Source organism: Nerophis lumbriciformis, linkage group LG22, assembly GCF_033978685.3.
Source record: "Nerophis lumbriciformis linkage group LG22, RoL_Nlum_v2.1, whole genome shotgun sequence".
In the NCBI taxonomy this organism is placed as follows: domain Eukaryota; kingdom Metazoa; phylum Chordata; class Actinopteri; order Syngnathiformes; family Syngnathidae; genus Nerophis; species Nerophis lumbriciformis.
The window spans coordinates 8450513-8594691 of NC_084569.2; the positions used below are offsets into that span (position 1 = coordinate 8450513).

Consider the following 144179-nt stretch of genomic DNA (forward strand, 5'->3'; position numbering starts at 1 on the left):
ACTTAGAATTTAATGGCAGCAACACATTGCAAAAAAGTTTTTTACCACTGTGTTACATGGCCTTTCCTTTTAACAACACTCAGTAAACGTTTGGGAACTGAGGAGACACATTTTTGAAGCTTCTCAGGTGGAATTCTTCCCCATTCTTGCTTGATGTACAGCTTAAGTTGTTCAACAGTCCGGGGGTCTCCGTTGTGGTATTTTAGGCTTCATAATGCACCACACATTTTCAATGGGATTCAGGTCTGGACTACAGGCAGGCCAGTCTAGTACCCGCACTCTTTTACTATGAAGCCACGTTGATGTAACACGTGGCTTGGCATTGTCTTGCTGAAATAAGCAGGGGCGTCCATGATAACGTTGCTTGGATGGCAACATTTGTTGCTCCAAAACCTGTATGTACCTTTCAGCATTAATGGTGCCTTCACAGATGTGTTTTATCTCATTCACGTAAGAGACTAGACCAGGGGTTGGCAACCCGCGGCTCCGGAGCCACATGCGGCTCTTTGATCACTCTGATGCGGCTCAGCAGCTTACTTGCTGGGCAAGTATGCAGCTGAGCCGCATCAGAGTGATCAAAGAGCCGCGGGTTGCCGACCCCTGGTCTAGTCTCTTACGTGAGATAAATAATATTATTTGATATTTTACGCTAATGTGTTAATCATTTCACACATAAGTCGCTCCTGAGTATAAGTATAAGTCGCACCCCCGGCCAAACTATGAAAAAAACTGCGACTTATAGTCCGAAAAATACGGTATGTCTCGGTCAAGTTTGTGCCAGCATTGGTAAAAAAAAAAAAGGAGCAATGTATAAAAAAATGTATATGAAAAGATGTAACTCACACAATGTGTGATGATATTCTCAGAAGTAATTACATTCAGGGGGTATTACAGTAAAATTCTGAAAATAATTCAGAAGAAGTGATTTTGTTGTTTTGTTCCTTCGCCAGTGACTGATCGTTGCCCAGTTACAGTACAGGTGCAGACAACACCTGTGGCTCCTTGACTCGCTTCACTTGCCTGAAGGTTTAATTGTCCACAGGCTGGTAATAAGTCCCACGAGGAGTCTGCGCCCTGTCTCGCCACTAACATTGTGATAGACACCTTCTTGTGCTTCCATGGTGTCATCCTCGGATCTGTACAGAAGAACTGGCACACAAATTCATTGACGGATATATATATATATATATATATATATATATATATATATATATATATATATATATATATATATATATATATATATATATATATATATATATGTGTGTATATATATATATATATATGTATATATATATATATATATATATATATATATATATATATATACATATATATATATATATATATATATATACATACATATATATACATATATATACAGTATATATACATATATATATATATACAGTATATATATATATATATACAGTATATATACATATATATATATATATGTATATATATATATATGTATATATATATATATATATACATATACATACATATATATACATATATATATATATATATATGTGTATATATATATATATATATATGTATGTATATATATATATATATATGTATGTATATATATATATATATATATATATATATATATATATATATATATATATATATATATATATATATATATATATATATATATATATATATATATATATATATATATATATATGTATATATATGTGATCCCAGAAGAGTGCCACAGGATGTTAAAACAAGATAGAACGCAGCTGCCTGCAGCAGTTTGAGTGGCGCGAGCGCGCTTGGAGGTACGCTCAGCGCGGCTCCCAGATGATTGCGCACTGGTGTGCGTCTGGGCCGTGACAGCGTGGCACGCATTGAATGTCTCTGCTGCATTGGATCAGTCTCCTTTCTTTAACAGGCAAAAGCTTTATAACCTCACTAATGCCTTGCATCGTCTATATTAGATATATAACAACGGGCGGGTGCGGGCGGGTGCGGTTTTGATTAAATGTTAGTTCGGGTGGATGCGGATGGTTGACGACTTTTGTGATGCGGTTGCGGATGAAATAATTGCCTATCCGCGCATCTCTAGTAGGTACACAGAACATCAGAGGGTCAAATGTGCGAGAAAATGAGAGCAGACAGTGTTGACAAACAATGTTGCAACCTTGTGTGGGAACCGCAGGTGCGGAAACACAAAAGAAGGATCCCTGTGGGATGCAGAAACTGCCAGAGAAATTTTCCGTGCAACGTTCATGTTGTTGTTACTCAGCCGGCGTTTGTGGGTCTGATGGACCCGTTGCATTTTGTGGCTTTTAATGCCTCACAATCAAACACTTTTATGTTAAAATACTGAACAGATGTTTATTGGGGTAAGGTAAACATCTGTTCAGACCCACAAACGCTGGCTGAGTAACAACAATATGAACATTACACAAGGGTTAAACACCTCTGCTCTAAGACAATGCTTGCTCTAATTATAGGCCTCGAAGGTTGGTTGAGTATCTATGGAGAAATGAAATGCAATACAGGACAAAATTCCACTTGTAGTGTAGCAGCGAAGGAGAAAGGAAGGCCTAGTGAAGTTGGGGGGGGGGTGAGGTGACTGTGGAATGCGTCGTCACCATGGCAGAAAAAGCACCCTCACTGGTTTGGTGATTCGTGTGGAAAAAAGATAAGCACTTACTGGAAAGAAAGACAGAAAGAGAAAGAATAGAAGGTCGCCTTCTACATCCTGGGTTCATGAACTGAGCTGTGAGTGGCACGTCCACATTCTTGTGAATAATTTGATTTTTTTTTTTTAATGAGCAATCAAAACTTCCCATAAATAGATAGATGTGTTTTATTTAAGGTCTGTCTGAAAACACACACTTGTACTTCAAACCTCAGCTTCTCTGGCCACTCCTGCCACCCTGTGGTCAGAATGTAGAACTTCTTCTACTTCATTGATTGATTCAGTGTTTTTCAACCACTGTGCTGGTGTGCCGTGAGAGATTATTTAATTTCACCTATTTGGGTTAAAAATATTTTTTGCAAACCAGTAATTATAGTCTGCAAATGATGTGTTGTTGTTGAGTGTCTGTGCTGTCTATATAAACAAAAGGTGAGTGCCCCTAAAAAAAAAGGCATTAAAGCGTAGGGAAGGCTATGCACTGAACTGGCTACAAAGTAAACAAAAACAGAATGCTGGACAACAGCAAAGACTTACTGTGGAGCAAAGGCAATGTACATCCGAACATGACAATGTCCTCTCAATATGTAATATTCTTGATTGCTAAAACAAAGTAGATGCGGGAAATATCTCTTAAAGGAAGACATGAAACTGCTACAGGAAAATACCAAAAAAAAAAGAGAAAAAGCCACCAAAATAGGAGCGCAAGACAAGACATACCTGCCAACTACTCCGGTTTTCCCGTAATTAGTACGGTTTTCATCAACCTATTCCGGGTTACAGTTGCAGTGATAAAAAATACGTTTTTTCATTAATTAAAAAAAAATATTAAAAAAAAAGTTTTATTCACGAAATCGCGTAACAACAATGACAATCGACACCGCTTCCCGTAACTTCCTATCGAGCCATTCCGAATGCCATGCGCGAGGCTATTTATAGCACCGCTGCCAATCACGGGGCACCAGTTGCCATTGTATCCAAACGAGCGAACGATCATGGAATCAGCCGGAGAAAAATGGCAAACGAGTCTTAAACCCAGGGCCGGCCCGTGGCATAGGCCGTATAGGCAAATGCTAAGGGCGCCGTCCATCAGGGGGCGCCACGCCAGTGCCACAAATGTTGGAGAAAAAAAAAAGAGAAAAAAAAGTTGGTACTATTATTTCTAAATACAAAAAATAATCCCACGTTAATTAAAATGCAAAATAAAGTCTATTTAATAGAAACGGTGCGCCCCTCCCTTCCCGTATCATGACTCTTTTTGGACGTCACCACATCAAAAAATCAACACAAGATGTCAAAACGGCCAAAACTGTCAGGTGCCCAGGGAAGAAAAAAGAGAAAAGAAGAGGAGGAGAAACGAGAAAAGACAGAGGTAGCAAGTAGGTAACGTTAGCCTACATGAAATTATTTGTCTGTTACAGAATGTGATAGTAACCTGGCTTTTTAGCATTAAGCTAATGTTACATGATTCGGCAATTGCTAATCAATAACTAGCTAGTTCTGTTTTAACGTCGGGTTAATATTGTGGAGGGGGCTGAATTGGTATGGAAAATAATAATGTAACGTTAGGTAATTGCAGTACTCCCACCTTACATTCCTCAGGGACATTTGTATTAGATCTTTTAAGCAGGTGTTTTTTGTTTACATTGTTATTGCCTTCTGGTTAGCTAATGTTTGCCCTGCAGGTAATAGTCACTTTTCCACCCCTTTATATATTAGGTATAGTTGTAAGTAAAAAAAAAAAAAGGTCAAAGACAAAGCTATTCGGTTTCTTGTGAGTATATACACTTCACTGCCGATGTGGGGGGGCGCCACCTAAAATCTTGCCTAGGGCGCCAGATTAAACCGAAAAAAAACCTGCAGTCATTCCGTGAAGAATATTCAAAAGCCTATCCGGGAATAATTATCCGTTCCAAAAAGGGTGAAAACTACGCGAATTGCACCTTGTGCAGACAAGATTTTTCGATCGGACACGGAGGAATTAGCGACGTAAAAGACCACGTTGGGACAAAAAAACACAAGTCTAATGCCGTTGCTCGCGATACAAGTGGAAAACTTCCAACGTTTTTCGTCGCCCAAACAGATTCTTTGGATGTGATAAATGCCGAAGTTTTATTTACGGAGGCAATAATTGAGCATGGACTTCCAATCACACTGGCTGATCACAAGGTTGACAGTTATTTCGGAAAATGTTTCCCGACTCGAAAATCGCCAAAAAATATGGATGTGGTCGAACCAAAACATCAATCAAATTTGGATTTTAGCCACAAAAAGGTAATGACACCAATGTTATCTATTGGAATTGTTTAGTACTGTTATACTGTTAAAAGTGTTTATACTATTTATGCTTTCAAGTCCAAGTTGAAGAAATCTTGTTAAATGTTGACAGCATAACTACCAAAATACAGAAGTATGTCCTTAATATTTTTGCAGTGCTATTTCTGTTGAAAAGTTCAAATGATTACATTAGAGATGTGATGTGCCACTTTTCAAGTGTCTGATGGCTTAAATTAATTTTCATATTTTGAATTCTTTTGAAAGGCTTACAAAAAAACGACATTTGAATTGTAATTCCATGCTATTGACAGGACTATTAATTTTAATGAAGTTAGCTTACCATGTTTACAGTATGATAATTGTGATAGAAATGTGAATTTTAGGCACAGAATATTTTTTACAATTGAACAAGGCAGTAGATTATACAAGCTTGGACAGAAAGTTAATAATGACACCAATTTTTATTTTTAATGGAATTGTTTAGTACTGTTTTACCATTTGTTTACTGTAAAAAGTGTTTATACTGTTTATACTTTCAATTAACAAATTGAAGTCTTGTGAAAGGTTGACAGGATAACTGGCATTAACTGTCAAAATAATTTCAAACTATTGAAGTTAGCTTACAGAATAAACATGTCAATCAACCCATATGATTTTTGCTGTAATATTTTTGTTTTGAAAAGTCACTGTGACTGATAGAAAAGTGATGGTTTTAGCAACATTTTAACCTGTCTGAATGCTAATAATCATTTTGCGTCGGGGGGGGCGAAGCCTGAACCCCCCACCAGGACTTTGTTCTGGACCTACCGGGGCCTGCGGCCCCTGGACCCTGGCTACTAGGTTTTTCTGATTTCAAAAGTTGGCAGGTATGACAAGAACTAAAACACTACGCACAGGAAAAACAGCAAAAACCTCCAAATAAGTCAGGGTGTGATGTGACAGGTGGTGACAGTACACCTACTTTGAGACAAGAGCTATAGTGATGCATGCTTGGTTATGCTTTAAAGTCATATCCAACAATTGCGACAACGACTTTTCACTGTCAACTGTTTTTTTTGTTTTTTAATGATTCCCGCTGGTGGTGTGCCTCTGCATTTTTTCAACGCAAAAAATGTGCCTTGGCTGAAAAAAGGTTGAAAAAAACACTGGATTGATTGATTGAAACTTTTATTAGTAGATTGCACAGTACAGTACATATTCCGTACAATTGACCACTAAATGGTAACACGTTTTTGTTAATCAATTCATGGTAAACTGAAGCTTTTCAAGAGCTAAAAGTGTTGAGGTTTCATGCAGAGCTGCTATTTTTATAGAAGATGTAATGATATCATACATCAACATTGCAAATTAGACATGTACCGTATTTTTCGGAGTATAAGTCGCACCGGAGTATAAGTCGCACCTGCTGAAAATGCATAATAAAGAAGGAAAAAAACATATATAAGTTGCATTTTTGGGGGAAATGTATTTGATAAAAGCCAACACCAAGAATAGACATTTGAAAGGCAATTTAAAATAAATAAAGAATAGTGAACAACAGGCTGAATAAGTGTACGTTATATGAGGCATAAATAACCAACTGGTATGTTAACGTAACATATTATGGTAAGAGTCATTCAAATAACTATAACATATAGAACATGCTATACGTTTACCAAACAATCTCTCACTCCTAATCGCTAAATCCCATGAAATCTTATACGTCTAGTCCAGGGGTCGGCAACCAAAAATGTTGAAAGAGCCATATTGGACCAAAAATACAAAAAAAAAATCTGTCTGGAGCCGCAAAAAATTAAAAGCCATATTACGTACAGATAGTGTGTCATGGGATATAAATTGAATTAAAAGGACTTAAAGGAAACTAAATGACCTCAAATATAGCTACAAATGAGGCATAATGATGCAGTATGTACATATAGCTAGCCTAACTAGCATGTTAGCATCTATTAGCTTGCAGTCATGCAGTGACCAAATATGTCTGATTAGCACTCCACACAAGTCAATAACATCAACAAAACTCACCTTTGTGCATTTATGCACAATGTTAAGTTTGGTGGACAAAATGAGACAGAAAAAGAAGTGGCATAAAACACGTCCTAGAAAGTCGGAGAAAGTTATACATGTAAACAAACTATGGTGAGTTCAAGGACCGCCAAAATTAGTAGGACAAAACGGCGCTCGCCAAATACTCGAATCAGTGAAGCATGTTTAATACAAATAGTGCGCTTTATAACAATTAGGGAGGTTTGTGTTATGTTTGTCCTCCTACAGAAACTATATTAACACAAAAAATATATTTTTTTCCCCTCATCTTTTTCCATTTTTCAAAAAGCTCCAGAGAGCCACTAGGGCGGCGCTAAAGAGCCGCATGCGGCTCTAGAGCCGCGGGTTGCCGACCCCTGGTCTAGTCTCTTACGTGAATGAGATAAATAATATTATTTGATATTTTACGCTAATGTGTTAATAATTTCACACATAAGTCGCTACTGAGTATAAGTCGCACCCCCGGCCAAACTATGAAAAAAACTGCGACTTATAGTCCGAAATATACGGTATATGGATTGGACAGACAATGCAACCTGGATTGAATCTGGATTAAACCATTTCCATTTAATTTTAATTTTAGATTTGACAACAATGTGTTTTTTGCCTATTACATATAAGTACATATATACAGTCACGATCAAAAGTTTACATACACTTGTAAAGAACATAATATCATGGCTGTCTTGAGTTTCCAATCATTTCTACAACTCTTATTTTTTTGTGATAGAGTGATTGGAGCACATACTTGTTGGTCACAAAAAAACATTCATGAAGTTTGCTTCTTTTATAAATTTATTATGGGTCTACTGAAAATGTTGGGTCAAAAGTATACATACAGCAATGTTAATATTTACTTACATGTCCCTTGGCAAGTTTACCTGCAATAAGGCGCTTTTGGTAGCCATCCACAAGCTTCTGCTTGAATTTTTGACCACTCCTCTTGACAAAATTGGTGCAGTTCAGCTAAATGTGTTGGGTTTTCTGACATGGACTTGTTTCTTCAGCATTGTCCACACATTTAAGTCAGGACTTTCTAAAACCTTAATTCTAGCCTGATTTACCACTTTTGACATGTGTTTGGGGTCATTGTCCTGTTGGAACACCCAACTGCGCCCAAGACCCAACCTCCGGGCTGATGATTTTAGGTTGTCCTGAAGAATTTGGAGGTAATCCTCCTTTTTCATTGTCCCATTTACTCTCTGTAAAACACCAGTTCCATTGGCAGCAAAACAGGCCCAGAGCATAATACTACCACCGCCATGCTTGACGGTAGGTCTGGTGTTCCTGGGATTAAAGGCCTCACCTTTTCTCCTCCAAACATGTTGCTGGGTATTGTGGCCAAACAGCTCCATTTTTGTTTCATCTGACATCACATGAAAGAGTCATGAATGTTTTTGTGACCAACAAGTATGTGCTCCAATCACTCTATCACAAAAAAATAAGAGTTGTAGAAATGATTGGAAACTCAAGACAGCCATGACATTATGTTCTTTACAAGTGTATGTACACTTTTGATCGCGACTGTATATATATTTCATTATTTGTTTACACCTGTAGGCTTAAATAAATGTATTTTCCTTTTAAATATGGGTTTTGAAATATATGTATTTGCAATAATTATTTTATTTAAAATAATAATTAAAAAAACAATTATTAATAGATGTAAATAGCAGTTTGTACACACCTTCTCATTTCAATGTGTTTTCTTTATTTTCATGACTATTTACATTGCAGATTGTCACTAAAGGCATCAAAAATATGACACCTTGAAGCTCATTGAGAGAATGCCAAGAGTGTGCAGAAAACAAGAAGTAGTACACAAACAAAAAAACAAATTATTTAAGTGTCATGATCCGTGGCCTGGATCATGTGTTGTTATATTCTGTTAGTTTTGGACTCCCTTAGTTCCTGTTTTTGTGCACTTTTGTTTGTTTTTAGTTACCATGGGTGCTTATTGTTTCCACCTGTCTCTGATTGGTGCTCGAGACGCTCACTTGTTTCCCGAGCACTAATCAGAGGGATTATTTAGTCCTGCCTTTGCTGGTCAGTATGCTTAAATAAATGTATTTTCCTTTTCAATATGGGTTTAGAAATATATGTCTTTGTAATAATTATTTTATTTAAAAGAATAATAATAAACCAATTATTAAAAGTCATATTCATGACTATTTACATTGTAGATTGTCACTGAAGGCATCAAAACTATGACACCTTGAAGCTCATTGAGAGAATGCCAAGAGTGTGCAAAAAACAAGAAGTAGTACACAAACAAACAAACAAATCATTCAAGTTGTGCAGATAAAAACACATGTTTATATCCGTATGCTTAAATAAATGTATTTTCCTTTTAAATATGGGTTTAGAAATATATGTCTTTGTAATAATTATTTTATTTAAAAGAATAATAATAAATGTAAATAGCAGTTTGTACACACCTTCTCATTTCAATGCATTTTCTGTATTTTCATGACTATTTACTTTGTAGATTGTCACTGAAGGCAGCAAAACTATGACACCTGTGAAGTGAAAACCCTTTCAGGTGACTACCTCTTGAAGCTCATTGAGAGAATGCCAAGAGTGTGCAAAAAACAAGAAGTAGTACACAAACAAACAAAAAAATCATTTAAGTTGTGCAGATAAAAACACGTTTATATCCGTATGCTTAAATAAATGTATTTTCTTTTTAAATATGGGTTTAGAAATATATGTCTTTGTAATAATTATTTTATTTAAAAGAATAATAATAAACCAATTTTAAAAAAATGTAAATAGCAGTTTGGACACACCTTCTCATTTCAATGCATTTTCTTCATTTTCATGACTATTTCATTGTAGATTGTCACTGAAGGCTTCAAAACTATGACGCCTGTGAAGTGAAAACCCTCTTGAAGCTCATCCAGAGAATGCCAAGAGTGTGCAAAAACATTGTTGCTCTGGGAAAACAAGTAGTAGTATACAAACAAACAAACAAACAAATCATTTGTTTGGATCTGTATGCTTAAATAAATGTATTTTCCGTTTAAATATGGGTTTTGAAATATATGTCTTTGCAATGATTATTTTATTTAAAAGAATAATAATAAACCAATTATTAATAGATGTAAATAGCAGTTTGGACACACCTTCTCATTTTCAATGTGTATTTTCATGACTATTTACATTGTAGATTGTCACTGAAGGCATCAAAACTATGACACCTGTGAAGTGAAACCCCTTTCAGGTGACTACCTCTTTAAGCTCATTGAGAGAATGCCAAGAGTGTGCAAAAAACAAGAAGTAGTACACAAACAAACAAACAAATCATTTAAGTTGTGCACATAAAAACACATGTTTATATCCGTATGCTTAAATAAATGTATTTTCCTTTTAAATATGGGTTTAGAAATATATGTCTTTGTAATGATTATTTTATTTAAAAGAATAATAATAAATGTAAATAGCAGTTTGTACACACCTTCTCATTTCAATGCGTTTTCTTTATTTTCATGACTATTTACGTTGTAGATTGTCACTGAAGGCATCAAAACTATGACACCTGTGAAGTGAAACCCCTTTCAGGTGACTACCTCTTGAAGCTCATTGAGAGAATGCCAAGAGTGTGCAAAAAACAAGAAGTAGTACACAAACAAACAAACAAATCATTTAAGTTGTGCAGATAAAAAAACACATGTTTATATCCGTATGCTTAAATACATGTATTTTCCTTTTAAATATGGGTTTAGAAATATATGTCTTTGTAATGATTATTTTATTTAAAAGAATAATAATAAACCAATTTAAAAAAAAATGTAAATAGCAGTTTGGACACACCTTCTCATTTCAATGCATTTTCTTAATTTTCATGACTATTTCATTGTAGATTGTCACTGAAGGCTTCAAAACTATGACGCCTGTGAAGTGAAAACCCTCTTGAAGCTCATCCAGAGAATGCCAAGAGTGTGCAAAAACATTGTTGCTCTGGGAAAACAAGTAGTAGTATACAAACAAACAAACAAATCATTTGTTTGGATCTGTATGCTTAAATAAATGTATTTTCCTTTTAAATATGGGTTTAGAAATATATGTCTTTGTAATAATTATTTTATTTAAAAGAATAATAATAAACCAATTATTAATAAATGTAAATAGCAGTTTGGACACACCTTCTCATTTCAATGCGTTTTCTTCATTTCCATGACTATTTACATTGTAGATTGTCACTGAAGGCTTCAAAACTATGACGCCTGTGAAGTGAAAACCCTCTTGAAGCTCATCCAGAGAATGCCAAGAGTGTGCAAAAACATTGTTGCTCTGGGAAAACAAGTAGTAGTTCACAAACAAACAATCAAATGATTAAAGTTGTGCGGGAAAAAAACACATGTTTATATCCGTAGGCTTAAATAAATGTATTTTCCTTCTAATATATGTCTGTGCAATAATTATTTTATTTAAAAGGGACAAACGGTCTAAAATGGATGGATGGATAAAGTAATAATAATAATAAACCAATTATTAATAGATGTAAATAGCACTTTTCTAGGTCATCAAATATACAAAATAATATATGACATGTTAGTTTGAAAAAAAATTATGAATTTATTTGACATGTTAATTTTTTTCATAAATAGAAGTTAATGAAAAGTATACATTGTGTGAGGAAATACCTGCTCTCATTTTTTCCATTTAAAAAAAACCAAACTGAATGTGTAAGTGGTGGCTCCATCCTGCACGACTAGACTTTCCAGATTCCACATATGACGTGATGTGACGTGACGCCACGTGTGGCCTTTCCCACACACTGTATGTAGCACAGTGCTGCTGCGTTATTTCCTGCTGCTTTCCACCAAACATGACGCCTGGGTTTTGGTTAAATAATTCAACCCAACTATTGTGTCGAATTATTTCATAAAAAATTGGAGTTATGATAACTTAATGTTGGGTTATTCCCAAACCCAACTATTGGGTTGAATTATTTAACCCAAAAGTTGAGTTATGATAACTCAATGTTGGGTTGTTCCCAACCAAAGTATTGGGTTGAATTATTTAACCCAAAAGTTGAGTTATGCTAACTCAATGTTGGGTGATTGTAAATAATGTTAATGAGATTAATCCACAATAAAATTCCCTTCCAGAAAAAAGTAACTTTTTAATTAAAAAATTCATAAATAAAAAGCCTTTTACCCAAAAATGCGTTACTCGTTGAAAATCAACCCAAAAATGGTTCATAATTTTGAAAGTTGGGTTGAAAAAAAGAACCCAAAATGTTGAATTACAATAACTCAAATAAGGGGTTTGTCCTTTTCTGTAGCAGCAGTTGGGTTAAAATTGGGTTATTTTTTAACCCAACATTTTTTAGTGTGTACACGTGCACCCCCTTGCATTGCACCACAAACCCCCTTCTCTCCCAACGTCCATACCCCCCACCCTCCACCCCTGTCCCCCGTGGCCCTGCCTCAGTATTTGAGAAGGATGCTGTAGCACAGCTGATGTTCACAAATTCAACTTTTTGTTTCCTCTCCACAGGCAAACCAGGCTAACGGCGTCTCAAGACCTTCACCTGCCTACCTGGCGTGAGTACGACACTATGAACTGTATTTACACACACATTCTTGTATTTGTTACCTTCTTGAGACCTCAGAAAAATAATAATAATAATAATATATACATACTATGCAAATATAAAAAAGCTTGTTGTGAAAAATTAGTTGGAATTTCACAAGAAAAAGGTCACAATTTCACAAGAAAAACTTAGAATTTTGGCAGTATTATAATAAACGTTGTAATTTTACACAACGCAAGTCAAAATTTTACAAGAAAAACTGAACATTTGTGCAATGTTATGATAAAAGTTGGAATTTTACTCAATAACAATCGCAGTTTTACAAGAAAAGCTTAACATTTTGGCAATTTTATGAAAAGAGTTGCAATTCTACTCGACAAGTCACAATTTCTATAAGAAAACTTAAAAATTTGGACTATATTATAATAATAATAATCTGCATTTTACTTGGCAAAATTATGACAAAAGTCATGACAAAAGTTTTTTAAAAATCACTATTTTACAAGAACAACAAAAAAATTGGCAATATTGTGATAAAAGTCAGATTTTTATATGACAAATAGATAGATAGATAGATAGATAGATAGATAGATAGATAGATAGATAGATAGATAGATAGATAGATAGATAGATAGATAGATGGATAGATAGATAGTATTTTATTGATTCCTTCAGGAGAGTTCCCTTAAAAAAGTCATAATTTCACATAAAAAAGTCATAATTTTACAAGAAAATATTGCAATATTACAGAAACAGAAAGAATATGAGAAATTGTTCCCAATTTTATAAGGAAAAAGTCGACACATTGTGAGAGAAAGATTGCTTATAGTTATAAAAAAAAAAATTGAATTTTTTGTTTGTAATAGGTTTTTAATCTTCATTATTTACTTCAAGTTATTACAGTATGTCTCTATAAACATATTCTTTTTTTTTTTATTATTATTAATTTTTGCCAAAGGGGGCGCATTTCAATTTCTTACACACACTTGTTATTTCATATATTAACCAGAGGGGGAGCACTTCAAATTTTTACACACACTTGTTATTTCATATATTAACCAGAGGGGGAGCACTTCAAATTTTTGCACACACTTGTTATTTCATATATTGACCAGAGGGGGCGCACTTCAAACGTTTACACACACTTGTTATTTCATATGTTGACCACTTTTTAAAACCGACACTTAGTCAATTTGAAAAATCCCTCGTTTTTTGGGACCACCCTCATTTTTGATAGATTTCACCACCAGGGGGTGCAAATGAGATCTCTATTTTTTTGTTCTTCGTAACGTGCTTAAGGCCGATGACAAAGGCGTCACGGACCACAGATGGCCCCTGTGCCGCACTTTGGGAAACCCAGCTGTAGAAGCTAACTGTTAATGGCCACTATAGTCTTAGTAGCGTAGTGTATTTGTTCATCCTATGGTCACATATGGCTTGTCTTACGTCAGCACCGGAAGTCGTAAAAATCAGCTGTTCACCTGGCGGGTTTTTTCGGGGATGAATAGGGAAGTCCTTTAGCTTGTTTTATCATACATTGCTGCCTTTGCGCCTGTCAAAGTTTACTTTTGTATGCACATTAAATCAACCAAAAAAATGCTGACTTTGGAGCAATGTTCACGGACTCTAGTATTTGTCTCTCTATTAGATGCAATGGTTTTCCGTATTGGGACCTTATTTATGTCCTAACTTGTTCACACCTCCTCATATGGAAGCTACTTTTCCTTGTTGATGTCTCAAGAATGGTAGAAACACAATAACACACACACACACACACACACTGATCACTCCTCTGTGTCCCCCAGGGGAGGGAACCCATTCTCCACAGTACGACTACGCCCCACCGTCACCAACGACCGCTCAGCGCCGGTCATCTGATCTCCGGTCCCCGCCTGCATCTCATTGTTGGTGTGAACGTAAGCACACGGCAAGGAAACATTTACCGGACTGAAGCTCCTGTGTTTAAACCATCTCTGAATATTTCTAAGGTCTTATTTGAGCGGGCGATCACGGACTATGGCCACATTCCACCGGTGTTTGCAGTTGTTTGGTTCACCTTCGCAGCCACTGTGAGGATTTGTGTTGCCATTGTCTGTGATTGATCAACAACATGAGGCACACGGTCTTTAAAGTGCAGTTGTTGTACATAAACACACCTTTGAACAGTTGGTGCAGAATGAGGACGTGGCCTTAAGGACTGTATAGTGCATGTTACATCTGCATTTTGAGACTTTAGTCTTTGTACATCTTATTGTTTTTATCTTGGTCTTGGATGGCAAACTTTGTAGAATTTCATCACGTCGGAAAAATAAAACTTTATTTCTTCAATCCGCTATCCAAACACCCTCTTTGTTAGTTGTTTGTGTTTGTTTGAAAGAATATTTCAAACTATTTGTGTTTATTCGGTTACCAACTTGCATATGAACTTGAAGTGCCATCCCATTCCTAACCCATAGGGTTCAATATGATGTGGGTCCACCTTTTGCAGCTATTACAGCTTCAACTCTTCTGGGAAGGCTGTCCACAAGGTTGCGGAGTGTCTTTATAGGAATTGTCCACCATTCTTCCAAAAGCGCACTGATGTTGGTGGAGAAGGCCTGGCTCTCAGTCTATGTTCTAATTCATTCCAAAGGTGTTCTATTGGGTTCAGGTCAGGACTCTGTGCAGGCCAGTCAAGTTCATCCACACCAGACTCTTTGTGCACAGTCATGTTGGAAGTCATGTTCCCACAAGGTTGGGAGCATATGTCCAAAATGTTTTGGTATCCTGGAGCATTCCAAGTTCCTTTCACTGGAACTAAGGGGGCCAAGCCCAACTCCTGGGAAAAACAACCCCACACCATAATTCCTCTGCTGACCTGTCAGTTTACGTGTCTGTCTTGCCTCTGGTGAGGGCGTTCGCATTTTTTTCCGCTCCCATCTTCTCCCTGCTTGCTGTCTTTGTTTTGTCTTGTCTACACTTTTTTTGAAGCCTCTTTCTTTGCACTGTCCTCCAAATCTAAACATCAGACATGGAAATGATCAGCTGGACTTTCGACTCAATTGACAAAATCTTTTCGACGAGGGGGAGCCTGGCTACACTGATGGAACCATTGCTGCAGGGTACGTGACGGATTCCTGGGATAAATGGAGAATCATGTGCCTCTCAGTCCTTTCCATCGAGGACGTGGAAGACATCTACCTATTTGGAACCGTTATCGCAGGGCACCTGCTGATTGGGCTGGGTATTGCTCTGGTGTATCGTCAAATTCGTGAGACGATGGCAGCCACTCAAGGAGCCCAAAGGCTGTTCGTCGCAATGGAAGGCTGTGGGATCACAGACTGGGGCGATTTCTGAACTGAATCGCAAGATGGATCACATCATGGAAAGGCTGGTTGAAAAGGAAAAATTGGATATGAGAGCCAGCATGGACGAATAGAACAGTGGTTAGAGTGTCCGTCCTGAGATCGGTAGGTTGGGAGTTCAAATCCCGGCCGAGTCATACCAAAGACTATAAAAATGGTACCCATTACCTCCCTGCTTGGCACTCAGCATCAAGGGTTGGAATTGGGGGTTAAATCACCAAAATGATTCCCGGGCGCAGCCACCGCTGCTGCCCACTGCTCCCCTCACCTCCCAGGGGGTGATCAAGGGTGATGGGTCAAATGCAGAGAATAATTTCGCCACACCTAGTGTGTGTGTGACAATCATTGGTACTTTAACTTTTAACTTTTAACAGACAAGCCATTGTAATGTCTGCTCGCGGGAAAACATTGACTCCCTCAAATGGCCTTGACGCTGCAACAACAGGAGCAGGCTGTTCTGCAAACATCCCCCGAGGACTCCTCAATAATGGACGCTTTTGACCTCCATCCCTCCTCAACGACACCAGAAAGGCCCCAGGCCTATGGACACTACATCAGTGGTTCTTAACCTGGGTTCGATCGAACCCTAGGGGTTCGGTGAGTCGGCCTCAGGGGTTCGGCGGAGGTCAAGACACACCCGACTCATCGTGTAAATAAAACCTTCTCCCCTTTCGGCGTATTACGGATACGGCAACAGCAGAAGTCAGACGGAATTACAGGTGTGTAATTTGTTGTGAGTTTATGCACTGTGTTGGTTTTGTTCTTTGAACAAGGTGATGTTCATGCACGCTTCATTTTGTGCACCAGTAAAAAAAACATGGTAACACTTTAGTATGGGGAACATATTCACCATTAATTAGTTGCTTATTAACATGCAAATTAGTAACATATTGGCTCTTAACTAGTCATTATTAAGTATTTATTAATGCCTTATCCGGCTTGGCCTTATTATAACCCTAACCCTCTAACCCTGACCCTAACCAAATAACTCTAAATTAAGTCTTTGTTACTTAGAATATGTTCCCCATACTAAAGTGTTACCAAAAACATATAACTTTGTCTTGAATTTGAAAAAAAACAACATTTTATTTTTCACTAAAGAAGGGTTCGGTGAATGCGCATATGAAACCGGTGGGGTTCGGTACCTCCGACAAGGTTAAGAACCACTGCACTACATCAACACACCCAAGACAAATGGGCATATACACACACACACACCCTCTCCCACCCCACGCCTTCACCACCGCTTGATTCCCCTTCGGGGTGATGGACGGCTGGCAGCGTTTCATAGCAGCAGTCGACCTCCAGGGCCCCAAACTCTTCCATTTTCTTATAACAAAGCAGACAGTTGACTTTGGAATATTTAGGAGCGAGGAAATTTCATGACTGAGTTTGTTGCACAGGTGGCATCCTATAAGAGTTCCATGCTGGAAATCACTGAAAGCGGCCCATTCTTTCACAAATGCTTGTAGAAACAGTCTCCATGCCTAAGTGCTTGATTTTTTACACCAAGTGATTAGTACACCTGATTCTCATCATTTGGACGGGTGGCCAAATACTTTTTTTGGCAATATTGTGTATCTTCTTGTCATTGTGATTTAAGTTAACCATCAATTTGTGAGTTAAAAATATATAATTTAACACAATTGATACGTCAAAATTCATATATATTCACGTTTGCAAGTGGCCCTCTCAAGGTAGCCATAACTCAATAAAAACGAGTCTGACACATTAAATCTGGGGTGTCAAAGTCAAGGCCCAAAAATGTACTACGGGACCCCATTTTTATGACTTCATGGGGACCCCATCTTGAAAATTCAATGTATTAGTAGTATTAGAGCCGGCCCGCAGGCCACAGCCGCCTGCTGCTGTTTTTGCACGCGCCAATACTCCATCAGTGTTGGCGCTAGGAATTTTCTAAATGGGGGTCACCCATCAAGTCATAAAAATGGGGTCCCACAGTAAATTTTTGGGGTCCCTACTTTTTTTGTAGGCGTTTTTGAAAACAAATGATCAATTTTATGGGCGATCTGGTAAAACTGTCTGTTTGCGTCACGATCCGTCACCCGGTTGGGGACGGTATAGCTCGGTTGGTAGAGCGGCCGTGCCAGCAACTTTGAGAGTTCCAGGTTCGATCCCCGCTTCCGCCATCCTAGTCACTGCCGTCGTGTCCTCGGGCAAGACACTTTACCCCATACTTGCCAACCCTCCCGAATTTTCCGGGAGACTCCCGAAATTCAGCGCCTCTCCCGAAAACCTCCCGGGACAAATATTCTCCCGAAAATCTGCCGATTTTCAGCCGGAGCTAGAAGCCACGCCCCCTCCAGCTCCATGCGGACCTGAGTGAGGACAGCCTTTTTTTTTATGACAGGAGGACAACAGGGTGACAAGAACTAAATCATCCAGACTAGAGATACATTGTATTATTATGTTTATCTTACCTAAAAATAAATATATTTATTAATTACAAAAAAACTAAATACATTTTTACTATATTTTGCTAAAAACATCAAAATTAATTTTTATTTGTATTTTTTCTGACTCCTTATTACATCCAGCCATAGAATGATACATTAAAATAAACATATATGAAATAATGAATTTTAAATGATCATAATAATTCATTTAAAATGACCATATTTAATTATTAAAATCATTGCTTGTTTATCAACAACTTTAGCATTTTATTCATTACATTTTGAAGCTCTCAGAAGCCAAGTTATGTTATATTCCTTAAGATTTATTTATGCAAGTTTGAAGTATCAATTATCTAAACACAGTTTTGTTTGCATATTTTCAGGATGTAGATATATATATATATATATATATATATATATATATGAAATACTTGACTTGGTGAATTCTAGCTGTCAATATACACCTCCCCTCTTAACCACGCCCACAACCACGCCCCCCACCCCCCCACCTCCCGAAATCGGAGGTCTCAAGGTTGGCAAGTATGCTTTACCCACCTGCTCCCAGTGCCACCCACACTGCTTTAAATGTAACTTAGATATTGGCTTTCACTATGTAAAAGTGCTTTGAGTCACTAGAGAAAAGCGCTATATAAATATAATTCACTTCACTTCACCCGGGTCATGGCATGATTGATGTTTGGTAGTTTTCCTGTTTGAGTCTGTTTCCCGGGTGCAGCCTCTTTCCCTGTTTACTGTCGGTTTCCATGGCAACTAATTCTCCTCACCTGTCTTTGATTGGCAATTAGTGTTCCCACCAGGTGTTTTGGTTGATCACTCCCCTTCATAGTTTCCTGTCACCCAGCATTAGTTGCTGGGTCAATGTTTGCAACTATTACGTACTCCTCGTTTTTCACTCTTGGTGACATTTTTTTTTTTTTTTTTAGCTCCACTATTGGTGGCATCCTCAGTTTTGTATTTTTGATCCTGCCTTCAAATAATTAAAACCTTAATCCTACCTTGTTTTCTGCGTTGGAGGGAAAACTACCAGCCCAGCCATGCGACCCCAACGTAAGTTTGTTCCATTTTTGTTGTTTTGCTTGATTGTAAAAGATGTGGTCTGAGAAGTAAAAGAGGAGCAACGTTCATATGTTGTTAATATTCAGTGTTTTATTGTTCATAGTTAATATTGTCAATCCCACTTTCTTTATTTTCATGTACTTTTTGGGTGTCCCATTCAGTAAAATACTGTACAGTTTAGTTTTTTTTAAGTCAGTGCTGGCGCTTGGAATTTTCCAAATAGGGTCCCGGGGACCCCACCGAGTCATAAAAACGGGGTCCCACAGAAAATTTTTGGGGTCCCACTTTTTTGTAACCATTTTGAAAACAAATAATACATTTCAAATGATGAATTTCAATTTAAAACTGTTTGTTACATTTTTGTTGTTTTGTTTGATTGTAAAAGATGTGGTCTGAGACGTAAAAGAGGAGCAACGTTCATATGTTGTTAATATTCAGTGTTTTATTGTTCATAGTTAATATTGTAAACCCCACTGTCTTTATTTTCATGTACATTTTGGGTGTTTCATTCAGTAAAAAACTGTAAAATTCCATTCTGTTTTTTTGAGGTCAGTGTTGGCGCTAGGAATTTTCCAAATAGGGTCCCGGAGACCACATCAAGTCATAAAAATGGGGTCCCACAAGTACATTTTTGGGGTCCCACATTTTTGTAACCGTTTTGAAAACAAATGATACATTTCAAATGAACAATTTCAATTTAAAACTTTTCCATTTTTGTTGTGTTGCTTGATTATAAAAGATGAGGTCTGAGACGTAAAAGAGGAGCAACGTTCATATGTTGTTAATATTCACTGTTTTATTGTTCATAGTTAATATTGCAAATCCCACTGTCTTTATTTTCATGTACATTTTGGGTGTTTCATTCAGTAAAAAACTAAAATTCCATTCTGGTTTTTTTTGATGGTCTGTCATAACTTTTTTAGAACTCTATCGAATATTGTGACTTTTGGTATTAGTGTTCCTGGAAAAAGAGGCACCCAAACAGATGCAGAAGCAGATTTTTACTACAAATGTTTGCATAAAAGTGATAATATATCATATTATAGTTTTTTTTTTTACACTTTGTATTCATATTTTGCTGTTTGTTACATTTTCGTTGTTTTGCTTGATTGTAAAAGATGAGGCCTGAGAAGTAAAAGAGGAGCAACGTTCATATGTTGTTAATATTCAGTGTTTTATTGTTCATAGTTAATATTGTCAATCCCACTTTCTTTATTTTCATGTACATTTTGGGTGTTTCATTCAGTAAAATACTGTACAATTTTGTTTTTTTGAGGTAAGTGTTGGCGCTCGGAATTTTCCAAATAGGGTCCCGGGGACCACATCAAGTCATAAAAACGGGGTCCCACAGAAAATTTTTGGGATCCCACTTGTTTGTAACCATTTTGAAAACAAATGATACATTTCAATTTAAAACTGTTTGTTACATTTTTTGTTGTTTTGCTTGATTGTAAAAGATGTGGTCTGAGAAGTAAAAGGGGAGCAACGTTCATATGTTGTTAATATTCAGTGTTTTATTGTTCATAGTTAATATTGTCAATCCCACTTTCTTTATTTTCATGTACTTTTTGGTTGTCCCATTCAGTAAAATACTGTACAATTTAGTTTTTTTAAGTCAGTGCTGGCGCTTGGAATTTTCCAAATAGGGTACCGGGGACGCCATCAAGTCATAAAAATGGGGTCCCACAGTAAATTTTTGGGGTCCCACTTTTTTGTAACCGTTTTGAAAACAAATGATACATTTCAAATGATCAATTTCAATTTAAAACTGTTCCATTTTTGTTGTGTTGCTTGATTGTAAAAGATGTGGTCTGAGACGTAAAAGAGGAGCAACGTTCATATGTTGTTAATATTCAATGTTTTATTGTTCATAGTTAATATTGTCAATCCCACTGTCTTTATTTTCATGTACATTTTGGGTGTTTCATTCAGTAAAAAACTGTAAAATTCCATTCTGTTTTTTTGAGGTCAGTGTTGGCGCTGGGAATTTTCCAAATGGGGTCCCGGGGACCCAATCAAGTCATAAAAATGGGGTCCCACTTTTTTGTATGCGTTTTGAAAAAAAAAGATAAATGTATGCTGTTATATCTCACATTCTATATTGTGTTTTGGAAAAAGGTTGTAGGGTTTTTCTTACACTTTGTATTCATATTTTGCTGTTTGGTAGATTCTCTTTGATTTGCCTGATTGTAAAAGATGTGGTCTGAGAAGTAAAAGATGAGCAACGTTCATATGTTGTTAATATTCAGTGTTTTATTGTTCATAGTTAATATTATCAATCCCACTTTCTTTATTTTCATGTACATTTTGGGTGTTTCATTCAGTAAAAAACTGTAAAATTCCATTCTGTTTTTTTGAGGTCAGTGTTGGCGCTAGTAATTTTCCAAATAGAGTCCCGGGGACCCCATCAAGTCATAAAAATGGGGTCCCACAGTACATTTTGGGGTCCCACTTTTTTGTAACCGTTTTGAAAACAAATGATACATTTCAAATGATCAATTTCAATTTAAAACTGTTTGTTACATTTTTCGTTGTTTTGCTTGATTGTAAAAGATGTGGTCTGAGAAGTAAAAGAGGAGCAACGTTCATATGTTGTTAATATTCACTGTTTTATTGTTCATAGTTAATATTGTCAATCCCACTTTCTTTATTTTCATGTACATTTTGGGTGTTTCATTTAGTAAAAAACTGTATAATTCCATTCTGTTTTTTTGAGGTCAGTGTTGGTGCTCGGAATTTTCTAAATGGGGTCCCGGGGACGCCATCAAGTCATAAAAATGGGGTCCCACAGTAAATTTTTGGGGTCCCACTTTTTTGTAACCGTTTTGAAAACAAATGATACATTTCAAATGATCAATTTCAATTTAAAACTGTTCCATTTTTGTTGTGTTGCTTGATTGTAAAAGATGTGGTCTGAGACGTAAAAGAGGAGCGACGTTCATATGTTGTTAATATTCAGTGTTTTATTGTTCATAGTTAATATTGTCAATCCCACTTTCTTTATTTTCATGTACATTTTGGGTGTTTCATTCAGTAAAAAAACTGTAAAATTCCATTCGGTTTTTTTGAGGTCAGTGTTGGCGCTGGGAATTTTCCAAATGGGGTCCCGGGGACCCCATCAAGTCATAAAAATGGGGTCCCACTTTTTTGTATGCGTTTTGAAAAAAAAAAGATAAATGTATGCTGTTATATCTCACATTCTATATTGTGTTTTGGAAAAAGGTTGTAGGGTTTTTCTTACACTTTGTATTCATATTTTGCTGTTTGGTAGATTTTCTTTGATTTGCCTGATTGTAAAAGATGTGGTCTGAGAAGTAAAAGAGGAGCAACGTTCATATGTTGTTAATATTCAGTGTTTTATTGTTCATAGTTAATATTGTAAATCCCACTTTCTTTATTTTCATGTACATTTTGGGTGTTTCATTTAGTAAAAAACTGTAAAATTCCATTCCGTTTTTTTGAGGTCAGTGTTGGTGCTCGGAATTTTCTAAATGGGGTCCCGGGGACGCCATCAAGTCATAAAAATGGGGTCCCACAGTACATTTTTGGGGTCCCACTTTTTTGTAACCGTTTTGAAAACAAATGATGCATTTGAAATGATCAATTTCAATTCAAAACTGTTTGTTACATTTTTGTTGTTTTGTTTGATTGTAAAAGATGTGGTATGAGGAGAAAAAGAGGAGCAACGTTCATATGTTGTTAATATTCAGTGTTTTATTGTTCATAGTTAATATTGTCAATCCCACTGTCTTTATTTTCATGTACATTTTGGGTGTTTCATTCAGTAAAAAACTGTAAAATTCCATTCCGCTTTTTGAGGTCAGTGTTGGCGCTCGGAATTTTCCAAATAGGGTTCCGGGGACCCCATCGAGTCATAAAAACGGGGTTCCACAGAAAATTTTTGGGGTCCCACTTTTTTGTAACCGTTTTGAAAACAAATGATACATTTCAAACGATCAATTTCAATATAAAACTGTTTGTTACATTTTTTGTTGTTTTGCTTGATTATAAAAGATGAGGTCTGAGAAGTAAAAGAGGAGCAACGTTCATATGTTGTTAATATTCAGTGTTTTATTGCTCATAGTTAATATTGTCAATCCCACTTTCTTTATTTTCATGTACATTTTGGGTGTTTCATTCAGTAAAAAACTGTAAAAATTCCAATCCGTTTTTTTGAGGTCAGTGTTGGCGCTCGGAATTTTCCAAATTGCATCCCGGGGACCCCGTCGAGTCATAAAAATGGGGTCCCACAGAACATTTTTGGGGTCCCACATTTTTGTAAGCGTAAACAAATGATAAATGTATGCATTATCCTGTTATAGCTCACATTCTATATTGTGTTTTGGAAGAAGGTTGTCATAAACATAATGTCAGGTTCAAACACCAAACCATCTATTAAACAGGACAAAAAGCAAGGAATCAAACAAGAGACAGGATTCAATTTAGCTCATGAGGAGAGCGAGTGGAACTGCACTGCATTTCCCGTACTTCCCCATTTATTTGGGCATTCCCTGTTTACATAGCTGAAGCTGCTTCTAAGGGGAGGTGTCACATTATGCAGCAGCCTCGCAATGGTTCATAAACAGTTCAAACAAAATGTGCTTGGAGCGGTGTCAGGTTTGCCCCTTCTCCGCTGGTCCGCCTTATCTTCTGGGAGACTTCAGGTCCTGAGAAGGCCCCTCCCGTGGCTGTCCAGATCTGGAAAAACAGACACTTCTACGGCGAGGCGCATTCCATGGCACACAGTGGAGATTTACAAGCTGTCCGCCTTTGCTTGATAAGAACAAGGACAGCTTTGTGAGCACAAGAGGATAGTAACCACCTGAACTGCAAGCAAACAAGTTGTGTGATAATGTATATACAATTATTCTGACACATTACTTAATTCATTAAAAAATGATACAAAAGAGAACTATTTTTTATGCATATATAAATGTATTCAGTTATAAACATTCACTTTCTTCTTTCCTTCGTGGATCTAAACTTGACCACTTTTTTTCTACATTTTTATGGTAATATTTTCACAATGTGTTTGTTCTATTTTTGGCCCAAAGTAAGACAAAGAAAACAATCAGATTTGTTCTTTATTTTTTAGTTTTAAGTTGTCTTTAAAAAAATAAAGACAACTTCAGATTGTTTTCGTAGTCTTACTGGACTATTAAAAATCATGGCATTAAAACTAAAAAAAAAAAAAAAATCTGATTGTTTTCTTTGTCTTACTGGACTATTAAAAATCATGGCATTAAAACTAAAAAATAAAGAACAATTCTGATTGTTTTCTTTGTCTTACTAGACTATTAAAATCAAGGCATTAAAACTAAAAAAATAGTTTTAATGCCATGATTTTTAATAGTCCAGTAAGACAAAGAAAACAATCAGATTTTTTCTTAATTTTTTAGTTTTAAGACCAAGAAAGCAATCAGAAGTTTTCTTTATTTTTTAGTTTTAATGCCATGATTTTTAATAGTCCAGTAAGACAAAGAAAACAATCAGATGTTTTAGTTTTTATGCCATGATTTTTAATAGTCTAGTAAGACAAAGAAAACTATCAGAATTTTTCTTTATTTTTTTTCGTTTTATGCCATGATTTTTAACAGTCCAGTAAGACAAAGAAAACAATCAGATTTTTTCTTATTTTTTTAGTTTTAATGCCATGACTTTTAATAGTCTAGTAAGACAAAGAAAACATTCTTTAGTTTTTTTTTGTTTTAATGCCATGATTTTTAATAGTTTTATAAGACAAAGAAAACAATGAATTTTTTCTTAATTTTTTTGTTTTAATGCCATGATTTTTAATAGTCCAGTAAGACAAAGAGAACAATCAGAATTTTTCTTTATTTTTTAGTTTTAATGCAATGATTTTTAATAGTCCAGTAAGACAAAGAAAACAATCTTAAGTTTTCTTTATTTTTTTAGTTTTAATGCCATGATTTTTAATAGTCCCAACAGTTTTTTAGTTTTAAGACAAAGAAAGCAATGAGAAGTTTTCTTTATTTTTTAGTTTTAATGCCATGATTTTTAATAGTCCAGTAAGACAAAGAAAACAATCAGATTTTTATTTTTTTTTTAGTTTTAATGCCATGATTTTTAATAGTCCAGTAAGACTACGAAAACAATCAGATTTTTATTTTTTTTTTAGTTTTAATGCCATGATTTTTAATAGTCCAGTAAGACTACGAAAACAATCTGAAGTTGTCTTTATTTTTTTTGTTTTAATGCCATGATTTTTAATAGTCCAGTAAGACAAAGAAAACAATCTGAAGTTGTCTTTATTTTTTAGTTTTAATGCCATGATTTTTAATAGTCCAGTAAGACAAAGAAAACAATCAGAATTTTTCTTTATTTTTTATTTTTAATGCCATGATTTTTAATAGTCCAGTAAGACAAAGAAAGCAATCAGAAGTTTTCTTTATTTTTAGTTTTAATGCCATGATTTTTAATAGTCCAGTAAGACTACGAAAACAATCTGAAGTTGTCTTTATTTTTTTTAGTTTTAATGCCATGATTTTTAATAGTGCAGTCAGACAAAGAAAACAATCAAATTTTTTCTTATTTTTTTAGTTTTAATGCCATGATTTTTAATAGTCCAGTAAGACTATGAAAACAATCTGAAGTTGTCTTTATTTTTTTTAGTTTTAATGCCATGATTTTTAATAGTCAAGTAAGACTATGAAAACAATCTGAAGTTGTCTTTATTTTTTTTAGTTTTAATGCCATGATTTTTAATCGTCCAGTAAGACTACAAAATCAATCTGAAGTTGTCTTTATTTTTTTAGTTTTAATGCCATGATTTTTAATAGTCCAGTCAGACAAAGAAAACAATCAGATTTTTTCTTATTTTTTTAGTTTTAATGCCATGACTTTTAATATTCTAGTACAGGGGTCGGCAACCCGCGGCTCTAGAGCCGCATGCGGCTCTTTAGCGCCGCCCTAGTGGCTCTCTGGAGCTTTTTCAGAAATGTATGAAAAATGGAAAAAGATGAGGGGAAAACAATCTATTTTTTTGTTTTAATATGGTTTCTGTAGGAGGACAAACATGACACAAACCTCCCTAATTGTTACAAAGCACACTGTTTATATTAAACATGCTTCACTGATTCCAGTATTTGGCGAGCGCCGTTTTGTCCTACTAATTTTGGCGGTCCTTTAACTCACCGTAGTTTGTTTACATGTATAACTTTCTAGGACGTGTTTTATGCCACTTCTTTTTCTGTCTCATTTTGTCCACCAAACTTTTAAGATTGTGCATGAAAGGTGAGTTTTGTTGATGTTATTGACTTGTTGGAGTGCTAATCAGACATATTTGGTCACTGCATGACTGCAAGCTAATCGATGCTAACATGCTATTTAGGCTAGCTATATGTACATATTGCATCATAATGCCTCATTTGTAGCTATATTTGAGCTCATTTAGTTTCCTTTAAGTCCTCTTAATTCAATTTATATCTCATGACACACTATCTGTATGTAATATGGCTTTTCATTTTTTGCGGCTCCAGACAGATTTTTTTTTGTATTTTTGGTCCAATATGGCTCTTTCAACATTTTGGGTTGCCGACCCCTGGTCTAGTAAGACAAAGAAAATAATCAGAATTTTTCTTTATTTTTTAGTTTTAATGCCATGATTTTTAATAGTCCAGTAAGACAAAGAAAACAATCAGTTTTTTTCTTTATTTTTTAGTTTTAATGCCATGATTTTTAATAGTCCAGTAAGACAAAGAAAATAATCAGAATTATTATTTTTTTAGTTTTAATGCCATGACTTTTAATAGTCTAGTAAGACAAAGAAAACATTCTTTAGTTCTTTTGTTTTAATGCCATGATTTTTAATAGTTTTATAAGACAAAGAAAACAATCAATTTTTTCTTAATTTTTTAGTTTTAATGCCATGATTTTTAATAGTCCAGTAAGACAAAGAATACAATCAGAATTTTTCTTTATCTTTTAGTTTTAATGCCATGATTTTTAATAGTCCAGTAAGACAAAGAAAACAATCTTAAGTTGTCTTTATTTTTTTTTTTTATGCCATGATTTTTAATAGTCCAGTAAGACAAAGAAAACAATCTGAAGTTGTCTTTATTTTTTAGTTTTAATGCCATGATTTTTAATAGTCCAGTAAGACAAAGAAAACAATCTGAATTTTTCTTAATTTTTTTTGTTTTAATGCCGTGATTTTTAATAGTTTTATAAGACAAAGAAAACAATCAGATGTTTTCTTAATTTTTTAGTTTTAATGCCATGATTTTTAATAGTCCAGTAAGACAAAGAAAACAATCTGAATTTTTTTGTTTTTTTTTGTTTTAATGCCTTGATTTTTAATAGTCCAGTAAGACAAAGAAAACAATCAGAATTTTTCTTTATTTTTTAGTTTTAATGCCATGATTTTTAATAGTCCAGTAAGACAAAGAAAACAATCTGAATTTTTCTTTATTTTTTTTGTTTTAATGCCGTGATTTTTAATAGTTTTATAAGACAAAGAAAACAATCTGAATTTTTCTTTTTTTGTTTTGTTTTAATGCCGTGATTTTTAATAGTTTTATAAGACAAAGAAAACAATCAGATTTTTTCTTAATTTTTTAGTTTTAATGCCGTGATTTTTAATAGTTTTATAAGACAAAGAAAACAATCAGATTTTTTCTTAATTTTTTAGTTTTAATGCCATGATTTTTAATAGTCCAGTAATAATCTGAATTTTTTTGTTTTTTTTTGTTTTAATGCCTTGATTTTTAATAGTCCAGTAAGACAAAGAAAACAATCAGAATTTTTCTTAATTTTTTAGTTTTAATGCCATGATTTTTAATAGTCCAGTAAGACAAAGAAAACAATCTGAATTTTTTTGGTTTTTTTTGTTTTAATGCCTTGATTTTTAATAGTCCAGTAAGACAAAGAAAACAATCAGAATTTTTCTTTATTTTTTAGTTTTAATGCCATGATTTTTAATAGTCCAGTAAGACAAAGAAAACAATCTGAATTTTTCTTTATTTTTTTTGTTTTAATGCCGTGATTTTTAATAGTTTTATAAGACAAAGAAAACAATCTGAATTTTTCTTTTTTTGTTTTGTTTTAATGCCGTGATTTTTAATAGTTTTATAAGACAAAGAAAACAATCAGATTTTTTCTTAATTTTTTAGTTTTAATGCCGTGATTTTTAATAGTTTTATAAGACAAAGAAAACAATCAGATTTTTTCTTAATTTTTTAGTTTTAATGCCATGATTTTTAATAGTCCAGTAAGACAAAGAAAACAATCTGAATTTTTCTTTTGTTTTTTTGTTTTAATGCCATGATTTTTAATAGTCCAGTAAGACAAAGAAAACAATCAGAATTTTTCTTTATTTTTTAGTTTTAATGCCATGATTTTTAATAGTCCAGTAAGACAAAGAAAACAATCTGAATTTTTCTTTATTTTTTTTGTTTTAATGCCGTGATTTTTAATAGTTTTATAAGACAAAGAAAACAATCTGAATTTTTCTTTTTTTGTTTTGTTTTAATGCCGTGATTTTTAATAGTTTTATAAGACAAAGAAAACAATCAGATTTTTTCTTAATTTTTTAGTTTTAATGCCGTGATTTTTAATAGTTTTATAAGACAAAGAAAACAATCAGATTTTTTCTTAATTTTTTAGTTTTAATGCCATGATTTTTAATAGTCCAGTAAGACAAAGAAAACAATCAGAATTTTTCTTTATTTTTTAGTTTTAATGCCATGATTTTTAATAGTCCAGTAAGACAAAGAAAACAATCTGAAGTTGTCTTTATTTTTTAGTTTTAATGCCATGATTTTTAATAGTCCAGTAAGACAAAGAAAACAATCTGAATTTTTCTTTTTTTTTTTTTGTTTTAATGCCTTGATTTTTAATAGTCTAGTAAGACAAAGAAAACAATCAGAATTTTTCTTTATTTTTTAGTTTTAATGCCATGATTTTTAATAGTCCAGTAAGACAAAGAAAACAATCTGAAGTTGTCTTTATTTTTTAGTTTTAATGCCATGATTTTTAATAGTCCAGTAAGACAAAGAAAACAATCTGAAGTTGTCTTTATTTTTTAGTTTTAATGCCATGATTTTTAATAGTCCAGTAAAACAAAGAAAACAATCAGATTTTTTCTTAATGTTTTAGTTTTAATGCCATGATTTTTAAGTCCAGTAAGACAAAGAAAACAATCAGAAGTTTTCTTTATTTTTTTAGTTTTAATGCCATGACTTTTAATAGTCTAGCACAGGGGTCGGCAACCCGCGGCTCTAGAGCCGCATGCGGCTCTAGAGCCGCATGCGGCTCTTTAGCGCCGCCCTAGTGGCTCTCTGGAGCTTTTTCAGAAATGTATGAAAAATGGAAAAAGATGAGGGGAAAACAATCTATTTTTTGTTTTAATATGGTTTCTGTAGGAGGACAAACATGACACAAACCTCCCTAATTGTTACAAAGCACACTGTTTATATTAAACATGCTTCACTGATTCGAGTATTTAGCAAGCGCCGTTTTGTCCTACTAATTTTTGCGGTCCTTGAACTCACCGTAGTTTGTTTACATGTATAACTTTCTAGGACGTGTTTTATGCCACTTCTTTTTTTGTCTCATTTTGTCCACCAAACTTTTAAGATTGTACATGAAAGGTGAGTTTTGTTGATGTTATTGACTTGTGTGGAGTGCTAATCAGACATATTTGGTCACTGCATGACTGCAAGCTAATCGATGCTAACATGCTATTTAGGCTAGCTATATGTACATATTGCATCATTATGCCTCATTTGTAGCTATATTTGAGCTCATTTAGTTTCCTTTAAGTCCTCTTAATTCAATTTATATCTCATGACACACTATCTGTATGTAATATGGCTTTTCATTTTTTGCGGCTCCAGACAGATTTTTTTTGTATTTTTGGTCCAATATGGCTCTTTCAACATTTTGGGTTGCCGACCCCTGGTCTAGTAAGACAAAGAAAACAATCAGAATTTTTCTTTATTTTTTTGTTTTAATGCCATGATTTTTAATAGTCCAGTAAGACAAAGAAAACAATCAGAATTTTTCTTTATTTTTTAGTTTTAATGCCATGATTTTTAATAGTCCAGTAAGACAAAGAAAACAATCAGAATTGTTCTTATTTTTTTAGTTTTAATGCCATGACTTGTAATAGTCTAGTAAGACAAAGAAAACATTCTTTAGTTTTTTTGTTTTAATGCCATGATTTTTAATAGTTTTATAAGACAAAGAAAACAATCAATTTTTTCTTAATTTTTTAGTTTTAATGCCATGATTTTTAATAGTCCAGTAATACAAAGAAAACAATCTGAAGTTGTCTTTACTTTTTAGTTTTAATGCCATGATTTTTAATAGTCCAGTAAGACAAAGAAAAATGTGAATTTTCTTTATTTTTTAGTTTTAATGCCATGATTTTTAATAGTCCAGTAAGACAAAGAAAAATCTGAATTTTCTTTATTTTTTAGTTTTAATGCCATGATTTTTAATAGTCCAGTAAGACAGAGAAAACAATCAGAATTTTTCTTTATTTTTTAGTTTTAATGCCAAGATTTTTAATAGTCCAGTAAGACAAAGAAAACAATCTGAATTTTATTTTTTTGTTTTAATGCCATGATTTTTAATAGTCCAGTAAGACAACGAAAACAATCAGAATTGTTCTTATTTTTTTAGTTTTAATGCCATGACTTTTAATAGTCTAGTAAGACAAAGAAAACATTCTTTAGTTTTTTAGTTTTAATGCCATGACTTTTAAGTCTAGTAAGACAAAGAAAACATTCTTTAGTTTTTTTGTTTTAATGCCATGATTTTTAATAGTCCAGTAAGACAAAGAAAACAATCAATTTTTTCTTAATGTTTTAGTTTTAATGCCATGATTTTTAATAGTCCAGTAAGACAAAGAAAACAATCTGAAGTTGTCTTTACTTTTTAGTTTTAATGCCATGATTTTTAACAGTCCAGTAAGACAAAGAAAACAATCAGATTTTTTCTTAATGTTTAGTTTTAATGCCATGACTTTTAATAGTCTAGTAAGACAAAGAAAACAATCAGAATTTTTCTTTATTTTTTAGTTTCAATGCCATGATTTATAATAGTTTTATAAGACAAAGAAAACAATCAGATTTTTTTTCTTAATTTTTTAGTTTTAATGCCATGATTTTTAATAGTCCAGTAAGACAAAGAAAACAATCTGAAGTTTTCTTTATGTCAGAATTATTCTATCTAAATTATCACAATACTTTGTGTCGAAGTGAGTTCCTGGTAGGGGGACGGTAGCTGTCTCTAAAACATACCAAGAAGAATGCTCGTAAAACTTCACTGGGACTTCAAAGCGGACAGATGGCAAGATCTGCCCAATTTCCAGACGAACTCTTTTTGAAGTATTTTACGAACTCTTTTTTAAGTATTTTAAGAACTCTTTTTGAACTATTTTATGGAACTCTTTTTGAACTATTTTACGACCTTTTTTTTTTTTTTATCAGTATCGGTTTAAAAAAAAAAAAAAAAATTTTTATCAACATAAAAAACACAAGATACACCTACAATTAGTGCACCAACCCAAAAAACCTCCCTCCCCCATTTACACTCATTCACACAAAAGTGTTGTTTCTTTCTGTTATTAATATTGTGGTTCCTACATTATATATCAATATATATCAATACAGTCTGCAAGGGATACAGTCCGTAAGCACACATGATTGGTCCACTAATAGTACTAACCTTTAACAGTTCATTTTACTCATTTTCATTAATTACTATTTTCAATGTAACTGTTTTTATATTGTTTTACTTTCTTTTTTATTCAAGAAAATGTTTTTAATTTATCTTATTTTATTTTATTAAATTTTTTTAAAGTACCTTATCTTCACCATACCTGGTTGTCCAAATTAGGCATAATAATGTGTTAATTCCACGACTGTATATATCGGTATCGGTAATTAAAGAGTTGGACAATATCGGAATATCGGATATCGGCAAAAAGACATTATCCCTTATATATATATATATATATATATATATATATATATATATATATATATATATTTAACAGTGTTCATTATTGTTGTTGTAATTTTTTTAAATTAATTCATTAGTTAGAATTATTTTTACGACTTCTTCTTTTGAACTGTTCGGTAACCGAAGGCAACGCTGTTTACGACCCACTTCCCTCTGGAAGCAGCTGTGGTCAGGTGGTGGGAGAAGGTCAAATAAAGGAGGAGTACAATCTTTTGGCAGAGCGTGGTGCAAGACTGTACAGAGAGTACAGTGGCCGCGTCTCTCCTCAAAATTGAGTCCAAATTTAATTATGTCTCTGTTTGATTCCTTGCTTCTTGTCTTGTTTAATAGAAGTCATCAATATTTGAATCTGACACTTTATTTTTTAGTTTTAATGCCATGATTTTTAATAGTCCAGTGAGACTACGAAAACAATCTGAATGTGTCTTTATTTTTTAGTTTTAATGCCAGATTGGCACTTATTTTAAAATTAGTATAACACCCCCACATTAAATAATACTAAAAATGGATTCTCGTATCAGAAATAATATCAAATTGACAGCAACATTTGCCGTAACACCAAATCCTGTCAAAAAAAAAAAAAAAAAGACAGTGCACAGACTTAGGTAGTATAATGTTTTAATAACAGAATTGAATATAAAAAGAAAGTCAATCAAGGGAGCGTCTATAAATGCGCGCCAAAACTTAGGTAGTATAATATTTGTGATAACATAAACTGGTATATAAAAAAGTAAGAATACGTGTGCATGCCGAGTGCTTCTTAAAGCAAAAATGTTCTCCGGTGACAGGACGTTATTTGTCGGGGATGGAAGACATGTTTTGATTGTCTTGCTTATTACTAATAGAAAATGGGCAAGGGACTGTAACAAAAAAAATAATAAATCCAGCCATATTTTTTTTTGTGTGTGTATTCTTGGGAGGCGTCAAACAGTGATGGAGGTGAAAGTACCTGAGGTTTGACCTTGGAGAAGCAAAACAATTAGAATAATCAGTGCAAATATGGCCCCCCCCCGAGATTAATACAGGAATAAATACAGCTGCAGGCATCCATCGTTCTTTTGCACAATCATCCACGTGATGGGAGCCTCAAAAAGTGCCACAGATACTCCCGGTTCTGATCAGAAGAGCTCATGATTGACAGTTTCACTGCCTCTAAAATAATACCATCTATATATATATTTCTGCGTGGGACGTTAAAGCGAGCAGGTAAGGTAACATGAGAAAAAAAAAAAATAGTAAAGACAGTAAAAAATACTGGATTGTTTGTGCACTAAAGGCACGTTTCATGCTTCTATCCGAAGGTGGCGCCGCAGTTGGGACAGCGCCTCTGACGCAGGGCGAAGCAGAAGAGGATGCCCAGCGGGAAGCAGAAGATGGCACAGAGGATCCCCAGGCAGGTGAAGTCGTCCTCCAGGACGCCGACTCTGCACAAAAAAAAAAGACTCAATATTGGATTCTAGCATATATACAAATCAGTCTAGTACCCGCACTCTTTTACTATGAAGCCAAGCATCGTTTTGCTGAAATAAGCAGGGGCGTCCATGAAAACGTTGCTCCAAAACCTGTATGTACCTTTCAGCATTAATGGCGCCTTCACAGATGTGTAAGTTACCCATGTCTTGGGCACTAATACACCTCCATACCATCACACATGCTGGCTTTTCAACTTTGCGCCTATAACAATCCGGGTGGTTATTTTCCTCTTTGTTCCGGAGGACACAGTTTGCAAAAAGTGGACTCGTCAGACCTCAGAACACTTTTCCCACTTTGCATTAGTCCATCTTAGATGAGCTTGGGGCCCAGCGAAGCTAGCGGCGTTTCTGGGTGTTGTTGATAAATGGCTGTGGCTTTGCATAGTAGAGTTTTAACTTGCACTTACAGATGTAGCGACCAACTGTAGTTACTGACTGTGGTTATCTGAAGTGTTCCTGAGCCCGTGTGGTGATATCCTTTACACACTGATGTCGCTTTTTGATGCAGGGATCCAAGGTCACGGGCATTCAATGTTCAGATTCTCTGAACCTTTTGATGATATTACAAACCGTAGATGGTGAAATCCCTAAATTCCTTGCAATAGCTCGTTGAGAAATGTTGTTCTTAAACTGTTGGAAAATGTTCTCACGCATTTGCCACGCTGTTGTGACACGTGGCTTGGCATCATCTTGCTGAAATAAGCAGGGGCGTCCATGAAAACGTTGCTCCTAAACCCGTATGTACCTTTCAGCATTAATGGCGCCTTCACAGATGTGTAAGTTACCCATGTCTTGGGCACTAATACACCCCCATACCATCACACATGCTGGCTTTTACACTTTTGCGCCTATAACAATCCGGGTGGTTATTTTCCTCTTTGTTCCGGAGGACACAGTTTGCAAAAACAATTTGAAATGTGGACTCGTCAGACCAGAGAACACTTTTCCTACATTGCATCAGGCCATTTTGGATGAGCTCAGGCCCAGTGAAGCCGGCGGCGTTTCTGGGTGTTGTTGATAAATGGCTGTGGCTTTGCATCGTAGAGTTTTAACTTGCACTTACAGATGTAGCGACCAACTGTAGTTACCGACAGTGGTTATCTGAAGTGTTCCTGAGCCCATGCGGTGATATCCTTTACACACTGATGTCGCTTTTTGAAGCAGGGATCCAAGGTCACGGGCATTCAATGTAACGTCCAGATTCTCTGAACCTTTTGATGATATTACGAACCGTAGATGGTGAAATCCCTAAATTCCTTGCAATAGCTCGTTGAGAAATTTTGTTCTTAAACTGTTGGAAAATTTTCTCACGCATTTGCCACGCTGTTGTGACATGTGGCTTGGCATCATCTTGCTGAAATAAGCAGGGGCGTCCATGAAAACGTTGCTCCAAAACCCGTAAGTACCTTTCAGCATTAATGGTGCCTTCACAGATGTGTAAGTTACCTATTCCTTGGGCACTAATACACCCCCATACCATCACACATGCTGGCTTTTCAACTTTGCGCCTAGAACAATCCGGGTGGTTATTTTCCTCTTTATTCCGGAGGACACAGTTTGCAAAAACAATTTGAAATGTGGACTCGTCAGACCACAGAACACTTTTCCCACTTTGCATTAGTCCATCTTAGATTAGCTCGGGGCCCAGCGAAGCTAGCGGCGTTTCTGGGTGTTGTTGATAAATGGCTGTGGCTTTGCATAGTAGAGTTTTAACTTGCACTTACAGATGTAGCGACCAACTGTAGTTACCGACAGTGGTTATCTGAAGTGTTCCTGAGCCCATGTGGTGATATCCTTTACACACTGATGTCGCTTTTTGATGCAGGGATCCAAGGTCACGGGCATTCAATGTAACGTCCAGATTCTCTGAACCTTTTGATGATATTACGAACCGTAGATGGTAAAATCCCTAAATTCCTTGCAATAGCTCGTTGAGAAATGTTGTTCTTAAACTGTTGGACAATTTGCTCACGCATTTGCCACGCTGTTGTGACACGTGGCTTGGCATCATCTTGCTGAAATAAGCAGGGGCGTCCATGACAACGTTGCTCCAAAACCCGTATGTGCCTTTCAGCATTAATGGCGCCTTCACAGATGTGTAAGTTACCCATGCCTTGGGCACTAATACACCCCCATACCATCACACATGCTGGCTTTTCAACTTTGCGCCTAGAACAATCCGGGTGGTTATTTCCCTCTTTGTTCCGGAGGACACAGTTTGCAAAAACAATTTGAAATGTGGACTCGTCAGACCACAGAACACTTTTCCCACTTTGCATTAGTCCATCTTAGATTAGCTCGGGGCCCAGCGAAGCTAGCGGCGTTTCTGGGTGTTGTTGATAAATGGCTGTGGCTTTGCATAGTAGAGTTTTAACTTGCACTTACAGATGTAGCGACCAACTGTAGTTACCGACAGTGGTTATCTGAAGTGTTCCTGAGCCCATGTGGTGATATCCTTTACACACTGATGTCGCTTTTTGATGCAGGGATCCAAGGTCACGGGCATTCAATGTAACGTCCAGATTCTCTGAACCTTTTGATGATATTACGAACCGTAGATGGTAAAATCCCTAAATTCCTTGCAATAGCTCGTTGAGAAATGTTGTTCTTAAACTGTTGGACAATTTGCTCACGCATTTGCCACGCTGTTGTGACACGTGGCTTGGCATCATCTTGCTGAAATAAGCAGGGGCGTCCATGACAACGTTGCTCCAAAACCCGTATGTGCCTTTCAGCATTAATGGTGCCTTCACAGATGTGTAAGTTACCCATGTCTTGGGCACTAATACACCCCCATACCATCACACATGCTGGCTTTTCAACTTTGCGCCTAGAACAATCCGGGTGGTTATTTCCCTCTTTGTTCCGGAGGACACAGTTTGCAAAAACAATTTGAAAAGTGGACTCGTCAGACCACAGAACACTTTTCCCACTTTGCATTAGTCCATCTTAGATGAGCTCGGGGCCCAGCGAAGCCGGCGGCGTTTCTGGGTGTTGTTGATAAATGGCTGTGGCTTTGCATAGTAGAGCTTTAACTTGCACTTACAGATGTAGCGACCAACTGTAGTTACCGACAGTGGTTATCTGAAGTGTTCCTGACCCCATGCGGTGATATCCTTTATACACTGATATCGCTTTTTGATACAGTACCGCCTCATCGCTTACGTGCAGTGTTTTCTCCAGAATCTCTGAACCTTTTGATGATATTACGGACCGTAGATGGTGAAATCCCTGAATTCCTTGCAATAGCTGGTTGAGAAATGTTCTTAAACTGTTCGACAATTTGTTCACAAAGTGGTGAACCTCGCCCCATCCTTGTTTGTGAATGACTGAGCATTTCATGGAAGCTGCTTTTATACCCAATCATGGCACCCACCTGTTCCCAATTAGCCTGTTCACCTGTGGGATGTTCCAAATAAGTGTTTTGATGAGCATTCCTCAACTTTCTCAGTCTTTTTTGCCACTTGTGCCAGCTTCTTTTGAAACATGTTGCAGGCATCAAATTCCAAATGAGCTAATATTTGCAAAAAATAACAAAGTTTACCTGTTCGAACGTTAAATATCTTGTCTTTGCAGTCTATTCAATTGAATATAAGTTGAAAAGGATTAGCAAATCATTGTGTTCTGTTTTTATTTACCATTTACACAACGTGACAACTTCACTGGCTACAATGTTTTGGATTATTTTGTTCCATAAGTGGTGATAACAGTAGAGAGAGAGCGATAAATCAACCCTGGTCCTGGTTTTGTACGGCAAACAAACATTTCCCAGCCACTTTTAATCCGGCCTCAGTGACCAAACAAGGTGGTCTCATGACTGCAGCACACATACGTCTGTAGACCCTCGCCTGGAGGAGAAGCAAATCCACTCCTAAGTTAGAAAAACTATTCATAAAAGCTAATTTTGCTTCACTCAAATAGCTTTTTTTGTCACGTAACACACAACAAGAGAGTAGTTTTTGTTTGATATACTCCTCTATGCAGTGCTTAACTTCTCTTTACACCTGCATGACCCTTGAGATTGTTAATATGGTAAATAAGCGACAGTTTGACCCCGGAACTGACCAATTGACGGTCAAGTTGTATTTGGCCACCCATCCAAATGATGAGAATCAGGTGTCCTAATCACAGGTGTATAAAATCAAGCACTTAGGCATGGAGACTGTTTCTACAAACATTTGTGAAAGAACGGGCCGCTTTCAGTGATTTCCAGCGTGGAACTATCATAGGAATGCCACCTGTGCAACAAATCCAGTCGTGAAGTTTCCTCGCTCCTAAATATTCCAAAGTCAACTTTATTATAAGAAAAGTGAAGAGTTTGGGAACAACAGCAACTCAGCCATCGAGTGGTAGGCCACGTAAACTGACAGAGAGGGCTCAGCGGATGCTGAAGTGCATAGTGCAAAGACTTTCTGCAAAGTCAGTTGCTAAAGAGCTCCAAACTTCCCGTGACCTTCCAATTAGCCCACGTACAGTACGCAGAGCGCTTCATGGAATGGGTTTCCATGGCCGAGCAGCTGCATCTAAGCCAGGGGTGCTCATTACGTCGATCGCGATCTACCGGTCGATCTCGGAGGGTGTGTCAGTCGATCACCAGCCAGGCATTAAAAAAATAGTCCTAAAAATGAGCGATCATAAATCTTCACTATGACGTCACTTTCGTCACTTGATTGACATTCACGGCACCCGAGGGTCTTCTGAGATGACGCTGGCTGCTGCCAGCTCATTAAAATTACCGACTGGAAGGCGAGAAACACTTTATTTCAACAGACTCTGGCGCCGCACCTGTCGTCAAAACTCCAAAGACCGACTGCACAGTTGCACAATAAAAGCTCTGCTTCATCCTGCCTGCGCTACCAAAATAAGAGTCTCAGAAAGCTGGCGTGCACAAGCTAGCAAGCTACGGAGTTTGCCGACAATGTATTTCTTGTAAAGTGTATACAAAGGAGTACGGAAGCTGGACAAATAAGATGCCAAAAACCAACCACTTTCATGTGGTATTGGACAGAAAGGAGGACTTTTTTTCTCCTCCATTCGAAAATGCGGACGTTATCATCACCACTGTCTGATTCCAATCAATGCAAGTCATCACAATCAGGTAATACACCAACTTATATTCTTGTCTTCATGAAAGAAAGGAATCTATATGTGTTAAACATGTTTGTATTATCTTTAAACACCTTTAACTTTATAACAATATTAACTATATGTGTTAAACATGCTTGTATTATCATTAAACACCTTTAACTTGTTAACAATATTAACTATATGTGTTAAACATGCTTGTTTTATCTTTAACCACCTTTAAGTTGTTAAAAATATTAACTATTTGTGTTAAACATGCTTGTATTATTTTTAACCACCTTTAACTTGTTAACAATATTAACTATATGTGTTAAACATGCTTGCATTATCATTAAACACCTTTAACTTGTTAACAATATTAACTATATGTGTTAAACATACTTGTATTATCATTAAACACCTTTAATGTATTAACAATATTAACTATATGTGTTAAACATGCTTGCATTATCATTAAACACCTTTAACTTGTTAACAAAAACATATATATCATAAATAAGTAAATATAAATGATATATATGAATGAGGTAGATCCCCACGACTTGATCAATTGAAAAGTAGCTCGCCTGCAGAAAAAGTGTGAGCACCCCTGATCTAAGGCATACATCACCAAGTCCAATGTAAAACGGCATTAATATACCTAAATTAAAGATGCATCAATAATCGATTTTTAATGGTCAAAGATTCCCACATCTCATAACCATGTTTTAGATCTTTTTTTTTCTAGGGTTACAGTTATAGATTATTTTAGTAACCGAGTAATCTATGCGTATTTCAGGGAAAATAGTTAATTTTTTTCTGTTTGCCATAACTATTTTTTTTCCAAATAAATACACACTGATGTTGGTGGAGAAGGCCTGGCTCTCAGTCTCCGTTCTAATTCATCCCAAAGGTGTTCTATCGGGTTCAGGTCAGGACTCTGTGCAGGCCAGTCAAGTTCATCCACGCCAGACTCTGTCATCCTTGTCTTTATGGACCTTGCTTTGTGCACTGGTGCACAGTCATGTTGGAAGAGGAAGGGGCCCCGCTCCAAACTGTTCCCACAAGGTTGGGAGCATGGAATTGTCCAAAAATGTTTTGGTATCCTGGAGCATTCAAAGTTCCTTTCACTGGAACCAACTCCTGAAAAACAACCCCACACCATAATTTCTCCTCCACCAAATTTCACACTCCGCACAATGCAGTCCGAAATGTAGCGTTCTCCTGGCAAACCTCCAAACCCAGACTGGTCCATCAGATTGCCAGATGGAAAAGTGTGATTCATCACTCCAGAGAAGGCATCTCCACTGCTCTAGAGTCCAATCACGATGTGCTTTACACCACTGCATCCCACATTTTGCATTGGACTTGGTGATGTATGGCTTAGATGCAGCTGCTCGGCCATGGAAACTCATTCCATGAAGTATCTGCGTACTGTACGTGGGCTAATTGGAAGGTCGCATGAAGTCTGTAACAACTGACTGTGCAGAAAGTCTTTGTATTATGCAAATCAGCGTCAGTTTACATGACCTACCACTTGGTGGCTGAGTTGCTGTTGTTCCCAAACTCTTCACTTTTCTTATAACAAAGCCGACCGTTGACTTTGGAATATTTAGGAGCGAGGAAATTTCACGACTGGGTTTTTTGCACAGGTGGCATCCTATGACAGTTCCACGCTGGAAATCACTGAAAGCGGCCCATTCTTTCAGAAATGTTTGTAGAAACAGTCTCCATGCCTAAGTGCTTGATTTTATACACCTGTGATTAGGACACCTGATTCTCATCCTTTGGATGGGTGGCCAAATACTTTTGGCAATATAGTGTATGTTTGGAAAAACTGGATTTTATGATTTTTTTAATTAGTTACACTGAAGCAATTTATCAAAGACAACATTAAAATCGATACATTTGTCTAATTGAATGAATCCATTAATCGAGCTCTACTCATTTTTATTGTCAATATATTGACAACATTTATACAATTGTGTAAAAAATAAAATAAAATAATAATAATAAATAAATACATTTAAAAAAAAATAAAAAATAATAATAATAATAATAAATAAATAAATAAACGTTTTTTCATGCACTAATAATATATTTGTCCTTTCAGACGCCACTTGCAACACGGCCGTGTGCAATCACTTCCTTCTTTCTTGGCCCTGTCGCAACTCGGCCCCGTTACCTTTTGACCGTGCGGCTTCAAACCAAACATGTGACTGACAGGATGTTTGCTTGATGTCCCTCACAAGACACACATTTGCGCCACATTTGCTAGTGGTGATGACAAGAGACCTTTATAAGGACGCAAGCACGGTAAAGGCTTTGTCACGGTGAACACGAGTCGCTCACATTTCCCTCCTGGCCAAACAGAGAGACCACATACTTGGTACTAAACCATCATCAAGAGTCTATGGATGCTTGTGTTTGTCATTACCTGCAGGCGGGGCAGCCTCCTACCACCACCACAGAGGGCTGGATCACAGTGTAGGTCGCGGCGTAGGGCTGCTGGGATACAGCCATACCCGGTTGGGCAACGGGATACCCTGTGGTGGGGGGGATATGCACATGATGAACAACTAGAAGAGGAAATTCCTGAAGGAATTGCGTGCGAATGCTCCAATGTTGAAGTTGAACCGAAATGCTAATGGAACGTAGGATGGCTAAAATGATGAAGAGTTTGAATTTCCAGGAAAAACGGAATTTGGTTTGGAACTTGGGAAAGTGTTAGTTTGAATGTCCAGAATGAGTGGAATGTGTTGAAGTTGGAATGGTTTGAATAGGTTGAAAAATGTAGGAATTGTGCAACTTGGAGAAAAGTCCCATTCGTTTCAATGGAAAAATTCCTGGAAATTTGGGGAAAAAGCGGGATTTTTTTTAAAAATGATTAGGAGCATGAATGTCCTGAATGAGCTGAATTGGTTGGTGTTGGAATTGTTTTAATCGGGCAAGAAATGTTGAAGTAGTTAAATGGTGTTAGGGAATTTTGGGAAATGCTGGAATTTTTTTAGAAATGCTTAAAAAATTTTAATGTTGTGAATGGTTGGTGTTGGAATTTTTCAAATCGTTCGAGAAATATTGAAGTAGTAACATTTTTAATTGAGAAATGGTATTACGGATTTCCTGGAATTTCGGAAAAACCGGGAATTTTTCCAGTCCTGATTAAGAGGAATGATTTGACAGTAAAACGGTTGAAGTGGGTTGAAAAATGTGGAAGGAGTAGTCGCCAGAAAAAAATTGTGAAAATAGGGCTTTGGAAAACCAGGAATTCTGGAAAATCATGGAATTGTTTTGAACTTGGAAAAAGGGAAGTTTGAATTTTCTGGAAGGTGTGATATGTTGAAGGTGGAATGGTTTGAATAGGTTGTGGGAATTGTGCAAATTGGAAAAAAAAGTCCCATTCATTTCAATGGAAAACTTCCTGGAAATTTGGGGAAAAGCGGGATTTTTTTTTTTTAATAATTAGGAGCATGAATGTCCTGAATGAGCTGAATTGGTTGGTGTTGGAATTGTTTAAATCAGGCAAGAAATGTTGAAGTAGTTAAATGGTGTTAGGGAATTTTGGGAAATGCTGGAATTTTTTTGAAAATGCTTAAAATATGCAAACGTTGTGAATGGTTGGAGTTGGAATTTTTCAAATCGTTCGTTTTTTAATTTTTTAAATAGGGCTTTGGAAAACCAATTTTCAATTCTTGAAAATCGTGGAATTTTGTTTAACTTGGAAAAAGAGAAGTTTGAATTTTCTGGAAGGTGGAATATGTTGAAGGTGGAATGGTTTGAATAGGTTGAATAGGTTGTGGGAATTGTGCAACTTGGAAAAAAGTCTCATTCATTTCAATGGAAAATTTCCTGGAAATTTTGGGAAAAGCGGGATTTTTTTTGAAAATGATTAGGTGCATGAATGTCCTGAATGAGCTGAATTGGTTGGTGTTGGAATTGTTTAAATCGGGCAAGAAATGTTGAAGTGGTGTTAGGAAATTTCGGGAAATGCTTAAATTTTTTTAATGTTGTTAATGGTTGGTGTTGGAATTTTTCAAATCGTTCGAGAAATATTGAAGTAGTAACATTTTTAATTGAGAAATGGTATTACGGATTTCCTGGAATTTCAGAAAAAACTGGAATTTTTCCAGTCCTGATTAAGAGGAAAGATTTGACAGTAAAACGGTTGAAGTGGGTTGAAAAATGTGGAAGGAGTAGTCGCCAGAAAAAAAAAAGGTGAAAATAGGGCTTTGGAAAACCAGGAATTCTGGAAAATCATGGAATTTTTTTGAACTTGGACAAAGGGAAGTTTGAATTTTCTGGAAGGTGGAATATGTTGAAAGTGGAATGGTTTGAATAGGTTGGGGGAATTGTGCAATTTCAATGGAAAACTTCCTGGAAATTTGGGAATTTTGGGAGAAGCGAGATTTTTTTTTTAAATGATTAGGAGCATGAATGTCCTGAATGAGCTGAATTGGTTGGTGTTGGAATTGTTTAAATCGGGCAAGAAATGTTGAAGTAGTTAAATGGTGTTAGGGAATTTTGGGAAAAGCTGGAATTTTTTTGAAAATGCTTAAAAAATGCGAATGTTGTGAATGGTTGAAGTTGGAATTTTTCAAATCGTTCGAGAAATGTTTTTAATTGAGAAATGGTATTAACGATTTCCTGGAATTTCGGGGAAAAAACGGGAATTTTTCCAGTTCAAAAAACAACTTTGTTTTTTGTCCTGATTAAGAGGAATGATTTGACAGTAAAACGGTTGAAGTGGGTTGAAAAATGTGGAAGGAGTAGTCGCCAGAAAAAAATTGTGAAAATAGGGCTTTGGAAAACAAGGAATTCTGGAAAATCCTGGAATTTTTTTTAACTTGGAAAAAGGGAAGTTTGAAATTTCTGGAAGGTGGAATATGTTGAAGGTGGCATGGTTTGAATAAGTTGAATAGGTTGTGGGAATTGTGCAACTTAGAAAAAAAGTCCCATTCATTTCAATGGAAAACTTCCTGGAAATTTGGGGAAAAGCGGGATTTTTTTTTTTAATAATTAGGAGCATGAATGTCCTGAATGAGCTGAATTGGTTGGTGTTGGAATTGTTTAAATCGGGCAAGAAATGTTGAAGTAGTTAAATGGTGTTAGGGAATTTCGGGAAAAGCTGGATTTTGTTTGAACAATGCTTAAAAAATGCAAACATTGTGAATGGTTGGTGTTGGAATTTTTCAAATTGTTCAAATCATTCGAGAAATGTACATTTTTAATTCAGAAATGGTATTATGGATTTCCTGGAATTTCGGGAAAAAAACGAGAATTTTTCCAGTTCAAAAATCACATTTGTTTTTTGTCCTGATTAAGAGGAATGATTTGACAGTAAAACGGCTGAAGTGGGTTGAAAAATGTGGAAGGAGTAGTAGCCATAAAAAAGGTGAAAATAGGGCTTTGGAAAACCAGGAATTCTGGAAAATCCTGGATTTTTTTTTGAACTTGGAAAAAGGGAAGTTTGAATTTTCTGGAAGGTGGAACATGTTGAAGGTGGAATGGTTTGAATAGGTTGTGGGAATCGTGCAACTTGGAAAAAAGTCCCATTCATTTCAATGGAAAACCTCCTGGAAATATGGGGAAAAGCGGGATTTTTTTTTTTTTTTTAATGATTAGGAGCATGAATGTCCTGAATGAGCTGAATTGGTTGGTGTTGGAATTGTTTAAATCGTTCAAGAAATGTACATTCTAAATTGAGAAATGGTATTACGAATTTCCTGGAATATCGGGGATAAAACAGGTACCGTATTTTTCGGACTGTTAGTCGCAGTTTTTTTCATAGTTTGGCCGGGCTCCAGTGCGATTTACATATGTTTTTTTACTTCTTTATTATGCATTTTCGGCAGGTGCGACTTATACTCCGGTGCGACTTATACTCCGAAAAATATGGTATTTTTCCTGATTAAGAGGAATGATTTGACAGTAAAACGGTTGAGGTGGATTGAAAAATGTGGAAGGAGTAGTAGCCATAAAAAAAGGTGAAAATAGGGCTTTGGAAAACCAGGAATTCTGGAAAATCCTGGAATTTTTTTTAACTTGGAAAAAGGGAAGTTTGAATTTTCTGGAAGGTGGAACATGTTGAAGGTGGAATGGTTTGAATAGGTTGTGGGAATCGTGCAACTTGGAAAAAAGTCCCATTCATTTCAATGGAAAACTTCCTGGAAATTTGGGAATTTGGGGAAAAGCAGGATTTTTTTTTAAATGATTAGGAGCATGAATGTCCTGAATGAGCTGAATTGGTTGGCGTTGGAATTGTTTAAATCGGGCAAGAAATGTTGAGGTAGTTAAATGGTGTTAGGGAATTTCGGGAAAAGCTGGATTTTTTTTTTGAAAATGCTTAAAAAATGTGAATGTTGTGAATGGTTGGTGTTGGAATTTTTCAAATCGTTTGAAAAATGCACATTTTTAATTGAGAAATGGTATTACGGATTTCCTGGAATTTCGGGAAAAAAACGGGAATTTTTCCAGTTGTCCTGATTAAGAGGAATGATTTGACAGTAAAACGGTTGAAGTGGGTTGAAAAATGTGGAAGGAGGAGTCGCCAGAATTTTTTTTTTAAAATAGGGCTTTGGAAAACCAGGAATTCTGGAAAATCGTGGAATTTTTTTTTACTTGGAAAAAGGGAAGTTTGAATTTTCTGGAAGGTGGAATATGTTGAAGGTGGAATGGTTTGAATAGGTTGTGGGAATTGTGCAACTTGGAAGAAAGTCCCATTCGTTTCAATGGAAAATTTCCTGGAAATTTTGGGAAAAGCGGGATTTTTTTTGAAAATGATTAGGTGCATGAATGTCCTGAATGAGCTGAATTGGTTGGTGTTGGAATTGTTTAAATCGGGCAAGAAATGTTGAAGTGGTGTTAGGAAATTTCAGGAAATGCTGGAATTTTTTTTAGAAATGCTTAAAAAAATTTAATGTTGTGAATGGTTGGTGTTGGAATTTTTCAAATTGTTCGAGAAATATTGAAGTAGTAACATTTTTAATTGAGAAATGGTATTACGGATTTCCTGGAATTTCAGAAAAAACGGGAATTTTTCCAGTCCTGATTAAGAGGAAAGATTTGACAGTAAAACGGTTGAAGTGGGTTGAAAAATGTGGAAGGAGTAGTCGCCAGAAAAAAAAATGGTGAAAATAGGGCTTTGGAAAACCAGGAATTCTGGAAAATCATGGAATTTTTTTGAACTTGGACAAAGGGAAGTTTGAATTTTCTGGAAGGTGGAATATGTTGAAAGTGGAATGGTTTGAATAGGTTGGGGGAATTGTGCAATTTCAATGGAAAACTTCCTGGAAATTTGGGAATTTTGGGAGAAGCGAGATTTTTTTTTTAAATGATTAGGAGCATGAATGTCCTGAATGAGCTGAATTGGTTGGTGTTGGAATTGTTTAAATCGGGCAAGAAATGTTGAAGTAGTTAAATGGTGTTAGGGAATTTTGGGAAAAGCTGGAATTTTTTTGAAAATGCTTAAAAAATGCGAATGTTGTGAATGGTTGAAGTTGGAATTTTTCAAATCGTTCGAGAAATGTTTTTAATTGAGAAATGGTATTACGGATTTCCTGGAATTTCTGGGAAACCGGGAATTTTTCCAGTTCAAAAAACAACTTTGTTTTTTGTCCTGATTAAGAGGAATGATTTGACAGTAAAACGGTTGAAGTGGATTGAAAAATGTGGAAGGAGTAGTAGCCATTAAAAAAGGTGAAAATAGGGCTTTGGAAAACCAGGATTTCTGGAAAATCCTGGATTTTTTTTTAACTTGGAAAAAGGGAAGTTTGAATTTTATGGAAGGTGCAACATGTTGAAGGTGGAATGGTTTGAATAGGTTGTGGGAATTGTGCAACTTGGAAAAAAGTCCCATTCATTTCAATGGAAAACTTCCTGGAAATTTGTGAAAAAGCGGGATTTGTTTTTTTAAATGATTAGGAGCATGAATGTCCTGAATGAGCTGAATTGGTTGGTGTTGGAATTGTTTTAATTGGGCAAGAAATGTTGAAGTAGTAAATGGTGTTAGGAAATTTCGGGAAATGCTGGAAATGTATTTTAAATGCTTGAAAAATGTTAATGTTGTGAATGGTTGGTGTTGGAATTTTTCAAATCGTTCGAGAAATATTGAAGTAGTAACATTTTTAATTGAGAAATGGTATTACGGATTTCCTGGAATTTCCGGGAAACCGGGAATTTTTCCAATCCTGATTAAGAGGAATGATTTGACAGTAAAACGGTTGAAGTGGGTTGAAAAATGTGGAATGAGTAGTCGCCAAAAAAAATTGGTGAAAATAGGGCTTTAGAAAACCAGGAATTCTGGAAAATCATGGAATTTTTTTGAGCTTGGAAAAAGGGAAGTTTGAATTTTCTGGAATGTGGAATATGTTGAAGGTGGAATAGATTGAATAGGTTGTGGGAATTGTGCAACTTGGAAAAAAGTCTCATTCATTTCAATGGAAAACTTCCTGGAAATTTGGGAATTTGGGGAAAAGCGGGATTTAAAAAAAATGTATTAGGAGCCTGAATGAGCTGAATTGGTTGGTGTTGGAATTGTTTTAATCGGGCAAGAAATGTTGAAGTAGTTAAATGGTGTTAGGGAATTTCGGGAAAAGCTGGAATTCTTTTGAAAATGCTTAAAAAATGCAAACGTTGTGAATGGTTGCTGTTGGAATTTTTCAAATCGTTCAAATCGTTTGAAAAATGCACATTTTTAATTGAGAAATGGTATTATGGATTTCCAGGAATTTTGGGAAAAAAAACAGGAATTTTTCCAGTTCAAAAAATAACTGTTTTTTGTCCTGATTAAGAGGAATGATTTGACAGTAAAACGGTTGAAGTGGGTTGAACAATGTGGAAGGAGTAGTCGCCAGAAAAAAATGGTGAAAATAGGGCTTTGGAAAACAAGGAATTCTGAAAAATCCTGGAATTTTTTTTAACTTGGAAAAAGGGAAGTTTGAATTTTCTGGAAGGTGGAATATGTTGAAGGTGGGATAGTTTGAATAAGTTGAATAGGTTGTGGGAATTGTGCAACTTGGAAAAAAGTCCCATTCATTTCAATGGAAATATTCCTGGAAATTTGGGGAAAAGTGGATTTTTTTTTTTTTTAAATGATTAAGAGCATGAATGTCCTGAATGAGCTGAATTGGTTGGTGTTGGAATTGTTTTAATCGGGCAAGAAATGTTGAAGTCGTTAAATGGTGTTAGGGAATTTCGGGAAAAGCTGGATTTTTTTTGAAAAATGCTTAAAAAATGCAAACATTGTGAATGGTTGGTGTTGGAATTTTTCAAATTGTTCAAACCATTTGAGAAATGTACATTTTTAATTCAGAAATGGTATTATGGATTTCCTGGAATTTCGGGAAAAAAACGAGAATTTTTCCAGTTCAAAAATCACATTTGTTTTTTGTCCTGATTAAGAGGAATGATTTGACAGTAAAACGGCTGAAGTGGGTTGAAAAATGTGGAAGGAGTAGTAGCCATAAAAAAGGTGAAAATAGGGCTTTGGAAAACCAGGAATTCTGGAAAATCCTGGATTTTTTTTTTAACTTGGAAAAAGGGAAGTTTGAATTTTCTGGAAGGTGGAACATGTTGAAGGTGCAATGGTTTGAATAGGTTGTGGGAATTGTGCAACTTGGAAAAAAGTCCCATTCATTTCAATGGAAAACCTCCTGGAAATTTGGGGAAAAGCGGGATTTTTTTTTTTTAATGATTAGGAGCATGAATGTCCTGAATGAGCTGAATTGGTTGGTGTTGGAATTGTTTAAATCGGGCAAGAAATGTTGAGGTAGTTAAATGGTGTTAGGGAATTTCGGGAGAAGCTGGATTTTTTTTTTTAAATGCTTAAAAAATGTGAATGTTGTGAATGGTTGGTGTTGGAATTTTTCAAATCGTTTAAAAAAATGCACATTTTTAATTGAGAAATGGTATTACGGATTTCCTGGAATTTCGGGAAAAAAACGGGAATTTTTCCAGTTAAAAAAAAACTGTTTTTTGTCCTGATTAAGAGGAATGATTTGACAGTAAAACGGTTGAAGTGGGTTGAAAAATGTGGAAGGAGTAGTAGCCATAAAAAAAGGTGAAAATAGGGCTTTGGAAAACCAGGAATTCTGGAAAATCCTGGATTTTTTTTAACTTGGAAAAAGGGAAGTTTGAATTTTCTGGAAGGTGGAACATGTTGAATGTGGAATGGTTTGAATAGGTTGTGGGAATTGTGCAACTTGGAAAAAAGTCCCATTCATTTCAATGGAAAACTTCCTGGAAATTTTGGGTAAAGCGGGATTTTTTTTAAATGATTAGGAGCATGAATGAGCTGAATTGGTTGGTGTTGGAATTTTTCAAATTGTTCAAATCATTCGAGAAATTTACATTTTTAATTCAGAGATGGTATTATGGATTTCCTGGAATTTCAGGGGGAAAAAATGAATTTTTCCTGATTAAGAGGAATGATTTGACAGTAAAACGGTTGAAGTGGGTTGAATAGGTTGTGGGAATTGTGCAACTTGGAAAAAAGTCCCATTCATTTCAATGGAAAACTTCCTGGAAATTTGGGAAAAAGCGGGATTTTTATTTTTGAAAATGATTAGGAGCATGAATGTCCTGAATGAGCGGAATTGGTTGGTGTTGGAATTGTTTAAACCGGGCAAGAAATGTTGAAGTCGTTAAATGGTGTTAGGGAATTTCGGGAAAAGCTGGATTTTTTGAAAAATGCTTAAAAAATGCAAACATTGTGAATGGTTGGTGTTGGAATTTTTCAAATTGTTCAAATCATTCGAGAAATGTACATTTTTAATTCAGAAATGGTATTATGGATTTCCTGGAATTTCGGGGGGAAAAATTGAATTTTTCCTGATTAAGAGGAATGATTTGACAGTAAAACGGTTGAAGTGGGTTAAAAAGTGTGGAAGGAGTAGTAGCCATAAATTAAAAAAAAGGTGAAAATAGGGTTTTGGAAAACCAGGAATTCTGGAAAATCCTGGAATTTTTGGGAAATTTGAAAAAGGGAAGTTTGAATTTTCTGGAAGGTGGAATATGTTGAAGGTGGAATGGTTTGAAATGGTCAAACTGTGAAAATGGTGGAAGTTTGAAAAATGGCCAATTCATTTTGAATGGGAAAAATGTCCCGGAAAACCTGGAATTCTGAGAAACCTGGGAAATTTTGATATCTGTCAAAGGAAAGCCCGCGATTCCCGAACAGGCTGAACAGTTTGAAGTTGGAACACTTTGAATCGGGTGAAAAATGTGGAAGGTAGAGCTGTTAACGTATTTTACTCATGTTTAAATAACTTTTACTGCAAATGAATATCGGCTTCAAATATCGAATACCGGCCTCCTTGACTGCTAATAATCGGTATTGGCCCTAAAAAAAAATGACGGTCGAGCTTTACAAAGTATATCTACTAAAACAAAGATTTGTACGTTTATTTTGGATCATGTTCAAGCTTTATTGACATCGGCAGAGCAGTTTAAATGAACTTTGATACCGTGCAGTGCCCTGATATAACACACCATAATACCTGTTTGTTTACACACTGCAATCATAAGCTGTTAAAGCGGCATTACGTTTCTGTCTAACACAGGGGTGTCAAAGTCATTTTAGATCGGGGGGGCCACATGGAGAAAAATCTACTCCCAAGTGGGCCGGACTGCTAAAATCACGGCACGATAACTTAAAAATAAAGACAACTTCAGATTGTTTTCTTTGTTTAAAAATAGAACAAGCACATTCTGAAAATGTACAAATCATAATGGTTTTTTTTTTTACACTTACATGTTGCGGTTAATAGTACCGTATTTTTCGGAGTATAAGTCGCTCCGGTCGAAAATGCATAATAAAGAAGGAAAAAAACATAAGTCGCACTGGAGTATAAGTCGCATTTTTGGGGGAAATTTATTTGATAAAAGCCAACACAAAGATTAGACATTTTAAAGGCAATTTAAAATAAATAAAGAATAGTGAGCAACAGGCTGAATAAGTGTACGTTATATGAGGCATAAATAACCAACTGGTATGTTAACGTAACATATTATGGTAAGAGTCATTCAAATAACTATAACATATAGAACATGCTATACGTTTACCAAACAATCTGTCACTCCTAATCGCTAAATCCCATGAAATCTTATACGTCTAGTCTCTTACGTGAATGAGATAAATAATATTATTTGATATTTTACGCTAATGTGTTAATCATTTCACACATAAGTCACTCCTGAGTATAAGTCGCACTATGAAAAAAACTGACTTATAGTCCAAAAAATACGGTATTCTATCTTTATTTGTCGTTATTTATACTTTCTGAATAAATTATGTGATAATATTCATCAGTCAACTCATTGGTGTTAATTTTCAATCCATCAAGATAAAAAAATAATACCAAATTCAAATGACAGGATGTTTATTTATGTAGTTTGGTGCACTAACATCATGTGGTTTATTTATTTATTGTTTTACATATGCAGCATCATCTATAAGGATACAAAGAATTGCAATTGTGACATCTTGTGGACAAATTTAGAACAGCGGTTTCCTTCATTCTAAAATTTTGGCTAATTTTTATACTTAGCAAACTCAAACCTGATTTGCGGGCCTGATCCGGCCCTCGCGCCTTACGTTTGGCACCCCTGATCTAACACTTTTGTTGTAATTGCAGCTTATCGAGATGAAGCCCTACTTTCGGTATGCAATCAAGACTTCCGCCCATACACCTCAGAAAATCCCACACTGTTGCTACAAAATGTGTACATTATGCATATTGTAGAGATTGCTTGTGGTTTATGTGAAACCTTAAAAGCGCATTTCCGTGCATGTAATCGCTAGTTTTGCGACGCTAATGAGCGGCAGAAGCAGCGAAAGCTCGCTTGAAACGATACCGGAAGTGGGTGTATCATGTTCAAGCTTTATTGACATTGCAAAGCAGTTTATCTGAACTTTGATACCAATCAATACCATGATACTTGTTTACACACTGCAATCATAAGCTATTAAAGCAGCATTATGTTCCTGTCTAACACTTTAGTTTTCGTTGCAGCTTATCGCAATGAAGTCCTACTTCCGGTATGCATTTAAGACTTCCGCCCTTTAGGGATGATGCTCAAACGGTTTTCCCGGTTGTTTGATAAGAAAAGAACCGAACCCTCGGACTCGAATCCCTTTTTGAGAACCGGTACCCATTATCGAGGCCACTATAGCAGGGGTCGGCAACCTTTACCACTCAAAGAGCCACTTTGACCCGTTTTACAAGTTAAAGAAATCAATGGGAGCCACAAAACTCTTTTGAAATTTAAAATGCATATAAAGTTTTTTTTTGCTTTGTGCTATGTATAAACAAACTCATGGGTTACATTTATGAAATCAATGTACGACTGCAGAGAAAATGAAATAACATTTCTGCATGCAACAAAACGTTTTTAACTCCCATGAATTGATTTACGTGGACCCCGAGTGTGTTGAAAAACGTATTCGGGTGTTACCATTTAGTGGTCAATTGTACGGAATATGTACTGTACTGTGCAATCTACTAATAATTAGCCCGGAAGAGTTTGGGCTGCAAGGGATTCTGGGTATTTGTTCTGTTGTGTTAAGGTGCGGCTGTTCTCCCGAAATGTGTTTGTCATTCTTGTTTGGTGTGGGTTCACAGTGTGGCGCATATTTGTAACAGTGTTAAAGTTGTTTATATCGCCTCCCCTCAGTATGACCTTTATGAGTGTTGATCAAGTATGCCTTGCAGTCACTTACCTGTGTATGCAGAAGCCGCATACAACTTTTGATTGGGACGGCACGCAGTTAGTATGGTGAAAAAGCGGACGCGGGCGCGACGACAGGTCGTAGAGGACGCTAAAGGCAGAGCCATCACAGCACGCCCTCAATATCGTTGTACGGGTGAAAATCTGAGAATGGTTGCCCCGGGAGATTTTCGGGAGAGGCACTGAAATTCGGGAGTCTTCCGGAAAAATTGTGAGGGTTGGCAGGTATGCAGCTGAGCCGCATCAGACTGATCAAAGAGCCGCAGCGGGTTGCTGACCCCTGCACTATAGTAAAGAAAAAGAGTTGGCTCTTTATTCGAATCCCTGAGGACGAATCCCTTCCCACAGGAAATGCCCTGTGGGACGCAATGTTATGTCCATTTGATTGTAGACTCTTACTGACACCTTGTGGCGATATGAAAATACTACGCGTCATTAGTTTGGACACTTCCGGGTTGAGACAATTGAGAAGTAGACAAGTTGTGTTAGCTCCTACAAGCCTTGGAAAAGATAAGTCTGTAAGTAAACTGTTTAACTTGTTTATATAACTCAATATTAAGGTGAAAAGTGTTTCAATTTGATAGTAAGATGTTTATTGAAAAACGATTTTTGTGCACTGTTTCAATGGATGTTTTGAGGACTTAAAATGGCTGCCAGTCGTGTATTTCCACCATCGAAATAGTTTCAACACTCAGAAGTATTTTTTTGATGATAGTACTGTGTGAAGCTAATATTTACATAGTGTATTACATTTCAGTATGTTAATTGAATCACATAACTTATACATTTGTCATTGTGTGTATTTCAATTTAAAAAAATAAAAAATAACAGTCCAGTGCAAGACAAAAGTAAAGATAGGAAAAGACAAAGCAAGATCAACAACAATAAAGAGCCTAAATGGATTAATCTGCTTTGGAACTTTATTAGACGTCTTGGATTGTTTCGTAGCTGTCTAGTGTGGGGCAGAACAGGCAATATGCAATTATTGCCAGGCTTCGCTCTCATGTAAGGGAAGAAGAATTGTTGATTGGTGACTGTGGTGGTCGTAGTGTCATAGTGTGTGTAGTTGGTATGTTCCAATAGCAGCAGAAGTGCACTTTTTGGAGAGCTGTATTATTTTCAGTTTTGTGCCCAAGGGACTGATTTTATTTAACACTATATTATTATTTATACACCTATAGTGATCACAGAGACAGGTTGTTTTTGTGTTACTGTATATATTTGTTTTTCTGAAAAATCACAATCAATTTGGGCATGCTTGCCAACCTTGAGACCTCCGATTTCGGGAGGTGGGGGGGGGGGGCGTGGTTGGGGGCGTGATTAAGAGGGGAGGAATATATTGACAGCTAGAATTCACCAAGTCAAGTATTTCATATAAATATATATATATATATATATATATATACATCCTGAAAATATGCAAACAACACTGTGTTTGGATAATTGATACTTCAAACTTGCATAAATAAATATTAAGGAATATAACATAACTTGGCTTCTGAGAGCTTCAAAATGTATTGAATACAATGCTAAAGTTGTTGATAAACAAGCAATTATTTTAATAATAAAATATGGTCATTTTAAATGAATTATTATGATAATTTAAAATCAATTATTTTAAATATGTTTATTTTAATGTATAATTCTATGGCTGGATGTAATAAGGAGTCAGAAAAAATAAAAAAATAAAAATACAATTCATTTTGATGTTTTTAGCAAAATATAGTAAAAATGTATTTAGTTTTTTTTTTTTGTAATTAATAAATATATTTATTTTTAGGTAAGATAAACATAATAATACAATTTATCTCTAGTCTGGATGATTTAGTTCTTGTCACCCTGTTGTCCTCCCGTCGTGAAAAAAGGCTGTCCTCACTCAGGTCCGCATGGAGCTGGAGGGGGCGTGGCCTCCAGCTCCGGCTGAAAATCGGGAGATTTTCGGGAGAATATTTGTCCCGGGAGGTTTTCGGGAGAGGCGCCGAATTTCGGGAGTCTCCCGGAAAATTCGGGAAGGTTGGCAAGTATGACTTTGGGTAACAGTCAATTTTTTTTATTTTTTTTTTTATTTTTTTTAGGGGAGTAACAGTCAGTATTTTTTTATTTATTTAATTTTTTTCTTATAAAATAAAAGTGAGCTTTTGTTAAACCAAATATTGTTTTTTTCCATATACAACAACCTATCTTTAATCGATAAGAGAATCGATAAGGAATCGGTTCGATAAGAGGATTCGATAATGGGCTGGAACTCGATAATTTCTTATCAAACATCATCCTTACCGCCCTTACACCTCAGAAAGTAACACCCTGTTGCTAAAAAAAAAAAAAACGTGTACATTATGCATATTGTAGAGATTGCTTGTGGTTTAAGTGAAACCTTAAAAGATCATTTCTGTGCACGTTATCGCTAGATTTGTGACACTAAAGAGCGACAGAAACAGCCCAAGTAGCATGAAACGATACCGGAAGTGGGTGGATCATGTTCAAGCTTTATTGACAGTTTATGTGAACTTTGATACCAATCAAGACCATAATACTTGTTTACACACTGCAATCATAAACTATTAAAGCAGCATTACATTTATGTCGAACACTTTTTTGTTGTCGTGGCAGCTTATCGCGATGAAGCTAGGTTGACCATATTCTGAAATGCCAAAAAGAGGACACATATATGCACGCCAAGGCCGGGACTAGGTGAAAATTTGCCAATGATATTTGAACAAAATGTTTTAGTTTTTTTTTAATGTTGTTTTTTTGTTAGTTTGTTTTCCGCCCTTTTTTGTCAAACAAAACTATGTTTTTTTTATGGCAAACACACAAAATATGCAAAATCTTCCACCAAAAATATTTTTCAAAGTGGAATATTTGATGTGAAGTAATGGGAACCTTGGATAGGTCAATAATTCATAATAACATTGATTTTGATTCAATATTATGTTTTGAGCAATGACAGTTTGAAAAAAAAAAAAAAAACAGCTTTGTTTTATTAGTCAACATTGCAATTTTTTCAAAATTACATTTAACCTTTTTTATTTCACTTTTGTTATGTTTTTGTTTATTTTAATAGTATTTTTAGAATGTGCCGTGGGCCTTTAAAACAATAGCTGTGGCCCGCAAATGGTAAAAATAAAATAAAAATCTGCGTCCTTTCTGATTTCAATGTGTTAAAAAGACACAAAAAGTGCGTTAATGCCAACACTGCTTGACAGCATAACAAAATAAGTCACACTTATATTCTGTAACATTCACAGTTTTGGAAAAACGTGCAGAGGTAGAAATATTCAAAATAACCTCTACATTTTTATTTCCCCTCTGGGGTTAATAAAGTATTTCTGATTGTGTGTGTGTGTGTATATATATATATATATATATATATATATATATATATACACACACAATGAGGTGGGGGGCTAGGGGGTAGCGGGGGGTGTATATTGTAGCGTCCCGGAAGAGTTAGTGCTGCAAGGGGTACTGGGTATTTGTTCTGTTGTGTTTATGTTGTGTTACGGTGCGGATGTTCTCCCGAAATGTGTTAGTCATTCTTGTTTGGTGTGGGTTCACAGTGCGGCGCATATTTGTAACAGTGTTAAAGTTGTTTATACAGCCACCCTCAGTGTGACCTGTATGGCTGTTGACCAAGCATGCGTTGCATTTGCTTGTGTGTGTGAAAAGCCGTAGACATTATGTGATTGGGCCGGCATGCAAATGCAGTGCCTTTAAGGCACGCCCCCAATATTGTTGCCTGGATGGAAATCGGGAGAAATTCGGGAGAACGGTTGCCCCGGGAGATTTTCGGGAGGGGCACTGGATTTCGGGAGTCTCCCGGGAAATCGGGAGGTGTGTCAAGTATGTCAATCAATCCGCTCTCTCTGTCTCTGCCCCTTCCTCACGAATGTTGCTGCGTGCGCACACCTTCACAATTTGTTTTGTTTTTAACCCCTTCTTAACACTGGACGTACATTGAAAATACACGCAACCCTGACTCAAAATGCCGGACATTTGAGGCATTTAAGAAACCCCGCCCGGACAGCCCACACAGCCCCGCAAAAGAGGACATGTCCGGGGAAAAGAGGACGTATGGTCAGTCTAGATCAGGGGTCGGCGAGCCGCATGCGGCTCTTTAGCGCCGCCCTAGTGGCTCCCTGGAGCTTTTTCAAAGATGTATGAAAAATGGAAAAAGATGAGGGGAAAAAAATATATTTTTTGTTTTAATATGGTTTCTGTAGGAGGCCAAACATGACACAAACCTCCCTAATTGTTATAAATCCCACTGTTTATATTAAACATGCTTCGCTGATTCGAGTATTTGGCGAGCGCCGTTTTGTCCTACTAATTTTGGCGGTCCTTGAACTCACCATAGTTTGTTTACATGTATAACTTTCTCCGACTTTCTAGGACGTGTTTTATGCCACTTCTTTTTCTGTCTCGTTTTGTCCACCAAACTTTTAACGTTGTGCATGAATGCACAAAGGTGAGTTTTGTTGATGTTATTGACTTGTGGGGAGTACTAATCGAGCATATTTGGTCACTGCATGACTGCAAGCTAATCGATGCTAACATGCTATTTAGGCTAGCTATATGTACATATTGCATCATAATGCCTCGTTTGTAACTATATTTGAGCTCATTTAGTTTCCTTTAAGTCCTCTTAATTCAATTTATATCTCATGACACACTATCTGTATGTAATATGGCTTTTAATTTTTTTGCGGCTCCAGACAGATTTGTTTTTGTATTTTTGGTCCACTATGGCTCTTTCAACATTTTGGGTTGCCGACCCCTGGTCTAGATGAAGCCCTACTTCCGGTATACATTTAAGACTTCCGCCCTTACACCTCAGAAAGTAACACTCTGTTGCTATAAAACGTGTACATTATGCATATTGTAGCGATTGCTTGTGGTTTATGTGTAAAAAGCACATTTCCGTGCATGTTATCCCTAGTTTTGTGACGCTAAAGAGTAACATAAACAGCGCAAGCTGACTTGAAAGGATACCGGAAGTGGGTGGATCATATTCAAGCTTTATTGACATTTTAGCCGGCAAAGCAGTTTGTGAACTTTGATGCCATAATACATGTTTACACACTGTAGAATAATAATGGATGTATAATTGTTTGTATATAGTGGTACAAAGGTTTAAATAACATGTGTACAATGATATTGCACGTCTTTACTGTGTAGATAATTGAACAGTGTTTATTAGGGCTGCGAATCTTTGGGTGTCCCACGATTCGATTCTTGGGGTCACGATTCGATTCAAAATCGATTTTTTTTTTTTTCTTCGATTCAACGCGATTCTCGATTCAAAAGCGATATTTTCCCGATTCAAAGGGATTGTCTATTCATTCAATACATAGGATTTCAGCAGGATCTACCCCAGTCTGCTGACATGCAAGCAGAGTAGTAGATTTTTGTAAAAAGTTTTTATAATTGTAAAGGACAATGTTTTATCAACTGATTGCAATAATGTAAATTTGTTTTAACTATTAAATGAACCAAAAATATGACTTATTTTATCTTTGTGAAAATATTGGACACAGTGTGTTGTCAAGCTTATGAGATGCGATGCAAGTGTAAGCCACTGTCACACTATTGTTCTTTTTTTTTTTTTTTTGAATAAATGTCTAATGATAATGTCAATGAGGGATTTTTAATCACTGCTATGTTGAAATTGTAACTAATATTGATACTGTTGTTGATAATATTCATTTTTGTTTCACTACTTTTGGATTGTTCTGTGTCGTGTTTGTGTCTCCTCTCAATCGCTCTGTTTATTGCAGTTCTGAGTGTTGCTGGGTCCGGTTTGGTTTTGGAATTGGATTGCATTGTTATGGTATTGCTGTGTATTGTTTTGTTGGATTGATTGATTAAAAAAAAAAAGGAAATAAATAAATAAAAAATCGATTTTTTTTTTTAATGAGAATCGACAACGTGAGAATCGCGGTTCGAATTCGAATCGATTTTTTTCCCACACCCCTAGTGTTTATGTTGCGTACAAGGTGTATTTATGATATGTTTTGCAAAGGAGATTTTATATTTTTTGGAAGCTCATCTTGTATTTGACATTGTTTATAGGGTTAGGCGCAATAAGTGTTCAACTTCAGCCTATTTTACCCTTTCGGCATACTTGCCAACCCTCCCGTATTTTCCGGGAGACTCCCGAAATTCAGCGCCTCTCCCGAAAACCTCCCGGGACAACTTTTCTCCCGAAAAACTCCCGAAATTCAGGCGTACCTGAGTGACGTGTTGACAATACACAACAACAGTGTCTACCGTAAAGCAGTTCGTCTGCCGTAAACAGCAATGTTGTGACACTTTTAAACAGGACAATACTGCCATCTACTGTACATGCATATGTGACCCACCCATAATGTGTCACATTTTTGTGTTGATTTATTTATTTTATTTTGTGGTTTGAATTCGTATTTGGAGCTGTCATTACACATTTATCAGTATTCACATTGGTCAGTAGGGGGCAGTAGGGCGTTTCTTCCCAATTGAATGCTATCACCTGCAGACCGGAAGTGTCTTGTCATTCTGATGAGCGCGACCAGTCTGTGAACAATTGGAAACGTCCTGTGTGCTTTTTCCTCCTGTATAACAGGTTAGTTTTGGTGAATCAACTCACTGAATAATATCCATGTGATCTTTATAAGTTTAAGTACACATTCTGATGGTGCAGCCTAACTCTAAAGTGTTTGTGAGTTGTAGTTTGTAAATGAACACTGAAATTCAAGTATTTATTTTATATATATATATATATATATATATATATACACACACACACAGGTAAAAGCCAGTAAATTAGAATATTTTGAAAAACTTGATTTATTTCAGTAATTGCATTCAAAAGGTGTAACTTGTACATTATATTTATTCATTGCACACAGACTGATGCATTCAAATGTTTATTTCATTTAATTTTGATGATTTGAAGTGGCAACAAATGAAAATCCAAAATTCCGTGTGTCACAAAATTAGAATATTACTTAAGGCTAATACAAAAAAGGGATTTTTAGAAATGTTGGCCAACTGAAAAGTATGAAAATGAAAAATATGAGCATGTACAATACTCAATACTTGGTTGGAGCTCCTTTTGCCTCAATTACTGCGTTAATGCGGCGTGGCATGGAGTCGATGAGTTTCTGGCACTGCTCAGGTGTTATGAGAGCCCAGGTTGCTCTGATAGTGGCCTTCAACTCTTCTGCGTTTTTGGGTCTGGCATTCTGCATCTTCCTTTTCACAATACCCCACAGATTTTCTATGGGGCTAAGGTCAGGGGAGTTGGCGGGCCAATTTAGAACAGAAATACCATGGTCCGTAAACCAGGCACGGGTAGATTTTGCGCTGTGTGCAGGCGCCAAGTCCTGTTGGAACTTGAAATCTCCATCTCCATAGAGCAGGTCAGCAGCAGGAAGCATGAAGTGCTCTAAAACTTGCTGGTAGACGGCTGCGTTGACCCTGAATCTCAGGAAACAGAGTGGACCGACACCAGCAGATGACATGGCACCCCAAACCATCACTGATGGTGGAAACTTTACACTAGACTTCAGGCAACGTGGATCCTGTGCCTCTCCTGTCTTCCTCCAGACTCTGGGACCTCGATTTCCAAAGGAAATGCAAAATTTGCTTTCGTCAGAAAACATGACTTTGGACCACTCAGCAGCAGTCCAGCTGGTGTCGGCCCACTCTGTTTCCTGAGATCCAGGGTCAACGCAGCCGTCTACCAGCAAGTTTTAGAGCACTTCATGCTTCCTGCTGCTGACCTGCTCTATGGAGATGGAGATTTCAAGTTCCAACAGGACTTGGCGCCTGCACACAGCGTAAAATCTACCCGTGCCTGGTTTACGGACCATGGTATTTCTGTTCTAAATTGGCCCGCCAACTCCCCTGACCTTAGCCCCATAGAAAATCTGTGGGGTATTGTGAAAAGGAAGAGTTGAAGGCCACTATCAGAGCAACCTGGGCTCTCATAACACCTGAGCAGTGCCAGAAACTCATCGACTCCATGCCACGCCGCATTAACGCAGTAATTGAGGCAAAAGGAGCTCCAACCAAGTATTGAGTATTGTACATGCTCATATTTTTCATTTTCATACTTTTCAGTTGGCCAACATTTCTAAAAATCCCTTTTTTGTATTAGCCTTAAGTAATATTCTAATTTTGTGACACACGGAATTTTGGATTTTCATTTGTTGCCACTTCAAATCATCAAAATTAAATGAAATAAACATTTGAATGCATCAGTCTGTGTGCAATGAATAAATATAATGTACAAGTTACACCTTTTGAATGCAATTACTGAAATAAATCAAGTTTTTCAAAATGTTCTAATTTACTGGCTTTTACCTGTGTGTGTGTATATATATATATAGCTAGAATTCACTGAAAGTCAAGTATTTCTTTTATATATATATATATATATATATATATATATATATATATATATACATATCTATCTTAACCACGCCCCCCACCACGCCCCCACCTCCCGAAATCGGAGGTCTCAAGGTTGGCAAGTATGCCTTTCGGTCTGCAACATTTTCAATGTATGAATCTACAACTGTTTGTTTATGTAAAACTGTTTGTTTATTTTGTTGACCACTGACCGAAGAATAATAAACTAATTTAAAGCGGCATTACGTTTCTGTCTAACACTTTTGATGTCGTCGCAGTTTATCGCGATGAAGTCCTACTTCCGGGATGCTTAAGACTTCCGCCCGTACTTCCAGAAAGTAACACCCTGTTGCCATATTGTAGCGATTTGTTGTGGTTTATGTGGAAAAAGCGCATTTCCGTGCATGTTATCGCTAGTTTTTTTGACGCTAAAGAGCAACATAAACAGCGCAAGCGAGCCTGAAACGATACCGGAAGTGGGCGGCAGTGAGTCATCTCCGACATGTCTGACAATGCGACACACGCAGGGCGGGCAAACCTACCTTGGCCGCCGTCTGGGTACTGGTATGGCGGCGGGGCCGGAGTCGGGATAGCCCCGTAGCCGTGCTGCTGCGGGCCATACTCGTACGCCCCGGGGACGGCGTTGTAGGCGGGAGGTCTGTCCTGGAGAATGGGCTTGCTGTCCACCATGTCAGCCGCCGTACTGCGTCCTCAGGTTACCCGCGTTTGCTTGTCCAACTTCAAAGGAAGTAACCTCAAGGTGGGTCCAACGCTACTTTCACTTCGTCGTCAGCGAAACACGACGAGGCTGGTGCACAAACAGTGGCGACGTACAAAACGAAACAAAGAAAAGACGCTGCGCCAAAAATGAAAGTTCGTTTCTCTCCATGCGCCAACTTTCGTCCGCCGCGACGCGTAAATAATAACAACAAAAAAAAAAGGAAAACGTCCACGTAGCGGCAGGAATGTTCCTTGATTTAACTTAATTCCATGTCGCTTCTCTTAGTACTTGGTCCCTCACAGCGGAAGAAAAATCAGCACATTGTAACTCAAACCCACTGAAGGCTTTTCCTCCGTGGGTTGTCACAAGAGAACAATCATGTGACGGGACGCTCTATGCGCGCGCCAGTCTTCTTAAAGAGACAGTACACCAAAACAAACCCAATTATTTTCATTTCATTTATTTTTTTTAATTTATCTCCTTCATTGATGTGCATCTTTAATCGATAGACAATTAAACTTCAGAAACTAAACACACATTTACACTCCAATGCCTGAGAAGGAGCAGGATGAAGAAAAATCTTATATTTTCCTGCCCCCTTCAACATAATACATAGTCTTATTCGATGGATATCATACAAAACAAACAAATATATCCAAATATAATGAAAACACACAAAAAAACTAGGGATGTCCGATAATGTCTTTTTGTCAATATTCCGATATTGTCCAACTCTTTAATTACTGATACCGATATCAACCGATACCGATATCAACCAGTGACGTGCAGTCACGAGAGGCAGGTGAGGCGGGGCCACACCTGCCATCATGGAAAGAAAAAAAATGTAAAAAGAAAAAAAATTCATTAATTGTTATATGTATCCAGTGATTATACTATAGAGTTATTTTCCATTTAACTTCACCAGTTTTAGATTATTTGTATTCAAAATCGCTGAATTTTCACATTTGCCGTTCAAATACTGAGAAGAGACGGTGCGGTGAACAGCAGCCAGTTGAGGCACGTCACTCAGTGCCTCAATATGGATTGCGGACTCTGCTAACTGCTGGCCTGCTGTGCAGTGAGACTGTATTGCTATATGAACTATATTATACATTTCCATAGTTTAGTTAGCTGAGGTATATAATGTACAGTGTATTTTGTCAACAACTGTATGAGTGTAACGTATTTCTTGTGCTGAGCGATCATAAAACAGCTACAAAAGACGCACTGGCTGAGGCTCCAGTAACCCCGCCTCCTGCACCCCCGCCGTAGAATTGTTATATCAACTAAAGCCCACACTTAAACTTTCCACGTGCAAGATTTAATCTATTTAAAAAAGTTATTTCATAAGAAGCCAAAAAGTGCAAAAACAATAATGTTCGTGTTGGAGGAGTTGTAAATGACTGCAGGGCCACAACATTAGGTACACCTGCAGACTGCAGGTGTACCTAATTCACAACTCCTCCAACACGAACATTATTGTTTTTGCACTTTTTGGCTTCTTATTAAATAACTTTTGTAACCTATTTTCAAGGGTTTTTCTCTTTGTGATGTTAAGTTCCTGTTATGCGCTGTTATACAGTATATGCCTTGAGCTCTTATGTTGAAGGCGCTAAGAGCGGAAGTGATGTGACACGGAGTGGAGCGTAGGTTTTTGAAAGAAGGTAAATAAAGTGGTCCTTGTGTAAACTGGAGCCTCCGTGTTTGTTATTTTGTAGTTTCATACAGTATAGGCGACATTTATAAACCCTCGGTTACACTTTTTTAAATAGATTCAATCTTGCACGTGGAAAGTTTAATAAGTGAGGGCTTTAGTTGTGAACTTCATTTATAAGTAAAGGTAAGACCATAATAACGTTTTTTTAATTAAATGTGCTTTTTTGTGTGCTACAGTTTGTATGTGTAAAGTTAAAGTTAAGTTAAAGTAGCAATGATTGTCACACACACTCTAGGTGTAATGAAATTTGTCGTCTGCATTTGACCCATCCCCTTGTTCACCCCCTGGGAGGTGAGGGGAGCAGTGGGCAGCAGCGGCGCCGCGCCCGGGAATCATTTTTGGTGATTTAACCCCCAATTCCAACCCTTGATGCTGAGTGCCGAGCAGGGAAGAATGCTGGTATGAGCTTTTAAACATAACCCGTTAACTGCTGCCAATCAAATGGTGAATAAGATACTATTTAGGGTTCATATGTTTGTAAATCTGACTGTGATGAAGTCCGTGCCTCACCAGCCATCAACCTCACCGCACGTCACTGATATCAACCGATATATACAGTCGTGGAATTAACACATTATTATGCCTAATTTGGACAACCAGTTATGGTGAAGATAAGGTACTTTTAAAAAAAATTTATAAAATAAAATAAGATAAATAAATTAAAAAACATTTTCTTGAATAAAAAAGAAAGTAAAACAATACAAAACAGTTACATAGAAACTAGTAATTCATGACAATTAGTAAAATTAACTGTTAAAGGTTAGTACTATTAGTGGACCAATCATGTGTGCTTACGGACTGTATCCCTTGCAGACTGTATTGATATATATTGATATATAATGTAGGAACCACAATATTAATAACAGAAAGAAACAACCCTTTTGTGTGAATGAGTGTAAATGGGGGAGGGAGGTTTTTTGGGTTGGTGCACTAATTGTAAGTGTATCTTGTGTTTTTTATGTTGATTTAATTAAAAAAAAACGATACCGATAAAAAAAACAAAAACGATACCGATCATTTCCGATATTATCGGACATCTCTAAAAAAAAGCACAACAAGTGCAAAACTTCATGAAGTACAAACCGAACAAAAAAAGTAATATACACCTCACGGGATTATACAAAACAAATACAAAACCAGACAAAAAATAAGTAAAATTAAAGCTGCAAGCAGCGATGGACGGAACTTCCGCAGCGGTTCTTTGAGGGCTCATAAAATCCAAACCGGAGCAGTAATTAAAACTATTTCATCGACTTTTAATCAGAAGGGTTCAATCTCTCTCCTGTGCTAATTTGAAGCCGACACGACAAACTCGCTCAGAGGAGATAATGTTTGAAAAAAGGTGACTGTTTTTACTCAACTTTTATTTTGAAGGGGGAATTGCAAACTTCCTGTTGATTTTTGCTGGGGGTTGTCAGTGTATGAAATCTAGGTCTAAGTGAGACCTACATGGAGGTTTTTGTTTCATGTCTCTACGACATTCCTACTGGGAGTTAGAGTTTGTCTGTTTTCTTCCTAGGGGGCGCTAGAGCGTAATTTGAGTTTTGGGGTTTGGATTTTTTATTAGATCGCAATTTTCGCCATTCCTGATGTGTGTGTCCAATTTGGTGAGTTTTGAAGCATGTTAAGGAGGTCAAATTACAGCTCAGAGGCGGCGGTATAATAATAAAACGCTAGAAATTCAATAGGGTCCTCTGTCCCAAAGGGACTCGGTCCCTAATAATAAATATAAAGCAAAATGTAAACACTTCTGGCTGTCCATATGATCTTATTGTTCTGTCTTTATATTTTTTTTTCAATTGGAATATATTTTTACAGTCTTTTATCTCATTGTAAAGATAATTCCATAGTTTAACCCCCACCACTGATATACACATTTGTTTTGAAGTTGTCCTTGAATACTGATGTTTCAAATGACCTTTTCTTCATTCTCAGAAGTGATGACAAACATTTTTTGTAAATTTCCTGGTATTGTTTTACTTTTTGCCTTAAACATAACACATAATGTCTGTAACTTTACTAGCTCCTGTAGTTTCAATAAACCAGAATTAATAAATACTATGTTAGTGTGTTATAAGTAATCTACTTTATGAATAATCCTTATAGCTCTTTTCTGTAGTTGATACAATGCCTTTATGTTACTCTTATATGTGTTCCATCCACACTTCCACACAGTAGCTGATATATGGCAATATAAGTGCACAATACAATATACACATTGCCCTGTAATCTAACACATATTTGACCTTGTTTAATATAAAAATACTCTTAGACATCTTTTTCCGTACATGTGCAATATGAGATTTCCATGTCACTCCTAAAATTCTAAGTTCAGAAACCCTTTCAATATCAATTCCATCTATTGACATTTTGATCGTTTCCTCTCTTTTCCTTTTACAAAAAGTCATAAACTTTGTTTTTTTCACATTTAATGATAATTTATTGACATCAAACCATCTCAAGTTTAATCATTTCCCGTTCAATAATGTTTAATAACGCTTTTAAGTCATCACCGTTCACCGATTTTTTTCCGAATTCCAATGGTTCCGGAGAAAGATCAAATTTAGTCAACATTTTAGAATTTTAAAAGATTCAATCGAGCTATAGTTACTAATTAGGGCTGTCCAAAATAACAAGTTAATTAGACTTAGACTTCCTTTTAGTGTCATTCATATTTGAACTTTACAGTACAGATAAGAACGAACTTTCGTTGCATTAGCTCGTGGTAGTGCAGGATAAAAGAGCAATAAGGTGCAGATATATAAATAAATAGATTACTGTACGGATAAATATATTGCACTTTTGCATATGCATCCATGTTTATGGATGTATGTTATACTGTCTTTATATTCCAGCGAGTTAATTTTTGATTGATTGAAACTTTTATTAGTAGATTGCACAGTACAGTACATATTCCGTACAATTGACCACTAAATGGTAACACCCGAATACGTTTTTCAACTTGTTTAAGTCGGGGTCCACGTAAATCAATTAATGGTACAAATATATACTATCATCATAATACAGTCATCACACAAGATAATCATCAGAGTATATACCTTGAATTATTTACATTATTTACAATCTGGGGTGTGGGATGTGGAGGGGGCGGGGGTTAGGTTTGGTTGATATAGTGATAATATAGTGATAATAGGTCCCACAGTACATTTTTGGGCCTTAACTTTGACACCCCAGATTTAATGTGACAGATTCGTTTTCATTGAGGGCCACGTCACACAGTTATGGCTACCCTGAGAGGGCCACTTGCAACCGTGAATATACAGGTAAAAGCCAGTAAATTAGAATATTTTGAAAAACTTGATTTATTTCAGTAATTGCATTCAAAAGGTGTAACTTGTACATTATATTTATTCATTGCACACAGACTGATGCATTCAAATGTTTATTTCATTTAATTTTGATGATTTGAAGTGGCAACAAATGAAAATCCAAAATTCCGTGTGTCACAAAATTAGAATATTACTTAAGGCTAATACAAAAAAGGGATTTTTAGAAATGTTGGCCAACTGAAAAGTATGAAAATGAAAAATATGAGCATGTACAATACTCAATACTTGGTTGGAGCTCCTTTTGCCTCAATTACTGCGTTAATGCGGCGTGGCATGGAGTCGATGAGTTTCTGGCACTGCTCAGGTGTTATGAGAGCCCAGGTTGCTCTGATAGTGGCCTTCAACTCTTCTGCGTTTTTGGGTCTGGCATTCTGCATCTTCCTTTTCACAATACCCCACAGATTTTCTATGGGGCTAAGGTCAGGGGAGTTGGCGGGCCAATTTAGAACAGAAATACCATGGTCCGTAAACCAGGCACGGGTAGATTTTGCGCTGTGTGCAGGCGCCAAGTCCTGTTGGAACTTGAAATCTCCATCTCCATAGAGCAGGTCAGCAGCAGGAAGCATGAAGTGCTCTAAAACTTGCTGGTAGACGGCTGCGTTGACCCTGGATCTCAGGAAACAGAGTGGACCGACACCAGCAGATGACATGGCACCCCAAACCATCACCCAACCATGCAAATTTTGCATTTCCTTTGGAAATCGAGGTCCCAGAGTCTGGAGGAAGACAGGAGAGGCACAGGATCCACGTTGCCTGAAGTCTAGTGTAAAGTTTCCACCATCAGTGATGTTTTGGGGTGCCATGTCATCTGCTGGTGTCGGTCCACTCTGTTTCCTGAGATCCAGGGTCAACGCAGCCGTCTACCAGCAAGTTTTAGAGCACTTCATGCTTCCTGCTGCTGACCTGCTCTATGGAGATGGAGATTTCAAGTTCCAACAGGACTTGGCGCCTGCACACAGCGCAAAATCTACCCGTGCCTGGTTTACGGACCATGGTATTTCTGTTCTAAATTGGCCCGCCAACTCCCCTGACCTTAGCCCCATAGAAAATCTGTGGGGTATTGTGAAAAGGAAGATGCAGAATGCCAGACCCAAAAACGCAGAAGAGTTGAAGGCCACTATCAGAGCAACCTGGGCTCTCATAACACCTGAGCAGTGCCAGAAACTCATCGACTCCATGCCACGCCGCATTAACGCAGTAATTGAGGCAAAAGGAGCTCCAACCAAGTATTGAGTATTGTACATGCTCATATTTTTCATTTTCATACTTTTCAGTTGGCCAACATTTCTAAAAATCCCTTTTTTGTATTAGCCTTAAGTAATATTCTAATTTTGTGACACACGGAATTTTGGATTTTCATTTGTTGCCACTTCAAATCATCAAAATTAAATGAAATAAACATTTGAATGCATCAGTCTGTGTGCAATGAATAAATATAATGTACAAGTTACACCTTTTGAATGCAATTACTGAAATAAATCAAGTTTTTCAAAATATTCTAATTTACTGGCTTTTACCTGTATTTTTAAGTCACAAATTGATGGTTAACTTGCTTGCTTTTTCCTAAACACAATATAGAATGTGAGATATAACAGGATAATGCGTACATTTATCATTTGTGTTCAAAACGCTTACAAAAAAGTGAGACCCACCAAATGTACTGTGAGACCCCATTTTTATGACTTGATGGGGTCCCCGGAACCCCATTTGGAAAATTCCTAGCGCCAACACTGGGTGAAATTGCTACAAAAATGTCATCCAACCTCCGAGGACAAAGCTACGAACAATGGGAGACCGGGCTTTCTGCTACGCCGCTCCCAGTCTGTGGAACGCTCCCCCTGACCACCTGAGGGCACCACAGACTGTGGATGCTTTTAAAAAAGGCTTAAAAACCCTTATTTTAAAAAAAAAACTTTTTTTTTTTAGATACTAGTTTTAGCTATTTGCATACCTATTTCCCGTAATTAGTACGGTTTTCATCAACCTATTCCGGGTTACGGTTGCAGTGATAAAAAATACGTTTTTTCATTAATTAAAATTATTTTATTTTTTTTAAAGTTTTATTCACGAAATCGCGTAACAATGACAATCGACACTGTTTCCCGTAACTTCCTATCGAGCCATTCCGGATGCCATGAGCGAGGCTATTTATAGCACCGCTGCCAAGCAGTTGCCATTGTTTCCAAACGAGCGAACGATCATGGAATCAGCCGGAGAAAAATCGCAAACGAGTCTTAAACCGAAAAGAAAACTGCAGTCATTCCGTGAAGAATATTCAAAAGCCTATCCGGGAATAATTATCCGTTCCAAAAAGGGTGAAAACTACGCGAATTGCACCTTGTGCAGACAAGATTTTTCGATCGGACACGGAGGAATTAGCGACGTAAAAGACCACGTTTGGACAAAAAAACACAAGTCTAATGCCGTTGCTAGCGATACAAGTGGAAAACTTTCAACGTTTTTCGTCGCCCAAACAGATTCTTTGGATGTGATAAATGCCGAAGTTTTATTTACGGAGGCAATAATTGAGCATGAACTTCCAATCGCACTGGCATGATCACATCAATCTGATAGAATACATTTGGATTTTAGCCACAAAAAGGTAATGACACCAATGTTATCTATTGGAATTGTTTAGTACTGTTATACTGTTAAAAGTGTTTATACTATTTATGCTTTCAAGTCCAAGTTGAAGAAATCTTGTTAAATGTTGACAGCATAACTACCAAAATAAAGAATTATGTCCTTAATATTTTTGCAGTGCTATTTCTGTTGAAAAGTTAAAATGATTACATTAGAGATGTGATGTGCCACTTTTCAAGTGTCTGATGGCTTAAATTAATTTTCATTAATTTTTCATATTTTGAATTCTTTTGAAAGGCTTACAAACAAACTACATTTGAATTGTAATTCCATGCTATTGACAGGACTATTAATTTTAATGAAGTTAGCTTACCATGTTTACAGTATGATGATTGTGATAGAAATGTGAATTTTAGGCACAGAATATTTTTTACAATTGAACAAGGCAGTAGATTATACAAGCTTGGACAGAAAGTTAATAATGACACCAAATTTTTTTTTAATGGAATTGTTTAGTACTGTTTTACCATTTGTTTACTGTAAAAAGTGTTTATACTGTTTATACTTTCAATTAACAAATTGAAGTCTTGTGAAAGGTTGACAGGATAACTGGCATTAACTGTCAAAATAATTTCAAAGTATTGAAGTTAGCTTACAGAATAAACATGTCAATCAACCCATATGATTTTTGCTGTAATATTTTTGTTCTGAAAAGTCACTGTGACTGATAGAAAAGTGATGGTTTTAGCAACATTTTAACCTGGCGGAATGCTAATAATCATTTTGCGTTGGGGGGGCGAAGTGAACCCCCCACCAGGACTTTGTCCTGGACCTACCGGGGCCTGCGGCCCCTGGACCCTGGCTACTAGGTTTTTCTGATTTCAAAAGTTGGCAGGTATGTAACAGGATAATGCATACATTTATCATTTGTGTTCAAAACGCTTACAAAAAAGTGGGACCCACCAAATGTACTGTGAGACCCCATTTTTATGACTTGATGGGGTCCCCGGAACCCCATTTGGAAAATTCCTAGCGCCAACACTGGGTGAAATTGCTACAAAAATGTCATCCAACCTCCGAGGACAAAGCTACGAACAATGGGAGACCGGGCTTTCTGCTCCGCCGCTCCCAGTCTGTGGAACGCTCCCCCTGACCACCTGAGGGCACCACAGACTGTGGATGCTTTTAAAAAAGGCTTAAAAACCCTTCTTTTTTTTTTTTAAACTTTTTTTTTAGATATTTGGCTGTTCTAGGTTTTATTTTTATTTATTTTTTATTATCTTTTTATTTTATTTTTTATTTTTTTTATACACAGTAGCACTTTGAGGTTGTTTACTCAATGTAAAGTGCTTTTTACAAGTAAAATATATTATTATTATTATTATCGCTGTGTATGGAAATTGGAAACTGTGCTGTTATTTGATGAGTAAAACGCATCTTACTCTTGAATAATTAAGAACAGTCCCGGTATTAATTATTAAAATACATACGTCACGGCTTGATGTATTCACCTACTTCCGCGTTTGACCAGGGTAGAACCGCAAGTCCCGCCTTTTTCCTGTGTATCAGCCAATCAGAGCAGAGCCTGCCTCCACTTCCGGTGTGGGACGCAGAGTTGTAAGCGGCATTCCGCTGCTCCACTGTGGAAAATGTTTGAGTGACTTGGCGTGGACTGCGTGTGGTCACTTAATGACACGGCTACACATGTAAGTAATTGCTGTGGGTAAAAAAAAAAAAAAAAACATTAAAAGGCTAAAAACTACAATTTATGCTGTAAACTGCTTACAGACGCGGTAAAAAAAAAAAAGAAAAAAAAAAGACAGTAACATCCCGACATTCGACTGCGGTTCTTTTCCAATTGTTCCAGAATGTTCCGCATGAGACGGCAGGTACCAGCTGGTGCACCTGATGCCGCGATGCGTCTCGCCGTATTCCCCTGACAACCGCGTATCGGACACCAACATTCGGGTAAGCTCACTACTCCACAATGTTGTCATGTAATGTACGTAATTGTCTCCACGTAATTGAACATATACGTTTTGAAATAGTAGACTAACTGTTCATTTAATGGAGGAACATGAAACAGTCAATAATAGGCCTGTTTGGATTGGATGCAGTACGGCGGATTAGTATGACTATAAAGCAAACACCAAACTTCCTGTCGGGTATTTCAAAGTAAAACTACTGATTACTACTGATGACTACTATTCTTCTCAAAAAAAAGAGGAGAAATATAATCTTAGGGAGAAATGTAATTTAAAACATTTGTATGCACGTACAACACTTAAGACCTTCAGTATATCAGTATGTGGAATTAAATTATGGAATGGATTTAAGCAAAGCAATCAAACAATGTACTAATATAATCCACTTCAAGAAACTCTTCAAACTTAAAGTGTTTACAAAGTACAAAGAAGAAGAACCATGATAAACATTCTGAATTTATTTAACTCATCCATTCTTTCATTCTTTCACTCACAAAATAATCTTACTTATTTCAACATATGAAATGTAACTTACTTCACCAATTATTATGTATTTACTTATTTTATTGTGATTACTTATGGGGTATATTGTGAATAAATTGAGAACAGGAAGTGAACAAAAGTTTTAGCAACTGTTATGTAAAAGAAAAGGGGTAGGATTAAATAAGCTCTGCTTCTTCCTACTCCTTTTCGAACATGTTGAAAAGAGAAACTGGAGATTGTGATGTATCATGTTGTATACTTGCATGTTCGAAATAAACTCAAACTCAAACTCAACTGATCGACGACTAATTTTATTTTTATTTTACACAGTGCTGGTTTCATTCTGTTTAATGAGCTAATAGAAATATGGTCATAGTATAGGCCAGGGGACCCCAAACTACGGCCCGTGGGCCGGATCCGGCCCACCAACATCCAGAATCAGGCCCGCGTGAAGTCCCAAGTATTAAAAAAAAATTTTTTTTTTCTTTATTTTTTTTCTGTCTTTTCTTATCCACTTTGTACCACTTGCTACTCACGGTGTCTCATAGCCGCTCAGGCAAATCATATTGTCTAAAAATGCATTTTCTCATCGATAACGTGACATCATCGTGCGTGCGGAAAGTGCCATCCATCCATCCATCTTCTTCCGCTTATCCGAGGTTGGGTCGCGGGGGCAGCAGCCTAAGCAGGGAAGCCCAGACTTCCCTCTCCCCAGCCACTTCGTCCAGCTCCTCCCGGGGGATCCCGAGGCGTTCCCAGGCCAGCCGGGAGACATAGTCTTCCCAGCGTGTCCTGGGTCTTCCCCGTGGCCTCCTACCGGTCGGACGTGCCCTAAACACCTCCCGAGGGAGGCGATCGGGTGGCATCCTGACCAGATGCCCGAACCACCTCATCTGGCTCCTCTCGATGTGGAGGAGCAGCGGCTTTACTTTGAGCTCCCCCCGAATGACAGAGCTTCTCACCCTATCTCTAAGGGAGAGCCCTGCCACCCGGCGGAGGAAACTCATTTCGGCCGCTTGTACCCGTGATCTTGTCCTTTTGGTCATAACCCAAAGCTCATGACCATAGGTGAGGATGGGAACGTAGATCGACCGGTAAATTGAGAGCTTTGCCTTCCGGCTCAGCTCCTTCTTCACCACAACGGATCGATACAGCGTCCGCATTACTGAAGATGCCGCACCGATCCGCCTGTCGATCTCACAATCCACTCTTCCCTCACTCGTGAACAAGACTGACATTGAAATTTATTTATATATATGTATATATTAGATATATATAGCGCACTTTCCGCGCGCACTGATTGCAATAATGTAAATTTGTTTTTAACTATTAAATGAACCAAAAATATGACTTATTTTATCTTTGTGAAAATATTGGACACAGTGTGTTGTCAAGCTTATGAGATGCGATGCAAGTGTAAGCCACTGTCACACTGTTCTTTTTTTTTTTTTTTTTTTTTGAATAAATGTCTAATGATAATGTCAATGAGGGATTTTTAATCACTGCTATGTTGAAATTGTAACTAATATTGATACTGTTGTTGATCATATACATTTTTGTTTAACTACTTTTGTATTGTTCTGTGTCGTGTTTGTGTCTCCTCTCAATTGCTCTGTTTATTGCGGTTCTGAGTGTTGCTGGGTCGGTTTTGGAATTGGATTGCATTGTTATGGAATTGCTGTGTATTGTTTTGTTGGATTGATTAGTTAAAAATATATATATAAAAAAAATTAAATTAAAATAAAAATCGATTTTAAAAAAATGAGAATCAATTCTGAATCGCACAACGTGAGAATCGCGATTCAAATCAATTTTTTCCCCACACCCCTAATATATATATATATATATATATATATATATATCTCTCATCGATAACGTGACATCATCGTGCACGCGGAAAGTGCGCTATATATATCTAATATATATATATATATATATGTGACATCATCGTGCGCACGGAAAGTGCGCTATATATATCTTATATATATATATATATATATATATATATATAGCGCACTTTCCGCGCTAATATATATATATATATATATATATATATATATATATATATAGCGCACTTTCCGCGCGCACGATGATGTCACGTTATCGATGAGAGAGAGAGATATATATATATATATTAGGGGTGTGGGGAAAAAATAGATTCGAATCGCGATTCTCACGTTGTGCGATTCAGAATCGATTCTCATTTTTAAAAAAATCGATTTTAATTTTAATTTTATTTTTTTTTTTTTATATATTTTTTTTTAATTAATCAATCCAACAAAACAATACACAGCAATACCATAACAATGCAATCCAATTCCAAAACCAAAACCGACCCAGCAACACTCAGAACTGCAATAAACAGAGCGATTGAGAGGAGGCACAAACACGACACAGAACAATCCAAAAGTAGTGAAACAAAAATGAATATTATCAACAACAGTATCAATATTAGTTACAATTTCAACATAGCAGTGATTAAAAATCCCTCATTGACATTATCATTAGACATTTATTAAAAAAAAAAAAAAAAGAACAATAGTGTCACAGTGGCTTACACTTGCATCGCATCTCATAAGCTTGACAACACACTGTGTCCAACATTTTCACAAAGATAAAATAAGTCATATTTTTGGTTCATTTAATAGTTAAAAACAATTTTACATTATTGCAATCAGTTGATAAAACATTGTCCTTTACAATTATAAAAGCTTTTTACAAAAATCTACTACTCTGCTTGCATGTCAGCAGACTGGGGTAGATCCTGCTGAAATCCTATGTATTGAATGATTTTTCCCGATTCAAAAGGATTCTCTATTCAGTTTTTGAATGGAGAATCGTGTTGAATTGAAAAAAAAAATCGATTTTGAATCGAATCGTGACCCCAAGAATCGATATTCGTGGGACACCCAAAGATTCACAGCCCTAATATATATATATATATATATATATATATATATATATATATATATATATATATATATATATATATATATATATATATAGCCCATCCCCCGGCCAAATTGTTTTAACCCAATGCGGCCCCCGAGTCAAAAAGTTTGGGGACACCTGGTATAGGCTGACCATATTCTGAAATCCCAAAAAGAGGACACATATATTCGTGCCAAGGCAGGCAGCACGCCAAGGCCGGGACTAGCTGAAACTTTGCCAATGATACTTGAACTTGCTTTATAAATAATATATTTATTTAAATAAAGCATTTTTTCTCCTCTGTTGACAGCAGCGTTGGCGCTAGGAATTTTCCAAATGGGGTCCCATGGACCCCATCAAGTCATAACAATGGGGTCCCACAGTAAATTTTTGGGGTCCCACTGTTTTGTAAGCGTTTAGAAAACAAATGATGAATGTGTGCATTATCCTGTTATATCTCACATTCTATATTGTGTTTTGAAAAAAGGTTGTCATAAACGTTACTTAATTCATTAAAAGAAATGATTTAAAAAAAAAAGACAAATGTGTATACATATGTAAATGTATTCCGTTATAAACATTTATTCACTTTCTTCTTTCCCTCATGGATCTAAACTTTACCGCTGCTGGTATTTTTTTCTATGTTTTTATTTAATAAGTTGGAGGTGTATTTATTTCAGTATAAAAGTGTAAAACGTGTTTTGCTTCGGTCATGAATGTGTAATGTAGCCCGGAAGAGTCAGGGCTGCATGGGATTCTGGGTATTTGTCCTGTTGTGTTTATGTTGTGTTAAGGTGCAGATGTTCTCCCGAAATGTGTTTGTCATTCTTGTTTGGTTTTGGTTCAAAGTGTGGTGCATTATTAGTAAGAGTGTTAAAGTTGTTTTATATGATCACCGTCAGTGTAACCTGTGTGCTTGTTGACCAAGTATGCCTTGCTGTCACGTACGTGTTCAAGCAGAATATGTATATTTTATAACAATTGTTGGGCTGGCACGCTGTTAATACAGATTGTAGAGGGCGCCAAATGTCATACCATCATGGCACGCCCTTATTATAGCTGTAAGGGTGAAAATCGGTGAATATTAATCCCGGGAGTTTTCTGCGAGAGGCACTGAAATCCGTAAGTCTCACGGGAAAATTGGGGAGTTCAGCAAGTAAGCTGCTGAGCCGCATCAGAGTGATCAAAGAGCCGCATGCGGCTCCAGAGCCGCGTGTTGCCGACCCCTGGTTTAGACAGAGCGGGTATTATTTTTGTCACAGATTTAATCATCACAATGCTTCGATATCTCGCCACAGGGAAAATTAATTGGAAAGAAAAGGAAACATTTATTTTTGATTCATTGCCAATATTGTTTGTTTTGTATTATTTTGTAGTTTATTGTCAAAATATACACTCCCATTGTCCACTTAAATATTTCTACGATATTTCTTTATTCTTAGACAAGGGATTCCCTTCCGTGATTGGTCATTTCTATGGACACAGAAATGACGTCACCTAAAATTCCGTTTACGGCACATAGTAATGTCGTAATTCAGCTCTGAGTGTGACACTTAAGATTCAGTCCTACACTTCGCAGTAAGACGCTTGATAACTAACTTTTAAGTGCAGCTTTCAGCGAATAATTTCTTTACTCATTAGTCAACTCTTAGTAGACTTCTTAGGAGTAATTCTAAGACGTTTGATAAATACGGCCCCAGATCTATCCCTCATTTCAAAATGTTTTAGTTTTTTTTATGTTGTTTTTTTGTTTGTTTGTTTTCCGCCCTTTTTTGTCAAACAAAACGATGTTTTTTTTTGTGGCAAACACACAAAATATGCAAAATCTTCCACCAAAAATATTTTTCCAAGTGGAATATTTGATGTGACGTAATCGGAACCTTAGATAGGTCAATAATTCATAATGCCCCGCAAAAGAGGACATGTCCGGGGAAAAGAGGACGTATGGTCAGTCTATCATAGTAGGAGCCTAAATGCTGTTTAGGTTCATTAACATTTTATGGAAGTTGCTTTGTGTTTATTCAGTCAAAAGGGGACTATTCACTTCAGGGGTGTCAAACTCATTTTAGATGGGGGGCCACATGAAGAAAAATCTACTCCCAAGTGGGCCGGACTGCAAAAATCACGGCACGATAACTTAAAAATAAAGACAATTTGTTTTTGTTCTTTGTTTAAAAATAGAACAAGCACATTCTGAAATTGTACAAAGCATAATGTTGTTGGGTTTTTTTTTACACTTGCATGTTGCGGTTAATAGTATTCTATCTTTATTTGTCGTTATTTATATTTTCTGAATAAATTATGTGATTATGTTCATCAGTCAACTCATTGGTGTTCATTTTCAATCTATCAAGATAAAAAAATTCTATCAAAATCAAATTGCAGGATGTTATTCATGTAGTTTGATCATTTTCCTCGACTGATGTACTAACATGTGGTTTATTATTATTATTATTATTATTATTATTATTTTATGTACATATTTGTACATCATCTACAAAGATACAAATAATTGCTGTTGCGACATCCAGTGGACACATTTAAATTAAAGTACCAATGATTTACTTACCTACTCAGTGGCCTAGTGGTTAAAGTGTCCGCCCTGGGATCGGTAGGTTGTGAGTTCAAACCCCGGCCGAGTCATACCAAAGACTATTAAAAAAATGGGACCCATTACCTCTTTGCTTGGCACTCAGCATCAAGGGTTGGAATTGGGGGTTAAATCACCAAAAATGATTCCTGGGCGCAGCCACCGCTGCTGCCCACTGCTCCCCTCACCTCCCAGGGGGTGAACAAGGGGGTGGGTCAAATGCAGAAGACAAATTTCACCACACCTAGTAATAATAATAATACCTGGGATTTATATAGCGCTTTTCTAAGTACCCAAAGTCGCTTTACATGTAGAACCCATCATTCATTCACACCTGGTGGTGGTAAGCTACTTTCATAGCCACAGCTGCCCAGGGGTAGACTGACGGAAGCGTGGCTGCAATTTGCGCCAATGGCCCCTCCGACCACCACCTATCATTCATCATTCAATTCACCGGTGTGAGTGGCACCGGGGGCAAAGGGTGAAGTGTCCCGCCCAAGGACACAACGGCAGCGATTTTTGGATGGTAAGAGGCGGGGAGCGAACCTGCAACCCTCAGGTTTCTGGCACGGTTGCTCTACCCACTACGTCATGCCGCCCCAAGTGTGTGTGTGACAATCATTGGTACTTTAATTAATTTAGAACAGCAGTTTCTTTCATTCAAAAATTTCAGGTTAATTTTTATACTTAGCAAACTCATCCCGCAGGCCGGATAAAACCTGTTCGCGGGCCCCTCGGGCCGTACCCTGATTTACTTTATTTGAATACTACGAAAATGTATATTTTGCATGCTTAGAGTAATTATAAGGCACACTTTATTTACTACTAGGCCACCTACTCAGTGGCCTAGTGATTAGAGTGTCCGCCCTGAGATCGTGAGATTGTGAGTTCAAACCCCGGCCGAGTCATACCAAAGACTATAAAAATGGGACCCATTACCTCCCTGCTTGGCACTCAGCATCAAGGGTTGGAATTGGGGGTTAAATCACCAAAAATGATTGCCGGGCGCGGCCCCTGCTGCTGCTCACTGCTCCCCTCCCAGGGGGTGATCAAGGGTGATGGGTCAAATGCAGAGAATAATTTCACCACACCTAGTGTGTGTGTGTGACAATCATTGCTACTTTATTTGTAATTATTGCATTTGTGTGGATAATTTGATACGGTGCTATTTTATACTGCCTTATTAATACAGTATGTAACTGTTTAATTGCATATTGATGGCGGAAGGATCTGTGTGGTAATTAGGTTTGGACACACAATTTCTATTTTATACTGCCTTAATCATACTTGCCAACCCTCCCGAATTTTCCGGGAGACTCCCGAAATTCAGCGCCTCTCCCGAAAACCTCCCGGGACAAATATTCTCCGGAAAATCTCCCGATTTTCAGCCGGAGCTGGAGGCCACGCCCCCTCCAGCTCCATGCGGACCTGAGTGAGGACAGCATTTTTTCACGAAGGGAGGACAACTGGGTGACAAAAAGTAAATCATCCAGACTAGAGATAAATTGTATTATTATGTTTATCTTACCTACAAATAAATATATTTATTAATAATAAAAAAAACTAAATAAATGTTTACTATATTTTGCTAAAAACATCAAAATTAATTGTATTTTTTCTGACTCCTTATTACATCCAGGCATTAGAATTATACATTAAAATAGACATATTTGAAATAATTAATTTTAAATTATCCTAATAATTAATTTAAAATGACCATATTTAATTATTAAAATAATTGCTTGTTTATCAACAACTTTAGCATTTTATTCATTACATTTTGACGCTCTCAGAAGCCAAGTTATGTTCTATTCCTTAATATTTGTTTATGCAAGTTTGAAGTATCAATTATCTAAACACAGTTTTGTTTGCATATTTTCAGGATGTGTGTATATATATATATATATATATATATGTATATATATATGTGTATGTGTATATATATATATATACAGTATACATGTGTGTATATATATATATATATATATATATATATATATATATATATATATGTATGTATGTATGTATGTATGTATGTATGTATGAAATACTTGACTTGGTGAATTCTAGCTGTCAAAATACTCCTCCCCTCTTAACCACGACCTGCCCCACCCACGACCACGCCCCCACCCCCCACCTCCCGAAATCGGAGGTCTCAAGGTTGGCAAGTATGGCCTTAATACAGTGAAGAATATGTAACTGTTTAATTGCATTTATGGCGGAAGGATCTGTGTGGTAATTAGGTTTGGACACAGTGTATTATGGGTTATGGCAGTCAGGTATGGTTGAATCGAGCCACACAGTGAGTAAGAAAAAGTAAGGGTAAGGTTTTTTGACCTTACCCTTACTTTTTCTTACTCTTTCTTACTGTAACAAACTCTCTTTATTTGCCATTCATTTTTTCCCACGTTAGTTTAGTTTAGTTTATTATTATTCTTCGGTCAATGGTCAACAAAATAAACAAACAGTTGTACATTCATAGATTGAAAATGAAAATGTTGCAGACCGAAAGGGTTTAGGCTGAAGTTGAACACTTATAGCGCCTAACCCTATAAACAATGTCAAGTACAAGATGAACTTCCGAAAATTATGAAATGTCTTTTGTACAACATATTATAAATACACATTATACACAATATGAACACTGTTCAATTATATACACAGTAAAGGCATGTGAAATATCCTTATACGCGTGTTAAACTTTTGTACCAATTTATATACTATATACAAACAATTATACTTCCATTATTATTTATATCCAGTGTTGGGTTAGTTACTGAAAACCAGTAACTAGTTACAGTTACTAGTTACTTTATTTCAAAAGTAACTCAGTTATTAACTCAGTTACTTACACCAAAAAGTAATGCGTTACTGTGAAAAGTAACTATTTAGTTACTTCTTTTTTTCTTCTTTTTTTTTTAAAGCTCCCATTAATGCCCTTTTTGCCTTCATTTCAGTACTGTTATTGCACTGGAGAATAATACAATCTGTTGATCAACTTGACATACATTTTTATTTTCCTTTTAACATAATTAATGAAAAACAGTGCAACATAAAAAGGCATTCCTCCTTTCTTTAAACTTGGACCAATGACCATTAATAAAAAACAAGTTTAAGTGCAACATAAGAAGAAACATAATCTTCCTTGAAACATAGGTAGTGAAATAAAGCCTGACATCTGGAGTGATGCTGCTGTCTTCCACACTTGGAGCCATGGATTGTAGAATCCTTGTTTTCAGTGGCAGGATCATTGACACAGATGGTGAAGTTTCAGTGCTCAGTAGAGATGGAACACTTTTGAGGGGTTTAAGCACCTGGAGGACCTCATCTGCCACTCTCACATCATCATCAGACAGGGTGACATTTGTCTTCAGGGTGTTGTGGGTCAATGCAGAGTATATAGCTGCCTGCTGCTCCAACATATCATAAGTGGAGTTCCACCTCGTTGGGACATCATGTATGAGCAGGCAGCTTTAGCATTTCTTGCTTTGTCTTAAGCACATGAGCAGCTGTTGTGCTTGGGTGGAAGTAAGAAACCTTCCTGATCCTCCCAAAGAGGCGCTCCATCCTATTGACTGAGATTCCCTTCTGTGATGCCAAATTCACTACATGTGCAAAGCACCTATCTGTGGTCCCAGTCCTGCCTCATTCTCTGTAATTATTTGATTTTTGGCATTATCACGTGTGACTGGGATATCTTTATCTTCCATTCCTCCACTGCTTGTGTCATTACCTGCGCAAGGTGACTCTCGTAGAGGGGGCGTGTCTTCTCATCTCCCAGTCTGCTGTGATGAAGTGAGCGCTTATAGTTCCGCTGGACGTCCACCCGTCTGTCATGAGCGCAACAGCTGATGCTCGGGATAGTTCATCCACAACTTTTTTCTTCTCCTGCTCATAAGGATCTGGCACAATCTTATTGCTGAAGTGGGTGCGCGACGGGATGTCGTAACGTGGTTCAAGCACGTTCAGCATGTGTTTAAAACCCTCGTTTTGCACAACCGAGTCTGCACTTATAAACACACCGATTCAATGGCGGGTTCGTTCAAGCTCCTCCGTTACTCCGCTCGCCATGACCACGCTGTGTGTGGACTGAACGTGCCAACAACTTTTTTTTTTTTTGTTTCATATATCAAACCGCGGATCACTTGTGTGCCTCCCCACACACACACACACACATAGACCGCGCCTCTTTTCTTCTCTCCGGCTTGTGACAGAGGAAGATTCAGAAGAACGACACCGCAGCGCTTCTGTTTCTAGCCGATACTACATCAAAAGTAACGTAAAATAACGCAGTAACGCATCATGTAGTAACGGTAACTAAATTACTGAATTAAAAAAAATAACGCGTTAGATTACTAGTTACCGCCGAAACTAACGGCGTTACAGTAACGCGTTACTTTGTAACGCGTTAGTCCCAACACTGTTTATATCCCACATTTAGTATTTTAATTAACATTGATCATAGTATGAACTACTGTGTTGATTCAAGAGTGATATCTTTTTCCAAGACATTGGTCTTAAAGTGTTTTTTAAATGTGTGAATGGACCTGGAACATTTTAAGGGATCATCCAAGCTGTTCCACAGTTGAACCCCCCTGACAGAAACACATCTACTTTTTAAGATTGTTCTTATCTTAGCTTTCTGGAAGACAGCTGAACCTCTGAGGTCATAGGGATTCTCTCTGGGTTTGAACCTCTCCTGTAGACACCGAGGCAGCATGTGGTTATGAGCTTTGTACGTCACAATAGCAGTGTTGAGGTCAACAAGATCATGCAGTTTTAATGTTTTTAATTTAATAAACAGAGCATTGGTATGGTCATGATAATCTGCATAATTTACAATTCTAATCGCTTTCTTTTGAAGTAAGAATATAGAGTTGATGTTTGTTTTGTAATTGTTACCCCAGATTTCAACACAATAATTAAGATAAGGGAGTTAAGGCCAAATTTGGCGTTTTTGAAGGAAAGTTCACAAGTAAACGATACACAAAACTACAGTCATCCTACCATTCATTTCTTGATTTCTATTGCTTATTTTTCCTCATCCCGTTTAGCGACCACCATGTCCATCACCCTGCTGTGGGCCGTGGACGTGTACGGTAGGGTATACAGCGTCTCCACCGCCGGCCAGCGTTGGGAGCGTGCCGACGACGCGCTTCTGGAGCTTAAACGCGTCACCGCCGGGAAGGGGCGCTGCTGGGGCATCGGGTGTGACCACCACGTTTACCTCAACATGATGCCCCACGAGACACCCATCCGCTACAGAGAGGAGACCTATGAAAACCAGGTCTGTAGGAGTTCACATGTGGGTAGGTTGAAGATAAAACTAAAAACATTGTCTGTTCTTCAGAGGTGGAACCCCGTGGACGGCTTCACGGATACGCTGCTGCCCACCGACCGCTGGTCCTGGAGCGACGTGATGGGCATGAACCCTCAATCGCTCCAAGGCTTCCAGTTGCCGTCTCGCAGCTGGGAGTGGGAAGGAGACTGGTATGTGGACCAGAGCTGTGGAGGAGAACCAAGCCAGACTGGGGTGAGGGAAAAAAGACATTGCCTATTAAGCTCCATTAGCTCCCTGCTCTCATTTTCTACTCATTTCTCTTCAGGGCTGGGAGTATGCCGTTGACTTCCCTGCTAACTTCTCTCCTGACAAAAAGTGGAACTCTTGCGTGCGTCGTCGACGCTGGATACGCTACAGGAGATACATAGCACAAGGCTCCTGGGCAAAGGTTAGACTTGTCCATTGTTTTACCTGCTTGGCCCTGTACTACAAAACCCAAAACCAGTGAAGTTGGCACGTTGTGTAAATTGTAAATAAAAAGAGAATACAATGATTTGCAAATCCTTTTCAACTTATATTCAATTGAATAGACTGCAAAGACAAGATATTCAATTTTTTGCAAATAATCATTGACTTAGAATTTAACGGCAGCAACACATTGCAAAAAAAGTTGTCACAGGGGCATTTTTACCACTGTGTTACATGGCCTTTCTTTTTAACAACACTCAGTAAACGTTTGGGAACTGAGGAGACACATTTTTAAGCTTTTCAGGTGGAATTCTTTCCCATTCTTGCTTGATGTACATCTTAAAGAGGAACATTATCACAATTTCAGAATGGTTAAAACCATTAAAAATCAGTTCCCAGTGGCTTATTTTATTTTTCGAAGTTTTTTTCAAAATTTTACCCATCACGCAATATCCCTAAAAAAAGCTTCAAAGTGCCTGATTTTAACCATCTTTATATACACCCGTCCATTTTCCTGTGACGTCACATAGTGATGCCAACACAAACAAACATGGCGCATAGAACAAGCTATAGCGACATTAGCTCGGATTCAGACTCGGATTTCAGCAGCTTAAGCGATTCAACAGATTACGCATGTATTGAAACGGATGGTTGTAGTGTGGAGGCAGGTAGCGAAAACGTAATTGAAGAAGAAACTGAAGCTATTGAGCCATATCGGTTTGAACCGTATGCAAGCGAACCCGACGAAAACGACACGACAGCCAGCGACACGGGAGAAAGCGAGGACGAATTCGGCGATCGCCTTCTAACCAACGATTGGTATGTGTTTGTTTGGCATTAAAGGAAACTAACAACTATGAACTAGGTTTACAGCATATGAAATACATTTGGCAACAACATGCACTTTGAGAGTGCAGACAGCCCAATTTTCATTAATTAATATATTCTGTAGACATACCCTCATCCGCGCTCTTTTCCTGAAAGCTGATCTGTCCAGTTTTGGAGTTGATGTCAGCAGGCCAGGGAAGCTAGGGTCGATATTCTTCTCTTGATCATCTTCGGTGGCATAAGGGACGGTGTGAGCCAAGACATCCAGGGGGTTTAGCTCGCTCGTCTGCGGGAACAAACTGCCGCCATTGCTTGCCGTGCTACCGAGGTCCTTTGTCCCTGAATTGCTCACACACTCCGGCAGATTCAATGGGGGTCTGGCGGCAGATTTCTTTGACTTTATCGTTGGAAATGCATCTGCTTTGAGTGTCGCAGGATATCCACACATTCTTGCCATCTCTGTCGTAGCATAGCTTTCGTCGGTAAAGTGTGCGGAACAAACGTCCAATTTCTTGCCACTTTCGCATCTTTGGGCCACTGGTGCAACTTGAGTCCGTCCCTGTTCGTGTTGTTACACCCTCCGACAACACACCGACGAGGCATGATGTCTCCAAGGTACGGAAAACAGTCGAAAAAAACGGAAAATAACAGAGCTGATTTGACTCGGTGTTTGTAATGTGTTTGAGAAAATGGCGGATTGCTTCCCGATGTGACGTCACGTTGTGACGTCATCGCTCCGAGAGCGAATAATAGAAAGGCGTTTAATTCGCCAAAATTCACCCATTTAGAGTTCGGAAATCGGTTAAAAAAATATATGGTCTTTTTTCTGCAACATCAAGGTATATATTGACGCTTACATAGGTCTGGTGATAATGTTCCCCTTTAAGTTGTTCAACAGTCCGGGGTCTCTGTTGTGGTACTTTACGCTTCATAATGCGCCACACATTTTCAATGGGAGACAGGTCTAGACTACAGGCAGGCCAGTCTAGTACCCGCACTTTTTTACTATGAAGCCACTAGGAAGGGGCGTCCATGAAAAGACATTGCTTGGATGCCAACATACAGTATGTTGCTCCAAAACCTGTACGTACTTTTTAGCATTAATGGCGCCTTCACAGATGTGTAAGTTACCCATGCCTTGGGCACTAATACACCCCCATACCATCACAGATGCTGGCTTTTCAACTTTGCGCCTGTAACAATCCGGATGGTTCTTTTCGTCTTTGTTCCGGAGGACACGACGTCCACAGTTTCCAAAAACAATTTGAAATGTGGACTCGTCAGACCACAGAACACTTTTCCACTTTGCATCAGTCCATCTTAGATGAGCTCGGGCCCAGCGAAGCCGGCGGCGTTTCTGGGTGTTGTTGATAAATGGCTTTCGCTTTGCATTGTAGAGTTTTAACTTGCACTTACAGATGTAGCGACCGACTGTAGTTACTGACAGTGGTTTTCTGAAGTGTTCCTGAACCCATGTGCTGATATCCTTTACACACTGATTTTGCTTTTTTATGCAGTACCACCTGAGGCATCAAAGGTCACGGGCTTTGCCGCTTACGTGCAGTGATTTCTCCAGATTCTCTGAACCTTTTGATGACATTACGAACCGTAGATGGTGAAATCCCTAAATTCCTTGCAATAGCTAGTTGAGAAATGTTGTTCTTAAACTGTTGGACAATTTTGTCACGCATTTGTTCACAAAGTGGTGACCCTCGCCCCATCCTTGTTTGTGAATGACTGAGCATTTCATGGAAGCTGCTTTTATACCCAATCATGGCACCCACCTGTACCCAATTAATTAATAAGTGTTTGATGAGCATTCCTCAACTTTCGCAGTCTTTTTTGCCACTTGTGCCAGCTTTTTTGAAACATGTTGCAGGCATCTAATTCCGAATGAGCTAATATTTGCAAAAAACAACAACAAAGTTGACCAGTTCGAACGTTAAGTATCTTGTCTTTGCAGTCTATTCAATTGAATATAAGTTGAAAAGGATTAGCAAATCATTGTATTCTGTTTTTATTTACCATTTACTCAAAGTGCCAACTTCACTAGTTTTGGGTTTTGTACATTGTGACAGAAGTTATTACGTCCTTCCTGCAGATCCCCATGGACCATCCCTGGAAGGCTCCCCTGCCTCTCTGTGACATCAGCTCTGGCGGCTGGGAGATGAGTGATGAGTCTGGCAGGTATCCTTACCTGTGGGCTGTGTCTCAACAAGGACAGGTGAGCAGGGGTGCAAACTTCATTTAAACTCGTTCCCCATGCTAGTGTTGGGGAATATGTACAAAAATTCACAGAATTGAACTGTATTTTATGTTATAGTCTATTACAAGCAGATTTTGCATTGCAATCGTGGTCAGAATAACCATATTTAAAGGGGACATATTATGCAAAACTAATGTTTTTTTTACCTATTGGCGCCTGTTTTTGTGTATTTGGGATCTGCAGTAAGTCCTGAAAATTTTAAATCAAACCTTGGAGGCGTGGCGGTGGTATTTATAAAACAATCTTGCCTTCCTTTTATACTTCCTCCAAACGAGCTGTTTAGCATTTGCCAAACCTGTGACTTTTTTTTCCAAAATGTGAAGTCAGCGGACTTCTCCATATATGGTAAAGATTTACCTGAAGAGTTTTGCGCGAGTCCGCCATTGTATTCTGACGTTGTCGTCAATAAGTTCCTTATTTTTCCAAATTCAATCAATCAAAGTTTATTTACATAGCCCTCAATCACAAGTGTCTCAAAGGGCTGCACAAGCCACAACGACATCCTCGCCTCAGCTCCCACATCAGGGCAAGAAAAAACTCAACCCAATGGGATACAATGAGAAACCTTGGAGGGGACCGCAGATGTGGGCAGATCAACTGGTCTAAAAGGGGGATTGTTAGACGATAGGTGTTTATTTAGCTGTTATGCAACAATTTTTTCGAGGATTTTCGAGTTAAAGGGAAGGTGGGATGCCGGCCGGTAGTTTACCATGAGGTCAGGATCGAGGTTTTTTTTAAAGCTAGGGGAACAGTGCCAGAGGAAAGTGATATGTTTATAATATTTAGCACTGATGGTCCTAATATTACAAACAGCTCCTTGATACGTTTCTCAGGAAGTGGTTCAAGTAAACATGTTGTTATTTTTCTCTACCCTCTTGTTGTGGGGCAGACTGGCTCGTACATGCATGTGCATCCTCCGCTGTTGCCATTTCTAATACAAAGTAGGGCTGCAACTAACGATTAATTTGATAATCGATTAATCTGTCGATTATTACTGCGATTAATCGATTAATAATCGGGTAAAAGAGACAAACTACATTTCTATCCTTTCCAGTATTTTATTGGGGAAAAAACAGCATACTGGCACCATACTTATTTTGATTGTCTCTGAGCTGTTTCTACATGTTGCAGTTCATAAATAAAGGTTTAAAAAAAAAAAAAAAAAATTTAAATTGCCTCTGCGCATGCGCATAACATAGATCCAACGAATCGATGACTAAATTAATCGCCAACTATTTTTATAATCGATTTTAATCGATTCAATGGATTAGTTGTTGCAGCCCTAATACAAAGTAACATATAGTTATATAGTAACTTATATCTGTCAGTAAATTCGATATGGAAGCACTAAAAACTACAACATGGCTGACACAGTCGAAGTGGAGGCACGTAAATAAGACCGAACACAAAACCTGGAGAGATGGTCAGAAAGCGGTTTGAAGATGGTCTGTATAACATAATAAATGCAACGATTTTGACCAAAAACCACCATTACATGTTATGTAGACCTCAAGGAAGTCTTTGAAATGTAGAAAAAAATCATATACAATTGTTTGTAATCATAAACTAAAATGTAATTTACAATTCATTATTTCCTGCATACATTTCTGCTTATTGCAGCAAAATGTGAACATAATACAATTTCTTGTTCATTCTCATTATCTGATGAAAATTGTCCATCTTGTGTTTCCAAAAATCATCCTTGTCGCTGTACATTTACCAGAATGTATTACTTTTTTATTCAAATACGAATGAAGTAATTGTTATTCCTAAATGTACAAAAAAAAAATACATTAGTGTGCTAATACTGTGCACTAGAGATGCGCGGTTTGCGGGCACAACCGCGGAGTCCGCGGATTATCCGCGGATCGGGCGGATGAAATTTTAAAAAATAAGATTTTATCCGCGTGCGGGTCGGGTCGGGCAAATCAATTAGATTTTTTTTTTTTTTTTTTTTTTTTTTTTGCGGGTGGCAGTTAAACCAATTCGGAAATATATACACATAGTTAAATGTTGTTACCCACATACGAAAAACGAGCAGGCACCTGCTGCATATGCCACAACAGAAGAAAAAAAAAGAAAAGAGATGGACACTTTTACGGAGCGGAGAAGGGACGCCTCGCCGGTGTCCGGGACCGAGGCCCCTTCCCCCGAGAGGGCCCCACCGGGAGCCGTAGCTGAGGCGATCCGCGAGAAGGGCCCGACGCATGTCCAGGGTCACTACCGCGCCCACCGCACCGACACCCCGCCTCGTCCGCCTTCGCCGCGGCCGGCGTCACGCGCAGCAGGTAAGCAGCTTACCTGCCCGCCACCCCCCGAAATTCACATTTCTATCACAATTATCATACTGTAAACATGGTAAGCTAACTTCATTAAAATTAATAGTCCTGTCAATAGCATGGAATTACAATTCAAATGTAGTTTTTTTGTAAGCCTTTCAAAAGAATTCAAAATATGAAAAATTAATGAAAATTAATTTAAGCCATCAGACACTTTGAAAAGTGGCACATCACATCTCTAATGTAATCATTTTAACTTTTCAACAGAAATAGCACTGCAAAAATATTAAGGACATACTTCTGTATTTTGGTAGTTATGCTGTCAACATTTAACAAGATTTCTTCAACTTGGACTTGAAAGCATAAATAGTATAAACACTTTTAACAGTATGTCGTGCTGTGAAATACAGCCGACAGGATTGCGCACCACACAGGAAGCAAGGCCAAAGTGCATGCAGGTGCAGGAGAAGAAAGGACTTCTTTCATTTAAGGTTTGTGATAAACCATCAAACTCATTCGTTAAAAGGACTCTATAGTAATATAAAGCGAATTTTTCTGGACATTATCATGCAAGAAAAGTTTATTTTTGGGACCGCGATCACCGCGTAATGATTTTTAAAGGTTGCATTACAAACATGTAACTGTCCCATGTGATCAGCCAGTGCGATTGGAAGTCCATGCTCAATTATTGCCTCCGTAAATAAAACTTCGGCATTTATCACATCCAAAGAATCTGTTTGGGCGACCAAAAACGTTGAAAGTTTTCCACTTGTATCGCTAGCAACGGCATTAGACTTGTGTTTTTTTGTCCCAAAGTGGTCTTTTACATCGCTAATTCCTCCGTGTCCGATCGAAAAATCTTGTCTGCACAAGGTGCAATTCGCGTAGTTTTCACCCTTTTTTTTTTAAATTAAAGAAAAAACTTATTTTTTATCACTGCACCCGTAACCCGGAATAGGTTGATGAAAACCGTACGAATTACGGGAAAACCGGAGTAGTTGGCAGGTGCCTCACTAATGCCTTGCATCGTCTATATTAGATATACCGGGCGGATGGCGGGCGGATGCAGTTCTGATCAAATGTTAGATCGGGTGGATTGCGGATGGTTGACGACTTTCTGATGCGGTTGCGGATGAAATATTTGCCTATCCGCGCATCTCTACTGTGCACATATACTGTCAACATCTTTCGATGGTTTGTTTTATTTGTATTCTCTTATTGTTCTGCCCTGTGAGTTTTCTTATAGCCTGTCGAAGATGAATTTCTGTTATTTAGCAGACAATAAAGACCATCTGTCTATCAAGATAATGAACCAGCTCTAAATCCGGTTAAATAATTTCTTACCCAAATACATTCGTATTTATCTCCTTCAACCGTGGAAGCACTGTATAGGCTTGACAAGCTGCTAATGCTGACAGTTTGTACATTTAGCCACAAGGGGGCGGCATTACTCCACGTAATTTCCATTAGTCGTTCAGTCAATGCTGTCTTGACACAGCAGTTGCAATTTGACTTGATTTCCTATTTATTTCATAAAATTGTTATTTTGTGTCAGGTGTGGTTTAGGGAGGGCATACACCCTCGGGTCCCAGAGGGCACCAGCTGGGAGGAGGTAGATGTGCCCCAAGAGGTGGCCCAGTTATCACTCGGACCAAGAGACCTGCTGTGGGCTGTACTGTGGGATGGGAACCTTATGGTCCGAACGGGTCTCAGCCTGGACAACCCGATTGGTCAGTGGAGCGTGGACCCCTCTCACCTCAACATGTTACTAGTAACATCAGAATCAGAGGAACATGAGTGACATGATTTTGTTTCTCCACCAGGCACATCATGGGTGGAGTTGGCCTCGCCCGCAAAGGAAGTAGAAACCCTTCACGTCACTGTAGGGGTCAGTGTCGTCTGGGTGGTAACTAAGGACTACAAGGTGAGTCACATGATGACGAGATTAAACGTCTCACTTTTAACGTGGTCATGCATATTCAGGTGTGGTTCCGGCGGGGTGTCAATTCCCATAATCCCTGCGGCTCGGGCTGGATCAGCATAGGTGGCGAGATGATGATGGTTGACGTGGGACTCAACGACCAGGTGACGTTCATATTTGATCACAAACCTGCACTTTCATCCAGAACCCAGTAAGTTCTTTCTTGAGGCAACCCTGTACAAAGTGTACTAAATATATAACTGTCAAGATGCTAAACAAAGCCAATGATGGCCTTACACTTTTCAATTGTACCGTGTATACATTTCCCTTTTATTTTTGTTTAGCTCCTCTTGTTAGTGCCTCTCGACACTGTTCAAAATCCCACTGGGTTTACCCTTTCCTCGTATCTGGTTTCATGACAAGATCCAGGCTGGGCTCAGGGCCTAGAGGCTTTCACTGTGGATGTCACTGCTAAGGACTTTGCAAGCGTTGCAAAAACATATCTCACACCCCCACACCCCCGACCCACTCCTTCAGTCTTAGACCCCCCACAACTCCTGTCCTTCTGGCAGTCCCTGCACCCTGGGGCTGTCCTGTAACATGAGCACAGCTGTCCTCTCCAGCTAACACCAGCCTTATATATATATCCGCCAGATTGTAGTCGCACCGCTTTGACATATTGGACGCTCCCTAATTAGACGCTCGTCATCATATCCCATATTTCATATTTCAGGGCTGTATTTGTGGGCGGGGCATATGTGAGCCGGGCGCCAGTGTTACAATATATGGCCTTATAAAGTAACATCTGCTTATGTCCTGCGAGTGTATTTAGTGTGTACACAGAAAGTCATTTTAGTATGTATGTTTATCAAAATGAGCATGTTTTCTGTCTTTTTGTATTGCAATTTCTATTGTGCAAATTATAAAAAAAACTAATTTTACTTGTCAGGTTTGGGCTGTCGGTGAGGATCGCGGCCTGTATTTCCGAATGGGTGTAACGCCTTCGGAACCAAGTGGGAATGGCTGGATCCCTGTTTCTGCCCAGTGGGGCAACAGCAAAGAAGCTGCCCCTCCCAGGTCTGTATGCATATTTATTGAATACATTCGATTAAGGTAATGTCATACTTGTCAACCCTCCCGGATTTTCCGGGAGACTCCCGAAATTCAGCGCCTCTCCTGAAAACCTCCCGGGACAAATTTTCTCCCGAAAATCTCCCGAAATTCAGGCGGACTCAGGTCCTCCACAATATAAAAAAGCGTACCTGCCCAATCACGTTATAACTATAGAATGATGGAGGGCGAGTTCTTGGTTTCTTATGTGGGTTTATTGTTAGGCAGTTTCATTAACGTCCTCCCAGCGTGGCAACAACACACAACAGCAGCAGTCACTTTTTTGTATACCGTAAAGCAGTTCGTCTGCCGTAAACAGCAATGTTGTGACACTCTTAAACAGGACAATACTGCCATCTAGTGCATTTGATGAAAGCACTTTTGTGCGTGCCACACAGCAATGCATCATCAGAGAGGGTGTTCAGCATGGTTCGAAAAATAGTGACAGAGAATAGAACAAGGATGGACAATTCAACCCTTAACTCAACAATGAGTAGATGAGTGTTATGTGTGTGTATATGTGTAAATAAATGAACACTGAAATTCAAGTATTTATTTTATATATATATATATATATATATATATATATATATATATATATATATATAATAATAAAAAAATATATATATGAAATACTTGACTTGGTGAATTCTAGCTGTAAATATACTCCTCCCCTTTTAGCCACGCCCCCGTCCCACCACGCCCACCCCATCCCCTCCCCCCACCTCCCGAAATCGGAGGTCTCAAGGTTGGCAAGTATGGGTAATGTTAATATGCAGTCCTTTTTGTTATTGTGTATTAGGGATGTACCGATCCGATATTTGGATCGGATCGGCCGCCGATATTTGCCAAAAAAATGCGTATCGGCAAGGCATGGGAAAATGCCGATCCAGATCCAGTTTTAAAAAAAAACTGCGGTCCGTGTTTTCCAACGCACCTATCTAAATAATACATTCCACTTTTCTGCTGCTCCCTTACTTCCGTTCCGCATTTTCCAGCACACCTTCAACACATCCACAGGTCTGTGGATTCTCACGCAGTTGCTTTTAGCTGCTGGCATTACACGACAGGCTCTTCTCACTCTTTCCTGTGTCTCCCTCTCACAGACAGCAAGCGCACCTTCTTACACACGTCACATACTGTCACGTCATACGTCACATACTTATACGCCCTCCCCGAGCAGAGAGGTAGCATGGCTAACGTTAGCTGTGATGCTAGCGCAGCCGTGCTAGCAACGCTCCCTCTAAGGTGCGCGCTTGTGCAATTGCGCACGGCAAATCTATGCCACGCACAAAATCAAAGAAAAAATTAAGCGCATAACAATTTTCGACACACGGACACGACAGAGAAAACAGTTTTCGTCATCATTGTTCAAATATTGTAACGTCTGTCGAGGCGCTTATCTCCATTCGGTGCCACACGTCCACACCATCAAAATGCCGAGGCAAACATTTCCACATCAACACCGTATGAAAACATTTGTGATTTTTTTTAGTTGTGATTTCCTTCTCTGCATGAAAATTTAAAAGTAGCATATATTAATGCAGTATGAAGAAGAATGTTTTAATGTAGACACATAGAATCATCATACTGCTGTGATTATATGCATCAAGTGTTCATTCAAGGCTAAGGCAAAATATCCACATATATATGGTGTATCGTGACATGTCCTTAAAATATTGCAATATTAAAAAAAGGCCATATCGCCCAGCCCTAGTTCAATGATGCCATTTCTGTTTGTCATGTATAATTTTGTCTATTTTGTGTTTATCCTTGAATAAACAGGTCAGTTTCTTGTTACCAACCATTGTGTATTATTCAAACTCCCCTAATTCAGCTGGCTAGTTGTTATCAAGAGTACTAAAACCCTTTTCAACATGATTCTGACAACTAAGTAGGCTAAATAACTTTAAACTTCAATACATGCTCGGATAGGCCAGTATCGATCGGTATCGGTCAGTATCGGTATTGGATCGGAAGTGCAAAAACAATATCGGTATCGGATCGGAAGTGCAAAAACCTGGATCGGGACATCCCTATTATGTACTGCCTATTGCCAAGTGACATGTTTTTCCCTTAAAGCCAGTTATATTTGAGGCTTGCTGATTCTGCTTAGCAACAAGTGTTTAACTATTCCATTGGCCTACGGGGCAATAATTATTGAATTCTAGGAACTCTGCCTATCACCTGCTCTGACATGTTTTTAGACACAAGAATATTTTACGAATATTGTTGGGATGATTGCCGTCCAAGTCCCACCGTCCGCATCGGTCGGCCTGTGGCGCCGGAAATTGCCTTAGAGGTATAGTTTTGACCAGTTCGCTCAAGCAGGAGACCTTTCTTTTTTTTCCCGTTTTTTTTTGCAGGTTCACATACCCAAACTTTGTTAGGACTTTTACTTCAGGTTTGATGTCTGCGCCAGGCCGGAAAAGTAACCTAAATTATCCAATCTCAAATGTGTTTGTTTGTTTATCCGAATTTTTCTTCAGGGTGGAAAAAGTCACAAACGAGATCTGTTTTTTTCTCCAATAAAAGACTGCATTTCTTTTGTAAGATACTTATATTAAATTGGCAGAATCATTTATCAAATTATCATTTATCATTGAGACCTAATGACCAGTTAGTAAGGGTGTAACGGTACGTGTATTTGTATTGAACCGCTTCGGTACGGGGGGTTCGGTTCGGTTCGGAGGTGTACCGAACGAGTTTCCACACGGACATATTAAGTAGCGCACCGCACGTTGTGTAAACAATGCACACTGAGGCACAAGACACGGCATGCTAGCAACGACCGGGCTACTACAACAATCAAAAGTCAGAGCTGGAAGACCCTCCTGCCTCGTTAAGATCTCCTGTTTGGGAACATTTCGTCTTCGCGGTGCGATACAACAATGGATAACATCGCTTCAACGAAGAGAAAGACGAGCCAACAGCTCCCCACTGCATTCAAGCAGCCTCTCCTCGGCGAGTCAGGCAGGGCTAAAGCAATAACAAATGTTTTTATAGCAGCGGATTTAAGACCATATTGCATTAAAAACTAGATTTTGACCCACTTCTATGGTGGAAGAACAATGAGCCCATATATCCTCTTACTACCAAGTTAGCCAGGCACTACCTCGCCATACCTGCTACCTCCGTGCCCAGCCAAAGGGTATTTTCCACAGCTGGAGACATTTTAACTGCAAGCAGGTCTGTTCTTTCTGCAGACAATGTGGATAAACTAATTTTTCTGGCAAAAAAACATGAAAATTTAGTGAAAGTCACCAGGGTTAAAGGCTAATCTGAGGCTGAGTTGACTTGAAACTGTTTAATGTTGCGCTTTTTGTATGTAGAAGAAAAGTTTTGTCATTTTATTTAATCTGATCAACAACTCGAAGCAGTTTAATGTTGCACTTTATATGTGGAAATGTTGCACTTTATATGTAGAAAGGTTTTGTTAAGAAACCAATTCTGAGCCTTATTTTATTTAGTTTTTCTTTTATATATGTTGACCACATTAACCCTGGCAATGGACCCTGTGTGTATACCAGTGACGTGCAGTCACTAGAGGCAGGTGAGGCGGGGCCTCACCTGCCATCATGGAAAGAAAAAAAATGTAAAAAGAAAAAAAAAAAATAAATTGTTATATGTATCCAGTGATTATACTATAAAGTTATTTTCCATTTAACTTCACCAGTTTTAGATTATTTTTATTCAAAATCGCTGAATTTTCACATTTGCCGTTCAAATACTGAGAAGAGACGGTGCGGTGAACAGCAGCCAGTTGAGGCACGTCACTCAGTGCCGCAACATGGATTGCGCAATGACTCGGCTAACTGCTGGCCTGCTGTGCAGTGAGACTGTATTGCTATATGAATTATATTATACATTTCCATAGTTTAGTTAGCTGAGGTATATAATGTACAGTGTATTTTGTCAACAACTGTATGTGTGTAAAGTATTTCTTGTGCTGAGCGATCATAAAACGGCTGCAAAAGACGCACTGGCTGAGGCTCGCCTCCTGCACCCCCGCCGTAGAATTGTTATACCAACTAAAGCCCACACTTAAACTTTCCACGTGCAAGATTGAATCTATTTTAAAATATTATTTTATAAGAAGCCAAAAAGTGCAAAAACAATAATGTTGGTGTTGGAGGAGTTGTGAATGACTGCAGGGACACAACATTAGATACACCTGCAGACTGCAGGTGTACCTAATTCACAACTCCTCCAACACGAACATTATTGTTTTTGCACTTTTTGGCTTCTTATTAAATAACTTTTGTAACCTATTTTCATGGGCTTTCCTCTTTGTGATGTTAAGTTCCTGTTATGCGCTGTTATACAGTATATGCCTTGAGCTCTTATTTTGAAGGCGCTAAGAGCGGAAGTGATGTCACGTTGCGGAGGTTTTTGCAAGAAGGTAAATAAAGTGGTCCTCGTGTAAACTGGAGCCTCCGTGTTTGTTATTTTGTAGTTTCATACAGTATAGGCGACATTTATAAACCCTCGGTTACACTTTTTTAAATAGATTCAATCTTGCACGTGGAAAGTTGAAGTGAGGGCTTTAATTGCGGCGCATGGACTTAATTTCTAAGTAAAGGTAAGACCATAATAATGATTTTTTTATTTAATGTGCTTTTTTGTGTGCTACAGTTCGTATGTGTAAAGTTAAAGTTAAGTTAAAGTACCAATGATTGTCACACACACACTAGGTGTAATGAAATTTGTCCTCTGCATTTGACCCATCCCCTTGATCACCCCCTGGGAGGTGAGGGGAGCAGTGGGCAGCAGCGGCGCCGCGCCCGGGAATCATTTTTGGTGATTTAACCCCCAATTCCAACCCTTGATGCTGAGTGCCAAGCAGGGAAGAATGCTGGTATGAGCTTTTAAACATAACCCGTTAACTGCTGCCAATCAAATGATGAATAAGATACTCTTTAGGGTTCATATGTTTGTAAATCTGACTGTGATGAAGTCAGTGCCTCACCAGCCATCAACCTCACCGCACGTCACTGGTGTATACGTATGTTATTGTTATGCTTAGCATTCATGACTGCCTGCTGTTGCACTGATCAGCCTAGTGGTGGCTCACATCCATCACACACAGAGCTATTTTAAAGGGGAACATTATCACCAGACCTATGTAAGCGTCAATATATACCTTGATGTTGCAGAAAAAAGACCATATATTTTTTTAACCGATTTCCGAACTCTAAATGGGTGAATTTTGGCGAATTAAATGTTAAAAAGGATAAAGCCATTGTTTACAAATTTTGGTGAATAAATAACCAGAAAATGTATATTTTGTTGTTTTCTTACTGTCCCGAAAATGAACCGAACCGTGACCTCTAAACCGAGGTACGTACCGAACCGAAATTTTTGTGTACAGTTACACCCTTACCAATTAGTATGCAGTACTACATATCACAATCTGGTTATTTCTGTCTTTTAAAATAAACACCATAGATCCGATTGATTGTTGATCATGGGCTAAATCTAACAAATCAGACTGTTGAATCCAGCCTAAATCCTGTTATGAAAATATAAAAATCTAATTTATTTTCTGACCATATGTTTGTACTTTGTTAATGCCTTCAGTAACCAGCCGACAGAAGCCTCCAGAAGCTCCATACTGAGCTGCACTGACTCCGGTTTAGAGCGAGGCCCGACTGAGCTCCCAAACAGCACCCCAGTCCTAGAGGCGGCAGACCCCTCGGTGGTACCCTTAGGGGGATCTGACACAGCCCCTCAACGAAGAGAGGACACTCCCGCAGCTCCCAAATCTCTCATCCCTGCGAGCGACAGCTTCATTAACAGTCTCGTGTCGGACCGCGACAAAACATCTACGCTCCAACAGACCATCAAACCTCAGGAGGAAGGGGGCCGGTTCTCCCCAGCACAGATCCTCATGAGCCCCGACGCTGCAGGACCCATCACACCTTGGAGTAATGTGGACCTGGAAGGGGCAGAGGGGTCCAGAAGCACACACGCCGCAGCAGGGGCTTGCTCAGGCAATGACACTGCTGCTTACGGACTTGGTCTGGATGGCTCGCACGGGATCGGGGAGGAGGACGGCCCTGTTTGGGCTTGGATCTCTGGAGGAGGCTGCAGTGTGGACGCTTCCTCTCAAATCAGCTGGCTCAGCGCTACAGGTACAATCGGATGGCTTTTTATTTGTGCAAAGCAGAACATTTCCTGCCTAAATCAGAGTGAGATCATTATCATATGTCCATGTAATGTACACTACATTGCCAAAAGTATTTGGCCACCCATCCAATTGATCAGAATGAGGTGTCCTAATCACTTGGCCCAGGCCACAGGTGTATAAAATCAAGCACTTAGGCATGGAGACTCTTTCTACAAACACTTGTGAAAGAATGGGCCGCTCTCAGTGATTACCAGCGTGGAACTGTCATAGGATGCCAGCTGTGCAACAAATCCAATCGTGAAATGTCCTCGCTGCGAAATATTCCAAAGTCAACTGTCGGCTTTATTATAAAAAAATGGAAGAGTTTGGGAACAACAGCAACTCAGCGACCAAGTGGTAGGTCACGTAAACTGACAGAGAGGGGTCAGCGGATGCTGAAGTGCAGTTGCTACAGAGCTCCAAACTTCATGTGACCTTCCAATTAGCCCACGTACAGTACGCAGAGAGCTTCATGGAATGGGTTTCCATGGCCGAGCAGCTGCATCTAAGCCATACATCACCAAGTCCAATGCGAAGCGTAGGATGCGGTGGTGTAAAGCACGTCGCCACTGGACTCTAGTGCAGTGGAGACGCCTTCTCTGGAGTGATGAATCACGCTTTTCCATCTGGCAATCTGATGGACCAGTCTGGGTTTGGAGGTTGCCAGGAGAACGCTACATTTCGGACTGCATTGTGCCGAGTGTGAAATTTAGTGGAGGAGGAATTATGGTGTGGGGTTGTTTTTTCAGGAGTTGGGCTTGGCCCCTTAGTTCCAGTAAAATGAACTTTGAATGCTCCAGGATACCAAAACATTTTGAACATATGCTCCGAACCTTGTGGGAACAGTTTGGAGCGGGCCCCTTCCTCTTCCAACATGACTGTGCACCAGTGCACAAAGCAAGGTCCATAAATACATGGATGACAGTCTGGTGTGGATGAACTTGACTGGCCTGCACAGAGTCCTGACCTGAACCCGATAGAGCACCTTTGGGATGAATTAGAAAGGAGACTGAGAGCCAGGCCTTCTCCACCAACATCAGTGTGTGACCTCACCAATGCGCTTTTGGAAGAATGGTGGAAAATTCCTACAAACACACTCCGCAACCTTGTGGACAGCCTTCCCAGAAGAGTTGAAGCTGTAATAGCTGCAAAAGGTGGACCCACATCATATTGAACCCTATGGGTTAGGAATGGGATGGCACTTCAAGTTCATATGTGAGTCAAGGCAGGTGGCCAAATACTTTTGGCAAAATAGTGTATGTCCACTTCTTTATGTTGTCATTTGCATACATGCGCTGTGGTCTTTATGGTTGTCTGCACATCCGTCTGACTGCTTGTATGTGTGTGTGCATGTGTCAGGTCCTCTGGTCAGCTCTTTGTCACTGACCCCAGTGCAGTCTTCAGCATGGAGCGAGCAGGAGCACAAAGATGATATCAACAAGAAACCTCTAGAAAGGAGCAACGTAAGGGTTCGTTTTAGTTTTAGTTTTTCCCCCCATACTCTTATCTTACCTGTATGTGCTGTGCCTGTAACAGTCCATATGGGTGCGTAAAGGCACACTACGCTGGTGGAGAGACTGGAAACCTCAGCGCTGGTTGGATGTGAGCGTGGCTTTGGAGCAGTCCACCAAATCGGATGGGAAGAAGGACAGCATCTTTTTTGTTTACTACACGCAATACGATGAGAAAAAGGTTAGTGGGTTTTTTTGTACATTTTGGTTGAAATTAGTCTTAAAGTCACGACATTGCTATTCTCGATGTTATCTTCCAGTACCTTCACGTTTTCATCAATGAAGTGACAGCTCTGGTTCCGGTGATACGGGACTGCCACTATGCTTTTGCCGTGTATACCGGCCAGAGGAGCAGACAGAGGTGTCCCCTGCTCCTGGCAGCTCTCACCGAACAGGACATGAATGACTGGGTAACCACTGCAGAGACACTTTTAAGTCCGCAATCCTTGCCTCTATGGCAGCAACATACCTGCCAACTACTCCGGTTTTCCCGTAATTAGTACGGTTTTCATCAACCTATTCCGGGTAACGGTTGCAGTGATAAAAAAATACGTTGTTTTTTTTAAAGTTTTATTCACGAAATCGCGTAACAACAATGACAATCGACACTGCTTCCGGTAACTTCCTATCGAGCCATTCCGAATGCCATGCGCGAGGCTATTTATAGCACCGCTGCCAAGCACGAGGCACCAGTTGCCATTGTTTCCAAACGAGCGAACGATCATGGAATCAGCCGGAGAAAAATCGCAAACGAGTCTTAAACCGAAAAGAAAACTGCAGTCATTCCGTGAAGAATATTCAAAAGCCTATCCGGGAATAATTATCCGTTCCAAAAAGGGTGAAAACTACGCAAATTGCACCTTGTGCAGACAAGATTTTTCGATCGGACACGGAGGAATTAGCGATGTAAAAGACCACGTTGGGACAAAAAAAACACAAGTCTAATGCCGTTGCTAGCGATACAAGTGGAAAACTTTCAATGTTTTTCGTCGCCCAAACAGATTCTTTGGATGTGATAAATGCCGAAGTTTTATTTACGGAGGCAATAATTGAGCATGGACTTCCAATCGCACTGGCTGATCACATGGGACAGTTATTTCGGAAAATGTTTCCCGACTCGAAAATCGCCAAAAAATATGGATGTGGTCGAACCAAAACATCAAACATTATTCAGTGTCTTGGAACAGAATCCTCAAAAAGTATCGCCGATGTCATGAAGACGGAACCATTTAGCATGTCGACTGACGGCAGCACCGATTATGACGATGTAAAACTGTACCCCATTTGTGTTCGATATTTCGATGACGACATTGGAAAAGTATTGTCAGTACTTCTGTCTTTGAGGGAATGCAATACGGCTTCCACAGGCGAAAACATTTACAAAATACTCGCGGAAGAAATAGACTCAAAGGAAATTCCTTGGCAGAATTTGGTTTGTTTTGCTGCCGATAATGCTGCAGTGATGATGAAATCTAAAAAGGGTGTTGCAGCTTTCATTACGGAAATGTCTCCTTCGGTTTACATCGCCGGTAAGTACAGTTCGTAGCATAAAAAAACTCACAAAACATAACATTTTAAGTAAATCTTTTATTACATAAACAATAAATCAAATCAAAAATAATTTCTGTGTACAGTATATCTTTTTATTTGTGATAACGATAACATGTTCAAAACAAAATAATTTCAAACTATTGAAGTTAGCTTACAGAATAAACATGTCAATCAACCCATATGATTTTTGCTGTAATATTTTTGTTTTGAAAAGTCACTGTGACTGATAGAAAAGTGATGGTTTTAGCAACATTTTAACCTGTCTGAATGCTAATAATCATTTTGCGTCGGACCCCCCACCAGGACTTTGTCCTGGACCAACCGGGGCCTGCGGCCCCTAGACCCTGGCTACTAGGTTTTTCTGATTTCAAAAGTTGGCAGGTATGCAGCAAATAAGCTATGATTCTTCCACATATCAACCCGGGGGACGAGAAATGGCAAAACATGCTACGCTACACATCGTAGGAGGATAAGCTAACTGCAAATGAGACATTCTCTATTAGATGCAATGGTTTTCCGTATTGTCCTAACTTGTTCACCGGTCCTCATATGGAAGGTACTTTTCCTTGTTGATGTCTCAAGAAGGGTAGAAATTAGAGATGTCCGATAAATGCTTTAAAATGTAATATCGGAAATTATTTGTATCGGTTTCTACCTCCCGATTTTCCGGGGAGAATCCCGAATTTCAGTGCCCCTCCCGAAAATCTCCCGGGGCAACCATTCTCCCGAATTTCCACCCGGACAACATTATTGGGGGCGTGCCTTTAAGGCACTGCCTTTAGTGTCCTCTACAACCTGTCGTCACGTCTGCTTTTCCTCCATACAAACAGCGTTTGTAATATATGCGGCTCCTACACACACATAAGTGAATGCAATGCATACTTGATCAACAGCCATACAGGTCACACTGAGGGTGGCCGTATAAACAACTTTAACACTGTTACAAATATGCGCCACACTGTGAACCCACACCAAACAAGAATGACAAACACATTTCGGGAGAACATCCGCACCGTAACACAACATAAAATTAAAAGTAAATTGTAAATTGGGAGGTGTGTCTGTTAAAATCATGGTTGTTTTTACAAATGATGACAGATGTGAACAAGAGCATGTTTATGTGTGATGATGTAAATGAGGTGTGGTTGTATTGTATATTAAGTATGTGTCCATGAAAGGGCATTTTATGACTTTTTTTCTTAATACTTGTGTATGATTTTATTGCATGATTTTTTTTATCCGTTTAATTTAGGTAGCCAGGGACTGCGGATGGAAATGAGCTATTTAGCTGTAATCTGGTACAGAACATATATCTGTCTTTGAGCGTAATGTTTCTGTGCATTGTCCCTTCAAACAAAGACTAAACTAAAACTAATAAACACAACAGAACAAATACCCAGAAACCCTTGCAGCACTAACTCTTCCGGGACGCTACAATATACACCCCCCGCTACCACCAAACCCCGCCGCCTCCCCCCCATCTCCCGAATTCGGAGGTCTCAAGGTTGGCAAGTATGCTCTAGTGGACCGAAGCTGTGTACCTTCATTGTTTTTTGTAGCTGTTGTTCTGAGGCATGTTTAAAATTGTTTTAAAATAATGCTCTTTGTGAAAGTCAAAGTATAGTATTTCCCATAGTTGTAATGGGTATCAGGATTATCTCAGGGAGAGCATGTCCCAAATTCCAAGCTGTTTTGAGGTATGTTAAAAAAATAATGCACTTTTTGACTTCAATAATAAATATGGCAGTGCCATGTTGTAATTCCACGACTGTATATATCGGTGTCGGTTGATATCGGTAATTAAGAGTTGGACAATATCGGAATATTGGATATCGGCAAAAAGCCAATATCGGACATCTCTAGTAGAAATACAAGAACACACACACACACACACACACACAGATAGCCCGTGCCTAATTCTTTAACCCAATGTGGCCCCGAATCAATAAGTTTGGGGACCCCTGAGTTAGCGTGTCATGATGTTGACTTGTATTGTTGTTTCTGCTGTGTAGTTGACTCTGTTGTCTGACTGTTGCTGCGAGTGTCGAGGGATCACTGCTCCCCCGTCCAGACATGCTTTGTGGTCCACGACGTCGAAAGGGGACATTTTTGTCCATGAGCCGTCCTTCTCCCTGGAGGCTGCCACTCACACACTGACATGTGACCTCATGTGAGACTCATTTATGGCTTTTTTTTTTCTTTCCTGTGTGGATTCCACCTAACATGCTAACTAACTTAACACCTTGTGAAAAGTCTGGCCTCTAACATGCTTAACGCTCGCTGCTTCCGCTGTGTGGTGCTGCAGGTTCTGGCGCCAGGTCCCCGGTCACCTGCGCTGTGTAGAGTCTAACAGTCTGGGGCTGGTGTGGGGCATCGGGTGGGATGGCACTGCCTGGGTGTACGGTGGGCGTTGCGGGCAACAGGCCACCCCGGGTAAAAATGCTCTCCTCCCTGTGGACATTTTCACTCATTATACCCACATTTCCCTAGCGACTGTCCGAGAGATAATTATGATAATACACTGAGAGTTGTCCCTAGTATTGCTTACAAATGTATAAACTACTACTTGTATCAGGGGTGTCAAACGTACGGCCCACACTGCAAAAACTGAAATCTAAGTAAGATAAAATATGTCAAATAAGGGTGATATTTGCTTATTTTCTGTCTGATAAGATAATTCTTCTCACTATGCAGATTTTATGTTAGTATTTTACTTGTTTTAAGTGTTTTGGTCCTAAATGATCTCAGTAAGATATAACAGCTTGTTGCTGAGATGTTATGATCTATATTGAGTAAAACATGCTTGAAACTAGAATATCAACTGTTGCAAAGCTGTGTCATCAACACTCACAAGTATAAAACTACTTTTTCAAATTAATAATTTCTTACTTCAACCATGAAAAAAAAATGTCAAGATAATGGCACTAGCATTTACTTCATTTAAGAATATTTTTCAACATGTGAATGTGTGTGTGAATGGGTAAATGTGGAAGTAGTGTCAAAGCGCTTTGAGTACCTTGAAAGTAGAAAAGCGCTATACAAGTATAACCCATTTATCATTTATTTATAACATATTGAGCAAAAAGGTCTCTTTTTTTTTCTACCAAGAAAAGTGCACTTGTTATTAGTGAGAATATACTTATTTTAAGGTATTTTTGGGTTCATTGAGGTTAGCTAATTTTACTTGTTTTGGAAAGTCTTGACAAGCCAAATTTCTTCATTCTATTGGCAGATAATTTTGCTTAGTTCAAATAAAATACCCCTAATTTTTGTATTTTTTTTCTTGTTTTTGAACACTGACTTTTTGCAGTGCAAGGGCCGGCCGGATCAGGCTCGCGAACAGGTTTTATCTGGCCTGCGGGAAAAGTTTGCGGTGTATAAAAATGTACCTGAAATTTTTGAATGAAAGAAACAGCTGTTCTAAATGTGTCCACTAGATGTCGCAATAGCAATTATTTGTATCTTTGTAGATGATAAACCACATGATGTTAGTACATCAGTGATCAAACTACATAAACAACAGACTGTAATTTGATTTTGATTACATTTTTTTATCTTGATAAATTGAAAATGAACACCAATGAGTTGACTGATACATCATTTATTCAGAAAATATAAATAACGACAAATAAAGATAGAATACTAACCCGCAACATGTCAGTGTAAAACAAATAACATTATGATTTGTACAATTTCATAATGTGTTTGTTCTATTTTTAAACAAAGAAAACAATCTGAAGTTGTCTTTATTTTTAAGTTATCGTGCCGTGATTTTACCAGTCCGGCCCACTTGGGAGTAGATTTTCCTCCCTGCGGCCCCTGAGCTAAATTTAGTTTGACACCCTGACTTATATCATATCATATTGTTGTATGAATACCTCTTTGTGAAGGCATAACTATTGTATTGGCTCCTGTGTACTTAATATTATGGCTGCTGATTTGATTAATAATCTACAGCACTAGTATCAAACTCAAGGCCCGGGGGCCAGATCTGGCCCTCCACATTGTTTTATTTAGGCTGCAAAAGCCTCAAAATAATCATCTTTCTTACTTCATGTATTCAATCTTTCAATTTTAACATAATTGCATACACTGCATGAAATTGCAAATCTTTTTAACTTTAAATGCAGGCATCCCTCGTTTATTACTGTTAATTATTACTGTGATAAATACATTTCTGCAAAATAGGCATTAAATATTTTCATTGCTCGTGCATAACAACTGTTAACTACCTTCTAAATATGTTTTTAAAATTTATGAGAGCCATTTAGACATAAAATAACAGTCTTTAGTCACCTTTACGCTGTTTTAATCCAATATAATAATGCAGCTGAGGCTGAGCCAATCAGTGGCCCTGATACTGAAGTGTGTTCTGATTGGTTTGTTCTCCTATAGTAGCCAATACTACTGTATTATTGGTATATTTAATTAATTTAGCTATTTTTAAGTTTAATTTAGGACCCCAAAAATTATCGATGTGGTGAAGCTACAGTATTTGACACCCGATATTATATATTAATATTTAATCATGCAACAAACATGTATTCAAAACATTTGTTTTTGTTCAAATGAAAATAAATGCCTAAGTATCTTCTTGTCACCCTGACTTATTACTTCAAAGCGAGGTGTCAATTTGTACGAAAAAAAATTAAACAATCTAATGCATTGTCAATTGTGTAATAACATTGTGAATATTAATATTAATAAAAAGTATTAATTAAATACATAAATCTAATAAATAATTAATAATTAATACAATAATTAAAGACATAAACACATCTAATAAATTATTAATAATTAATAATTGATTAATTAAAGACATAAATAAATCTAATAAATTAATAATGAATATTCATATACTGTATTTTGACTTACAACAGCCCTCTGGGGTTTGGCCCTTAATTAAATAAAGTTTGACACCCCGATCTACAGGATTATTTAAAAAAAAAAAATAATAATAATAACCACTGCACTAATAAAATATGAGATGGTGGTTTTGAGAAAAGATGTTTGCAATATGTGTGTTTGTTTACGTCTATTTGTGTTGTGGTAGATGCAGATGCAGGTGACGTGCACCAGCAGACTGACGCCAGGAGCGTGCACGTGTATGAGAATCAAAGATGGAACCCAGTGACAGGCTACACAGACAAGTAAGACAACAACCATCTTCAATGTGATATGAAAATATGTAACATGATATGTCTTTTTTTTTTTCTCCCCCCAGAGGACTTCCCACTGACCGCCCCATGTGGAGTGACGAGAGTGGACTGAGGGAGTGCACCAAAGGCAACACACACCCACCCTCGCCTCAGTGGTCCTGGGTAAGTGCATTCGGCGCAGGAAGTACAAGGCAATGTTTTTCTTTCATATTTATTTTGCAGTTAATACAGAGCATAAATTCAAACGGGTTTTGTTTCGGTCCTGCTGGCCATGCAAACTGACGAGTAAAGACTGTTATTTCTTTAGCCCATGGCAGGAGGCATTTTTGTCAAGTGGACATCATTTTTCTCAGCAATATATAACAAAAATAAATAATATGACATCGACTGAATAGTATAATACATAAATAAATAAATAAAAACAATGTTACCTTTAACACTGACTGGGATTTGAACTCATAACTCATTTACTATGCAACCACTCACTGTGTATGCCTATGACATCTGCCTAGCAACAAGTGGCCATGATTTTCCAATAGCCTATGACTGTATGGAGGGCCAAATAGGACAAAATAAAATAAATAAATACATCTTTAAATTATGTCATTAATTAAACAAATCATTAAATCAATCGTGAAATATAGAAATCAATAATTAAAGAGTGAAACAATTTATTAAATCATGAAATAATGAAATCAAAAAATTTAATAACATGTACTATATGTATTCAACTCAAACTATAACCAATTACTATGTATGTATTTAATTAATTGTATCCCATTTGGCTCTCCATATTTATGAGCCCTGTCTAGCAACAAATGTCCATTTGTATTCATTGTCCAAAGGGGCAGTTATGACTTATGACATCTGCCTAGCAACAAGAGTTATTGTTCAATGACCTTCTATTGGGTCTTATGTAAGGAGGGTTAAACGTGACAAAATTACATACATCTTCAAACAACTACTTAAATGTGTAATTCATCAAATCATTAAATAGTTACTTCAATGTGTCATTAATTAATTAAATCTTTAAATAAATCATTAAATAATGAAATGGATCATTACATTCTGAAACAAATTAAATAATGTAATCAATAATTAAATCATTCAATAATCAAATATAATTGTACATTAAATTAAAAACATTGATTTATTTAACCCAAATTATAACTTAATTAATGACACATTTGTTTATTTAATTAATTGTATCCGATTTGGCTCTCCATATTTATGAACCCTGTCTAGCAACAAATATCCATTTGTATTCATTGTCCAATGGGGCAGTTATGACTTATGACATCTGCCTAGCAACAAGAATTATTGTTCAATGACCTTCTATTGGGTTCTATGTATGGAGGGCCAAACGTGACAAAATTACATACATCTTCAAACAACTACTTAAATGTGTAATTCATCAAATCACTAAATAGTTACTTCAATGTGTCATTAATTAATTACATCTTTAAATAAATCATTAAATAATTAAATGGATCATTACATTCTGAAACAAATTAAATAATGTAATCAATAATTAAATCATTGAATAATCAAATATAATTTTACATTAAATTAAAAACATTGATTTATTTAACCCAAATTATAACTTAATTAATGACACATTTCAGTAATTATTTAGGGATGTGTTTATTTAATTAATTGCATCCGATTTGGCTCTCCATATTTATGAACCCTGTCTAGCAACAAATGTCCATTTGTATTCATTGTCCAATGGGGCAGTTATGACTTATGACATCTGCCTAGCAACAAGAGTTATTGTTCAATGACCTTCTATTGGGTCTTATGTAAGGAGGGCTAAACGTGACAAAATTACATACATCTTCAAACTATTACTTAAATGTGTAATTCATGAAATCATTAAATAGTTACTTCAATGTGTCATTAATTAATTAAATCTTTAAATAAATCGTTAAATAATGAAATGGATCATTACATTCTGAAACAAATTAAATAATGTAATCAATAATTAAATCATTAAATAATCAAATATAATTTTACATTAAATTAAAAACATTGATTTATTTAACCCAAATTATAACTTAATTAATGACACATTTCAGTAATTAAATGTACATTTACGTACATGTAAATAAACTAGGATGAGTTCAAGGATCACTGAAATTAGTAGGATAAAACGGTACTTGCCAAATACTCTCATCAGTGAAGCATGTATAACATAAACAGTGGGATTTCTAACAATTAGGAAGGTTTGTCTCATGTTTGTTCTCCTACAGAAAATATATTAAAACAAAAAATGGTTTTTTTCTTCATCTTTTTCCATTGTCACACATATCTAAAAGAGATCCAGGGAGCCACTAGGGTGACGCTAAAGAGCCACCTGCGGCTCTAGAGCCGCGGGTAGCTGACCCCCCCGTCCAGTGGGACAGGCGAAAGTTAAGTCTGAGAAAATGCAGTCGTTTATAAATTATTTGATGTTTCTATGCGGCCCAGTAGCAAATGCGGTGGTTGCTGACACCACCTCCCTGTGTCCCAGGTGTCAGAGTGGGCCGTGGACCAGACTGTGCCAGGAGGGACAGATAAAGAAGGATGGCAGTACGCTGCAGACTTTCCCACGTAAGTTTCTTGTTATTGCCAAGTTTGTCTTTGTTTTTATTCCTTTTTATTTTTTAGATTGTGTTGGCATTGGGACATCAGATCCAGCACGGGGAGCCGTACCATGTTCTCTACCTGATTATGTACGGTTTCTTCTTTTTAGAACATTCCATGGACACAAAACCATGAAGGACTTTGTACGGCGTAGACGATGGTCAAGGTAACTACACACACACACACACACACACAAATATAAAAAAAGCTTGTTGTGAAAAATGAGTGGGAATTTCACAAGAAAAAGGTCACAATTTCACAAGAAAAACGTAGAATTTTGGCAGTATTGTAATAAAAGTCGTCATTTTATTCAACGCAAGTCAAAATTTTGCAAGAAAACCTGAACATTTGTGCAATATTATGATAAAAGTTGGAATTTTACTCAATAACAGTCAGTTTTACAAGAAAAGCTTAACATTTGGGGAAATTTATGAAAAGAGTTGCAATTTTACGCGACAAAAGTCACAATTTTATAAGAAAACTTTAACATTTGGGCAATATTATAATAATAATAATTCGAATTTTCCTTGGCAAAATTATGACAAAAGCCATAATTTTACTCAAAAAATTTCAGTATTTTACAAGAACAACCAAAAAAAATTTCAATATTGTGATAAAAGTCAGAATTCTATATGACAAATGTCACCATTTTCCATTAAAAAGTAATAATTTCACATAAAAAAGTAATACTTTTACAAGAAAATATTGCAATATTACAGAAACAGAAAGAATATGAGAAATCATTCCCAATTTTATTGGAAAAAAATCGACACCCTGTGAGAAAAAGAATCCTTTGTCATTTTTTTAATTTTTGTTTAGTTTTTTGTTTGTAATTGGTTTTAAATCTTCATTATTTACTGCAAGTTATTGCAGTATGTCTCTATAAAGATATGTATTTTTTTATAAATCTTGGCCAAAGGTGGTGCATTTCAATTTCTTACACACACTTGTTATTTCATATGTTGACCTGAGGGGGAGCACTTTTAAAAGCGACACACAGTCAATTTGAAAAATCCCTCCTTTTTGGGTCCACCCTCATTTTGATAGATGTCACCAGCAGGGGTGCAAATGAGACATTCTCTATTAGATGCAATGTTATTGGGACCATGATTTATGTCATCACTTGTTCACACCTCCTCATGTGGAAGATACTTTTCCTTCTTCATGTCTCAAGAAGGGTAGAAATACAAGCACACACACATCGTTGCAGATTTGAATCTGCACCAAGTGACGAGGTGTTTTTGTATGTGCAGAAAGTGTAAGATCACATTAAGCGGACCGTGGCAGGAAGTCCCGCCCATCCCTTTGAGTGACATCTCTCTGATGCCGTGCTTGGCTCAAAGCAAGATGGAGGAGGTGCCCCTGTGGGCCCTCAGCGACAAGGGGGGCGTACTGTGTCGGCTTGGGGTCACCACTCAGAACCCCGCGGTGAGGAAATGTGAGAGTGTGGGTTTTAATATGCTTGACATAGTTTCACTTTCACTATGATGTGATGTCACAGGGCACCTCATGGCTTCACGTGGGCACCGACCAGCCCTTTAAGTCCATCTCCATAGGCGGGGCCAATCAAGTGTGGGCCATCGCCAAGGATGGCGCCGTTTTCTACAGGGGCTCTGTGTCCCCCCACAACCCTGCAGGTGAGCAACACCCTTTAACATTGTATTTATGACTATAAATAGCTTATGAAATTACAATAAAAACATTAAAGACAATACAAAATTAAAGTCAAAATACTGGATCATTTCATATTTCTAAAATTACTTAAATACACATTTATTATTACAATAGTGAGGATTTTAGTTATTACATTATTCTTATAAAATGTATGTATTTTTGCTCCTCATGTTACTTTATTCTCATTAAATTTTGACTTGTTTTCACTTTTAATATCTGCTTTGTCTTGTAATTATTTGTTTCCTTCTAGTATAATTTTCCAATAATTGTCATATGACAAAATTTATATTTTTCCATTGAAATGTAAAATAAATAAATAAATACATTTCTTACTCATAAAGTATACCTTTATTCTTTAAAGAAAGTGTTTTTTTTCCATATCATAATTGTCATAAAATTTACAATTTATTTATTTCTTTACTTACATTTTCTTGTTAAAAAAAACAAACAAAACATTATATATATATATATATATGTATATATATATATATATATATATATATGTATATATATATATATATATATATGTATATATTTCTCTCTCCTTGGAGGATTTTCTAATAATCGTTACCATACGACATATATATATATATATATATATATATGTATTTTTTTTTTTTCTCAGACTAAATTATCATTATATTCCTATAAATTACAAAAAAATCCATCTAATATTGTGACTTAATTTTTATAAAATTATATTTTCCTACTAATTTTATGACTTATTTTTTATCAAATTATAATTTTCCTGTAACATCACCACTTTAGTCACACAAAATTGTATTATTTATCTTCCTCATGTGTACACGTGTATCTGGTAAAAAAAAAAAGAGAAAAAAAAGTGTCACATTTCTATTATTTTCCCTGTAAAATGACCTCTTTATTCTCCTAAAATTAGATTTTTTTCCCTTGTAAAACTGTCGCTTTTTTTTGGTCAAATTTTTAATGATATTACATCTTTCCTTTTTTTTTTCTCATGAATTTATTTTAAACAACCAACCAAAATGACTCTCTATCTCCACAATTGAAACAAAATAGCATGCAAATACAATATTGTCATCTGAATAAAGGATAATCAAATTAAAAGAAACATGGTTTTATCCAAAAATAAGCAGGATAAGGCAAAAGCTATAATAATCAACAATGCAACACATCATGTATAACAATATTCAGTATATATTCAGAATACTCAATAATAAAAACACTCAATATTTCATCAAATAGTTTATATACACACCCTAAATATATATGTTTTGCAATATTTATTTGTCCTATGAAAGCACTTTAACCTGTAAAGTTACAAGTGGATTTAATGACATTTAGATACAAGTATTTGAAACTGACCACTTTGCTCATCTCATTCTAACATGTATTGTATTGCAATGTGGTCCATTGCCCCCTACAGGTGAGTGCTGGTACCACATCCCCTCCCCCTCCAGGCAGACCCTGAGACAAGTGTCAGTGGGCCGCACTTCCGTGTTTGCAGTGGATGAAAACTGTACGTGCTACAAAGTCAACCTTCCATGTTCCAACTCTTTTGTTGTATTAATACAGTTAGTTCCCTGTGGTCACCTCAGGTAACCTTTGGTACAGACAAGGCCTCACGCCCAGCTACCCTCAGGGGTCCGCATGGGAGCTCATCTCCAACAACGTCACCAAGGTCTCTGTCGGCCCTCTTGACCAGGTCCGGAGCGCCACAACAGGAAGTTCACGCAATTGCAGACGTCGGCTCAATTTGTTTATTTTGTTCCTTCCTCAGATGTGGATCATAGCAGACGGAATGCCAGGTTTCCCTGCCGAGACCCCTGGAGCGCTTTGCCACCGACTAGGGGTGGGGCCTATGCAGCCTAAAGGTCAACACTGGGACTACGGTCTAGGGGTATGTGGACAATACCGCGATTAAAGTACAAAACCCAAAACCAGTGAAGTTTGGACGTTGTGTAAATGGTAAATAAAAACAGAATACAATGATTTGTTAATCCTTTTCAACTTACCGTATTTTTTGCACTATAAGGCGCACCTAAAAACCTCCAATTTTCTCAAAAGCTAACTGTGCGCCTTATAATCCGGTGCGCCTTATATATGGACCAATATTGAGCCACAACAGGTCTCGCAACTACGGAATGCATAACGTAACCCCAGCCTCTACTGTAGCGTCCATTCTATGCGCCTTATAATGCGGTGCGCCTTATATATGAACAAAGTTTTAAAATAGGCCATCCACTGAAGGTGCGCCTTATAGTGCGGAAAATACGGTATATTCAATCGAATAGACTGCAAAGACGAGATATTTAATGTTCACACTGGAAAATATCAGCTCATTTGGAATTTGATGCCTGCAACATGTTTCAAAAAAGCTGGCACAAGTGGCAAAAAAGACTGAGAAAGTTGAGGAATGCTCATTCGGAACATCCCACAGGCTAATTGGGAACAGGTGGGTGCCATGATTGGGTATAAAAGCAGCTTCCATGAAATGCTCAGTCATTCACAAACAAGGGTGGAGCGAGGGTCACCACTTTGTCAACAAATGCGTGAGCAAATTGTCCAACAGTTTAAGAACAACATTTCTCAACCAGCTATTGCAAGGAATTTAGGGATTTCACCATCTACTGTCACGTTCAAACACTGAGGACATCTATTAAACAAGACAAAAGGCAAGGAATCAAACAGAGACAGAATTCAATTTGGACTCAATATTGAGGAGAGACATGGCCACTGCACTCTCTGTACAGTCCTGCACCACGCTCTGACGAAGAAGGTTTTCGTCTCCTCATTTATTCAGATGTTCAATGTTCACGCACCAACACATGTCACAGCAGGAATGGGAAGTATGTAAAACAGTCATTGTTTTCGGTCGCTTTGAAATCCAAGAAGAGGATTTCTCGGGCTTGGGCTCTTCCTGGATCCAGCTGGGGCAGGTGTTGGAGGACAATGGATAACCCCTCCCGTCTCCTGACCACGGCAACTTCAAGAGGGCAGCGGGTCGTAAATAGCGTTGACCTCGGTTACCAAATAGTTGGAAGAGAGTTTGTGAAATACTTCAGAGAGAGTTCGTTTAACACTTCAAAGAGAGTTCCTCTGGAAGTTGAGCAGATCCTGCCATCTGTCCGTGTTGAAATCACAGTGGCGTTTCACAAGCCTTCTTCCTCTTGTTAGGCCTCGAAAGACAGCATTCATAATACGTTTCTTTTGTGATAACTTACAAACAATTATTCCAACATCTACAGTCCGTAATATCATCAAAAGGTCTCCGAGAATCTGGAGAAATCACTGCACGTAAGCGATTATATTACGCACCTTCCATCCCTCAGGCGGTACTGCATCAAAAAGCGACATCAGTGTGTAAAGGATATCACCACAAGGGCTCAGGAACACTTCAGAAAACCACTGTCAGTAACTACAGTTGGTCGCTACATCTGTAAGTGAAAGTTCAATTTCTACTATGCAAAGCCAAAGCCGTTTATCAACAACACCCAGAAATGCCGCCGGCTTCGCTGGGCCCGAGCTCATTAAGATGGACTGATGGTCTGTGGTCTGACGAGTCCACATTTCAAATTGTCTTTGGAAACTGTGGACGTCGTGTCCAACGGACTAAAGAGGAAAAGAGCCATTTGGATTGTTCTAGGTGCAAAGTGGAAAAGCCAGCATGTGTGATGGTATGGGGGTGTATTCGTGCCCAAGGCATGGGTAAATTACACATCTGAAGGCACCATTAATGCTGAAAGGTACATACAGGTTTTGGAGCAACATATGTTGCCGTCCAAGCAACGTTATCATGGACGCCCCTGCTTATTTCAGCAAGACAATGCCAAGCCACGTGTTACAACAGCGTGGCTTCATAGTAAAAGAGTGCGGGTACTAGACTGGCCTGCCTGTAGTCCAGACCTGTCTCCCGTTCAAAATGTGTGGCGCATTATGAAGCCTAACGTTATCATGGACGCCCCTGCTTATTTCAGCAAGACAATGCCAAGCCACGTGTTACAACAGCGTGGCTTCATAGTAAAAGAGTGCGGGTACTAGACTGGCCTGCCTGTAGTCCAGACCTGTCTCCCGTTCAAAATGTGTGGCGCATTATGAAGCCTAACGTTATCATGGACGCCCCTGCTTATTTCAGCAAGACAATGCCAAGCCAAGTGTTACAACAACGTGGCTTCATAGTAAAAGAGTGCGGGTACTAGACTGGCCTGCCTGTAGTCCAGACCTGTCTCCCGTTCAAAATGTGTGGCGCATTATGAAGCCTAAAATACCACAACTTAAGTGCCCACTTCACCGGTTTTGGGTTTTGTAAATAATGACAACTTGTCCTAATACTTTTTTATATTTGTGGTCCCACCAGGGAGGCTGGGAACACGTCAGCGTGAGGGCCAACTCAGTGGAGGCTCCTCGCACTCAGCACCCACTCCCACCTGGACCCTCACACAGCCCACAGCTTCCAAGCAGAGCCAATGGGAACGCAATGGTGGGTGTTTCCGTTTAAGCCCCGCCCTCTTTGTGTGTGTGCCCGGGTCCTCATTAGACCACTTGGGGACTGAAGGCTGCACAAAGGCAACATGAGGCATTTATGTACATTGTTTTGTATTTTTAAAGGGTTTGGTGTCGGCTTTCATTCCGAACACAAAAGGGCACAAAACATTTCTCCTTTGTGTGTAAGTTATTTAATATAAGTCAGCATGTTATTGCTTTTATTCATTTCTTTGTCTCACTTGTGCACGTTTTTTTTTTTTCCAAAAATGTGACATATGTATGAAAGCTACAGATAAATTATAAGCGGTGGTAAAAGCAATTATTCTGCAATAATATCGCTAAAAATGAGAAAACATCTTCCTGTTAGCCACCAGTTTTCAAAGGCGACTACTGTTCAACTGAAACTTTATCTTACATTCTAATACGAAATAAAAGACTGGAGAAATATTTTGACTGGACAATGGCGGGGCTACATTTATTTTAGAATTTTTTTTTATTTGAACAAATTAGGTGTTTTTCATCGCATTTTTCAAAAATTAAACTACAAAGTGTCCTAGAGCAGGGGTGTCGAACTCAAATACAGAGTGGGCCAAAATGTAAAACTGAACAAAGCCGCGGGCCAAGGTTGAACAAATTAACCTTTTTAACCCAAACAAGTTTTGCATTAAATATTGAACAAGCAAGGCTTATATAACTTTAAAGTGACATGCAAAATCCAGTTTCAAATAATAATAATTTTTGCCAGTCCTGATGTGTGCGTTCAGTTTGGTGAATTTTGAAGCATGTTAAGGGGGTCAAATTGCGACTCAAAGAGGCAAAAGTGACTGTTTTTCGTACTTTTTTGTCTTGAAGGGGGAATTGCCAACATCCTGTTGATTTTTGCCCGAGGATATACAATTATGAGAACTAGGTCTAAGTCAGACCTACATAGAAGTTTTTGTTTCATGTCTCTTCGACCTTCCTAGTGGGAGTTACAGGCAGTCTGTTTTTTTTTTTCCCCTAGGGGGCGCTAGAGCGCAATTTTGATTTTTGCGGTTCGGTTTTTTTATTAAAAGACAATTTTCGCAGGTCCTGATGTGTGGGTCAAATATGGTGAGTTTTGAAGCATGTTAAGTGGGTCAAATTAGTGCTCAAAGAGGCGGCGGAAGAATAATAATAAAGAATAATAAAACCTTACAAATACAATAGGTCCTTATGTCCCATTGCATAAGGACTCCCTTTGGGAGTCCTTATACAATGGGCCATGCGGGCCCTAATAATCAAAAAATATCAATGGCATATCAAATACCATTTAAATAAAAATGTAATGTCTCTTCTATTTGCAGCCTTCTGAGGTAATTATCAATCAATCAATCAATATTTATATAGCCCTAAATCACAAGTGTCTCAAAGGGCTGCACAAGCCACAACGACATCCTCGGTACAAAGCCCACATAAGGGCAAGGAAAAACTCACCCCAGTGGGACGTCGATGTGAATGACTATGAGAAACCTTGGAGAGGACCGCATATGTGGGTAACCCCCCCCCCTCTAGGGGAGACCGAAAGCAATGGATGTCGAGTGGGTCTGACATAATATTGTGAGAGTCCAGTCAATTGTGTCAATTATCAACATTAACTTTTTCCACAGGCTAATAAATTTGAAAATAAAATAATGAATAAAGCAACCATTCAGGACTTTAAACTGCTCAGTTTGCAACACACTGATCTAATCTGATGTGCTCAAGCCAGATACCTGCCGTCTTTTCTTGGATGCTAGTTCATTAATGTCGGGGCTCAGGCTTTGAGCTGAGGCAGCCTTCATTATCCAACGAAAGTGTTCATCAGTCATTATATCTCATAGTCCACCCGGACCACAGTCTTGGGGGCGTGCCTTAAAGGCTCTGCCTTTAACGTCCTCTACGAGCTGTCATCACGTCCGCTTTTCATCCCTTCTAACAACGTGTTGGCCCAGTCACGATATTTATGCGGCTTCTGTACGCACACACACGTGAATGCAACGCATACTTAATCAATAGCCATACAAGTCACACTGAGGGTGGCCGTATAAACAACTTTAACACTGTTACAAATATACGCCACACTGTGAATCCACACCAAACAAGAATGACAAACACATTTCGGGAGAACATCTGCACCGTAACACAACATAAACACAACAGAACAAATACCCAGAACCCCTTGCAGCACTAACTCTTCCGGGACGCTACAAAATACACCCCCCACTACACACACACACACACACCTTGTAGCGGGCCAGAGTTTGACACCCATGTCCTAAACAAATAAAAAAAAATGCATTGAATCATTCAAAATGAAACCCCCAGTACTAAAAGCTAAATTGCTCGGTATAGCTCGGTTGGTAGAGCGGCCGTGCCAGCAACTTGAGGGTTCCAGGTTCGATCCCCGCTTCCGCCATCCTAGTCACTGCCGTTGTGTCCTTGGGCAAGACACTTTACCCACCTGCTCCCAGTGCCACCCACACTGGTTTAAATGTAACTTAGATATTGGCTTTCACTATGTAAAAGCGCTTTGAGTCACTAGAGAAAAAGCGCTATATAAATATAATTCACTTCACTAAATTAATCAAAATTAAAAAAAAGTAAACAATACATTTATAACATATGTAATTGTTTCTTTTTTTAATGTTTTTTCCATTCATGTTTTTATTATTAATACAATTAGAACAAAGACAATAAAATAAATTAATTTATCGTAAACATTTTAAAAAGTAAACAATACAATTAGAACATATGTAATCGTTTGTTTTTTAATGTTTTTTCTATTCATTTTTTTTTATTATTAATACAATTAGAACAAAGACAATAAAATAAATGATCGTAAACATTTAAAAAAGTAAACAATACAATTAGAACATATGTAATTGTTTCTTTTTTTATGTTTTTTCCATTCATTTTTTTTTATTACAATTAGAACAAAGACAATAAAATACATTAATTTATCGTAAAATAATATATTTAAATTGTAGGTGTTATGTCTTAATTTTTTGAATATTTAAAAAATGCATTAGGACAAAAAATACATTGTAAAATAAAAATAAAGTGTTTTAATTTAGGTGGTTATTTTCCTTAGTTGCTCAATGAATAATGCATAAATATTATATTTGGTTATATTCTGTAACTGAAAATTTAAGATAAAACTAAACAAAAAGGAAAAACTTTCAATAAAATTAAAACAAATAAGTTGAAGTAAAAAAAATGTTTTAAATAAACCAAATTCCCGAATCAAAACAAGTTTTGTGTTAATATCCAAAAAGTTGATTAATGCTGCAGTGATTCTTCTTTTTTAGTGTTTGTTGCTATCTTTAATGACCAAAAAGCTGCTCATGTTATTACAAAGTCATTGCACTCTTCATTTGTTTATTTTTATTAGTACAATCAGAACAAAACACAGATAACATAAAAACAAATTAAGTTAAAGCAAAAAAAAAATCATTAAAAACAAGAACTTTTTTTTTTTAAATAAACCAAATTCCCTATTCAAAACAAGTTTTGTGTTTAATATCCAAAAAGTTGATTAATGCTGCAGTGATTCTTCTTTTTTACTGTTTGCTATCTTTAATGACCAAAAAGCTGCTCATGTTATTACAAAGTCATTGCACTCTTCATTTTTTTTTTATTAGTACAATTAGAACAAAACACAGATAACATAAAAACGACAATAAAATAAATTCATTAATTTATCATAAAATAATCTATAAACTTTCAATAAAATTAAAACAAATTAAGTTGAAGCAAAAAAAATCATTAAAAACAAGAACTTTTTTTTTTTTTAAATAAACCAAATTCCCTATTCAAAACAAGTTTTGTGTTTAATATCCAAAAAGTTGATTAATGCTGCAGTGATTCTTCTTTTTTACTGTTTGTTGCTATCTTTAATGACCAAAAAGCTGCTCATGTTATTACAAAGTCATTGCACTCTTCATTTCTTTTTTTTATTAGTACAATTAAAACTAAACACAGATAACATAAACGACAATAAAATAAAATAATTAATTTATTGTAAAATAATCTATTTAAATTGTTGGTGTTATGTCTTAATTTTTTGAATATTTAAAAAATGCATTAGGACAAAAAATACATTGTAAAATAAAATAAACAAAAGTGTTTTAATTTAGGTGGTTATTTTCCTTAGTTGCTCAATGAATAATGCATATATGTGATATTTGGTTGTATTCTGTAGCTGAAAATGTAAGTTAAAACTAAGCAAAAAGGAAAAACTTTAAATAAAATTGAAACAAATTAAGTTGAAGCAAAAAAAATCATTAACAAAAAAACATTAAAAAAATTCCCTAATCAAAACAAGTTTTGTGTTAATATCCAAAAAGTTGATTAATGCTGCAGTGATTCTTCTTTTTTACTGTTTGTTGCTATCTTTAATGACCAAAAAGCTGCTCATGTTATTACAAAGTCATTGCACTCTTCATTTGTTTATTTTTATTAGTACAATCAGAACAAAACACAGATAACATAAAAACAAATTAAGTTAAAGCAAAAAAAAAATCATTAAAAACAAGAACTTTTTTTTTTTAAATAAACCAAATTCCCTATTCAAAACAAGTTTTGTGTTTAATATCCAAAAAGTTGATTAATGCTGCAGTGATTCTTCTTTTTTACTGTTTGCTATCTTTAATGACCAAAAAGCTGCTCATGTTATTACAAAGTCATTGCACTCTTCATTTTTTTTTTATTAGTACAATTAGAACAAAACACAGATAACATAAAAACGACAATAAAATAAATTCATTAATTTATCATAAAATAATCTATAAACTTTCAATAAAATTAAAACAAATTAAGTTGAAGCAAAAAAAATCATTAAAAACAAGAACTTTTTTTTTTTTTAAATAAACCAAATTCCCTATTCAAAACAAGTTTTGTGTTTAATATCCAAAGTTGATTAATGCTGCAGTGATTCTTCTTTTTTACTGTTTGTTGCTATCTTTAATGACCAAAAAGCTGCTCATGTTATTACAAAGTCATTGCACTCTTCATTTCTTTTTTTTATTAGTACAATTAAAACTAAACACAGATAACATAAACGACAATAAAATAAAATAATTAATTTATTGTAAAATAATCTATTTAAATTGTTGGTGTTATGTCTTAATTTTTTGAATATTTAAAAAATGCATTAGGACAAAAAATACATTGTAAAATAAAATAAACAAAAGTGTTTTAATTTAGGTGGTTATTTTCCTTAGTTGCTCAATGAATAATGCATATATGTGATATTTGGTTGTATTCTGTAGCTGAAAATGTAAGTTAAAACTAAGCAAAAAGGAAAAACTTTAAATAAAATTGAAACAAATTAAGTTGAAGCAAAAAAAATCATTAACAAAAAAACATTAAAAAAATTCCCTAATCAAAACAAGTTTTGTGTTAATATCCAAAAAGTTGATTAATGCTGCAGTGATTCTTCTTTTTTACTGTTTGTTGCTATCTTTAATGACCAAAAAGCTGCTCATGTTATTACAAAGTCATTGTACTCTTCATTTTTTTTTTTAGTAGTACAATTAGAACAAAAACACAGATAACATAAAAACGACAATAATATAAAATCATAAATTTATTGTAAAATAATCTATTTAAATTGTTGGTGTTATGTCTTAATTTTTTGAATATTTAAAAAATGCATTGTAAAATAAAATAAACAAAAGTGTTTTAATTTAGGTGGTTATTTTCCTTAGTTGCTCAATAAATAATGCATATATGTGATATTTGGTTATATTCTGTAGCTGAAAATGTAAGTTAAAACTAAGCAAAAAGGAAAAAATCTTCATTTTTTTATTAGTACAATTAGAACAAAAACACAACATAAAAACGACAAAATAAATTCATTAATTTATCGTAAAATAATCTATTTAAATTGGTGTTATGTCTTCATTTTTTGAATATTTAAAAATGCAATAGGACAAAAAATACATTGTAAAAAAAAAAAAAGTGTTTTAATTTAGGTGGTTATTTTCCTTAGTTGCTCAATGAATAATGCATAAATATTATATTTGGTTATATTCTGTAGCTGAAAATTTAAGTTAAAACTAAGCAAAAAGGAAAAACTTTAAATAAAATTAAAACAAATGAAGTTGAAGCAAAAAAAAATCATTAAAAACACAATAAAAATTAAAAAAAGTAAACCAAATTCCCTAATCAAAACAAGTTTTGTGTTAATATCCAAAAAGTTGATTAATGCTGCAGTGATTCTTCTTTTTTAGTGTTTGTTGCTATCTTTAATGACCAAAAAGCTGCTCATGTTATTACAGTCATTGATTGCACTCTTCATTTTTTTATTAGTACAATTAGAACAAAAACACAACATAAAAACGACAATAAAAGAAAATTAATTAATTTATTGTAAAATAATCTATTTAAATTGTTGGTGTTATGTCTTAATTTTTTGAATATTTAAAAAATGCATTAGGACAAAAAATACATTGTAAAATAAAATAAACAAAAGGGTTTTAATTTAGGTGGTTATTTTCCTTAGTTGCCCAATGAATAATGCATAAATATTATATTTGGTTATATTCTGTAGCTGAAAATTTAAGATAAAACTAAACAAAAAGGAAAAACTTTCAATAAAATTAAAACAAATGAAGTTGAAGCAAAAAAAATCATTAAAAACACAATAAAAATGAAAAAAAGTAAACCAAATTCCCTAATCAAAACAAGTTTTGTGTTAATATCCAAAAAGTTGATTAATGCTGCAGTGATTCTTCTTTTTTAGTGTTTGTTGCTATCTTTAATGACCAAAAAGCTGCTCATGTTATTACAAAGTCATTGCACTCTTCATTTTTTTATTAGTACAATTAGAACAAAAACACAGATAACATAAACGACAATAAAATAAAATCTTTAATTTATTGTAAAATAATCTATTTAAATTATTGGTGTTATGTCTTAATTTTTTGAATATATAAAAAATGCATTAGGACAAAAAATACATTGTAAAATAAAATAAAAGTGTTTTAATTTAGGTGGTTATTTTCCTTAGTTGCTCAATGAATAATGCATAAATGTGATATTTGGTTATATTCTGTAGCTGAAAATGTAAGTTAAAACTAAGCAAAAAGGAAAAACTTTAAATAAAATTAAAACAAAGGAAGTTGAAGCACAAAATCATTAAAAACACAATAAAAATTCAAAAAAGTAAACCAAATTCCCTAATCAAAACAAGTATTGTGTTAATATCCAAAAAGTTGATTAATGCTGCAGTGATTCTTCTTTTTTACTGTTTGCTATCTTTAATGACCAAAAAGCTGCTCATGTTATTACAGTCATTGCACTCTTCATTTTTTTATTTATTAGTACAATTAGAACAAAAACACAGATAACATAAAAACGACAATAATATAAAATCATTAATTTATTGTAAAATAATCTATTTAAATTGTTGGTGTTATGTCTTAATTTTTTGAATATTTAAAAAATGCATTGTAAAATAAAATAAACAAAAGGGTTTTAATTTAGGTGGTTATTTTCCTTAGTTGCTCAATAAATAATGCATATATGTGATATTTGGTTATATTCTGTAGCTGAAAATGTAAGTTAAAACTAAGCGAAACAATCTTCATTTTTTTATTAGTACAATTAGAACAAAAACACAACATAAAAACGACAAAATAAATTCATTAATTTATCGTAAAATAATCTATTTAAATTGGTGTTATGTCTTCATTTTTTGAATATTTAAAAATGCAATAGGACAAAAAATACATTGTAAAAAAAAAAAAAAAGTGTTTTAATTTAGGTGGTTATTTTCCTTAGTTGCTCAATGAATAATGCATAAATATTATATTTGGTTATATTCTGTAGCTGAAAATGTAAGTTAAAACTAAGCAAAAAGGAAAAACTTTAAATAAAATTAAAACAAATGAAGTTGAAGCAAAAAAAATCATTAAAAACACAATAAAAATTAAAAAAAGTAAACCAAATTCCCTAATCAAAACAAGTATTGCGTTAATATCCAAAAAGTTGATTAATGCTGCAGTGATTCTTCTTTTTTACTGTTTGTTGCTATCTTTAATGACCAAAAAGCTGCTCATGTTATTACAAAGTCATTGCACTCTTCATTTGTTTTTTTTTGTTAGTACAATTAAAACTAAACACAGATAACATAAACGACAATAAAATAAAATAATTAATTTATTGTAAAATAATCTATTTAAATTGTTGGTGTTATGTCTTAATTTTTTGAATATTTAAAAAATGCATTGTAAAATAAAATAAACAAAAGGGTTTTAATTTAGGTGGTTATTTTCCTTAGTTGCCCAATGAATAATGCATATATGTGATATTTGGTTATATTCTGTAGCTGAAAATGTAAGTTAAAACTAAGCAAAAAGGAAAAACTTTAAATAAAATTAAAACAAATTACGTTGAAGCAAAAAAAATCATTAACAAAAAAAATAACAAAAATTCCCGAATCGAAACAAGTTTTGTGTTAATATTCAAAAAGTTGATTAATGCTGCAGTGATTCTTCTTTTTTAGTGTTTGTTGCTATCTTTAATGACCAAAAAGCTGCTCATGTTATTACAGTCATTGTACTCTTCATTTGTTTATTTATTAGTACAATTAGAACAAAAACACAGATAACATAAAAACGACAATAAAATAAAATCATTAATTTATTGTAAAATAATCTATTTAAATTGTTGGTGTTATGTCTTAATTTTTTGAATATTTAAAAAATGCATTAGGACAAAAAAATACATTGTAAAATAAAATAAACAAAAGGGTTTTAATTTAGGTGGTTATTTTCCTTAGTTGCTCAATGAATAATGCATAAATGTGATATTTGGTTAAATTCTGTAGCTGAAAATGTAAGTTAAAACTAAGCAAAAAGGAAAAACTTTAAATAAAATTAAAACAAATTAAGTTGAAGCAAAAAAAATCATTAACAAATAAACATTAAAAAAAATTCCCTAATCAAAACAAGTTTTGTGTTAATATCCAAAAAGTTGATTAATGCTGCAGTGATTCTTCTTTTTTAGTGTTTGTTGCTATCTTTAATGACCAAAAAGCTGCTCATGTTATTACAGTCACTGTACTCTTCATTTTTTTATTTATTAGTACAAAAACACATAACATAAAAACGACAATAAAATAAAATTAATTTATTGTAAAATAATCTATTTAAATTGTTGGTGTTATGTCTTAATTTTTTGAATATTTAAAAAATGCATTAGGACAAAAAAATACATTGTAAAATAAAATAAAAAAGTGTTTTAATTTAGGTGGTTATTTTCCTTAGTTGCTCAATGAATAATGCATAAATGAGATATTTGGTTATATTCTGTAGCTGAAAATTTAAGTTAAAACTAAACAAAAAGGAAAAACTTTCAATAAAATTAAAACAAATAAGTTGAAGTAAAAAAAAAAATAATGTTTTAAATAAACCAAATTCCCTAATCAAAACAAGTTTTGTGTTAATATCCAAAAAGTTGATTAATGCTGCAGTGATTCTTCTTTTTTAGTGTTTGTTGCTATCTTTAATGACCAAAAAGCTGCTCATGTTATTACAAAGTCATTGCACTCTTCATTTGTACAATTAGAACAAAAACACAACATAAAAACGACAAAATAAATTCATTAATTTATCGTAAAATAATCTATTTAAATTGGTGTTATGTCTTCATTTTTTGAATATTTAAAAAATGCATTAGGACAAAAAATACATTGTAAAATAAAATAAACAAAAAGGTTTTAATTTAGGTGGTTATTCTTAGTTGCTCAATGAATAGTGCATACATGTGATATTTGGTTATATTCTGTAGCTGAAAATGTAAGTTAAAACTAAGCAAAAAGGAAGAATTCTTCATTTTTTTATTAGTACAATTAGAACAAAAACGACAAAATAAATTCATTAATTTATCATAAAATAATCTATTTAAATTGTTGGTGTTATGTCTTAATTTTTTGAATATTTAAAAATGCATTAGGACAAAAAATACATTGTAAAAAAAAAAAAGGTTTTAATTTAGGTGGTTATTTTCCTTAGTTGCTCAATGAATAATGCATAAATGGGATATTTGGTTATATTCTGTAGCTGAAAAACTTTAAATATTAGGAGCTTATCAATCTTTATTGCAGACCTTAAGATCCATTAAACATGTAAAAACACAAAAAATAAAACATTAATTTAGTTAGATTCAACATGACACAGACGCCGCAATAGAAGTTCATTTGCATTTATTTTCATATTAAACAGTGTAATTATAAACATTTCAATGACACTAACGCATGATCCATGTAAAACAAGTAAAAATATCACCTCTTTTTTTCTTCTTCTTCCAAAATCAAAGGACAGCGTAAATCCACAATTATTTATTTACCACCATGATATGTTGTCGTGATCGTCTCGGCTCGCGCTCACAAAGAAACGTCCTCCTTAACTACTCACACGCTGGTCATAGCTCTCCCGTTTGCAGACAAAACAAAGAAAATATTTATTATACACGTCAGTACACTTTTTAAGTTACATTTGTCAAATGTGCAAGATTAAGCAAATGTGTCGTCCTTAAATAAACCTCAAACTGTGAGGACAGTGTCGTCTTAATAGGTCAAAAATCCTTAAGATGGAGTCGTTAAAGGAGTACAGTTAGAACCGTATTACCCAGTTTTTACTGCTCCACTCACACAGTCACTGAGATGATTGACAGCCTGCTAAAGGAAACACAACAAGTGGTGCAAATCCCCTCTGAGGTTCTTTGGGTAGCAAAATTCAACTGAACAGCCTAATAATTATTCTACAACAAATAGAAATGAAAATATAATTTAAAACAAGCAAACCAAAAAAAAAAAAAGTCCATTAAAATGCATTAAAAAAACGGAACAACTTCATTGACAATTTAAGTTAAAACTAAACAAAAAAAATCATTAAAAACAAAATAAAATGTTTTAAAAATCAACCAAATTCCCTAATCAAAAGAAGCTTTGTGTTAATATCCAAAAAGTTGATTAATGCTGCAGTGATTCTTCTTTTAGTGTTTGTTGCTATCTTTAATGACCAAAAAGCTGCTCGTGTTATTACAAAGTCATTGCACTCTTTCCACTTTTATACAAACTGACGTCTTCATTTCAACATAAAAGTGAACTTTGCTAGTGTGACGTTAAAAAAATGGACACTTCCACTCCAGCTCACCCAAAGAAGTAGAAAACCATTTTAGTCGGACAGCACGTTTCATGTGTGACTGCAACATCCTGCGTCGGGAGGGAAAAGGTGCAGAGTGAGACCTCTGTACAGACCCAGTCTTTGTTGGCAAGTGTGTTTAGGGACAAGATGCTACACAAACAAGTTGTTCTCCGACCAGGAGACACGGCAACGCACCGTCAAGAAGGAAAGTCAACTTAAAAAAAGGCAGAAGGATGAGTGACTAAGTCATTATTCCACGTTCAATTCCTATTTGGCTGGAGTCTACTTGAACAAAATAGATGTATTCTTGTTGGGTGACAATAATGAAGCAGCCAAGTAGAGGTGATGGGAATAGGCTCCGCCTCCCTGGTGGTGATGTCATGGTGATGGTCACACATAAGAAATGTACTTTGCCCTTTTTTCCATCTGTTACCTTATCCAAAGTGCAAAGTGTTGATTGTTGCTTAGTCTTTTTCTCCATCTTCACTGCTTCCTGTCAGCAACAAAACAACACACAGTTACACACCAGACTGCAGACCTCTTTTTAGGGACAGAGGACCCTATTGTATTTCTAGCGTTTTATTATCATTATTATCATTAGGGACCAAGTCCCTTTGGGACAGAGGACCCTATTGTATTTCTAGCGTTTTATTATTATTAGGGACCAAGTCCCTTTGGGTCAGAGGACCCTATTGTATTTCTAGCGTTTTATCATTATTATTATTATTAGGGACCGAGTCCCTTTGGGACAGAGGACCCTATTGTATTTCTAGCGTTTTATTATCATTATTATTATTAGGGACCGAGTCCCTTTGGGACAGAGGACCCTATTGTATTTCTAGCGTTTTATTATTATTAGGGACCAAGTCCCTTTGGGACAGAGGACCCTATTGTATTTCTAGCGTTTTATCATTATTATTATTATTAGGGACCGAGTCCCTTTGGGACAGAGGACCCTATTGTATTTCTAGCGTTTTATTATTATTATTATTATTATTATTAGGGACCGAGTCCCTTTGGGACAGAGGACCCTATTGTATTTCTAGCGTTTTATTATTATTAGGGACCAAGTCCCTTTGGGACAGAGGACCCTATTGTATTTCTAGCGTTTTATTATTATCATTATTATTATTATTAGGGACCGAGTCCCTTTGGGACAGAGGACCCTATTGTATTTCTAGCGTTTTATTATTATTAGGGACCGAGTCCCTTTGGGACAGAGGACCCTATTGTATTTCTAGCGTTTTATTATTATTATTAGGGACCGAGTCCCTTTGGGACAGAGGACCCTATTGTATTTCTAGCGTTTTATTATTATTATCATTAGGGACCAAGTCCCTTTGGGACAGAGGACCCTATTGTATTTCTAGCGTTTTATTATTATTAGGGACCAAGTCCCTTTGGGACAGAGGACCCTATTGTATTTCTAGCGTTTTATCATTATTATTATTATTAGGGACCGAGTCCCTTTGGGACAGAGGACCCTATTGTATTTCTAGCGTTTTATCATTATTATTATTATTAGGGACCGAGTCCCTTTGGGACAGAGGACCCTATTGTATTTCTAGCGTTTTATCATTATTATTATTATTAGGGACCGAGTCCCTTTGGGACAGAGGACCCTATTGTATTTCTAGCGTTTTATTATTATTATTATCAGGGACCGAGTCCCTTTGGGACAGAGGACCCTATTGTATTTCTAGCGTTTTATTATCATTATTATTATTAGGGACCGAGTCCCTTTGGGACAGAGGACCCTATTGTATTTCTAGCGTTTTATTATCATTATTATTATTAGGGACCGAGTCCCTTTGGGACAGAGGACCCTATTGTATTTCTAGCGTTTTATTATTATTAGGGACCAAGTCCCTTTGGGACAGAGGACCCTATTGTATTTCTAGCGTTTTATCATTATTATTATTATTAGGGACCGAGTCCCTTTGGGACAGAGGACCCTATTGTATTTCTAGCGTTTTATTATTATTATTATTAGGGACCGATGTGCCTTTGGGACAGAGGACCCTATTGTATTTCTAGCGTTTTATCATTATTATTAGGGACCGAGTCTCTTTGGGACAGAGGACCCTATTGTATTTCTAGCGTTTTATTATTATTAGGGACCGAGTCCCTTTGGGACAGAGGACCCTATTGTATTTCTAGCGTTTTATCATTATTATCATTATTATTATTAGGGACCAAGTCCCTTTGGGACAGAGGACCCTATTGTATTTGTAGCATTTTATTATTATACCGCCGCCTCTTTGAGCTGTAATTTGACCCCCTTAACATGCTTCAAAACTCACCAAATTGGACACACACACCAGGACTGGAAAAAATTGCGATCTAATCAAAAAAACAAACCCCAAAACTGCGCTCTAGCGCCCTCTAGGAAGAAAACACAGACAAAACTGCCTGTAACTCCCAGTAGGAATGTCGTAGAGACATGAAACAAAAACCTCTATGTAGGTCTAACTTAGACCTAGATTTCATACACTGACAACCCCCAGCAAAAATCAACAGCAAGTTTGCAATTCCCCCTTCAAAACAAAAGTTGTGTAAAAACAGTCACCTTTTTTCAAACTTTATCTCCTGAGCGCGTTTGTCGGCTTCAAACTAGCACAGGAGAGAGGTTGAACCCTTCTGATTAAAAGTTGATGAAAGAGTTTTAATTACTGCTCCGGTTTGGTTTTTATGAGCCCTCAAAAGTCGGTCCCGTCCATCGCTGCTTGCAGCTTTAAAGGGGAACATTATCACCAGACCTATGTAAGCGTCAATATATACCTTGATGTTGCAGAAAAAAGACTATAGTTTTTTTGCAGATTTCCGAACTCTAAATGGGTGAATTTTGGCGAATTAAACGCCTTTCTATTATTCGCTCTCGGAGCGATGACGTCACACATCGGGAATCAATCCGCCATTTTCTCAAACACCGAGTCAAATCAGCTGTTATTTTCCGTTTTTTCGACTGTTTTCCGTACCTTGGAGACATCATGCCTCGTCGGTGTGTTGTCGGAGGGTGTAACAACACGAACAGGGACGGATTCAAGTTGCACCAGTGGCCCAAAGATGCGAAAGTGGCAAGAAATTGGACGTTTGTTCCGCACACTTTACCGACGAAAGCTATGCTACGACAGAGATGGCAAGAATGTGTGGATATCCTGCGACACTCAAAACAGATGCATTTCCAACTGGACTGGACAGATCAGCTTTCAGGAAAAGAGCGCGGATGAGGGTATGTCTACAGACTATATTAATTGATGAAAATTGGGCTGTCTGCACTCTCAAAGTGCATGTTGTTGCCAAATGTATTTCATATGCTGTAAACCTAGTTCATAGTTGTTAGTTTCCTTTAATGCCAAACAAACACATACCAATCGTTGGTTAGAAGGCGATCGCCGAATTCGTCCTCGCTTTCTCCCGTGTCGCTGGCTGTCGTGTCGTTTTCGTCGGTTTCGCTTGCATACGGTTCAAACCGATATGGCTCAATAGCTTCAGTTTCTTCTTCAATTTCGTTTTCGCTACCTGCCTCCACACTACAACCATCCGTTTCAATACATGCGTAATCTGTTGAATCGCTTAAGCCGCTGAAATCCGAGTCTGAATCCGAGCTAATGTCGCTATAGCTTGCTGTTCTATGCGCCATGTTTGTTTGTATTGGCATCACTATGTGACGTCACAGGAAAATGGACGGGTGTATATAACGATGGTTAAAATCAGGCACTTTGAAGCTTTTTTTAGGGATATTGCGTGATGGGTAAAATTTTGAAAAAAACTTCGAAAAATAAAAAAAGCCACTGGGAACTGATTTTTAATGGTTTCAACCCTTCTGAAATTGTGATAATGTTCCCCTTTAATTTATATTTGTATTATAAAAATAACATATAAAAAAAAGCAATAAAATACAAACTAAACATAATTCAGTTCTTTTCCAAATTAAAAACATTTAAATGGAAGCAAATAATGATGAAATACATTTGTGCAGCCCTGCTCTGACCACTCTGTTTAAATGTGGAAATGGTTAAATAGTGTTTTAAATAATCATGTAGGCAAAGTTCCAAGACTGTTGATAACATTCTTAAATGTGTGGCCTATCGTCCACTTCTTACATCAAGTAGCTGCCAACATTTGCTGTTTGCAATCCAGTCGATCTCCCTGCACCCCCTCACCCCCCACTCCGTTATACCCCATATTAGCAAGTGACTGACCGCATTGTTTATAATTACATTTGTTTTCTGATACCAATATTTTGGTACCTGTACCAAAATTATTTCGATACTTTTCGGTACTTTGCATTATTGGCTTTATTTTAAGAAAAAAAAAATCTTAGTGTACATTAAACTGACAGAAGCACATTGTATATATGTTATATACTTTCATATTTGGTTAGAGTAAATAAATACAATGTATAAATATACTTTCATATTTAACATATGTGATTTAAAAATGTATTTTCTTTGGTAATTTCATGCAAGTACCGTATTTTTCGGACTATAAGTCAGTTTTTTTCATAGTTTGGCCGGGGGTGCGACTTATACTCAGGAGCGACTTATGTGTGAAATTATTAACACATTAGCGTAAAATATCAAATAATATTATTTATCTCATTCACGTAAGAGACTAGACCAGGGGTGCTCATTACGTCGATCGCGATCTACCGGTCGATCTCGGAGGGTGTGTCAGTCTGTCACCAACCAGGCATTAAAAAAATAGTCCTAAAAATGAGCGATCATAAATCTTCACTATGACGTCACTTTCGTCACTTGATTGACATTCACGGCACCCGAGGGTCTTCTGAGATGACGCTGGCTGCTGCCAGCTCATTAAAATTACCGACTGGAAGGCGAGAAACACTTTATTTCAACAGACTCTGGCGCCGTACCTGTCGTCAAAACTCCAAAGACCGACTGCACAGTTGCACAATAAAAGCTCTGCTTCATCCTGCCTGCGCTACCAAAATAAGAGTCTCAGAAAGCTGGCGTGCACAAGCTAGCAAGCTACGGAGTTTGCCGACAATGTATTTCTTGTAAAGTGTATACAAAGGAGTACGGAAGCTGGACAAATAAGATGCCAAAAACCAACCACTTTCATGTGGTATTGGGCAGAAAGGAGGACTTTTTTCTCCTCCATTCGAAAATGCGGACGTTTTTAGCACCACTGTCTGATTCCAATCAATGCAAGTCATCAGAATCAGGTAATACACCAACTTATATTCTTGTCTTCATGAAAGAAAGGAATCTATATGTGTTAAACATGCTTGTATTATCTTTAACCACCTTTAACTTGTTAACAATATTAGCTATTTGTGTTAAACATGCTTGTATTATTTTTAAAAACCTTTAACTTGTTAACAATATTAAATATGTGTTAAACATGCTTGCATTATCTTTAAACACTTTTAACTTGTTAACAATATTAACTATATGTATTAAACATACTTGTATTATCATTAAACACCTTTAATGTATTAACAATATTAACTATATATGTTAAACATGCTTGCATTATCATTAAACACCTTTAACTTGTTAACAAAAACATATATTTCATAAATAAGTAAATATAAATTATATATATGAATGAGGTAGATCCCCACGACTTGATCAATTGAAAAGTAGCTCGCCTGCAGAAAAAGTGTGAGCACCCCTGGACTAGACATATAAGATTTCATGGGATTTAGCGATTAGGAGTGACAGATTGTTTGGTAAACGTATAGCATGTTCTATATGTTATAGTTATTTGAATGACTCTTACCATAATATGTTACGTTAACATACCAGTTGGTTATTTATGCCTCATATAACGTACACTTATTCAGCCACTTATTCAGCCTTCACTATTCTTTATTTTAAATTGCCTTTCAAATGTCTATTATTGGTGTTGGCTTTTATCAAATACATTTCCCCCAAAAATGCGACTTATGTTTTTTTCCTTCTTTATTATTCATTTTCAGCCGGTGCGGCTTATACTCCGAAAAATGCGGTATAACCCATTTACCATTGAGTGAGTGTGTGTGGTGGAAGTTGAACTTGCCTCCTTGTTCCATGTCTGAGTCTGTGAGGTGTGTGAGGGAGAAGCTGGCGATGCTGGCAGGTGAGATGGAGAAGCGGGAGTAGTTGGACGAGCCGCTCCAGAGGGACGCCGTGGTGAGGGCCGGGGGGGCCGAGATGCTCTTTGACGCCATGTCTGTGTGTGTCTTGGTGGGGAAGGCAGGCGTGGAGGGAAAGTCGTCATCCCACTCAAAACCGCCACCTGCAGCGTAACGAGAGCAGTTTAAACACACCTTATTTTATTAACTCACAAAAATGACAGCTCTCTAAAGACTGCCATCAAAACATGTTACTTTTAGGCTTGAAATATACATGTCAGATTTTTGGGCTTTTTACGCTTTAAAAAAGTTGATATATTTACATTGGTGCCACACACAGAAGTGTAAAGTACTCAGTAGAGATGTCTGATAATATTGGACTGCCAATATCTTCGATCGATAAATGCTTTAAAATGTGATATCAGAAATTATCGGTATCGGTTTCAAAAAGTAATATTTATGACTTTTTAAAACGCCGCTGTAAGGAGCCAATAAACCTTAAAGGCACTGCCTTGGCGTGTCGGCCCAATCACATAATATCTACAGCTTTTCACACACACAAGTGAATGCAAGGCATAATTGGTCAACAGCCATACAGGTCACACTGAGGGTGGCTGTATAAACAACTTTAACACTGTTACAAATATGCGCCACACTGTGAACCCACACCAAACAAGAATGACAAACATAGCGGGAGAACATCCGCACCGTAACACAACATAAACACAACAGAACAAATATCCAGAACCCCTTGCAGCACTAACTCTTTCAGGACGCTACAATATACACCCCCCGCTACCCACCTCAACCTCCTCATGCTCTCTCAGGGAGAGCACGTCCCAAATTCCAAGCTGCTGTTTTGAGGCATGTTAAAAAAAAATAATGCACTTTGTGACTTCAATAATAAATATGGTAGTGCCATGTTGGCATTTTTTTCCATAACTTGAGTTGATTTATTTTGGAAAACCTTGTTACATTGTTTAATGCATCCAGTGGGGCATCACAACAAAATTAGGCATAATAATGTGTTAATTCCACGACTGTATATATCGGTATCAGTTGATATTGGAATCGGTAATTAAGAGTTGGACAATATCGGCAAAAAAGCCATTATCGGACATCTCTAATACTCAGCATTTCAAACCTCAAAAGCAACACACACACTTATCACACTAGCGAGGACCTTTGCAGAAAAAAGTAAAAAGGTGAGAAAAGTCGCTGCTTGCCAACTTTTTGGGAAAAGTATCGTCATCTGGTGGACTAATAATTTAAATTTGACAAAAGGAGCACCAGCCATAAATTCTTGAGGCACGTTATTACCAAACATATCGCTGGGTATTGTGGGCAAACAGCTCCATTTTTGCTTCTGTCTGACATCACATGGACAAAGATAAGACCTTCTGGAGGAAAGTTCTGTGGTCAGATGTAACAAAAATTGAGCTGTTTGGCCACAATACCCAGCAATATGTTTGGAGGAGAAAAGGTGAGGCCTTTAATCCCAGGAACACCATTCCTACCATCAAGCATGGTGGTGGTAGTATTATGCTTTGGGCCTGTTTTGCTGCCAATGGAACTGGTGCTTTACAGAGAGTAAATGGGACAATGAAGAAGGAGGATTACCTCCAAATTCTTCAGGACAACCTAAAATCATCAGCCCGGAGGATGGGTTTTGGGCGCAGATGGGTGTTCCAACAGGACAATGACCCCAAACACACGTCAAAAGTGGTAAAGGAATGGCTAAATCAGGCTAGAATGAAGGTTTTAGAATGGCCTTCCCAAAGTCCTGACTTAAACGTGTGGACAATGCTGAAGAAACAACTCCATGTCAGAAAACCAACAAATTTAGCTGAACTGCACCAATTTTTTCAAGAGTGGTCAAAAATTCAAGCAGAAGCTTGTGGATGGCTACCAAAAGTGCCTTATTGCAGTGAAACTTGCCAAGGGACATGTAAGTAAATATTAACATTGCTGTATGTATACTTTTGACCCAGCACATTTGCTCACATTTTCAGTAGACCCATAATAAATTCATAAAGGAACCAAACTTCATGAATGTTTTTTGTGACCAACAAGTATGTGCTCCAATCACTCTATCACAAAAAAATAAGAGTTGTAGAAATGATTGGAAACTCAAGACAGCCATGACATTATGTTCTTTACAAGTGTATGTAAACTTTTGATAGTGACTGTACATCACAAGTCTGTCTTTTTGAAATTATTATTATTAACCAGGATTGCAAAATAAGTCACCGTGAGGCCAAAGAAATCGCCAACCCTTCAATCAAGAAGGTGATCAACACTTTTGAATTCAAGAAATTATTTTAACCTCACTGATCAGCTTCTGTAAAAGTGTAAATGTTAATTTATCCATTTCTTTCATATTTCCTATATATGTTGCATTGTTTAATTAAAGTCATTGTTTCTACATTAAAAAAATATTCACATTTACATTATTTGTTGATCCATCGTTCAGAAAGTTACATTTTGGATTAATTACCACAACCAATGTCATACCTGCCAACTTTTGAAATCAGAAAAACCTAGTAGCCAGGGTCCAGGGGCCGCAGGCCCCGGTAGGTCCAGGACAAAGTCCTGGTGGGGGGTTCAGGTTCGCCCCCCGACGCAAAATGATTGATTGCATTCAGACAGGTTAAAATGTTGCTAAAACCATCACTTTTCTATCAGTCACAGTGACTTTTCAAAACAAAAATATTACAGCAAAAATCATATGGGTTGATTGACATGTTTATTCTGTAAGCTAACTTCAATAGTTTGAAATTATTTTGACAGTTAATGCCAGTTATCCTGTCAACCTTTCACAAGACTTTAATTTGTTAATTGAAAGTATAAACACTTTTTACAGTAAACAAATGGTAAAACAGTACTAAACAATTCCATAAAAAAAAAAATTGGTGTCATTATTAACTTTCTGTCCAAGCTTGTATAATCTACTGCCTTGTTCAATTGTAAAAAATATTCTGTGCCTAAAATTCACATTTCTATCACAATTATCATACTGTAAACATGGTAAGCTAACTTCATTAAAATTAATAGTCCTGTCAATAGCATGGAATTACAATTCAAATGTAGTTTTTTTGTAAGCCTTTCAAAAGAATTCAAAATATGAAAAATTAATGAAAATTAATTTAAGCCATCAGACACTTGAAAAGTGTCACATCACATCTCTAATGTAATCATTTTAACTTTTCAACAGAAATAGCACTGCAAAAATATTAAGGACATACTTCTGTATTTTGGTAGTTATGCTGTCAACATTTAACAAGATTTCTTCAACTTGGACTTGAAAGCATAAATAGTACAAACACTTTTAACAGTATAACAGTACTAAACAATTCCAATAGATAACATTGGTGTCATTACCTTTTTGTAGCTAAAATCCAAATTTAGCAGCGGCATTAGACTTGTGTTTTTTTGTCCCAACGTGGTCTTTTACATCGCTAATTCCTCCGTGTCCGATCGAAAAATCTTGTCTGCACAAGGTGCAATTCGCGTAGTTTTCACCCTTTTTGGAACGGATAATTATTCCCGCATAGGCTTTTGAATATTCTTCACGGAATGACTGCAGTTTTCTTTTCGGTTTAAGACTCGTTTGCGATTTTTCTCCGGCTGATTCCATGATCGTTCGCTCGTTTGGAAACAATGGGCAACAGGTGCCTCGTGCTTGGCAGCGGTGCTATAAATGCAGTGTCGATTGTGATTGTTGTTACGCGATTTCGTGAATAAAACTTTAAAAAAAATTTTTTTTTTAATTAATGAAAAACCGTATTTTTTATCACTGCAACCGTAACCCGGAATAGGTTGATGAAAACCGTACTAATTACGGGAAAACCGGAGTAGTTGGCAGGTATGCAATGTTAACACTTGAGTGTGAACATTTGGAACAATGACAAATATCAGTATGCGTTAAAAACCCAGATGTATAAACCCTAAGTATAAAAATGTCCATAGGACGTTCAAGGTCAAAGGTACCTTCTTCATCCGTGGAGCTTTCAGAGTTGGCAAAACGATTCAGGTAACTGGAACTTGGCACCGGGTGGCTGAACTGTGGTGTGTGGTTGTCAGAACCTGAGGTGTGGTCACACAGTTCCTTGGTGGGGGTCTCCTACAAATCAGAAGGTTGTAGTTAGGCCCATCACATCTCAAATCCGCATTAGCAGCAACAAGACAAGAAGTGCACCTGGTCAAACAGGTAGACGGTGACGTCATCAAAGAAGGACACGGCTCTTCTGGTGGTGTCGGTGTGAGAAGTTGGGGATGGTGCCTGGATGCTGAGGGTGGAAGGTTTCAACAAGCTCCTCAGGTTCTTTGAATCGCTGTCGTCCGAGATGATGAGCGGCACTGTGTGCACGCCATCGTCCTCGCTGTCCGAGCTGGAGCTGTGCAGCTGGTAGGCGTGGCCGTCTTCATCGGAGTCGTCGCTGTTTTCGTTCTCCTCGTCCGCGTCCCCTCCGTCTTCAAGGCCGTCCAAACCCGAGCCGTCTCGCCTGCCCAGGTAACGTCCCTCCATGTCCGGCTCTTTTATTTTGTGGCCCTCACCGGCGTAGGTCCTGGTTAGCTTAGCATGAACGCCAACCTCAACGGACGGGAGTGGACCGGATGGTTTGGTTTGGTCCGGATCACGGAAAGAGTCAGATTCATCTCCAACCGGACTGGACCGGTTGAGGGACTCCTTGATATTTGCACACACGTCTGGGAGTGGATCTTTTTCCACATCCCCCTGCGCTTGGAGGGCAGCAGAACTTTCCTGCAGTGATAACAGAGACTCCGAACTAGGTTCCAGAGGTCTGACGAGTTGAGGATCATCCGTAGAATTCCTCAGCGATGTGACATCCATGTTCGTTTCTTCACATTTCTTCTCAGGCTCTGATTCGTTGTCTGAGAAGTAGGCGGAGTCTCTGTAGTTGCTGTTCATGAGCGGTTCGTCAGCAAGACCGACATGGGCGTCTTCGTTCAGATTCTCACTGGGAGAGTCCAGAGTGCCCTCGGCTTCAGAGATGATGATCTCTGGCGGAACCAGATTTGTCATTACAGCAGCTTCTTCCGTTTCTTTTGTCTTCTGGCCCACATTTAGGACATCTTTTACAGGGGACATGTCTTTTTCATCATTCGGCTGAGAGTTCCACTCAGGAGACTCCAGGTTCTCTGTCTCATAGCCACTGTCAGATATTTTGTACGGGGGTTGGAGTTTGTGCTGATCTCCGAGCCTGTGGATGTCTAAGGAGTCCAAGGAGTCCGGTGTCTCAGCTGAATGGTCCACACTTGGCAGAGTGGTGCACATGCTGTCCTCTAGTAAGCTGTCTTGGCTAATCTGGTCTAAAGACGGACCAGAGACTAACAGAGAAGGTTGTCCATTACCATCAGTGAATGATTCTTCATGGTCAGACATTGTTGTTTTCATGTCCATGTCTGCATCGTCATTGAGTTCACTCAACAGGTCGTTGCTAGTTAGCTCATCAACATGTCCGCTGTCTGAAACGGACGCTTGGACATGCCACTCGTCAGGTAGGAGTCTGTGACTGCCAACCTTTGGAGTTCCAACATCACAGTCAAGGCTAGAAAGTTTGGCATCTGTGCACGAAAGGTCTGCAGTGGCACTTTCACAGAACATGGGAATGTGATCATCAATCTGACGAACAAGCAGATCAAATCTCTCCGAGGTAGAATCCAAGTCTCTGCCAGAGGGTTGGAGCAGAGTGAGGTCCTCAGTGGAAGAACTGTTTCTAACTGGCAGCTGGTTGCTTGTGTCATCTTCTGACATAACAGTAATGGAAGGCACCAGTGTTTCATTTTCTACCCGGAACGGATTGTGTGGCCCAAAATTAGTACTGGATGAGTCATATAGTTCTTTTCCTGGGGATGTGCTACACCACGCAGGTTTTGAGTTAGTATCTGCTGTGTTTAAGCTGCCATATATGTCCGGGTTGTCCCAAGAACTCATCCTGAAGGTATTTTCAGGTTCATGGACAACACCAGGTAATAGAAAATTCTGAAACCTACCTTCTTTCATTAGATTATGTTCCTTAAGAAACATAAAATTCTCTGCCAGCTTTTCATTATTTAGAAGCCTCCCCCCATCACTGTTGTCCTCAAACGAGTCCTCCTCCAGAGTGCGGTAAGTGGCTTCCGGACATCCCCCTAAAAAAGAATTATGTGCATTCAAAGGAGTATTACTACAGAAAGGGTTCCCGGTGCTCTCTGGAAGCTCCACAAAATCCTGCCTCCAAGAAACAGAGTCTTCCTGCTGCTTGGATTCTCCCTCAGTGAAAATGTTGGTGTGGTATGGACTGTCATTTTCAAGAGAGGACCAGATGTGACTGTCTGGCAAATAGGAATCCTTGGAGTCAATACTGTGGTGAAAAAAGTCTGCCTCAGTGCTGGATTCATCTAGACGGACATCTTGAAGGACAACAAAGTCCTGTTGGCATGAAGTGAAGTCTGTGGTTTGAGTGCTTTCTCCTGCTTGTTCTTCTAATTGTATGTAATAGGTGTTGTCATTAGATGGCTTCTGGGCATCGAACACCGGCACAATCCCAGGTATCCTCGAAGGACTGTTCCCACTACCTGCCAGTGCTGATCTGGCAACAGGATCTGGGTAATTGGCCTGGATGTCTTCAGTGGAAACAGGAAAAAACATGCTTTGGTAATTGACCGTCGTGTCCACGCCTGAATGAGAATGGCTGCCGTCATAGTGGTCATGCTTGGCCGCTTCCCAAACGTACTCAAAACTGAGTCCTTTGCTCGTCTCGGTGACAGTTAGCACCTCGTCGATGTCTTGCTGCAGGGAGTCGTCGCTGAACTGCTCCAAGATGGGGAATGAGGAGTGGCTGACGGTGGTCTGCCGTGTGGAAACATTAGGCTTGAGGGCATCCCAGCGTTGCTCAAAGTCATCTTCTATGTCCCTTTGGCCTTGCATGCGCAGGTAGACGAGTAAGCGGTGCACCTCCTCTGCTGTGGCCCGCTTGTCTGGAGAGAGCCAGCAGAACTGCAGGACCTCGTACCTGCAAGGGAAGGAAAATGCGTCACTCCTCAAACGAGAAGAATATCATACAGTACCATAAATTCAAGACTATAAGCCGCTACTTTTTTCCTACATTTTGATTCCTGTGGCTTTTAAAATGGTGCGGCTAATTTATGGATTTTTCTTTGCTGAGGGCCATAATGCAATAGTTTAAAAAAAAACAAAAAAACACTGTAACGCCGTTATTTTCGGCGGTAACTACTAGGGATGTCCCGATCCAGGTTTTTGCACTTCCGATCCGATACCGATATTGTTTTTGCATTTCCGATCCGATACCGATACTGACCGATACAGATACTGGCCTATCCGAGCATGTATTAAAGTTTAAAGTTATTTAGCCTACTTAGTTGTCAGAATCATGTTGAAAAGGGTTTTAGTACTCTTGATAACAACTAGCCAGCTGAATTAGGGGAGTTTGAATAATACACAATGGTTGGTAACAAGAAACTGACCTGTTTATTCAAGGATAAACACAAAATAGACAAAATTATACATGACAAACAGAAATGGCATCATTGAACTAGGACTGGGAGATATGGCCTTTTTTTAATATTGCGATATTTTAAGGCCATATTGCGATACACAATATATATCTCGATATTTTGCCTTAGCCTTGAATGAACACTTGATGCATATAATCACAGCAGTATGATGATTCTATGTGTTTTGATTGATTGATTGAGACTTTTATTAGTAGGTTGCACAGTGAAGTACATATTCCGTACAATTGACCACTAAATGGTAACACCCCAATAAGTTTTTCAAATTGTTTAAGTCGGGGTCCACTTAAATTGATTCATGATACAAATATATACCATCAGATATATACTATCATCATAATACAGTCATCACACAAGATAATCACATTGAATTATTAACATTATTTATAATCCAGGGTGTGGAGGGGGGCGCCAGATGTAAGTGTCAAAAAGACAGCCAAAAGAGTTTGATATGAGAATAAATCTAAAGTTAAAATATAGGGTAGAAATGCACCCATTTGCAGGAAATGTAGTCTTGATTTTCAACATTTTCTTTCAAGGCTTGCATGTCTACATTAAAACATTCTTCTTCATACTGCATTAATATATGCTACTTTTAAACTTTCATGCAGAGAAGGAAATCACAACTAAAAAAAATCACAAATTTTTCCATACGGTGTTGATGTGGAAATTTTTGCCTCGGCATTTTGATGGTGTGGGCGTGTGGCACCGAATGGAGATAAGCGTCTCGACAGACGTCACAATATTTGAACAATGATGACGAAAACTGTTTTCTCTGTCGTGTCCGTCTGTCGAAAATTGTTATGCGCTTATTTTTTTTATTTGATTTTGTGCGTGGCATAGATTTGCTATGCGCAGAGGACGCTTAAACGGTGCGCAATTGCACAGGCGAGCACCTTAGAGGGAGCGTTGCTCGCACGGCTGCGCTAGCATCACAGCTAACGTTAGCCATGCTGCTACCTCTCTGCTCGGGGAGGACGTATACGTATGTGACGTATGACGTGACAGTATGTGACGTATGACGTGACAGTATGTGACGTGTGTAAGAAGGTGCACTTGCTGTCTGTGAGAGGGAGACACAGGAAAGAGTGAGAAGAGCCTGTCGTGTAATGCCAGCAGCTAAAAGCAACTGCGTGAGAATTCACAGACCTGTGGATGTGTTGAAGGTGTGCTGGAAAATGCGGAACGGAAATCACGGAGCAGCAGAAAAGTGGAATGTATTATTTAAATCGGTGCGTTGGAAAACACAGACCGGAGGGTTTTTTTTAAAACTGGATCTGGATCGGCATTTTCCCATGCCTTGCTGATACGCAATTTTTGGCAAATATCGGCAGCCGATCCGATCCAAATATCGGATCGGGACATCCCTAGTAACGACCGTATTTTTCGGAGTATAAGTCGCACCGGAGTATAAGTCGCACCTGCCGAAAATGCATAATAAAGAAGGAAAAAAACATATAAGTCGCACTGGAGCCCGGCCAAACTATGAAAAAAAACTGCGATTTATAGTCCGAAAAATACGGTAGTAGTCTAACGAGTTATTTTTTATATTCAGTAACTCAGTTACCGTTATTCCATTTTTATGTAGTATCGGCTAGAAACAGAAGATCTGAGTGTGTTTTTTTGGAGAGTTGCAGTGTCGTCCTTCTGATTCTTCCGGTTTCACAACAGGGAGAAGAAAAGAGGCGAGCTCTGTGGGGGAGGGGGTGTCTGTGTTTACTAACAAGACATCATGGCGGAGCCGCAGTCGAATCATATCGCATATCTAAATACACATCAACATTGCAATGTCCATCCATCCTCTATCGCTTGTCACTTCCAAAATCAAAGGGGGGCTGGCGCCTATCCCAGCTGCACTCGAGCGGAAGGCGGGGTACACCCTGGACAAGTCGCCACCTCATCACAGGGCCAACACAGACAGACAGATAACATTCATTCACACACTACGGCCAATATTAGCTTCGATGTCCAAGTTCATAAAGTTACGGTAACCGTGCGGTCTGTATTTTATACATTTGTATGTGTTACTCATTAAACGAGTACTTGAAGCAACAGAATATAAATTTAAATGCATCCATTTTCTACCGCTTGTCACTTTTGGGGTCACGAAGGTGCTGGAGCATACTTTGTTTTTTTCAAATACCGTTGAAAAAACAAAGCATAACATGATTTGTAAAAAAATATTTTTTTTCAAGCGATATTGTCAACACCTCACCTAGGATAGTAAACTGAAATTTATAAATACACGTTCTGTGAACTCACCATCTGTCCGAATAGGGAAGCTCCAGCTGTGGCTTAAAGAGTTTGACTTGCTGCTCCTTGATCACATGATTGAGAACCTCCCGGTCAGACAGGTGTGGATATGGTTGCGCGGCATTCTCCAAAAGTTCCCACAAAGTGACCCCCAAGGCCCTACAAAACCACAATAAGAAGATGGTTAAGAAACAGTTGTTGGTAAAACAAAGCTATGCAACACACTATCCTTTGCTGACCTCTAGTGGTTGAACTTTTACAATGCCTTTACATGCAACTAAGTGGATTTTAGTGCAAACAGCCGTCAGTGTCAAAACACTCCATGCCTGCTAATCGGTCCATCAAGTGGACTGAGATGCACTGAATGACTGACGCAACATGTAGGGCTACCAGGTGCCAAACTTAAACCATTACCTAATGAAGAGCCAAGTAGCTCTTTACAAGGGGAACATTTTGACATGTCTTTATTCAGACAGACTCTTGTAACAAGAACTACCTTGCGTAACACCACAATTTATGAGCGGGAAGCATTTGGCCAAGGAGTCTGTCTAGAGTACACGCTGCCTAAGTGCCATGAGAAATGACACAGACTGCTCTTGACCCTCCCATGAGAACTATACAGTATTCACAGTGTAACATCATGTTTCTTGATGTCATTGGTATTGACCCACAGTCACAGAAAGACACGCCAGTGAGAAATATTCTGCACCTACCAAACATTGCTGGGCTTCGTATGCTCCATAGTGACCACACCCCCGTGGCGCTCACCCACAAGTTCAGGAGCCAACCAGCGGAGTGGCGCGAATACATCGTCCTCTGTGATGATGTAATCCTCCTATAGTGACAAGGGAAAATAATCAGAGCAGGACTTCGCAAACAGCATATCACTCAAAAGAGAGTTTATTAGCCCGCAGAAGTGATTTATGTTCTGGTGCAGGCGATGCACGCTCACTCTTGACTAGCCAACCTCTACAGAAATAGACTCACCGGGTGACCTTATCTTACGAGTATTAAATTCAAAGTGACACATCAGCAGAATCTAAGGACTGCTGCAGACAGGAGGGCACTGGCACCGTTAGCGCAGCTTGTCACGTCACCACAGAACTATACAATTGATATTTATTTTTCTAGTATCTTTTTTGCATGTAAACACGTCAGGATATAATATTTAACTATTTTTTTGAGCACTTTCCAGAAAACATGGCAACAGTCGGTCATTTGATATTGGAAACAGTCTAGTTTCTTACTCACTTTATACGCATAAGGCCCAATTCCATAGTCTCCCACTTTGACAGTGAGATCGGTCGTGAGGTAGCAGTTCCTCAGAGCTAAATCACTGAAACAGAAACATGTGTACGACAGACACGTTAGATAAATCTTGACTTGAGCATTGGTTTTTAAATCGTACAAACTCAAATAATACAAGAACAAAAAGTGATTAAGACTGTCTTTCGCCCTGCAACAAGACATACACAGGTGCTATTCCTGACTCATACATACAGTAGCAGGATATTCTTTATTGAGAGAAATACAGTCTGTAAAAAACTATTTACGTTATCACCAGGAGAGGTCAATGTACAACACTTTGTTGCTCTCCGTCTGTGTGCATTCACAAAAATCACATATGGTAAAAGGTATTTGACAGGGAAGCGCTAGGGTAACATTTAGATCCTGCACTCTCCTAATGACAAACTGCTGACACATGTGTTCTTGTGTGCACTTGGCTCAGCTAGTGTGTCAAAGCCAGTGAAACCTCTAAGATAGATGGTTATTTATTTTAAACCCCTCTTGTCCGTGATCCTCTGCAGTTGGCCGCGTTCCCAACACTGGGAACCCCAGCAGGAAGTGGGTCCTAAATGATGTTAACCCTAAAAGGCAAGTTGGCGGTATAGCTGCAAAAAATGTTATCACTGGAAAACTGCACAGTTCTGAAAATAATGCCATTTATCTGCTTAAATAATAATCCATACCCATATTAATGTGTCTTTGGCTTGGGATTCAAAACAAATCCAAATGTTATTTGCAGCACAGCACAGGCACTAATAAATGTTTGCTGTCTAAACATGTACAGGTATGCACACTCAAATACTTCACTTGCAGGAACCCCTTTAAGTTGTAACAAGGATTAAAACACAATTTAAAAAAATTATAATAATTGGGGGCTATCCTTTTACATGCAAAGAGCAGAATCATCATATGCCTCCTGGCAGCAGACAGCTGACACTGTGGCAATGCATCGGAGCTGTGTAATTCGAGTCCCCGGAGCTTATTCCGAGCATGCAAATAGAGCTGATGAGCTGAACATCGTATGTTACCATGAGCCGCTCGTTCGCGACGCCCCCTCCCACCCGCCGTGTTCCCTGCTGCTTGCTGGCGGCCAGGCATGCAGTGCTCACTGCAGCAAAAGAAACGCCACCTCTCCTCTGGGCAAACCTTTTTTGGAGAACACCGGTACTGAAGCTCTCCAGCAGCACAT

General features: G+C 37.3%; 4 protein-coding genes across 10 annotated transcripts in view; 2 read left to right on the forward strand and 2 right to left on the reverse strand.

Moving 5' to 3' along the window:
* Positions 1-14852, forward strand: part of baiap2l1b (BAR/IMD domain containing adaptor protein 2 like 1b) — a 146966-nt gene extending 132114 nt beyond the window's left edge. For both annotated transcript variants that reach the window (XM_061974321.2, XM_072915839.1), the window contains 2 exons: positions 12488-12534; positions 14330-14852. In XM_061974321.2, the coding sequence (XP_061830305.2) occupies positions 12488-12534; positions 14330-14402 (120 nt within the window). In that variant the 3' untranslated portion in view covers positions 14403-14852. The remainder of the gene's footprint in view (positions 1-12487; positions 12535-14329) is intronic.
* An 18101-nt stretch (positions 14853-32953) lies between these two features.
* On the reverse strand, positions 32954-62118 carry bri3 (brain protein I3). Its single transcript, XM_061974318.2, has 3 exons — positions 61550-62118; positions 41326-41434; positions 32954-33776 (listed from the first exon to the last, which is right to left on the reverse strand). The coding sequence occupies exons 1-3, from the start codon at positions 61695-61697 to the stop codon at positions 33644-33646; spliced, it is 390 nt and encodes a 129-aa protein (XP_061830302.2). The 5' UTR covers positions 61698-62118; the 3' UTR covers positions 32954-33643.
* Positions 62119-70922: 8804 nt separating this feature from the next.
* Positions 70923-115120, forward strand: tecpr1b (tectonin beta-propeller repeat containing 1b). 3 transcript variants are annotated; one of them, XM_061974315.2, is made up of 26 exons: positions 70923-71084; positions 71246-71346; positions 82422-82654; positions 82718-82900; positions 82974-83096; positions 86046-86168; positions 90045-90219; positions 90313-90413; positions 90473-90574; positions 91360-91487; positions 97101-97654; positions 99049-99158; positions 99226-99381; positions 99461-99610; positions 102764-102921; positions 103057-103184; positions 105805-105901; positions 105976-106072; positions 108423-108502; positions 108645-108701; positions 109789-109963; positions 110037-110172; positions 111615-111707; positions 111787-111893; positions 111969-112088; positions 114546-115120. In XM_061974315.2, the coding sequence occupies exons 3-26, from the start codon at positions 82430-82432 to the stop codon at positions 114684-114686; spliced, it is 3519 nt and encodes a 1172-aa protein (XP_061830299.2). In that variant the 5' UTR covers positions 70923-71084; positions 71246-71346; positions 82422-82429; the 3' UTR covers positions 114687-115120. The 3 variants fall into 3 exon arrangements, with proteins under 3 accessions (XP_061830299.2, XP_061830300.2, XP_061830301.2); XM_061974316.2 differs by having other exon boundaries at positions 99049-99152; XM_061974317.2 differs by having other exon boundaries at positions 99049-99152; positions 105811-105901.
* Positions 115121-124866: 9746 nt separating this feature from the next.
* The window catches only part of lmtk2 (lemur tyrosine kinase 2), a 59367-nt gene continuing 40054 nt past the window's right edge, over positions 124867-144179 (reverse strand). For 2 of the 4 annotated variants that reach the window (XM_072915841.1, XM_072915840.1), the window contains exons 8-14: positions 142955-143039; positions 142417-142538; positions 141713-141862; positions 136110-138930; positions 135902-136034; positions 131857-132075; positions 124867-126319 (exon numbers count right to left, since the gene is read on the reverse strand). In XM_072915841.1, the coding sequence (XP_072771942.1) occupies positions 126291-126319; positions 131857-132075; positions 135902-136034; positions 136110-138930; positions 141713-141862; positions 142417-142538; positions 142955-143039 (3559 nt within the window). In that variant the 3' untranslated portion in view covers positions 124867-126290. Of the gene's footprint in view, positions 126320-131852; positions 132076-135901; positions 136035-136109; positions 138931-141712; positions 141863-142416; positions 142539-142954; positions 143040-144179 lie in introns of all 4 variants that reach the window. The other 2 variants (XM_061974320.2, XM_061974319.2) reach the window with 1 other exon arrangement.

Excerpts from the sequence above, each read along its gene's own strand:
- bri3 (XM_061974318.2), bottom strand. The coding sequence starts at position 61,697 with ATGGTGGACAGCAAGCCCATTCTCCAGGACAGACCTCCCGCCTACAAC. Across the intron at positions 41,435-61,549 it reads GTACCCAGACGGCGGCCAAG|GGTATCCCGTTGCCCAACCG; the intron begins GTAGGTTTGCCC and ends CCCCCACCACAG. Across the intron at positions 33,777-41,325 it reads GGAGGCTGCCCCGCCTGCAG|AGTCGGCGTCCTGGAGGACG; the intron begins GTAATGACAAAC and ends TTTTTTGTGCAG.
- tecpr1b (XM_061974315.2), top strand. The coding sequence starts at position 82,430 with ATGTCCATCACCCTGCTGTGGGCCGTGGACGTGTACGGTAGGGTATAC. Across the intron at positions 103,185-105,804 it reads CGGGCAACAGGCCACCCCGG|ATGCAGATGCAGGTGACGTG; the intron begins GTAAAAATGCTC and ends GTGTTGTGGTAG. Across the intron at positions 105,902-105,975 it reads GTGACAGGCTACACAGACAA|AGGACTTCCCACTGACCGCC; the intron begins GTAAGACAACAA and ends TTCTCCCCCCAG.